Source organism: Salvia splendens, chromosome 6 (genome assembly GCF_004379255.2).
Source record: "Salvia splendens isolate huo1 chromosome 6, SspV2, whole genome shotgun sequence".
NCBI lineage: Eukaryota > Viridiplantae > Streptophyta > Magnoliopsida > Lamiales > Lamiaceae > Salvia > Salvia splendens.
In genome coordinates, this window is record NC_056037.1 from 8,401,474 (window position 1) to 8,543,971 (window position 142,498).

The window sequence follows — 142,498 nt, forward strand, 5'->3', positions numbered from 1 at the left end:
AAACTATCATTTTTATAAGGTTACTGTCATTTTATCCACTTAGATTATCATTTTATCAGGTAAAAGTATCATTTTATTAAACAAAAATGTCATTTTATACACCAAAAATACCTATCATTCTATCGGCTGAAAGTATCATTCTATCCGGCAAAACTATCATTCTATCGGCTGAAAGTATCATTCTATCCGGCAAACCTATCATTTTATCAGTTTTATGTCATTTTGTCACGTTAAAGTATCATTTTATCAGCTTATATGCAATTTCTTCAGCTAAACTATCATTTTTATAAGGTTACTGTCATTTTATCCGCTTAGATTATCATTTTATCAGGTAAAAGTATCATTTTATTAAACAAAAATGTCATTTTATACACCAAAAATACCTATCATTCTATCGGCTGAAAGTATCATTCTACCCTGCAAAACTATCATTCTATCGGCTGAAAATATCATTCTATCCGGCAAAATTATCATTTTATCAGTTTTATGTCATTTTGTCACGTTAAAGTATCATTTTATCAGCTTATATGCAATTTCTTCAGCTAAACTATCATTTTTATAAGGTTACTGTCATTTTATCCGCTTAGATTATCATTTTATCAGGTAAAAGTATCATTTTATTAAACAAAAATGTCATTTTATACACCAAAAATACCTATCATTCTATCGGCTGAAAGTATCATTCTACCCGGCAAAACTATCATTCTATCGGCTGAAAGTATCATTCTAACCGGCAAAACTATCATTTTATCAGTTTTATGTCATTTTGTCACGTTAAAGTATCATTTTATCAGCTTATATACAATTTCTTCAGCTAAACTATCATTTTTATAAGGTTACTGTCATTTTATCCGCTTAGATTATCATTTTATCAAGTAAAAGTATCATTTTATTAAACAAAAATGTCATTTTATACACCAAAAATACCTATCATTCTATCGGCTGAAAGTATCATTCTACCCGGCAAAACTATCATTCTATCGGCTGAAAGTATCATTCTATCCCGCAAAACTATCATTTTATGCAGTAAACCTAACATTTATAAGCTAAAAGTATCATTTTATCAACTCAGAGTATCATTCTATCCGGCAAAACTGTCATTCTATGCAATAAACCTATCATTTTATCATTTTATCAGTCAGTCAAAAGTATCATTTTATCAACTCAGAGTATCATTCTATCCGGCAAAACTATCATTCTATGCAATAAACCTTCATTTTATCATTTTATCACTTTATAAGTCAGTCAAAAGTATCACTTTATCAGTCAGTCAAAAGTATCATTTTATCAACTCAGAGTATCATTCTATCCGGCAAAACTATCATTCTATGCAATAAACCTTCATTTTATCATTATATCACTTTATCAGTCAGTCAAAAGTATCATTTTATCAACTCAGAGTATCATCCTATCCTGCAAAACTATCATTCTATGCAATAAACCTATCATTTTATCATTTTATTAGTCAGTCAAAAGTATCATTTTATCAACTCAGAGTATCATTCTATCCGGCAAAACTATCATTCTATGCAATAAACCTATCATTTTATCATTTTACGTGATATTTGGTGAAATTCAGAAATTAAATGAGGGAAATGACAGTTTTACCCCCGCATTTTTTCTTATGAAGTAAATCTAAGTTTGAATCTCAAAACTATCATTCTATGCAATAAACATATCATTTTATCATTTTACGTGATATTTGGCGAAATTCAGAAATTAAATGAGAGAAATGACAGTTTTACCCCCGCGCTTTTTTTTATGAAGTAAATCTAAGTTTTAATCTAGACCGCGTGATTTTAAAAATGTGTGGTCCAGATTTAGTTATAGGGTTATTACGATATTTAGGGGTTATCATATGATCACGACTCTATTTTTGGAAATTACATTATGAATTTAAACATGCGATCAAATCACCCCAAGCAATCCGAGATCTCTACATCGTTTTGCAGACTTGATTTTTCCCAATTTCTGTGATAGTAGATTCTACAATTTTATCCAACAATTATCGACAAAATTTTCGATGCGAGAGTCATGAAAACACAGAGAATCTGAATAATTAAGTTCATTCGATTGATATATGGAGAATTATTTAAGATGGAAAATAGATAGGTTACAGAAGTACCAGAAAATCATTCCATAAAACAAAATTTCATGAAATTTCTATAATATCTCGGCGAAGCCAAGCTGAGAGGAATTCGAGTGGATTGCTTTTGAGAAATCATGAGATTCTCCGGTGAGAGCGGCAGCAAAGGAGCCGCCATGAGAGGGGACATTCTACGCATCAGGGGATCCGGAGCAGAAAATAGGAGAACCGAGTGGATTGCTGTATTCTGAGATACAGTTTTGTTCACAAACAGAAATATTCGGAATCTACCGGAATGAAAGCATGTCTTTTTCAATGGGACGTGGTATATCTTTATATATAAAAATATTTTTAGTTACTATTAATTCAAATAGCCTTAACTGCATTTTTTGGATCTCGTTACATATAACATAGATGTATATTTACTTATAATTCAGTTATAATAATAGTAACTAATAAACTATTTTTGTTGTATTTTGGCAGGCTACTCAATCTTCTAAAGATGTGACGGGGAAGCTGAGTTATTATAAAGCTTTTGCAGTGAATTAAGAAAGAATGTATTTTAGTATGATGATTATCATAAATCGCGTTTTGTTTTGTTAGAATATAACATCATTCTTATTATGATTTTACTTCACTCTTGTTCACAAAACACATCACTCTTGTTCACAAAACACGTCACTCTTATTGTGATTTTACTTCACTCTTGTTCACAAAACACGTCACTCTTATTATGATTTTACTTCACTCTTGTTCACAAAACACGTCACTCTTATTCTGATTTTACTTCACTCTTATTTTGATCCTACTTCACTCTTGTTCACAAAACACATCACTCTTACTCTGATTTTACTTCACTCTTACTCTGATTTTACTTCACTCTTGTTCACAAAACACATCACTCTTATTATGATTTTACTTCACTCTTGTTTAGGGGAGAGCAAAAAAAATCGGAAACCGAATATCCGAACCGAACCAAACCGAAATTTTGAAATTCGGTTCGATTATTTCGGTTTTTCGGTTCGGTTCGGTTCGGTTCGGTTCGGGCGAAGAAAAAAACCGAAAAACCGAATAACCGAATTATATATATTCTATTAATTTAATATATTATATTATATATAATATATAGTATATTCTTTTAATAAATTCTACTATATTATATATTATATGTATTATTAATTTTATATATATATAAATATTCTATTAGTATATATAAAATAAAATAAATTACACACACATATATATTAATAATATATTTATTTTTTTGGGTTTTTCGGTTTTTTCGATTTTGTTCGGGTTTTTCGATTTTTTAAGTTCGGTTTTCGGTTTTTCGGTTTCGGTTTTTCGGGTTCGGTTCGGTTTGGATTTTGAACTAAATTTGGTTTTTCGGTTTTGGTTCGGTTTTGATAAAAAATTGAACCGAAACCCGAATGCACACCCCTACTCTTGTTCACAAAACACATCACTCTTATTATGATTTTACATCACTCTTGTTTACAAAACACATCACTCTTATTATGATTTTAGTTCACTCTTGTTCACAAAACACGTCACTATTATTATGATTTTACTTCACTCTTGTTCACAAAACACGTCACTCTTATTATGATTTTACTTCACTCTTGTTTGCAAAACACATCACTCTTATTATGATTTTACTTCACTCTTGTTCACAAAACACATCACTCTTATTATGATTTTACTTCACTCTTCTTTACAAAACATGTCACTCTTATTATGATTTTACTTCACTCTTGTTCACAAAACACTTCACTCTTGTTCACAAAACACATTACTCTTATTGTGATTTTACCTCACTCTTGTTCACAAAACACATCACTCTTAACATAATTTTTCTTCACTATTGTTTATAAAACACATCACTCTTATTATGATTTTACTTCACTATTGTTAACAAAACACATCACTATTAGAATTTACAATTTCCTTTTTTTCACATTTACATTTTACACGCACAAAAAAATGTACAATTTCCATTAATTTTCTTACTTGCAAATAGGGAAATAGTAGAGCATATATTGTCTATTAATTTGCTTACTTGCAAAACTATCTAAAAGATTATCAATATCTTTCCATAATCGAAGCATCCACAAACTAAACACAAAAAAGCGTTCGACTAAATGTCTTACCGAAAAAGCGAGAGAGTAATAGTATTTTCAGAAACAGAGGGGAAAAGTGGATTTTTATGCAGTCTGCAAACGGTGAGAATTTTGATGAAATACAAAAGTAAGAAGGAAAACTCGGCGTAGTGCTTCACAGTGTTGTTTACAAAACGCAAAACACAAAGGAGTGGATGTTGACGACTGGATAGCTACGGCGACGACGATGGCGATTGATTGAATGTGGTTTAATTTCCATAACAGAGAGGAGGATGAGAGAGAAGAAGAATCACAGGTTCCTTTTCAAATGAATTTAATTTGCCAACCTAACCTGATGTTGGAGTAAATTCAATTGGCTATGCAATGACCATAATACCCCTGTCTTGTTATTATGAAGTAAATTTGTGATTGAGGGAACTAATTCCTCCTTAAATTCGAAAATTAATAATAGCTCTTGATTTTTTTAATTTTGTGGCTATGAGTTGTTCTCTAGTTATTTGGTTAAGAGATATTTATCATAAATCACTACTATATATATATATATATATGGCCTGCCTCATGCCTAAAAGTTTGAAGAAATCACTATTTGTCCGTGCATTTTCAACTTCCCTTTATGGCCACAGATAGGTTACAAAAATTAGTACAAGTCATGAAGTATATACTGATTAGCTTCGCTCTCTAGAAGTTTCATAAATCCATTATTTTCAGATTTTTTCACAATTATTTTATAAAACTCCAATATGACCAAAAGATTTTGAAAGAAATGAAGAATATATGACTTAAGAAAGTAATGAGAGGACATAAGTTACAAATTTATGAGTAACCGATACCTGTTGGTTTTGCTTTTATTTAGTTTATTTTTTGCTTGCTGCTTCCTTTTAAGTTTTATTTGGTTTAATTTTTTATATTTTGTATTATTGTTTTTTTTTGGTAATTGATTTTTCTGTATTGACTTTGTAATTTGTATACTGTCTTGAGCGTGGTTTGAGCCTATTGATTTTATAAAAAGAAGTCCTTGTCATGATCTAAGGAAGTACGCGTAATCTACATTTTCTTGACTATTATATTAATTTAATTACTTAAATAATCAATGAGAGAAGACACTTTGACACGAGATAGAATATAAGCTAATGTTGATGAAGTGTCACTTGCCAAGTTTTACTACATGAATTAAAAATTCCAACTTATTTTTCTAAATATACAAATTTCAATCATAATCGCTAGCGGTACCTCGTTGAGCCATTTTCTTGTACGCAACATATATTAAGATAATATATAGTTCAATTACACCGCCATAAATGATTTACAAACTAGCCCATGATAATAGTTAAGATATTAAAATAGTGTGCGTGACTTTTATTTGTACATTTACTTTAATAAATGAAGAAATCAAGTGACAAATAAATTTTGGGCAACTAACATCATGAATTTCAAACCTCATGACACTGTTTATGTATTTCATTATAATGAGCACTAGTGCACCGACGAAATCATTTATCATTTTACTAATAATTAACTTTACAGAAATAAGAGGTCCTCTTATAGTTTTTTAGATAAGAGGTCCCTCTTTTATAATTAATTGTTAATTGTTAATATGCTTGTGTGATAATGTATATATTCAAACCATAAACAAAATTAGCGTATATTACAAAAAGTGACGATAATCAACTTTCAAAACCGCATAAAATAGTTGAAGACGTGCTTTAATTAGTAGATAAAGTTTGTTTAGTAGATTATAAGCAAGAAAAGTGACCTGCTTTGGGATATGAAATGATTATGATTGGCATTGATGATATTTAGTCCTCATATTTTATCATTGAGTAAAATAGACTTCGTCTATAATAGAACTTCTAAACTTGGTCTACTTAAATTCATACTCCATACAATCCGCGGGCAGCAAACTTAAAGAAGGCATTCAACACTGAAATCTTAAGCAAATTAACCTTACTATATATCATGGAAAATAAAAAAGACAAAAAAACTAGTAATTAATTACAAAATTTAATTCCTAATTATGAGATTTGCATGTTATTGTAAGTTAACTTACAAATCACCCTCCTAATAAAAAAATACTATACTATAGATTCAAATATATTTCTTTCATTCTTTAAATATAAAACTATTTATATTTTGATCTGTATGTAAAAATAGAAATTTTCTATTTTAGAAAACATTTTTTCTCTGATGAAATATCATTCATTCTCCATTAACAATATTCAATCACTTTTTCTTTCTATTTTCTTCTTACTTTATCAAATATGTATTAAAATTTATGTATTTTCAAAAATTCCCTTCGTAACTGATTTTAACAAATCCTTAAGAGTGCGATTGCTATCTCTTCTCTATCTTAATAATTTATTCTCTTTTTTTCTCTACTATTTTTTCATTAACTAATACTCCCTCGTACCATGAAAAATATGACACATTGTGAATGACACGGGTTTTAATGTAGAATTGGTAAAGTAAGAGAAAAGGGAAAAAAGTAAGAGAAAAGTAGTATTAGTGGAATGTGAGGTCCATATTATTAGTAAGAGAGAATAGAAAAAAGTAAGTGGAAAGGGAAAAAATAAGAGAGAAGCAATGTTAGTAGAATGTGAGGTCTATATTATTAACAAGAGAGAAGGGAAAAAAACAAGAGATAAGTTGTTGAAAACTTTCCTTTTTAAAATATATTCTATTTTTCATGGATAATAAAAAATGACAAATGTGCTCTATTTTTTATGAACAAATGAAATAATATTTGTGCTTAAAAGAAGTACTCATTGTCCATATACAGTTGTTAACATTATTATTCTTCCCGTAGAAATAATATAGTCGGTGCAAGTTCAAAGGTCGGAACACAACCAAGGAAATATCATATCGACAATTAATTTGAACTAATTTGTGATTAATACGTACTCTCTCCATTTTAGTAAAAATAAAAACTATTTTCATTTTACTTTCTCCTATAAAAATAATTCACTTTTATTTTTAATATTTTTTCTTTTTAATAAAATGGTCTTCGTTCTCTGCTAATACACTTTTATAACTTTTCTTTTTTATATCTTTTACTTTATCAATTATATAAATTTATGTCATCTCAAATATTTTTATTTTTATGAGATGATGAGAATAATATATATAAGTGGTGTAATACTTCCTCCATTCTACTAGTACATTAGAAGTCTCAATTAAGTATTATACAAGTTTTAAGAAAGGTAAAGAAAAATTATTTAAATTAACGATAATGGAATGTGAGTCTTAATTTTATGTACTACTCTCTCCGTCTCACTAAAGATGACACGTTTCCTTTTTAGTTTGACCCTACTAAGATGACACATTTCCTTTTTCTGAAAACTTTAACTCTCTAATTAATACACCCAACCACTTTTTCTCACTCCTATTAAAACATTCATCTCTCTTTCTCTCTCTATTTTAATACTTACATCCATCTATTCTCTCTCCAATTAAACACATTAACTAATAACTCCTAAAATCTCGTGTCAGCCAAGGAATGTGTCATTTTAGCCGGAACGGAGAAAGTATTATTTATAATAGAATACAAGTGAAATAAGGTTAGTGAAATATGAAGTTGATTATTTTTCAGAGAAAAAGTGAATCGAGACTATTAGCCATAAGATTGATATTAACATGGACAACCGGGATTTCTAATATGGGATGAAAAGAAAATAGTACTAGTATTTTACAAGACAAGTTCTGAATAATTATTTTATCTTTGATAGTATTTATGATTAGATGATTGTATCCTTACAACCAATCATTCGCTCCGCGTCAACCATTTTTTACTCAAATACAGTACAAATCCGCTGTTTTTTCGAAATTCAATAAATTCCCAATTTCTGTTCAGCTAACATTTCCAAAGAGATTCGCATCGCAGCAAGACGTTGATAGAATATAGGGTTCTCGATCGACATCGAATTACAATTGAAGTGAGCTTTGCCTTAATCAGCTGTTATAAATCCTCGGAATTAATGGCCGCCGTCGCCAACAATAACAACAACAACAACAGCAAGGGCTCCGCCGCGAGCTTATCGTTGAAATCGCCGAAGCAGAAGGAGCTGCAGGGGCTTCTATTAGGCCGATACGACGTCGGACGCGTCATCGGCCATGGAACCTTTGCGAAGGTCTACCACGCGCGGAACGTGAAGACGGGGGAGGGCGTCGCGATTAAGGTCACCGACAAGGAGAAGATCCTCAAGGTTGGTCTAATGGCGCACATCAAGCGCGAGATCTCGATTCTCCGGCGCGTGCGCCATCCCAACATCGTCCAATTGTTCGAGGTGATGGCGACTAAATCCAAGATCTTCTTCGTGATGGAGTTTGTGAAAGGCGGTGAGCTCTTCAGCAAGGTGGCGAAGGGGCGGCTCAAGGAGGAGGTGGCGCGGAAGTACTTCCAGCAGCTGATCTCCGCCGTGGCGTTCTGCCACGCGCGCGGCGTCTACCACCGTGATTTGAAGCCGGAAAATATCCTACTCGACGAGGACGGTAACCTAAAAGTCTCCGATTTTGGATTGAGCGCGATTCCAGAGCAAATTAAGCAAGACGGACTATTCCATACTTTCTGTGGCACGCCGGCGTATGTCGCGCCGGAGGTTCTCTCGAGGAAGGGCTACGACGCGGCGAAGGTCGATATCTGGAGCTGTGGTGTGATTTTGTTTGTTTTAATGGCGGGATATTTGCCGTTTCATGATCAAAATGTGATGTTTATGTATAAGAAGATTCACAAAGGGGATTTCCGGTGCCCTAGGTGGTTCTCCCCCGAATTGATTCGTTTATTAACTCGTTTGCTTGATATAAATCCTGAAACTAGGATTACTATACCGGAAATTATGGAGACGAAGTGGTTTAAGAAGGGATTTAAGCATGTGAAATTCTACATAGAAGATGATAAGTTGTGCAGTGTCGATTCGTCTGAGAATAGTGATGAGTTTGCTTTGCTTGATCATTCATTGTCTGAGTCGGAGGCTGAGTTGGAGAGCAGGCGGAGGATCACTAGCCTCCCTAGGCCGGCTAGCTTAAATGCGTTCGATATCATCTCCTTCTCACGTGGCTTTGATCTGTCGGGGCTGTTTGATGAGGGATCAGATGGAGGGGCGAGGTTTGTTTCAGGGGCGCCAGTATCAACTATCATATCAAAGCTGGAGGAGATAGCCAAGGTTGTGAGCTTTGCAGTGAGGAAGAAGGATTGCAGAGTGAGTTTAGAGGGATCTAGGGATGGTGTGAAGGGGCCACTGTCAATCGCAGCTGAGATATTCGAGCTAACACCTTCATTGAGAGTGGTTGAGGTCAGAAAAAAGGGGGGTGATAGGCAAGAATATGAGGATTTCTGCAACAGTGAGCTGAAGCCAGGGTTGCAGAGCCTTGTTACAGCGGAAAATGGTGTGAATTCTTCTTACTTACCTTCAGATACTGAATAGGAGGGGAAGGAAAGCATAAAATACATTCATTCGGACACTAAATGGGAGGGCAAGGAAGGCGAAAACGAGTACGTGATTTTATCCGCCATTTTTCTTTCTGAAGATGTTTCTTTTTTTTTGTTTTTCTACCATGGATATATACTTGTGCTTTGCTAGTAGCTGTTATAATGTGAATCTTGTGTGTTGGTGTAGAAATATTTGTTGATATCCTTAATGGGAATGAATGTATGAATACACCATTGTCTCTGCTCTTGGATTCTTGAATGTTTGGACAAATGAATGTCTGTTGCCTTTTTTACCATGAATAAACCACTGCAGACAGCATGAGAGCCATACCTAGTAATGCTATATTAGGATAGTAATGAAGTTTAAGGTATCTCAAGATCCTAACCTTGTGGTGTAAATGTATTACTGTTTATAGTAAAACACGTGCACTCTAACCATATACCACATGATTTTGCATCAAGAATCGGTTCGATCACGGTCTTTTTATTCTTCGATGAAAATAGGTTAGTTGGGTATGACGGACGGGTTTGTTTACCTGCACACGAGATCTTCCATTTCACAGGGTTTCCCGATTTCATATTCCGTTAAAACTGAGCATGGGATTGAGCACGATGAAAAACAGCGGATTGGCTCTGTTTAGGCATTCCACTAAATGCATATCAACCATTGTTGAAGTAAATTCTACATCAAGACTGGTTCTTGACTCTTGTTAAGAAAGTGGATAAATTCACTGTTAGTACTCCATAGAATTGTGAAATAGGACAGTTATGAGACATATTGCCTATAAACATGATTTTGGGAAGTGTTTGCTTGTCCTAAACAGGTTGGTAACGGATCATTTCCACAGAAATATGCATCTGCTATATGCCTAATAAGGTAAACAAGATTAAGTGTCCCATCTTATATAAATGAAGTGTCAAATATCGCATCGTGTTCGTGTGGATCTTATCATGTAGTTGGATGATTAATTGTGTCCCACAATAAATGCTACCGAACTACAGTTGAATGCTGTTGGGTATTACTTAATCTACATGATCATTTTCCTCCAAATATTTTACTTCTATGGTCACTATCGCCCAACATTTTGTGTCCCACTATTAATTTCATAGTGTTTAAGAGTGTTTATTACTACAAAGTGAAAACCAAATAGATCAACCCTAATAATTATCAACTAAAATTTGAAATTTAAATACTAGATCCATATGGTTAATTGCTGCAACGAGAAGGGAATTTTGCAGGCTACAAGTTTCCGGTGAGTTAGACCATCTCTAATCATTTACATTTTACACCAAATTCAATTTTTACACTATTTTTTTGGTATATGTCACGCTAAATTTTTGCAATAGGCCATATTCGATGTTGTTTCATAGAAAAATTCAAAAATTCGCTTTGAATTTGGTGTATAGTTTGAGAAGTTTTCTACACCAAAACTCATTTTTAGTGTGTGGTTAGAGATGTTCTAACTTTATGATTTGAAGTGACGTCGATAGTTGCTTTTTTTCATTGTAAAAATCTTGCTTTTTTCATTGTAAAAATCCCAAACACAACATCGATCAACTTATTAAACAAACACAAGAAGCTCACTCTTCTTATATCGTTGAATTTTCAAGAAAATGGTTTTATTCATCTTGTAATCGACATAACCATAAAAATATTATCATCAAACGAGATTATAATAATAGGTTTTTGTTTAATCATACAAACGACACGAGTGGCCGACTACCCAGACAGTTGAAAAAGTTATGGCTGCATTAATTTGTGCTGCTTGGTAGAACATAGTAATGAAAATCAACATATAAATTTCTTAAATTTGAAACATTAAAGTGAGTAACATAAGTTGTAATATACATATACACACAATTAGTGAAGCCAGGATTTTAGCGTTGAGTGATCCAAATTACAATTATGGAGTATTTTTTTGTTTCGTAGTTGCTAAAAAATCTATGACGTAAGCAGGGAGGTTACAAAAGGATATGGATAATGATAAATAAATAAATAAATAGAGAATAATCAATATAAATTAAAGATTCATACGGTAATTATAATTAAAGTAAAACATTTACTTAAATTGAATAGACCACTATTTAACGATCTCAACTTAATTTTTAACATAATTTCATACTCCCTCCATCCCCAAAGAATATGCACTTTGGGGTCAGCATGAGTTTTAATGTAAAATTGAGAAAGTAAGAGAGAGGTAAAAGAAAAAATAAATTAAGTATTGTTAGTGGAAAATGAGTCTCACCTCATTAGAGAGAAAAGACTTTCCAAAATTAGAAAGTGCATATTATTGTGGGACAGATTAAAAAGGAAAGAGTGCATGTTCATGAGGGATATAAAATTAGAAAAACAACAAAAATAAACAAGTGAAGAATAAATACGAAAACGACAAAATAAAAGTAAACAAATGGTAGATTGAATATAGAAACAACGAAATCTCTTTTAGATTTAATGATAATTATTTAATGATCTTAAATTTCTTTTGGTAAAAAAATTAATAATAAAATTATAAAAATAAGTAAGTGAGAGAATATATAAATACATGGGAAGCAAAAAAAATGAAATGGAGGATATATCAATTAATGAGAAATAACAATAATGACCAAATCAAATAATTTATAACTGAAAAACACTCTGTAACAAAAATCGCACATAGAACAACCATCTATGCAACTACAATGAAAAATAATTATGAATAAAGAATAATGTCTAAAAATTTTCATTCATAATTCACACTTTTTAGGTATGGTACAATATCGTATCATAAGCTTTCGATACACAAACGTTACGAATTTCTTATACCGTGGTATACCGAAAATATTACCGGTATATACTGGTATAACGAATATTACCGATATATATGAATATTACCAACAAATTTAACGAATATTACCGATATATACGAATATTACCAACAAATTTAACGAATATAACGAATTTACCGGTATATATTACCAAATATAACGAATATTACTGAAAATATTACCGATATATACTGATGTTACCGGTATATCGATAGTCTAAAATATGTATCGAAATCAATACGTATCAAATTAACGTTATATATCGTATATAAGGATTATATAATAATATAATTTAATATTTTGTATTAAAGCACTAAATTATCCAATAAATCTATAAATCTTTTATATATTTTTCGTTATAATGTTGCAGTGTACCGAAGTTCGGTATACCATCCCGGTAAGGTATACCGATGTTCGGTACAATATACTGAAATATTGATACGGTAACGGTTGTGATATCACGCATACCGAAGTTCGATATATCGTAATTCAGTATATCAAAACTTTTAATACGATAACGGTATGATATTTCAGTACAATATACAGTATAGCATTTTCGATACGATATACCGTACCGACCCAGCCCTAAGTAGGGGATCAATTCCCCCAGTTTAGAAACACAACATTTTTCGACTTTTCTTTAATATATATACTCTTACACACTACACAAATATTCCATCTCCAATTCTCCATTCATTTCCAACTGCATTACAAAACCTTCTTCATGGAAGAGCCATCTTCCCCACCGCAGGCTCCGACCAGAGCATGCCGGACGTCGTGCCCCCCTCCGCCGCCATCGGCTCCTCCTCGCCGCAGGCTCTGACAAGAGCATGCCCAATGCCGATGGAGATGGCACTTCCGACGACTCCGTTGTTGGTGGAGGTGGCACTTCCGATGAAGATGGCGTTTGCGATTGTGGTAAACGTAAGCTTGATGACGATGCACAGATCTTATATGTATTCATATTTTTGCAAGTTTATAATTATATACTCCCTCCGTCCCATAGTAGATGTCACACTTGGGAGATGACACAAGATTTTAGGAGATGTTATTTTGTGTGTTAAGTAGTGAGAGAAAATATAATTTTATAATTGATGTGAGAGGGGACTTTTTCCAAAAGAGAAAATGTGACATCTTTAGTGAGACAAACTAAAAAGGAAAGTGTGAAATCTACTATGGGACAGGGGGAGTATTATTTAGTATTGATAGTAATTTAATCATAAAAATAATAATATGGTTACATAGATATAAAATAATTTAAGTGTAAGAACCTAATTTAAAGTTGTTGAAGCATACTCCTTTCGTCCTATAAAAAATATGTGCACTTTCCATTATCTATATACATCAATTTATTTATAATTTATATCAACCCACCATTATAACTCATTACACACTAATAATAATGTGTGTCTCACTATCCATGAACACTACTTTATCTACCACTATCATCATCTCTCTTACTTTACCAATTGTGCATTGATTCCCGTGTTATTTCAGCTGTCCATATTTTGGTGGGACTGAGGGAATATATGATAATGCGATGCAAAAATAATATCTAGATGTAACTGAAGAAGAGTTGGTGCGGGAAGCACTCATGGATGACCGACCGTGTGGCGAAGGTTGCATGCATATCCACATTTTATAAATTATAATCCAATACTAAAATGAACCCGTTTTAAAATAAAATTGATTGTTCTTTTAAGTGAAATAGGATTGGATGAACTAAAAAAACTTATCTTTTAGAGACATAAAAATTGAGACACAGTCACTTGCATTGGAAGTTTTAAGAAATAACAATTTAGGACACAAAAGAAGACGTCTCTAAACTAAAGACAAATTAATTTAATCTTTTGTTTTTTTATGATGCTTCCATTTGCATCATCGAATTTTAGTTGGGATACTAACAATAACGACACTTTTAAAGTGTTTGTGTTATATTAAGAAACACGAACTAGCATTATTTTGTATTAAAAACTGCTCTTAGCACTTTTTTGTTGTAGTGAATATAATTAAATTTTTAACTCTAACGTTAGATCAGTTTTGATATTAATTATTTTATTGCTAAAAAGATGCAACATTAACTCATTGGAGGTAGTGCAGAAATCACTCAAGCACATAAACTATACTAGTATGATATACTCTCTCTATTACATAGTAGTGAAGACATTTTTTTTCCGGCATGGAGATTAAGAAAATGAAATGTAATGTATTAAATAAAAAAATAAAAAAAACTAATAAAATAAGAGGGGGAAAAAGTAGAGAGAATAAAATAAAAGAGGGATAAAAAGTAAATGAGAACGTATGGAACGTATCAAAATGACAAAATGATTTCATTACTGTAGAACGGAGGAAGTGGTATATTTTACTTAACTTTCTCTTTGTATTCGTCTTATGGAGTCTATATTGTTATTTTAATTTAGTCGTTTATGAAATTCAATAAACGTAGCTTACTCAATTTAAGTATTCATTTTCTTAGAAATTTTACTTCTCACATTTTCTGCAGTAATAAAATAATGGGAAAATAATTTTAGCAAAACAATCTTACCAATAAAAGTGACTAAGTAAAATTCTACCATAATTTTATTGATTGAATTTTATATCAAAGTGTTTATTTAGGATTGTATTCAAATCCTTTTCCCCCTATTAATCCAATCTCATTCTTAATCTCATCCATGGATTTTTAGTGATCGGATGGTTAAAATATTTGGCTGAAATTAGTTAATTCTCTTAATATTTAACGTGTAAAGGGCTTAATAGACATTAGCATTTGGAGTTAGTTATGGAATGCTCCATGATTTCAGCGGTAGAGTATTCCAGCAGTTTAGCAAAATATTTTATGCAGATTTCGTTGAATTGTTACTCCATTCGTCCGGGTTTAATTGAAGAAGGTGTAGCAGTCGATTTCCCCCCGGCGGGCTCCTCCTCCAACCTCCGAAGGGGGGTAACATCGAGGCGCAGTTGGCGAAGGTCAGGAGAGTTTCCGGAGGTTAGTGAGTTTTACCACTCGCTGCATGCGGAGGGATTCGAGCTTTAGACGCGATTTCCGGGCGCCTTCCTCTGATTGGATATTGGGCCGAGCTGGCGCAAGATTATGATTGGGAGAAATTGAGTCCGGTCTTCAATTTACTTGCTGGTAAATTATTTATTTTTTTTTATTACAAATAGCCACATCTAAATAGCATTCTCACGGACACGTGTCAGTTTGTTCGTCTTTTTTTCTCTACTGGATTTTGGCAATTTCATTTTGAATATAAAAAGGGCTGAAATTCAAAATCCATATTGGTGAAATCCAGAAAGCTGTAAACTTGAATGATACCATGTGGTCTTTTACGACTTTATTAAATTCAACCATGTTGATTGTTGGCCGCGTGATTTAATTATACTTACTAATGTTTTCCATGAATTGATTGCAGATCAAGACAGATGTGGAGACCCAAGGAGATTTCATCAGTTTCTTGATCAAAGAAGTTCAAAATGCTGCTTTCACTGACATTGAAGATGTAGTCCCTTTTGTTAAATGGCTTGACGATGAGCTCTCACATCTGGTTGATGAGAGAGCTGTGTTGAAGCACTTCAACTGGCCGGAGCAGAAGGCTGATGCACTGAGAGAAGCTGCTTTTGGCTACTCTGATCTGAAGAAGCTGGAGTCTGAAGTTTTGTCGTTTCGCGATGATTCTAGACTGCATTGTGCTCCCGCTCTCAAGAAAATGCAGTCCCTCTTCGACAAGTATGTAAAATGCCACTTAAAAATTTTGAAGGTTGTGAGACGGCAATTAGTAATTCACTTTTGTGCCTTGTTTAATGCAGATTGGAGCACAGTGTTTACAATTTGTCGAGGTTGAGAGAAGTCGCTACTAATCGCTACAAACTTCACCATATTCCGATGGATTGGATGCTTGAAACTGGCTTTGTGAGTCAGGTGAATCCCCGACCTAATCATCTTGTTTGCAAGATTTACGATGTCTGTTCACTATAGTTAGTGGTGTATGCAAAAAAAACAGAGGAAATTGGTAATTTGTTTAGGCTAAACATGTGTTAAGAAGAAATTAAATAAAGGCTGTGAATGATTCAGTTTAGGTAGAGGACAATGGGGTTGAGAAGTGGTTTCGTCTGATTAAGCCTAATTTTGTATTGTCCACACGTGCTTCTCAGTACTAGTACTTTTTATGTTGTTGCTGATTAGCTGGGAATCTGGTTCTTTATACCTACCAAGATTTGTTTATGTTATGCTGCTATCTTGATTGTTATAAACTGATATTTATAAATTTAGGCAATGTAACATATGTTGTTGCCACATTTTCAACAAGCGAGATGTGTCAATCATCCCAACTCCCCTCTCCCTCTAAATAATTACACAGGAATTGAACCCTCAATTTGTTCTTATCATTTATATGGCATTTGAACTTTGCAGATAAAGCTGGCATCAGTGAAATTGGCAATGAAGTACATGAAGAGAGTAACGGCAGAGCTGGGAATGGTGACCGGTGGTCCTGAAGAAGAGGATCTCATAGTCCAAGGCGTCAAGTTCGCCTTTCGAGTTCATCAGGTAAGAATATATTTATGCTCGTGGGTTTTGTGTTTCACTTCGACACGGAGATTAACGGGTGGGGTTATTTTCTCAGTTTGCTGGGGGTTTCGATGCGGAGACCATGAAGGCGTTTCAAGAACTGAGGGACAAGTTTCAGTTGTGCCAAAATCAACACCAACGGAAATTTATTTGCTGATTCTGTAGCAAACTCAGCTTCAGAAAATGGCTTATTTTTTGTTGTTGTATAGAGTTCAAATATGGGACATATGCAGATTTGTTGTTAACTTACGGTCCAAATATATTTTTTTATTTGGAAATAAATGAAAATTTCACAATGACCTTTGCAACATATCTTATAATCTGATTCACGATTATATTATTCACCCATCTTGCACAGTCTCACAAATACTAATGTCAACAAGAAATAATAGACCATAAATATTGGGATTGTGAGAAATGAGATAAGAATATAGACACCAATAAAGGATATTGTTATATTGCTAACTCAATACTTAATTGCTAACTACAATTAAATAATGGCCATTAGTTATTCAAATCAAGGTTCTAGATCATCAGTCCAGGAATGTCAATATGATCAATAAATAGTTGTAACTAATTTTTGAAAAATAACTCTAAACTTTAAATGATTATAACTATCTAAATCTAAATTATTTTTTCACACAACATATATCAAATTAAAAATAATTTAATAAGAATTCCAACGAGATCTCAATTGCATATGTTTCGAGATCAAAATCTGAATTTGTTTTATGAGTTTTCATATTTTTTGTCAAACTGATAATATCAATATAATTAACAAAATATGTCAACTTAATATATGCAAAATGTCAATATGAAACTGTGTTGACATATTCAAAACATGGTGTTGATATATTCAATTCAATGTGTTGACATCTAAATTTAGAGTTTTTAATATTAAAAAAATAAAAAAAAAACGAATTTATATGTGGCAATTTATAGACCATTAGATCTTTCAAATCTTATTGTGTGAAATTAGTTGTAATTAGCAATTAAGGGGTGAGTTAGCAATTGATTATACCCCACAAACAAATATATATATGCTGGGTTTATTTGGTAGGAGAGATAGTTAGACCATCTCCAACAGTACTGCAAAACTTAAAATGCAGTAGAATAATATCTCCAACAGTACTGCAAAACCAATCCCATTATAGATTTTTGAAGAAAAAATACATATCTTTAGGTTTTCACTAACCGTATAAAAAAACACTTTTTATAGTTTGAGTTATTGGTCTGCCAAAACCAATCAACAAAAAACACTTTTTATTATATATGCCAAAAATGACTTCATTGGGCATAAAAAAAATCAAGGTTTTTTTTTACTTAAGCTGCCTAGATAAAGCTTAAATGTTGCAACATGTAAATAGTAGGAGTAGTACTAATAATCTTTGAGTGTATGTCTTCTCCACATATTTGTTGATTGCTCATTCTTTACTGAGAAGATTTGGTTAGCCATTTCGGACTAGGTTTTCCCTTTTTCTTCTCTTTTAAAAGCCGAAGCAATTTAGTTAGACATCTAGGACTAGATTTTTATTTTTGAAATCCGGATTTGGTGTAGATCTATCTATTATGGATCCTTTAATTTATGTATTACTATTAATTTTTATTTATAGCTTCATTTCTACATCTAGCAAGGAGATACATCTAAGATGGATGCATTCAACCTTGATATTCACTAAATGGTATCATTCGTCCCAAAAGAATATGCACTCTTTCATTTTTAGTTCGTTCTACAAGAATATGCATTTTCTAATTTTGGAAACTGTTTTCTTTCTTTCTATTGAGGTGAGACTCATTATCTACTAACAATACTTTAATTATTTTTTTATTTATCTCTTATTTTACCAATTGTGCATTAAAACTCGTGTCTAATTAAAAATAGATATTCTTATGGGATGGAGAGAGTATTCATTGTTACGTTATTTTTTTATATCCAATCTTGTCGCTAAGTGATCCCTTCCACATAATGGCATTAACTTTAAGTTGACTTTTGACTATTTTTATATTACTGCACACTCCGCAAACATGTTTCTACATGTTATATTTTGTTTTTGGTGTGTGATAATAGAAGTCAAACCTAGTACTCTTTTAACTTATTCCAAAATTTCTATAAATCAATTGTGGTGTAGTATATGTTACTCCTTATTTTGTTTTGAATTATGATAATAGAAGTCAATCTAGTAGTCTTTAAGTTATTCCAATATTTCTATAAATCAATTCTGGTGTAGTGTTCTCTTGTAATTTACTAAGCGACAATTGAAAATATATAATTTATACTCCTACTAGCTACTATATTCCAAATCCAGTTAAGCATGCATGGCTAATTACTCTTGTTTAGAAAGAGAATGCGAGCCATGCTTGCAATTTTAAGACCCATGTTGAAAATTCTTCATATTAGTTGTAATGTTGTATATATGTCCTACATGCACTAAAGACAAAGCACTTCTTTAACAACTCATTAATGTCAACTTACTAGCTGTATATATGGTGCATGACTCATTATCTCAACCACACCCTTCCAATTTAATTGTAGCCATGGAGAAAAAGTTTTATTGCATATGCATTGCTCACCATAGCCTTTCAACCACCTTGTTTAGCCAAAATGAGCCTTGCCACTGATCAAACTGCGCTTCTTCTCATACACTTGCAGCAAATTGGACTAATTCGAGCTCCGTCTGCAGCTGGATTGGCGTGTCCTGCAGCTTGCGTCACCAAAGAGTAGCTGCATTGAATCTCTCCGGCAGCATTCCACCACAACTCGGGCAGCTATCCTTCCTCGCCTCCCTCGACCTCACCAGCTGTCTTTCCTTCACAGGTTGAAGTTCATGTCTCTCCGACTTAACAACTTCACAGGAGAGATTCCTCCCATCTTTGGTCATCTACCAAAGCTAGAGTACTTGAATTTACGCAACAACAGCTTCGTAAGTGGAGAAATTCCAAAAGAGTTAGGCAGACTTGAAAATCTAGATTCTCTGTATATTAGTTGGAATCGTCTCTCTGGGGCTATACCATCAGCGATATTCAACTTGTCGAAGCTGGTGTCCATAGGGTTCTGTTAAGGACCTAAATCCTTAACGTCGATTTCCACGCAAAATTAAGAAACGAAATGTCGTCGTTGTCGAGCGCCCAACGCTGGGTCGTGACTTGGACGGCAAAAAGGGGCGGTTGAGCGCGAGATCAGCCTCGTCGGCAACCTTAGGAGATGTTTCTTATTTGCTACTCAATTGAGCCAAAAGAATGATAATTTCATATATTGATTGACTAACTATTATGAAAGACTCCATACATATTTATAATATGTGTGGATACAAAAGGATATGCTAAATCCCTATAATATCTAAACAAATTAAACAACTAAAGATAGCTATGAATCAAAAGATAACTAAATAAAAGATATGGAAGATAAAATACATCTAAACTAAAGAAGGACTCGTATCAACTCCCCCTCGGTTAAAATCCACCTTGTCCTCAAGGTGAGAACCACGAAGCAGCGAAGAGGGTTGAAATATCTCCTCCTGGATCAAACACCCACGAAATAGTTGTGCATCCCCCGTCATCATCCCCATTAAATTTTCGAACATGAGTGCAGACAACGGGTTTTGCAGGACTGTGTAGCTCGATGCGAAAGGTCTCTGTGGCAAACAAGCACATGATAAATTCATCATGTGGCAGCTCCTGCCCGCTATCATGTAGATCCGTTTTTTCCCTTGTCAAGGCCAGAAAATCACAGTTTCTTTTGCTAAAACCGACGCATATACCAGGATCGAATGCGCGCACTATGATCATGTTGATCATCTTAAAGATATCACTATCTTCAACATCTTTACAACCAACTAAACCTTTCGGTCCTATCTCATTCTCAATCCTTTTGTCTTCAATAATGCTCTCTCCCCAAACAAGATCATGAAGGCAAGGCACAACTTCATTTATTAAACAACACTCATCATCATCCTGCAGTTTCGTTTGCCACTCATTTGTCCTTGAGCTCAGGACAACAGCTTGAGAACGACGATTAGTGGCCAAAAATGGAGTTGTCACGGGCGGCGGGTGTACGGGCTGGGTAGGTCCTGGAGCGGAGTTCGGCAGTAGCTCCACAGCCGGTGTCGGACTCGGCTGCTGCGGCTGGCAATTTAATCGCAGCAGCGGTGGTGGCAGGTAAGGTTGGTGGACCTGGTCTGCGGCAGTGGTTGCCGTTAGAGGTGGTTCCTCACACGGAGGCTGGCGTGCTGGGGGCTGATTGGCATTGGTGCGGTGTTGCGGCGGAGACGATGGATCATTGTGGGGTAAACCTGACGTCCCAAAGGAAGCTATAGTATTTCTCAATGGAGAATATTCTATCTTCTGTAGATACGGAGAGACATCTGGCTGATCACGAACATGCTGCTGCGACGATCGGATTTTGCTCACCCGACGATCTATGGCATCGATACGAGTTTCCATCCTGTCCAATGCCCTGTCCAACGCCTCCAATAAGCTGTCCACTTTGGTGGCTGAACGAGACTGATATTGAAGCTGCAACGGGCGATAGCAGTGGTCGGTTCGTTGTCGGGGCGGATCCCAGCAACTAGGCCGACGCGGCAGTGGCTGATCAGAATTCGAGTATCCTTGCGATGCTCGGTGAGGTGATGGTTCCCAACGAGAGGGTCGTTGCGACTGTGGTGGGTCATATGGCTGGAAACTCAGTAGTGGTCGGTTACTAGGAGGATCCCAACAAGTGGGGCCGCGGGGCTGGACTGACCTCATTCGGTGAGGCGGCGCTGGTCGGTGACTCATTAGCTTGTGGTGGCTGATCTGTGAGACATAGGGCTGGACTCCCCTCGATTGTCTCTGTCGTGGCAGGTCCCAGGGCTGTCTCTGTTGCCCCAATTGCTGGTGGTGGGATCCATATGGCAGGTCCCAACAGGCCCGGGGAGCGGCCATGAAATGATGTATGAAAGAAGAGGGAGAGAACTTGTGCTTCTTATCAGAGGTGTAGGTTGAAAAGGTGTGTGTTTTTTTTTGGGATATAGATGAACGAAGTTGGAGGATGAATATGGGATGAAAGCACCAGTTGTTAAGGACCTAAATCCTTAACGTCGATTTCCACGCAAAATTAAGAAACGAAATGTCGTCGTTGTCGAGCGCCCAACGCTGGGTCGTGACTTGGACGGCAAAAAGGGGCGGTTGAGCGCGATATCAGCCCCGTCGGCAACCTTAGGAGATGTTTTTGTTTGCTACTCAATTGAGCCAAAAGAATGATAATTTCATATATTGATTGACTAACTATTATGAAAGACTCCACACATATTTATAATATGTGTGGATACAAAATGATATGCTAAATCCCTATAATATCTAAACAAATTAAACAACTAAAGATAACTATGAATCAAAAGATAACTAAATAAAAGATATGTAAGATAAAATACATCTAAACTAAAGAAGGACTCGTATCAGGTTCACAAGGAATGAATTGAATGGAAGTCTTCCAACAGACATGTGCACCAATATTCCATTTCTTGTACAGATCTATTTTTCTATAAATCAGCTAAGTGGCGCAATTCCAACAAATCTATCACAGTGTTCAGAGCTACAGCAGGTGTCCCTCTCTTACAACTTATTCACTGGGCAGATACCTGCGAAAATCGGCGACTTAACATCACTTCACACTTTATTCCTCGGTGGAAACTATTTGAATGGTACTATTGTTTTTATTCTTACCACACTAGATTCATGTAGTAGTATACATTTGTGTATGTTAAAATTGTTATACTTATTTGACAGGTACACTACCAGCTGAGATTGGCAATCTTCACAACTTGGTGGTTTTTTTTGCTGTTGAAAAAAATCAGATTGGGGGATCATTCCCTTTCAGTATTTTCATGAATATGTCTTCTCTGCAAGAATTAATAATATGGAGAAACAAGTTCACAGGGAATCTTTCAAAGGATGTTGGAAATCCTACAATGCTAATCGAATTATCAATTTCAGAAAACTACATGACAGGTAATTGTTGATGGAGTAAATTTTATTTTTGGTCCTTAACATAAAGCCATTTTAGTAAAGCCATTTTAGTAAGATGTTGGTTCAGAACATTAATTTTTTTATTTTCGAATCCCAAACAAATGAAAATAGGCTGGAATTGGTTCTTTTTATATGGTACCATAAAAAACTGTTCGATCAACTTTATTTCAGATCCATTTGTAGAAATCATGGTATTAAATATGTCCGGTCAATGGATTTTGACCAAATAATAAATGTGACGAGACATTTAATTTTGTGAAATTAAATGACATAGCGTCGATCTACATTTTACGTAGATAAATGTAGTATATTCACTTTCTCAAATCCGATTTCCGGTGAGTGAGAAATAGTGAATTAAAGTTGGGCATAATTAGCTTTTAATTAAAGCTTGGAGATGGAGCTTAGGGAATAATTAACTAGTGTTAATTATCCCACATTGGAGGATTAACACATCTTTTAATGTGTATAAATTAAGTGACTTTATGTTACTTAATAATTATAGTGGACCAAGATGGGTGAAAGAGCCCACACGCGCGCACACGCGCGCGCCGCCGCCGCCCGCCCGCCCTAGCCCGAGCCTGTGCTCGCGCTCGCGCTCGCGGGCCGCGGGCCCGGGCCCGATCCCGATCTTGATCTTGGACTTGGACTTGGACTTGGATCTTGGTCTTTGGGTGGTTTTGGGCTTGGGGCTTGGCCCAAACTATTCTTTTTGGACCACCGCCGAGTCAGCAATCCAAGTGGCTTGACACGTCGTCAAGCGAGGCACAGTCACGGCTGCCACGTGAGAAATCCACACGCTCCACACACGGATGGCACACTCCTGCCACACGCTCGTAACCGTCGGCGGTTACAAATCTGCCATGATGAGCCTTCATGGCTGTTGACCCACAGCAGTGGACTGAGCCTATAAATAGGCTAGCCACTCCATGCATTACACAACATCATTCACAAGCATTACAGCATAAGCTCTCTCCCTCTCTGCATTGTCTTTCTGTCGAAGCTCTGCCCTCTCCTATATCCAGTTCGCCGGAGCTCTACTGATTGCGGTGCTGCATCAATAGAGACGTAGCCGTTTTACCTTTGGGGACGACACGCCAAACCGAAGAGCACTACCGGGGTGTATCTCGTCTTGCGGGAAGAGGCCTCCTCGACTCGGCTCAAACATTTTTCACGGTTACTGTTTCATTTTTACATTTGTAATCTCATTCTAGTTCAGTTTCCTCTTTTGTATTCCTTCTTTTGGGTTGTATTACGCCCGGCTCTTATCTCTTGTAATCCAGAAACCAACAATCGCAACAATCGCAAGATGAGATAACTTGCCTTTGAAGGGATTTGGACCTTTTAAACTGAACTAAAAACTTTCGAAACTTAAACCTTTGCTGGAGATGTCGACGGAATCCAACACTGCTGCTGCCACCACCACCTCCGCCATTCCCTCCACCATGGCGACCACTGGACCGGTCAACACTTCATCGATTCTCTCGATGATGCCAACCCCCGGCTTCCCAGCTGCCTCATCCACCGTCCCTTGGGTTTGGGACAACCCCTTCGGGGCGTCCACTGGTTCCACCTTTGGTGGTTCGGTTGGTTCCACTTTTAGTGGTTCCTTCGGATCCTTTAATGGATCGAGTGTTGGTGCCTTCGGGCTCAATACTGGTGTTGGATCTTCCGGGATCAACACGAATGTGGGGGGCACTATGCCCAACACGAATGTGGGGGGTACTATGCCCAACACGAACATGGGGGGCTCTATGCCCAACCAAGTTGTTGGCTCCTTCGGGGGCAACGGAATTGGTTCCTTCAATGGACCAAGTGCGGCACCTATGGCACCAAGAATGATGCCACCCGCCGAGAAGCCACCAAAGTTTGGAGGATCTGACTTCAAGCGGTGGTACCAGAAGATGTTGTTCTACTTGACAACATTGGGCGTCGCCAACTTCCTCACGGAAAACGAGCCGCCAGCGCCAAGTGACCAAGAGACTAGGCTCGAAGTCATGGCGGACTACGAAGCTTGGAGAAAAGGAGATTATCTTTGTAAAAATTTCATTCTAAGTGCATTAGATGATAGTTTGTACAATGTATACTCCAATGTAACCACATCTAAACAAATGTGGGAAAGCCTAGAAAAGAAATATAGCATAGATAATGCTGCAGGGAATGAACAGGTCGTAGCGTCCAAGTTTATGGACTACAAAATGGTCGACTCTCGACCTATCATGGAGCAAGTCCAAGAGCTCCAAATGATCATCCACTCCTTAGTGGCTGAAGGGATGACCTTGCCCGATAAGTTCCTAAGGTGCACGATCATTGACAAGCTCCCTCCAAGTTGGAAGGACTTCAAGAGTTATCTCAAGCACAAGCGAAAGCAGATGACCCTTGAAGACTTGATCGTGAAATTGCGCATTGAGGCTGACGGGCGCAAAAGTGATCAAAAGGCTAAGGGATTCACCCCAAATGAAGCCAAAGCCAACCTGTTGGAGCGGGGCGGTCCCTCCAACAAACGCCCTCGCCCAAACCGTCCAAACGACAAAGGGAAGGGAAAGCAGCCTTCAAAGAAGTTTGAAGGCGACTGCTACAAGTGTGGCAAACCAGGCCACTTTGCTAAAGACTGTCGCAGCAAGAAGAAGAAGCCGGCAGCCCACGTCGTTGAGAAGGAGTTCAAAGACTGGATGAAAACGACCTCATTGCTGTGGTCACCGAAGAGGTTAACCTTGTTGATAACAAGGGTGGCTGGTACATCGACACCGGCGCTACTGCTCATGTCTGCTCAGATAAGAGCAAGTTTGCCTCCTACACTGCTGCTGAAGGGAGGAAGATCAACATGGGGAATCAAGCATCGTCCGAAGTCCTCGGCGTTGGCAACGTGATTCTCATGATGACGTCTGGCGTCACAATCACTTTGAAGGATGTGCTGCATGTCCCGGACATCCGCAAGAACCTAGTGTCAGGATCAATACTAGTTAATAAGGGGTTTAAACTTGTATTTGAGTCTGATAGGTTTGTCTTGTATAAGTTTGGAAAATCCCTCGGAAAAGGTTATGTAACCGATGGGCTTTTCAAGCTTAGTGTAGCAACTCGCAGTGTTGCAAAGCCATTGGCTAATAATAATAAAGCATCTACTTCCTCTTATTTGACCGAGTCTTCAAATTTGTGGCATTGTAGATTGGGACATGTAAATTCAAAAGCCATTAAAAGATTAGTAAATTTAGATTTACTAAAGGCTAATGAAGTGGATAATCAAGATAAATGTGAAATTTGTCTTGAAGCAAAAATGACTAAGTTGCCGTTTCATTCGGTTGAACGAAACACAAAACCCCTTAAATTAATTCACACGGACGTATGTGATTTAAAGATGGTGCAAACAAGAGGTGGTAAAAAGTACTTTATCACTTTCATAGATGATTGCACAAGGTATTGCTACATTTATCTTTTAAGAAGTAAAGATGAAGCAATAGAAGCGTTCAAAAATTATAAGAACGAGGTTGAGAATCAACTTGGTTGTAAAATCAAAATGATTCGAAGCGATAGAGGAGGCGAATATGTAGCCCCGTTTGAGGAGTTATGCAACGCAAGTAGTATAATTCATCAAACAACTGCTCCATATTCACCACAATCTAATGGTGTTGCAGAACGCAAAAATCGAACTCTAAAAGAGATGATGAATGCACTGCTTCTAACTTCAGGATTACCACATAACATGTGGGGGGAAGCTATTTTGACAGCCAACTATATCTTGAATAAGATCCCTCTCAAAGGAAAAGATGTCACTCCTTATGAGTTGTGGAAGGGAAGGAAGCCATCCTACAAATACCTCAAAGTGTGGGGGTGTTTGGCAAAGGTGATGGTTCCTCCGCCCAAAGAAGTTACAATCGGACCTAAGACGGTTGATTGCATCTTCATTGGATATGCACTTAACAGTAGTGCATATCGATTTGTTGTTCACAAGTCTGAAATATCGACTATCACAGTAGGAACAACAATTGAGTCAAGGAATGTTGTATTTCTCGAAAATACATTTCCTTGCAAAGACAAGGAAAAAGTCTTAACTAATTCTGAGACAAGAATTGAAGTAGAAGCCACTAGTTCTAAACAAGTGGAAGAAGAAGCCACTAGTTCTAAATCAGTAGATGCGGAACCTGAATCGCGCAAGCGTGCAAAGCCCGATCCAAAAGATACAGTACTAAGACGTGGTAATAGAGTCAGAACACCAAAAACTTTTGGTCCTGACTACATTGCTTTCATGTTGGATGAAGAACCAACATCGATAAAAGTAGCCTTTGCTGGCCCAGACGGGCTGCATTGGAGAGAAGCTGTTCAAAGTGAAATTGATTCAATTTTGCTAAACCACACATGGGTGTTGGTTGATTTGCCCGAAGGTGCTAAACCTTTAGGATGCAAATGGGTTCTTAAAAGAAAGTTTAAGGCCGATGGAACAGTTGATAAGTATAAAGCCCGACTAGTAGTAAAGGGTTTTAAACAAAAGGAAGGACATGACTTCTTCGATACCTATTCACCTGTAACAAGGATTACATCTATCCGGGTGCTTCTCGCTATTGCTGCATTGCACAATCTTGAGATTCATCAAATGGATGTAAAGACCGCGTTTCTGAATGGTGAATTAGAAGACGAAATCTATATGGAACAACCCGAAGGGTTTGTAGTACCTGGACAAGAGAAAAAGGTATGCAAGCTCGTAAAGTCCCTATATGGATTGAAACAAGGGCCATTGCAATGGCACTTGAAGTTTGATAATGTGATGTTATCAAATGGGTTTAAAATCAACGAGTGCGACAAATGTGTCTACATCAAGAGCACTAATAACGGTTATGTTATAGTGTGTCTCTACGTTGATGATATGTTAATCTTGGGTAGCAACACTCAAGTAATTAACGATACAAAGGCCATGTTAAAGAGAAACTTTGACATGAAAGACATGGGTCTAGCCGATGTAATTCTTGGAATGAAGATTCTAAGAACGAATGATGGAATCATCTTAACACAATCACATTATGTTGAGAAGATATTGAATAAATTCAAAGCCTATGATGGCGCGCCGGTTAAGACTCTTATTGAACTCGACGTTCACTTGAGCAAAAACAAAGGCGAGCCTGTTGCACAAGAAGAGTATGCACGGGTCATCGGGTGCATTATGTACTTGACTAATTGCACTCGACCTGACATTGCTTGTGCCGTGAACAAGTTGAGTCGTTACACGAGCAATCCAAGCAAAGAGCATTGGAGAGCTCTTGTGAGGGTTTTGAGATATTTAAAACATACTCAAAATCTTGGGCTACACTTCTCGAGATGCCCCCCGGTACTTGAAGGGTACTGTGATGCCAATTGGATATCCGATAATAGAGACTCACTTTCAACAAGTGGATATGCCTTTACTATTGGGGGTGGTGCTGTATCATGGAAATCCACAAAACAGACATGTATAGCCCGATCAACAATGGAATCGGAGTTCATTGCCTTGGATAAGGCTGGTGAGGAAGCCGAGTGGCTTAAGAACTTCCTTGAAGACATTCCATGTTGGTTTAAGCCAGTGCCACCAGTGCTGATCCACTGCGATAGCCAAGCAGCTATTGGAAGGGCAAACAATGGCTTCTATAACGGTAAGTCTCGACATATACGTCGACGACATAACACCGTGAGACATTTGATCACAACATGGGTGATTACAATTGACTATGTGAAGTCAATAGATAATCTAGCGGATCCGCTAACCAAAGGGTTAAACTGTGATCAAATGAATAAGTTGCTAGAGGGAATGGATTTGAAATCCACAAACTAAAGAATTGTCATAGTGGTAACCCAACCATGATGACTGGAGATCCCAAGAACTTGGTTCAAAGGGACAACTAAGCTATGAGAGTTCATGAGAAACACTCAACTATATCTATTCCCTAGAGAGCAATAGAGTGTTGGAGAGCTTGCCTAGTGGTAAAGGCTAAGTCTATGACTTTTAATGGTTCTTAAGGATCTCAAAGAGATGGAATTCTCAAAGAGACCAAGTATGTCAAGGTACTTGACTAAGAATCACCTATGTAAGTGCGAAGTGTGGTCGCTTCATAAAACGCACTTATGAATCCAAAGTGGTGTCCAAGACCGCAATGGACACAAAACGTGAGAACGGATGAGGTTGAGGTGTTTAAGCGTTAACACCATTGTCTCGGTGCACACCGTGGGGGATTAGTTCAAAGCATCGCGCTACTAAGCCGCCTGTGTATCCGATGGTGTCGACTATGGAGGGTTCAAAGTCAACAACTACCTATCCTTATGCTTATATACCTCTCGAGGGTTGAGCTTGTGTCTGCATGCATATGCATTCGGCTATTTCCACTCATGTGGGGGATTGTAGAAACCGGTCAATGGATTTTGACCAAATAATAAATGTGACGAGACATTTAATTTTGTGAAATTAAATGACATAGCGTCGATCTACATTTTACGTAGATAAATGTAGTATATTCACTTTCTCAAATCCGATTTCCGGTGAGTGAGAAATAGTGGATTAAAGTTGGGCATAATTAGCTTTTAATTAAAGCTTGGAGTTGGAGCTTAGGGAATAATTAACTAGTGTTAATTATCCCACATTGGAGGATTAACACATCTTTTAATGTGTATAAATTAAGTGACTTTATGTTACTTAATAATTATAGTGGACCAAGATGGGTGAAAGAGCCCACACGCGCGCACACGCGCGCGCCGCCGCCGCCGCCCGCCCTAGCCCGTGCTCGTGCTCGCGCTCGCGCTCGCGGGCCGCGGGCCTCGGGCCTCGGGCCCGATCCCGATCTCGATCTCGGACTTGGACTTGGACTTGGACTTGGATCTTGGCAGGTGGTCTTTGGGCTTGGGGCTTGGCCCAAACTATTCTTTTTGGACCACCGCCGAGTCAGCAATCCAAGTGGCTTGACACGTCGTCAAGCGAGGCACAGTCACGGCTGCCACGTGAGAAATCCACAAGGATGGCACTCTCCTGCCACACGCTCGTAACCGTCGGCGGTTACAAATCTGCCATGATGAGCCTTCATGGCTGTTGACCCACAGCAGTGGACTGAGCCTATAAATAGGCTAGCCACTCCATGCATTACACAACATCATTCACAAGCATTACAGCATAAGCTCTCTCCCTCTCTGCATTGTCTTTCTGTCGAAGCTCTGCCCTCTCCTACATCCAGTTCGCCGGAGCTCTACTGATTGCGGTGCTGCATCAATAGAGACGTAGCCGTTTTACCTTTGGGGACGACACGCCAAACCGAAGAGCACTACCGGGGCGTATCTCGTCTTGCGGGAAGAGGCCTCCTCGACTCGGCTCAAACATTTTTCACGGTTACTGTTTCGTTTTTACATTTGTAATCTCATTCTAGTTCAGTTTCCTCTTTTGTATTCCTTCTTTTGGGTTGTATTACGCCCGGCTCTTATCTCTTGTAATCCAGAAACCAACAATCGCAACACCATTTTGACCGATTTAGCAAATTTCGATTAGCATATGTAATTCTTAAAGAATAAAAAGGAGGAAAGGCGACGCTGATTTCGTATGGTTAGTAGCTTATGACGATATGTTTTGGACAACTTTAATCTTTACAAGATATTGCACATGCTAATAAAAATTGCTAAATGGATTTTAAATAGCATTGGCCACCAGTTTTTGACGATGTTGTAAAAAATGACCTATTCCGGCCCGTTTTCGTTTATTTGATATGAAAAAAAAAGTTCTGAACCAGACCAAAATGGACTTTAATCACAATTTGATTACATTTGGCGCTTTAATCTTATTTTTTAGGGATTATTCCCACTGAAATTGGGCAATTATACCGACTGAATATATTATCAACAGATGACAATAACATGAGTGGTTCAATTCCACATGGCCTCTTTAACATTTCTACTCTTCAAGCTGTTTCAGTAACTGGGAATACCATACCCTCTCTGGAGTTCTTCCACCCAATTTGTGCCAAGATGTAGCTCTTCCCATTATTGAAGAGCTTTTTCTTGCCGAAAATTCCATCTCTGGACCAATACCCAACTCTATCTCCAATTGTTCTCATCCCAGAATTCTCGCACTTTATGAAAACAATTTGAGTGGTTTTATACCTACTGATCTCGGCAACCTAAGACTTCTCCAATGCCTTCAATTGTTCAGCAACAATCTTTCTTCAAACCTCGATTTCATTACCTCATTGTCAAATTGCAGGTCTTTAAATCGTCTGACCTTAGATAATAAGAGCATCCGCAACGCGTCTCGTTGCCATCTATATCTCGTCTCAGCGAGACGAGACGGCATCGAGACGACGTTGCAGCCCTGCGTCTCGTCCCGGTCTCGGCGAGCATCTCATCCCAGCGAGACGGATGGCGCGCCAGCTCCCCACGCGCCAGCGCCACGTGGCGCGCGCTAGGCGTGACGCCCACTTGCCGGCCGGCGAGTGGGCGTCGTCACTGCTGACAAAATAAATCATTTTTTTAAAATTTAATTTTAATAAAAAATAATAAAAAAAATAAAAACGGTTATATGACCGTTCAACGGTCATTTTTATATATTTTTTTTTCTTTTTTACTCTATAAATACTTCTATTTCATCCTAATTATATACACAAACACACATCTATTCTTCTCAAATCATCTTCATTTACTCTCCAATTTTCATCTAAAAAATGTCCGGCAACGAAAACGAGGACGGCTCCGGCGGATATGACTTGAACGTGTTTGGAGATTGGGGGCATGTACAATGTCTTGGGTGGTTCCGGTTCTGGTCCGTCGACGCCGGGCACCCAAGGCTCGTCGACGCCGGAGTCGTACCAATCACCCTATTTTGATGTGGATGCATATGCTCATCCCTCTGCCCCGAGGTATGGGCAATCGCAGGGATTATCCCAATTTATGGAGGATTTTCCGGATGAACCCAATCCGGAAGGAGGACGCGGCGGTGGAAGCTCCATGGGTCGCGCATTCGACGCCGTGGAGGAAGAGGAGAAAGCGGCCGAGGAGAAGGAGGATATAGGCCGTCATCCATACAGCCGGGCGGACACGATGACTCTGTTCAACGCTTAAGTCAGCGTCTCGTACGATCCCATGTCGGGAATCAACAAACCCGCAAGTGTTTTTGGGAAAAGGTCACCGCCGCCTACAACAAGAACAAGCCGGCTCGGTCCCGCGGCCACACCCTGAAGATGCTCCACAGTCATTTTGACCGCGTCCACAGAGATGTCAAAAAATTTTGCGGTATCTACAAGAATGAAGCAGCTCAATACCAAAGCGGAACCAGTGGAGCCGACATTATGAGAGCGGCTTTGCGAGTCTTTTTTTACGACAACGGCAAAGAATTCAAACATATCGACGTTTGGGAGGCCGTCAAAACGTTGAAAGGTGGGTCAGTGGTGTCCAGTCCAGCAAGGGCTCGAGCTCGAAGCGCACAAACCACACGGCCGGTGGTCAATACTCGTCTAGTGAGGGCGGGTCAGGCAGCGCCTCACAAGAGGTTGAGGGCACGACCATCGATGAAGGGGGGCTCCTCCTATGGGCGTCGTCGGCCGCAATGGACCAAGGCGGCGAAGGCGGCTAGAGGGAGGAGAGGCCGAGGCGAATCAAGCCAGGCGACCTCGGGCTCGGGCTCGGGCTCGAACACTCTATTGTCCATGTACTTGACCGCCACGATGGCGGACCGCATGTCGCCTTCACAATATCAAGCCCATCTTGCCGGAATTGAGTATATGGCAAGACAAATTGGTATTCCGGCTCCAGGTAGCTTGAGTGCACCGCCACCGCCTTCGGGGGATGATTCGCCTGCGGAGTTGTTTTTTTAATTTCTATAAAATTATATTTTAAATTATGTAATTTTTATTTTTTTTGGATTTTAATTATTTGTTTTTTTTTGTTTTTTTTGAATTTAAAGTTGTATTTTTATTTTATTTAATGAAGTATGTTTTTTATTAATTGAATTTGTTGGAAAAAAATAAAAAATGAAATTGAATGAATAGTTAAGGGATGAGATGGTTAAGAGACGGTTAAGAGATGGAGTGAAAAGTATAATGAATCACGTGAATAGTGAAGAGATGAGACGGTTAAGAGACTGATAAGATAACGCGTCGCGGATGGCCTAATCCTCTGTACGGCGCCATTCCACCTTCTATCGGGAATTTATCTTCCTCGCTCCAACAAATCTTTGCCGCCGGCTGCAAATTGAACGGCACCATTCCTGCTCAAATAGCAATTTAACAAGCTTGATGACCTTGGATTTAACATGACAATGAGTTATCTGGTAATATTCCCCTCTCTATTAAACACTTGCATAAACTTCAAGGATTGAATATTGGTGCAAACATGTTACAAGGCCCCTTTCCAGAGGCTATATGTAATTTATACAACTTAAATGGCGTAGCGATTCGCCAAAATCAATTCTCTGGTTCAATTCCTAAATGTTTGGGAAATGTCTCTTCTTTAAGAGTTGTTTTTCTGAACGCCAACATGTTCCATTCTGCCATACCATCAACCTTATGGGACCTTAAAGATTTGCTGAATTTTGATTTGTCCTCAAATTCATTTAACCTCAAGAGATAAGCAACTTAGGAGCAATAATCTCTATTGATCTCTCCATGAATCAGTTCTCAGGGTCTATTCCTGACACTACTGGAAAGTTGCAGAATTTGGCAAATCTGTCTTTGGCAAATAACAGACTAGAAGGTTCTATTCCAGTTTCCATGGGAAGCATGCTCAGTTTGGTGACTCCTGACTTGTCTCACAACAACCTCTCTGGTTCAATTCCAAAGTCTCTGGAAAAACTTCAATACCTCAACCATTTCAATGTCTCTTTCAATAGTTTTGAGTGGAGAAATTCCTAGTGGTGGCTCTTTCAGAAACTTTACTATGGATTCTTTTAAGGCCAATGAGGCATTGTGTGGAATCCCGAGATTCCATGTCCCTATTTGCCCTGGAGTTTCTAATCATGTACTATCAAAGAGGAAAAAGGTGGAACGAGCTTTATTTGTTGCGGCTTTCGTTTCAATTGTGTCTTTGGCTTTTATCTTAATTCTATGCAAAAGGAAAGATAAGGCAACTAGAGAAGTTGATGAGTTGATACCCATTCTGCCAGAAAGAATATCTTATTTATGAGCTTATGCAAGCAACTGAACAACTCAGTGAGAGCAATCTTATTGGAACTGGGAGTTCTTGCTCTGTTTACAAAGGAATTCTTAACAATGGGAATGTTGTCGCTGTTAAGATGTTCAATCTTCAATTACAAGGCATTTCTAGGAGATTTGATGTCGAATGTGAGATACTTGATAGCATTCGACATAGGTGCCTGACAAGCGTCTTAAGTTGTTGTTCCAATGAAGAGTTCAAGGGGTTGGTACTTGAATATATGCCCAAGGGAAACCTTGAGAAATGGTTATATTCTCATAATCATTGCTTGAATTTTATGGAAAGATTAAATATAATGATTGATGTTGCATCTGCTTTGGAGTATCTTCACCGTGTCTGTTCAACACCTATTGTTCAAAGCGACCTGAAGCCAAGTAATGTGTTGTTAGATGAAGATATGGTTGGGCATGTAAGCGGTTTTGGGATAGCATGGTGTTAACCAACACCCTAGGAACATTGAGTTACATTGCTCCAGGTGACATTGTTATTCTTTGTATATACTTATTAATAAATGAAGTCTTATGTTTAATGACTGGTATAGCATGTTAGTATTTTTGTGTGATTTTAGAGTATGGTTCAGAAGGACTAGTCTCCACAAGGTGCGATGTGTATAGCTATGGTGTGATGTTGATGGAAGTATTCACGAGAAAAAGGCCTAAGTGACGAGATCTAAGCTTGAAGAGTTGGATTGAAAGGTCAGTTCCAGAATTCACATATCAAGTTATAGATGTCAACTTAGTAGTGAATGTTGAAGAAAAACATGGCCAAAATATTTTGGAATTGACAACATCCATATTGGAGTTAGCTTTAAAGTGCTCTGCACATTCCCCTAATAAAAGGATTATTATGAAAGAAGCTCTACCAGAGCTGCAGAAAATCCAACGTGGATTTTTGGATGAAGCTTACTTAAATCAATGAGGGCAACACCTCCTTACTTCAAAGGATTGAATTGCTGTGTAATTCCATTGACACTTTTGTGTTATGTTTTCTATGCATTATTCATTGAACTTTTCTTTATCTATGTCAAATTTTATGTTTTCAAACATTGTCATCAATGAGATCTGAAATTTCTCCCACTTTTATGCTTTGAATTATTCTTATGATGAAAGGGCTTTGAAATAAATACTCCTACTCCCTCCGTCCCATAAAATGAACGAATTTGAATGAAGAAATGGCAATTTTTAAATTAGTCTATTAAGATAGTGGAAACTAATAGTAGTTAGTATGCAATTTAATCTACACAACACCAAAAATGCTTCCATCTTTAAGTTTGATTGTTTCAATTAAAGGGAGCAGTAGGCATCAATCCATTTAAAAGAAGATTATTGTTCAATAAGAAGTGTGGAGTAGTATACTATATTCTTGGTTTCAGACGGAGAAGAGAGTAATCAACATTACAAAATACAACATCCTGTATTGCAAATCTAGCCATTACATCTACCCATATCTACTAAAGTTTCCTACCACATCTCAATCTTTAAAAAATACATGTACAAATGTTGTACTAGAATTGAGTGAATACCACCCATCATCCGGTAAAAAATCAAGAAATGAGCTCCAGCCAATACCTTCACCTAGATAAAATTTTCCAATCAAAACACCGAATAAAGCATCAATCATAACCGGCAACGGACGAGGTTTGAAGCATTCACCTCAGCAGAAGAGGCCCAACAGAAACTAAGATAATGATCTGTGTGGAACGCGAAGAAATTGGAACTGAACCTAGATCAAGTTGAAGTCATGTCCTTTGTCGTGGATTCAGTCAACAGATTCGCCATAGATTGTATTAGGGATGTCGGATCATAGATTATGCCCGCTGCTGCATCGTGTACTGATTCAACAGTTATCTACAATTTCAAGATAACCAACAAAAGATTAACACGTAGGAAGCAATTCACGTGTATATATTGCATCAAAGAACACATACCACACGAGAGATCCCTTGCGCAGCCAATTTATCAGTATCAATGAGAATCTGACCACCTTTGGGCACAAATATTGTGTTGATGTATTGGTTAGGCTACAAAAAGATGCGAATAAAAATTTGGGTCATATTTGAGTTTTTTATGGGTCAAAATAGCGCACAATTCACATGAGGTAGAATCAAGAATAGATAGTCGAGTAAATTCAAGTAGAGTTTCTCATATTTCACAAAACACTAAGCAACGATAAAAAAAATAAAATAAGTAATTTTATAAAAGAAAGTCGGGATACTTACAGGACTGTTTAGACTCTTATGAGGATCGCCATACGTTCTGTTCAGAGCATCGGCAATAGCTGTCACAAAGCAGGAAGCTGTAAAGCCGCCAGTTTCTCTATCATGCGTACCATTCAAGAGAAGCACCTTCAAGACATGATTGATTGTAAGAAAATGAGATCATCTGAACATAACATAGATACAATCATATGTACATACGTATATAGCAAAAAAAAGTTAATAATGGTAAAACCCATTACACAGCCGAAAAGTCAATTAAAGAGATCAAATCATATTAATTAGGCAAGAAAAATTGAAGGACGTACGATCAAGATATTTCAAGCTTAAAAATGTATTAATACCTTGGGACATGATCTTGAAGAAATACTTTCACCAATTCCACGTAAAACCTGAAAATGAAGCACAAGCAACAAAGTAGTTCAAATGAAGACCACAAGTTATGTACTCAACGCTCAAAAGGGGGTATTTCAGCTAAAGGATCACAAATAGTGACAAGATTTTTAGCATAAAATATAAACAACCCAAAAGATGGTGTTTACAAGAGAGGGACAAGTGCTTACGAGAGAGGGGCATATCGAAGTAAACAGTGAACCCATGGCATAGATAATGCAGTCAACGCTGTTCAGCTGGTCTAAGACAGATGGATTTGCAGAAGGAAATACCTGTAAAAAACCATATAAAATCATGAGAAAGTATTTCAAATCGAGAACGCATTTATTCCTAGCCCTTGAGTCTGGTTATTAGAAGCATGTAACATGTGCACATAGCATAATCACAAACTCAAATTATGCGTCGTGATCCAGTGATATAAGCTAAAAGAGGTCCTACCTCATGCAATAAATTGCTGCCTTCGCTAGACATGTAAAAGACCCGCTTTATTCTTGAAGGAAGAGTTCGAGCTGAAGAGTGACTCTGTAGAAGAAACCACCTCTTCAATCAAACATACAGGAATTTACACTGTGATGCAGTAACCAAAGAAAAATAGAAGATGAGTTGACAAATAAGACCAGGACCTGTCCAATAATAAAACCTCAAATCGTATGAACTGATAACACAGTGCTATACTGGCAAAAATTGAGGGATTTTATCAATCACTACCAGCCAGCGGAAGTAAAGAGGTATATCAACATATGTCAACTTTTAATCATATTTACCTTATCTATAGGCTGCATAGATCCACTGGTTGGATGTGAAATTTCATTCTGACCCCGTATTATGGTTCCATCCTAGAAATCGATCAGAAAAAAGTGTAAATTTAAAACTTGTGACATCAACTCATAATTAAATTTCACAAGCCTGGCATGGTGCGATGTCAGAAAGCATCCTATGGCGAAATACATGTATTCGTACCCATAATTCACAACCCAAGGTAAGCCTATCATTTGTGGATATAACTGGTAGGACCAGACTTTCTGTTGGAATTTGTGACACACGTGAAAACAAGAAAATTGCAGCATCTAGAGACTGAAAGAATATCCGAGCTCCAGCAAAGAAAAAATTTCCGATGCTGCAAGTAAGAGAAGAATGACCTGATATTCATTTTGGTTTTGAAATAAAAAGAGCAAACATAACACATATACAGCATGTTGATTCGATCCTGCATTGAATTATAATTTGCAAAGGAAACTCTACCAATTAATGAAATCCAGAGATAGACAGACAGTAGTAATACATTCAATACAAGAATATGTATTTTGGGAATTTTTCACAAATAACTGGGTACCTTCCGTTGCTGAAACAGAATACTTCATCCGACCTTCTAAGGATCTGCAAATTATAGTTTTTCCCTATATTTATAATGAGCATAATTGTATAAACCACTATAACAGAAACGTGGTAATACTGGTGTGGACTGTTTATTCTAGAAAATTCAGCATATTCCAAAGACGGCATCAAGGATATTATATGGTCTCGCCAAATTTGGCACATATATAAAATCACTAAATAGACAATGGTTAAAGACAATTAGCCCTTACATTCTAACAGATCATTCAAACGAAATACTATTCAAGAGATTCAAAACATAATTAGTGACCAAAGCTAATATACCAAATGCTAACTCAAATCAATACTCTTTGGGGCTGTTCGGTTTGCAAGATTATATTTCATGATTGAATATGTATTGTGTTTGGTTCATAAGATTGAATCCCACAACTTAATCCTAGATGGATAGTCTTATGATAATTAGTCATAGCCACCCCCTCCAGCTAAAATAATCTCACAACTTAATCCTAGTTGGATAATCGTATAATAATGAGTAATGGCAACCGAACGTCAGAAAAACTATGAAAATACTTTCCGTGCCAAAAAAATAGAAAACACTAATGCAGTAATGCCTTTTAACAAGGACCAAATGATCCTTCTTGGAGAAGTGGAAATCAATTAGCCCTACCAAAGAAACAGAGTAGTGACCACTAGGCAATACGAAGCTATTTCAGGAATTAAGTTAGAACAATGAGATATGCCACTTGAGAACGCACTGAGTAATAAGAGCAACATGCTCCGGACAAATACGGACCTGATCCTGGAAATAAACCAAAAATGCTCGAATAGTCTCCCTGTATGCTTTTGAGACACCTGTCCAAAGAGAATGGTTTCCTTCTACAATATCATACCTGTTGAATTGTCAACTTATCAGACAAGCAATCATTGTTCAAAACATACAATAACTTCGCAAGAAGATCTCAAGACTTCATATGAAAATAGCCCAAAGGAGAATAAAGAACCAGTGGAAAGAGATCACTAAAACACGATTTCTCTCATTACCATTCGAACTTCGCCTTTTGTGCTTCAAGGGGCAACCGGTGACCTAGCAATGTCCGAACTGCAAGAGCCTCAGAGGAACTCGGATCAGATAGTCTCAAGCATCTCGATCGAATGTCTCCAACAGCTGGCCCTCCTGCAAACAAGAATCCATGTCAGTATCACATGATTCCTCAAAGCCTATTTCAGTTCCTGAAATGACAGGGTCAATATACAACACACCAAGAACACGAACAATCTCCGCCGTGCTCCCTCCATCATCAGAAACAGGGAGAACATGAGCCACATGGACTGTTAAGCTCTTAAGCTCTTCCACAACACCATTGAAGGCAGTTCCTCCTGCAACACTGCAAAGTTTCAATATTGCTTCGACACTGAAAGATGATGAAAATTTTCGTTTCACATAGATATAATGCAGGGTTTATATCAAATTCTCCACTACAACTACATGAACCTTAGATTCCGATTCACCCATTTTTTTTATTTCAAACATATTAACATGGCAGTGCTAAAATCACATTAATTGATTAAAATGCAAAAACGGGTTAGCAGTTGAGAGCACAATCACAATCTTGAATCAAGACTTGTACAAAGTTTTCTTGTTCATTTAATCCTAATTAGGCATTGATCAAGGCTTAATTACCAGGAAATCATCAAGAACTAACATTCAAATCCTAGCATTACGAAATCCAAAACACCCAATTCTTCATTTCCTAAAAAAACTAACCATAAAGAAATCACCAAGAAAGTAAAAAAGATGACGTACCCGAAAAGACAAGCAAAGAGGGCTGAGAGGAGACGCTCTTTGGAGAGGTGGAAGCATAAGGGCAGTGAGAATGGTGGGTGGGATTAGAAGAGGGAGCCATGAGAGAGAGGTTTCGGGAAAATGGCGTGGAACGGTGATGAGAGAGAAAGAAGGGAAATGAGATTTGATATGGGGTATTTAAAAGAGAAAGAGGAGGCATGAAAGGCGGGGGTCCCAAACAAGTATCCGCCATAATCACTGTTGTTCAAGGCAACACTCTCGTCCACCTGAAATTCAGAATCTCCTATTTCCCTTCTATTTTTCTTCTTCCTCATTTCTAATTATATCTTCTGCCTTTCAAAGCTTTTGTCTTATAGTAGTAGTATGAATTTTGAAATGCATTTACTTCAAATAAAAACTATGTTGAAGACTTGAGTTTGAAATACTACCCTCTTATAAGGCGGATCTCCTACTCCATATTCATCAGGGCATCAGATATTTCTCGATTAATTTTCAAATATCGGATCTAGCTTAGGTACTTATATTTTGGAAAAATCTAAATTATCAGATTGGATATTGGGTATGCTCGAATGGATAACCTGATTTTATTAGTCAATTAATTTTTACACACAAATTCCATATAATTCCCTTCTTTAATCGGAGGTTAGATTTATAACTGAATTAATTAAAAAGCCAATAAAACAAGGGCAATGATAAACGTACATAATTGTATATACATAGTTTAACTTTTTTTAACATTTAATATTGAAAATCGTTTTATAAACATTAATTGATTTAGAATAAATTTCATACTAACCATTTTGCAACCTCTCGAAAAAGATTAAAAATTTAACTTAATATTTGTATATTTAAGCAAAAAATATTTTCTTATTAAAAATTGTATAATTAATTGGAATCAATCTCAAAATAATATTATGATTCGACATAAAATTTCTATATCACTTCTTTCTTATTGCTACATATAATACAATAAATAACAAAACTAATTTTTTATTAAATTCACTTAAATTTAAAAATTTAAGGATATTATATATATGTACAATTTACGTACATTTACCTTTTCTCTTTAAGAAAAATACCAATTTAATCCATTCTTTAATTGATTCAAATTGGACAAGGCTTAACTCGTAGTTCCAAATTCAGTTACACACAGAATATGGATAGAAAAGTGATGAAAGAAGATGTTTACGAGTTAGGATCCTTACCAGTTACCAAAGACCTTTGGGTTTTTATCAATGAATTTGAAGACAATTTAATGACTAGTTTCACTGAGAAAGAAATATAAAATGGGCTCAGCTATCCAACTATGAATATTATATACTGTATTAGATAGTAATTGTAATAATAATAATGATAAGAATATGTGTTTATATGAGCAACTTAGTTAAAATATACTTGTGCAATATTTTGGTGCGGCACCACTTGAATAATTTAACTTTGTCGACGTGGGTTATGAAATTAAATTCTTTAAACAACAAATAAAAACAAAGATTCATTTTATCAGATCCAAAAAAAGAAAAATACATATGCACCAGCCGGGAATCGAACCCGGGTCGTGGCAGGGTACTATTCTACCACTAGACCACTGGTGCTTGATGTATAATGTAATAAGTTATAACTATATATTCAAATGCATTATTGATTCCCCACAAGAAATGGTCAATATTCAGATGCAAAATGTACTTAATGAATGGAGTTGATACAAAAAGTCAACCCATTTTCGACCATTACAATATACAGATCATGAAAAACGCATTCACCACCAATCCACCACCATCATCTACAGCACTACAGCACCAAACAACTCTCACTCGAACAAGTTCGACGAAGAATCGATGCAAGAAACACGCTGCCTCTTACGGGGGATAAACAGTTGCTCAGCAGACTCCGCCAATGCAGAAAACTTCTCAACAATATCGCTCAAAGCTGCACGAACCAAACCGACCACACCGTCGTCCCCTTCAACTGACGTGATCAAGAACGCAATCTTCACCCTGCTTCCCAATGTGGATACCTCGGATTTTACCACTTGAACCGGCAGGCTTTTCATCACCTGCCTCACATCAGACAGCAGATCAGGCCAGTGTTCGCAGCAGAGGGAGGCCATAAGCAAGAACGAGCCATCGCCACTATGGTTCTCAACTCTTCCAACTTTCACTTCATCCGTGTCCATTGGGATGTGCAGGCCTTCGCTGGCTTGTGACGCGGTTTCCCTCAGTTGCTTTATTTGGCTCACGACTTCGGCTAGCAGAGTCGCCTTGTCCATCTGCTAATAGACAAAATAACTTTCATCAAACTCTGAAAATTAATGCATAAAACAAGTACTCCATAAAATTATCATAAACATGTCAACCAAAAAAATATATAGTTGAAACACAATGCAAAAATCAAAATCAAATTAGACAAAGTCAGAGTTTGACAAAACACTGCATCTAATTGATGCAGACATTTAGCAAAGTAGTAATATAGTGTGGTTTGTCAATCTTTGCATTTGAATCATAACTAGGGAGGGTTATTACTATCAAGTCAAAATTTGCAGCAGAAGTCCCAATCGTTGCTAAACTTCACTTGATCACGTCTAACTCACTGATGACTCCAGACAACAACAATATATCATATTCTATCAGCACAAAAACAAATAATTGGTGTAGAAATTGACTTGTGAGACTAAACATAAAATGCAATCCCTACCTGCATCAGCAGGTAGTTAGCCTTCCATCCAACCAAAATCATCATTCAATCACATCAAAGTATAGCCTCACTTTCTATATACAGAAGAATTGACTAGAAAACAATGGAGTTGACATTGCAAGAGTAGAACAACCTCACTTCCTAAATTCAAAGGGCAATATACTCACACGCGTCTAATATTTTAATCGAGTATAGTAATAGAAGACGAACGCAGTCCACATTCCGTGAAGACAATCAATCCCTAGTTTATCAAAACTCAGTCTTTTCCTACTATTTACTACTAACATTTAACCTATCATGAAAGGGGGCTAAACAAGCACACAAGTAATCAATAATACCAATCAAACAATCCACAATAATGATGGAAAATATAAACAAACTCTAAAACTACATCTTAAAGCACACTAGTAATCAACAATAGAACTAATCAACATTCAAAAGCAAGCATCTATACATTCACACAGCGGACCTTTTCATTGTTCGGTACAAGCCCACGAAGGCTCTCCAAATGTGCATTGATTCTTTCCCTTCTCCGTCTCTCTGCCTCGCTATGACTCCTTAAAGCCTCAACTGTCTTTGTCGCCGAAACCCCATTTCTTTTCCCCACTCTCCCACAAGCCTTGACTAACTCCCCCTTCTCACCGTCCAACACCAAAGAATGCTTAACAGGTGTAGACAAACACCCCCGTTTTTCAACATTCATAGTTGAGTTATGCAGCAATTGATACACATCAGACTCATTGCTGAAACCATACTCATTCTCACACTGCATCATACTACAAGACTCTTACTCCCACTACAATTTAACTGTGTAGTTAAATGGAAATGTAAAAATTTCAATATCAAGACAAATAATATTCGTTCCAAGATATCAGCACAGAGCATGCCACAAATAACACATGCTTCATGAGTCAAAGCAAAAGCAGCCCATAAACTATAAAAAAGGCACAAAAAGTAATAATCTTGAGTCACTAAGAATATAAAGCTTCAAGAAATTCTGAAAAATAAGTTGAAAATAGGATTTATGGGTCAAGGCCAGGGGGGCGAGTGGCGAGGGAAAACCAGAAAGCAAGCATTTTTGACTGAATTTTGAGGGTTGCAAGTGAGGGGATTGTGATTATCAGCAATGGCGTGGACATTGCTTTAATTTGATGAAGGAGGGATGACAAAATCGAAGTGGGCTTGAAGAATGGGATGAAGACGCAGAACTAGAGGCAAATTAGCTTCTTTTTCTTTTTGACGGTGTCGAATTCCTGCATTTCTGAAATCTTTTGCAAACTCAAATTCAAGAAACCAAGGCAAGGGGGATAAGATAAACGAATAGCCTAACACTGTGTGAAATTTATATTACATTCGGAACTTAAAAATACAAAAATTAAGTCAATTGATATCGGCTACGTAAGAGTAAGACAGCTAAATTTTAACTGCAGCTAACTACAACCGTTGATTTTTCGGTTATTAATCAACTAGTAGTAGTAGTATTTCTTTTTTCCCAATAATCGATACACTATTTATTACAACTATTGAAATAACCGATTAATAAGAAATTTTGATTTATTTTTCCTCTTTGCTTTTTTCTATACCTGATTGCTAAATTAGTATTTTAATTTTATCATCATTGTGCAGTATCTGACTCACTGTAATAAGTTACTAATATTACAACTCGCACGTTATGAGTGAACTATATATTATAAACATCCATATTTATAAAGCTTCGAATACTTTTTTGTAAATTCTTTTGTTTTTGAATTAGTATCATTAGTATTCTCTTCATCCTCTTTTAGTCATCATTTAATATTTCTACTTCAAAAATAAAGTTGAATCGAGTGAAATTATTTGATACTAGTATACCATATTTGGTCAACTGCCGCCTAAACTACTCACTTTGACATCACATTCTTGATAATCAATAATTAATTAGAATGAAGACATAGGGTTTCAATTATTTTATAGTTGACTTAGCTGAGTATTGGTTGAGTGGTATCTTTCTCATCAACATTTTGACTTCTTATTGTAATTGTCGAGTCTAGGTTCAGTTTACCTGCAGGCCTAATTTTGAACCTCATATTGCTAAGAAAAAAAAACGTTGATGATTAGTCTAGTTAGTGATGTAATTAGAAATTTAAACAATTCGATGAAAATTTTAAAATAACATATAACAATTCGTGCGACTTGTCAATCAAGTTTCGTTCCTTTTCTTATAAGTAAATTATGGTTCCTTGTTAACCTATTCAGATCAAATTAAGACCTAATTATCATTTTGTTGTGAGTAAAAGAGTGGTGCAATATAGGGATGGGCTGAAATGTAGCAAATATAATAAAGAGGCCCAAATGATTATAGGCCATAGACTGTAAGTAATACCCGTAAAGGAAAAGGCCCAAATGATGAATCCCAGTTGAAAAGCAAACGGCAGAGCTTAGCTTATTTATGGGTCAATTTCATACATCTGGTGCCTGAGAATTGAGACGCTACGCCATTAATTTTTAAATTGATTTTGACAAAAAAGTTCAACAGCAGCTAACCAAGACTTCATATAAATAGATAATAGTACAAATTTGATGTCTATAAAATGGAAGTAGAGGAGCTTCTCTTCTACCGTTCTACGAAATAGAGTTTTGAATCTATTTATGCTTCACCGTGTTTCTCAGGTAGACATGGACCTCTAAATGCATATTTCCTATTTCCTTCTATAAATACACTTTCCATTCTCAATTGATTCATAAATCCAACACTCGTATTAACCAAATATAGCCAACACATTTTCAAGAGATGGCCCTTGCACCCTCTTGGAAGCTTCTCATTGCAGCGATCGTGCTGCTACACCTCTGCGCTTCTCTAGCTGCAGCTCGAACTGCACCCGATGATGGAGAGGCATGAGAAATGGATGGTGGAGAATGGGCGCATGTACAAAGATGAGGGAGAGAAGGTGAAGAGATTCAATATATTCAAGGAGAACGTTGAGTATATCGAGTCCTTCAACGAAGCAGCTTCAAAGCCTTACAAGCTTGCTGTCAACAGATTTGCTGATCTCACCAATGCTGAGTTTCACAACTCTAGAAATGGATACAGAACGGGACCTAAGGCTTCTGTTTCGTCGCCGTTTAGGTATGCGAATGTGAGTGCAGCTCCAGCCAGCATTGATTGGAGGAAGAAAGGAGCTGTTACTCCAGTTAAGGATCAAGGCCAATGTGGTAACTCTCTCTCTCTCACACATTTCTAATTCATTCAAACATTACTTGCAAGGTGTGGATGGCACTTGCAACTCGAAGAAGGAATCATCTGACGCAGCTAAGATCACTGGGTACGAGGACGTGCCATCCAACAGCGAATCAGCACTCCTCAAAGCAGTGGTGAATCAACCGATATCCGTGGCAATTGATGCTAGTGGTTCAGACTTCCAGTTCTACTCGAGTGGAGTCTTCACAGGAGAGTGTGGGACCGAGCTAGACCATGGTGTGACTGCAGTTGGGTATGGCGCGGCTAGTGATGGCACCAAGTATTGGATTGTCAAGAACTCGTGGGGCACGAGCTGGGGCGAAGATGGATACATCAGAATGCAGAGGGATGTTGGAGCTGCAGAAGGCCTCTCGGCATTGCCATGGAAGCTTCTTATCCAACAGCCTGAGATTGGGATGAAGTTTGTGCAAACTTATTATAAAAGTGATGTGTATATGGATTCATATGTATATATATATATATATGTAAATTACGTACTTTCCAAGAATTAATTGTGATTGAAGAAGTTTCGTATCCAAGAATTTAGATGATGGGATTTACCCAAGAATGTCTTAGATTAGCCAAATTGAGTACAGAGCACAATCGCATATCAATAATTATGCAGGAGTTGTCAAATCTTCCAAGACCAAAAAAGGCTGGTGATTCTAGATAATCATCTACTATCAGGCATTATACCGTCTGCTTTATAAGTAAAGAAACTAACAAAGTCTTCTACATGAAATAAAATTTTTAAGATCGAAAAAAAACTTCGTATTCTTGTCACTCATCTTTATATATTACTCCTATATAGGATGTTGTTCTAACAAATATTGAGAGAAGATATACAAGTTAGTAATAGTATATATGGAAGCATATTGCGATTGTAGAGCTACAAATTAGCAGCAATGAACGTAGAGGAGGTTTCCTGTAGCATCTCCTGTTGCTTAATGGTGTCCGCAACATGAGCTACCACTCCAGCTCCAGCGTTGTGAAACCACTCGTTTTTCACCTGATTGAGAATCAACAAATCACATGGGAGGGGAGTGGCACATATGAGTTACAAGAAGTTTGAGGAGGCTCGCGTTCTTACATGGATGTTATTATGAGCAAAGAAGGGCCAGAATGATGAGTGAAAGCTAACATCAACTTTCTTCCAGCCTAGTCGCTGCAAACCATGGATCATCTCCTCTGTCAGAAGAGAGCAAAGAAGTAAGTATTCATATTAACAGATACTAGTTGTCTAGCTGCTTCAGTTACCATTTAGTATGTATGTACCTTCCACGATCTCGTGGTAGTCTACTGTGTTTTCTACGCTGGGTTCATTTTTAGCAGCCTCCTTTGCTTTCGCTGCTTCTGGTGGGAAATGCGGAGCCTCATATAAAACGGGAGGGCAGTACTCCACATCAACAACATGTTTGTAGCCATCCAAAGATCGCCTAGGAGGCTGTCAAAGTTCAAAATCCTCACAAGAGTGATAGCATGGAATCTTGTCAACTTTTTATCTAATTTCTTGATAGAATGAATCCTCAGACAGCATGAAGAAAGAGAGGGAGTAGAAGCAGTCTTCTACAGCTTAGGCTAAATGTTAAGCGAATCAGAATTGCAAGAAAAGCAATTATATTTACTATCTATATCCATGCATTTTTATCCACACATCTCGAACTGAATCATGCAAGCCGCTAGATCTAAATTGACACTCAGCACAATTTTATTTTATTTTTATCAGAAAAGGGTTCTAGAAGACACTCATCTATTGTATTGTGAAAACAAAGTTGCAGTTGACGATAATAAACACATTTAAATATAAATTGATATAAGAAAATACAGATTATTATCATTCTTTTCTTCATAAGAAACTACTCAGTAAAAAATATTTCACATACCTTGAAAAGCTCCTTTTCTCTTCGTATGGATGATGTGCGCCAACCAACCATATCTGTGTTTGTTAAGAATAATTAATTGAACAGAGAAAAACACAGATTTTCAAATACTCTTTCTGGATGCATCAGGATTCAGGATACGGTCATAAGAGACATTAGCATAAAGGACTCGGCATCTGAAAGCACCAAGTGCTGATCTGTAAAAAAAGTCGACCAATAAGATTCAACTTTGCGGAAATCCCATGTTTATACACTTGGAACTTACATAAATTTTCCTTCTTCACAATCTGATGCCATTCTCAATAAAAGAGGGGGTTTACTGGGTTTTCCATCTGTGAGGAAGAGCTGACTCCCAGTTCGGCCAGTAAAAATAGGGGCAATAGGAGCAGCAAGTTTTTCCAAGAAAGGTACACCAAGAAGGAATGGAAGCTGCCACCGATGAGAAAATTAATGAGTTTGTGAATCAAATCCATAAAACATATGACAATCAGCTAAGTTGTCTGCTAAGGAATGTACCTGCCTATTTCCTCTCACTCCAAGATGAGGTGTTGCCAGGGTGATAAAGTTAATTGCCTCCATCCCGGCAATCAAACCTTTATTTGAAGAGCCCGAGGATTGGAATGCCATGGCCTGAGTCCCAACTACATCACCAGGAGTGTACAGAACAGCGATTGCATATCTTGCAAATAGTCCACCAAGTGAATGGGCCAGAAAGGATATTTTCTTTAGTCCCTCTGTCTTTTTCACAACCTGAATGACCTGCTTATTGGGGTAATAATTAGTTTTGGTTGCAGAATCTACATTAATAATTCGTTTATGGAGACTGGGAAGGAAAATGAAGAAGGGGATCTGAGAACATGTTATAACATTAGCAGAAAAAGACGCATATGAAGTGACTCCTCGTGAAACAATTCATCCATGATAACTACACTAAGACACTCCAGCAATAATACGACAGGTACAAAGATTCCCTCCCAAACTTACTTCATCGGCAAGTCGTTTTCCAGCACCATCAATCCCCGTGAAAGTCTTAGTGTACATGTTACATGAACTAGCTGCACATAATAAGCAAGTTTCAAATGCTTGCACAGCTCAGTTATTATTAAAAAACACACTTTCACAGGGAATGCTTTATGAATTGCCTGCTGCAGTGCACATAACATGAGAGGAACTAGATCCAAATAATTTCACCAATGTGTTTGTGTGGTTAATGTTGAACAGGTCAATTGGATCTTGTCTAAGTTGAGCGAACATCATATTTTGGCAATGCAAAAACAACATACCATAAATCAAAAACTTCTTTCCTACTCGTCTCTTCAACTCCGTGTCAAAATACGTCCAATCACTTGGGCTGCAATAGTTGGAAACCTCAATCAATGTTAATAAAACATTGTGAGTGAAGTGCCAACTGTTTCCAGTGAATTATTATTGACTACAACATTGTGTAAGGACAGGATTATGGAGTTAAATGAAATAGCCTCGTCCAGAAAGTAGCACAATTATCATGAAAAAGTACTTCTAAAGTCTAAACGTTTCTTCAACTAGCTTATGGGGTGAGAAGCCTCCACCGATTTTGCATACAGCACAAGTCTAAATGAACCAGATCTTAATGTTAGAAATTCACATCATGGTTTCCCAAGTAAACTGAAGAAGTCCATAGTATTTGTAATACTAAATACTAGCATTCTCAAGATGGTACCTATTAAACATCAATGCTCGTTTTTAGGAATGGTGCATTCTCTGGAATCAAATCATTCTACGACACATTTTCCTTATCAAAAGCCTAGCTCATCTAGAGAAGTCAATAATGCAAAACATGTATGCCATGAAGAAAGAAGCATAAGGAGTTGAGGCCTCAAATGAAATGAAGAGATGACAGCAGTTCAAGGTTTTATCTCGAAATATATATAACTACTTTCTACCTCAGTCTTATCCTCAGTTGTAGACAATTTCATTCGGAGACAACATTTTATGCTATCAAATTGGAAGCATGTCTATCTATTTCTGGTGATTGCATAAACAGAGTATAACTTCAGATATCCAAGTTTCATGTACAAGAAAATGTTTACCTTGCCAAGATACCATGTACAAGAACAAGAAGATGATCAGGTCTATCCTCTATATTTACAATGTCCCGTGGTGAGGCAACCTTCGATGCAAGATTCGAAGCCAGGTTTCCCTGAGATGTACTCATGGCTTGAGCTGTAAGGTTCTGATTCATCAAGATATTCTTCAACCCTGCTTGGTAAAAAGTTAAACCCGAAGTGAGAATCATAAACATCTGCTTTAAATTAAAGCAGCATAATAAGTATCTGAATTCAAAGACAAATTAGGAGCAATTAAGCAATTCTGAACATAAATTTAGGAGACCAAAGCAATATCGAACTTCATGGTTTTACTATTCAGATTAAAGTTTAACAGAATCTTAAGCGAAGAGTTATCTTAGAGTAAAATTATCAATAGGGATTTCAAACTAAATGGATAGGACCGGAAGAAAACTGGAGGGGTGGACAGTACAAAAACTAGCTAAGCGAACAAACTAACTTACCAGAGATAGGTAAAGATAAATTAAATAAAACATGTGAAGATTATCTTAAAAGAGATGAGCATTAAATATATGGTTCAAATCTACACAAAATAAAGAGAAAAAGAAGCTAACCTACAGATTTACACAAGCACAAGACCTCAAATTCTGTGCCAAAAATGTTGAAAATCATCTAGGATATTTGTCGTTGATCATAAGACTTCCATCTTCAAATTTTAACAAATCAAAGCCTACCACAGTTCTAATGATGGAAACAACGTAAGCACCAGCCCTATGAAAAAGTGATATCAAATACAAACATCTTTTTGTTTCCTTCCTTTCAGAAAGAGCTCCGTATTTAAATTACAGTTCAAACAGTGATCTTTCCACAATATTCTTCATTTCTACTCATTGTCGAGTACGGAACACAATTCGACGATTTTAAAATCAAGAAACAATAAACGGCATAAACAACGCGAATCAACACTGTATTTGCAGAAACAAACTCCACTAATATCAAAATCCCCACCGCCCCGTATTCATTTCAGCTAAAATAGAATTGAAAAATCAATCGCCATAGGGAATAAATCCGAGGAATTAGTGAAAACGTTACCGGAAAAGGCTGCGAGATTCAGGTAATTGCGGCGCCGACGATGCGAATGATTGGAATAAGAAGTATAGGGGGAAGGAGAGCAAGAGAAGGAAGATAAATTGTTGTTGGTGGAAATAGGGCTGAAAATGGAATGAAATTGGGGAGAGTAAGAGCAAGCCATTTGTATGCGAAAATACTATTTATAGTAATAGCGCTAAGATCAAAGTCAGCAGAATCGAGAGAGAGAGGAAGAGGCATTCCGCCCCATCTTCACATTGTATCAGAGAGGGACAGTAGTGCCATACCAGCGCCCATTCTCTCTGCCGTGGGAAGACGACTCTATTTTTGTTTTTTCTGCAATTTTTTTTGTCCTTTTTTTGTTTCTATATCAGAATGTTATGAGATCGTACTTTGTTAGATTCATGTATCAATTATTGGCGAAATCATTTACATTGTATAAAATTTTGAAATTTTAACTTAAATCTCTCATTCATCAATCGAATTGCTTGAAAATTTTTATTTATAGAAGAAAATATTGAAAACATAATTGGCAATAAATAATTTGTTTTGTGTGTATGCTGTTGGCAGAACTGTCGATAAAAGTGTAATTAATAAAATATTGAATAAATTTAATTGTTACTATTATTTATAAAAGTGGCCATCATAAATGAAGCCGGTCCCAAATAATGTACTAGTATAAATATGTTGTGTTCAATTCATTTACAAAACGAGAGAATAGCGGGTAAAAAGGTTGGTATATGTCAAACTTGTGGTGAAAGTAGCCAATTTAGAAGCAATTTAATGTGGAACTGGCAACTTGGAGAGAGGTTATATTGGCAATACAAGTATATATGCCACAACCAACACATTTATACAAGAGAAAATGGGCAAGTTTGATAAGAATTGTTGTGGTATTGGCCGTGCTCCTAGAGTGCCGGGGTGAAGCGACTCAGGCTGGCACTACCAATTGACTGCAAAGCAACATCATGGCTAATGAGGGCTGGGAAATCGAGCCAACGACATCAAGCGCCATGCGGATTCACCAAGAAGGAACGTGACCTGCGCTCTTATGTATGATGGGTTGCTCTCTTAATCGCTTTCATTTCATCATTTCCTTTTTAGAAAATTACTGCTGCCTATTACAAGTTGCATAAATCTCAACTCCAAAGTGAATCCAAACTATAATGCATATCAGTATATGTATGTCATGTATGCTATAAAATCATGCCGCAATTGCAATTCGTATTGATGAAGATAGAACAACCTTTTGCCTTTTGGCATTTGATTCTCCTTCTACAATTATTTCTACTGTGGGATCGGATCCTAATTCCTTTATCAAGCTCGACGAAATTTTTTAAAACAGGTGGTATATATACTTTGCTGATATATTACTACCCCATTTCAACTCCAATCAATTTTAAACTGGATGCAGTTGGAACAAAATTAATTAAATTGAAAAACCAGAGCATTCAAGCTAATGGGAAAACCAGAGCATTCATTTGGTAGACTATCTATGTTTCAATTAGTTAGGGTAATGACAATGACAGTAGCGGATCCTTGTCTCTCGGTGTTATGAAAAATCAAACACCAAGAGTAATAATCAGCAATCAATTAGTCTTTAATTAGATTAAAGAATTATATGGAGTACAAAAAATTGAAGTCTCCTTAGTTACATTAACTAGATAATTTCTGTTAACCAAAAAACGTTATGAGTAGCATATTAGCAATGACCCATGCCATACCTGTGGATGAGGAGGCTTTAATAAAAGACTAATTTATCAAACCCTATTTTGCATTTATATGTGTAATTCATGACACATATGTTTTGTGAAAAATAACATAAGCTTGGAATACTTTTCGAGAACAACTTCAAGTCGGAGACATAAAAATCATAAACTACGACAGGCTGTTTAATAGAGGAAGCTTATGCAAATAAAATATTTATGTACAATTTATTTATTAATTATCTTGTACTACATGACAAATTAAAAATATAAAGATGGAGATGATCAACTAGTTTGACTATTGGAGGCGCATCTCCGCCGCTTCCCGGGAAATACATGCCGGAATCCGCCGGTGTCGAAGTCGAGTTGGTGGGCGGCGGGCGATGAGGGGTCGAACATGCAACCTTGTGAAAAGGGCGGGGGCTTGGCCTTACGGCGGCCGGCGCCGACGGGCACATTGCGGAGGGCGCCGCCGGCGGTCCAGTAGCGGTGGCAGGCCTTGCAGAAGTGGCGCGGCTGGTTGACGTTGTAGTTGTTGAAGTAGCAGAATTTTGTCTCCATGCTCTTGCACCTCGGGCACGGGATGATCTTGTCTGGCCGCTTCAGATCGGGTTTCTGATGATCGTGGTCGATTCTTGGCTGTTTGGGCGAAATTGTGGCTCCGAATAGCTTGATTGATAATGGGGTGTTGTTTTCTTGAACTTGAGCCATGTTAATGTATGTATGATCAGAAGCACAAAGTGTATATGATTGCTATTGCTATTGCTATTTCTTGGTGAAGAAAATGAAGTGTGAATATATGCTTCAAATAAAGCGAAAAAGTGAACCGGAAACACTGGTTTACTTTATAAGTATATCTCTTTTTTATATACAACTTCATAATTAAAATGCTAAACAGAATACTCCATACATTGATATTGTTCCACCATCAATTTCTTGATTTGAGACATAACATAAATATGCACTCTCATGGTCGTTATTATCTTATTAATCACAAATGAAAGTTACTGGATTAATGACATAATTAATGTTTTCTTTAAAAGAGTATTCTTTATTTTATACTACTACTCCAAGTAAAAAGAGTGTAGAGAGAGAGAGAGATCAAAAGAAGGAAAGTTGAGGTTGAACTTTTTGTCCACGTCACTATCTAGTTGAGTTAGTGGGCCCAGGGGAACAGGTGGATTGAGTGCAAAGTGTTCAAAAAAGTTGAACTATAAAGCTAAAGATTAAAGGGATATAAAGCTTAAAAGATCTTGTCATTTTAAATTAATTTTAAAAGTAGAGTACTACTAATTAATTAGTACCAATATGTATCCATTCCATGTTTTTCTAATCAATGTTTGTCTTTCTTTTTCCCTTTTCACTACTTTTTTTTCTTTTGTGGTAGACATATCTTTCTTGTGTGCTTTTAATTCTTAGCAACGAAGCTCCACGAATACCAATATCAGAGAAAAAGAAACTGAAAACATTATTTTATCTGTTATCATACTTATAAAATTAATCCGAGATCAAGTAAACTGTTTTATAAAATCTATATAGGATCATACATATAAAATCAATCCAAGATCAAGTAAACTGTTTTGCATAAATCCTCAAAAAGAACTCATCCTAAAGTTGAATCTTGAATTTTTTATATTTATTCTTAAAAATGCTTCTATTAAAATAAAATTATCAAATAACTGAAACTACAATACATTTCAAGTTATTCTGAATGAAAAAACATAAAACAAAATTTGGTGAATTGATGCGCCTTCACATGGAAAGAATTCTAGTTGAGTTGTACTAATTCATTAATAATTTTCAAACTCTAGTTGAGTCATTTTTATTTTGGTGAAAAACTTTATCTTTTCTTAAATTCTTTCTTCTACATATTTTCTTTTCACTTTAATTTTTTAAACACTAATTTTTAAATTTTGTGCAAGAAAAATGTTTTAACTATCTTGAGACAAGAAGAATATGATATGCTCCCTCTATTCCATTAAAAATGAAATATTCTCTTTTCGTATTGTCCCATTAAAAATAAAACGTTTTCTAAAATAGAAATATTATTATTTCCATTAATTTCTCTCTTATTTTAGTCTCTTTTTATTAATTTAGGAAATAATACACATAAAATTTTATGTTGAAAAATAAATATTTTATATTTATTGAGACAAAAGGAAGTATATTGGATAACTAGTCTGTCATATTTGACTTGTTAGACGACGTGACACAAGATTCTTCCTCAGGCATGATGTGTTTTTGCAAGTACTACCATTTAAATTTTGATGGAGAGACTATTTTTTATGTTAATTGGAGTATTTTTTGAGCAACCATGGTCCGTAGTTGTACATCTGTCAAATTTAGGGATGATGTGTTTTTGTGCAATTTTTAACATGAGATTTGTCTTGTAAGTATGTATAAGTAAATTACAAATAGCATAGGCTAGTAAATACCTAAACGCAGAACAAATATTTATATCTGATATCTATTGCTTTTTTCCCCACTATTCATAGACGAATTATGTTGTTGAGTGGTCCGGGTGGATTTTCATTATATTAAGTGATTACTTACTTTAATAAAGTCACCTTTTAAGATTAAATGAAAAGTAGTCATTTCCATTTCCAACATCATCTTTTCTCACTCATAAGCAACCAATTTCGTGGTTTAGTTGGAAAGATGCACCCTTTTTTTTTCTTTACTTCTTTGACCTTTTCTTTAATAGCCAAAGTTTATTTAAAAATAGGGGAACATGATCCAGTTGTTTAAATGGCTAATTCCTTTTTGCTAATTGCTCGTTTTTTTGAGCATTATGACATGCCAATGACATAATTATCCTCGATTTCTATTAACTTAAAGATTATTTCTAAATTCGTTGTGTTTATCTTCTTTTTGTGATAAAGAAAAGGCATAATTATTCCGCCAAGCTCGAGTGAACTGAATGGAAAAGGTTCAAATAGATCTAACCCAAAAATCTTTTGTTGAATTATTAATATTCTATTTAAAGCAGGCTGACTGTGTTGGAAAAGTGAATGGGCATGTGGCTAATATTCAAATTTGCTTTACTTAAATGAGGAGAATAATAGAAAGTCTCCTTCCCTTTCCATTTATTGATTTATATTTTTAGAGATTAATATTTATGGATTAACAAAAAATTATAATAGATGTGCTTGTCATTATATATTTTCCCAATTGGCCAACTTGGAAACACAACTTCTAGAAGAAATTCGCGCATTCAAAAAATGATAAATTAAGCAAAGCAAGTTATATTTTAAATAATTTTGAATATAGTATGAGATTAATCCCAACTTGGAAAAATTGGAATGATTGGTGAATTAAAGTTCCTCAGATGACTAAACTGGTCTTTGGAATTAATTATATTTTCTTTTTAAAATATTCATAATCAATATTGCTATATAGTCTCATACAAATGTGAAACTAGAAAATGATAATATAACATTGACTAATAGATTGGTATTTTCAAAACAAAATTATGAAAAAAAACTAATTGAAAATGATAATTACTTTTTTTGATAATCCATTTTTGAAAGTATAATAAGGTGAAGCATTTAAAGTAACCGAAAATTTCATAGCGTGAAATCTTGTTTTGAAATAAATAAGGGGAAGAGAAATGCAAATCACAGCCAACCTAACACTGAATTCGAATAACATCATAATCATATCCGATATAGGCAAATAGTAGTAGTAGTAGTATTATTAAATATTGTAGATGCATGCATCATACTCCTATTATAGTGTGGAATCATTATCCTTTTGGTGCTTAATAGAAATATATCCCAATAATAGCAGGAAACTGGTTATCATGTTTGCCACATGATAACTAGATGGATCATGGATCATGGATATGCTCCCAAAAACTTTTTTTCTTTCTTCCGATATGCTTTTCTTTATCTTACTTCGATCAAAATTTGAGGCTTGAGGCTCGACTCAATAGTAAATAACCCGAGCTCAATGATTTGTTGGCTCACAAATGTTTCTTGAGTTTGTTCGCTAGTCTTGAATCGAGCTGGTTACTAGCCTTTGATTGAACCTTCAGTCGAGTCTTTCTTCAGTCAAGCTCGAGTAATACTTTGATCAAGGGCACACTTTGTATAATTTGCAAGCCTTTCTTGAGCTTTAACAAGCTCGGGCACGAGTGTTTAGCCGAGCTCGATTACCTGAATATGTAAACTACCCAAGTTTGAATTTATTAGTAGCTGACTTGATTCGGCACATATACCCGACTTGTTTAAATGTTTTGATAAAAATATTCATTTATCATAATTTTTGACATTACCAAATGGAGTAAATAAATACATTGTGATTGTGATACTAGCTAGATGCATTGGAAAAAAGCAAACCGATTTACAATTGGAACAAGAAACAAAATATAACAAATAGATTTTTTCTTTTCCCCACCTAATTCACAAGATAATTTGAACTACAAAGGAATAATGTTTTTATCATACAAATAAAGGACCTTGAAACTAATTACAGTGATGGATTATTCACAAATATTTACCATGCTGTCGAATTCGTACATCAAAATTTCATGGCCAATGGACTCTATCAATTCCAGTTTACATCATGAATTGAGATTATTAAGCGTCACTCCATGTTCCATCATCTTCAGCATCACTTGCAACAGCCTGAACAAGGGAACAGAAATAACATAGTGAATAGCAGAGATCAGCAGAGGTATCTTCAGGTCATAAAAAACTTTTCTACTTATTGGCAGAGTGTACTGCTGTCTTAGAGAGAGACCTGGCGAATTGCGTTTGCCTTCTCTAAAATTGCATTGACTTGGACAGTGGCAGGTGCCCCTGATGCTGCAATTGATCTTGTCATCATGGTTGGCCTCAGACTAAAAGACTGAGACCAAAACAATCAAATGGCAAAAAGAAAGGAGAAACCAAAAGTCAGTTGAGAGGAAAGATGCAAGTCAGCTCTAAGTTTTATGGTACAACTCTGTATCATATTTTCTTTTTCTAAATAAATTCACTAAGCGCCAGGATACTGGATTAAGAATAATGCGAGCACATGATGCAGGGAAACCAACATCATGAAAACAGAGACAATATGAACAATTACAAAGCCAGCCATGGCCAAGATGACAATCCACACGAGGTAGTAAATATTAAATCACAGCAAAACCTCAATGACTACAAACAAGCAAACAGACGTGAAAATTCAACTAAATCTAAATAATACTACTAATATTTTAGGGAAAATTAAGTTTCTGAACTTGCAAAGCATGCTTGAAACTGCATCTAATGTCGACTAAATTCCAAACAAATCAAATTTGAAGGAAATGACATAAGAAATAGTTTAGCAATAGTGACTCACTTTTGTTCTGATTTGGTGCAGAAAGTCATTTTCATCTGTGCTCTTGCTCTGGCTAGTTGGTCTTTGTCCATTTGACTTTTGTGAACTGAGCTGCTAAGCACATAAATAGTTTGATCATAAATAACCATCGAACAAAATAATGGAGAGCTGATAAGGGGAAGAATTAGAGGAAGAAGGGACAGAGAGATGTCAGACCTTGATTTTCTGTAAATTAGTGGTGTCAATTTGATCTTCACTTAAGGGGGCTGGTTTCGGCTGAGATATGGTTGAGGCAGACCGTGTAAGATCAAGAGCATAGTAGGAGCCTTCAGGAATTGCATCAGACTTGTCATCCATAGACGTCATACCTCGCCACTGAAAAGGAGGGAGAGGCGGTAGAGCAGAAGAAGGCAAGATTTGTGGCTCCACAAGGTACTTAGGGTTGGTATCAATCCTTTCCTTTCTGAACGAGTTATTTATGGTACTTAAACTTTGAAGATCAAATGAACGACAAGACTCAGACTTTTGAATCCCATTATCAATGAAAGGAAATTGAACTCCCAAGTTGGCAGGGATATTTTCCTGGTTTGCCTTCCCATCTTCTGAAACAGATTCTGTCAGGGAGATTCGGCGAAGAGCATCATATAAATCACGGTCCTTGCTAGTTGGAGATTCACTTGACTCCCACTGCTCAGAATTTGATTCTGACTGATTGCTTTGGCAATCATCTGACAATGAAGGTGATGATCGGTAGAATGTGTCAGCATCAGAGTCCGAACCGACATTGTACCGAGGAATAGACACCTCAGGAACCAACTGAAATGAAGGGTATATGTCACTACCACTTCCATTGATATTCTTCCCATCAGGGAATTTCAACTTCAGCTTTGAACTTTCAAATCCATTTATTGGTTGGAATGATATTTTCATGTGCTCCAGTGGAGGTGATGACGATGGTGATAATATAGGAGATTTACTACCAAAGAGTTCTTTTCTTCTTCCAGAAAACATGTCATTTTCCACACCAGGATAATTTTTCAGCTGAAAATCATTAGCATTTTTGGAGCCTGCACAATAAGTGTTGCCACTCCCACCAGGCAACGATTTTTGGTTAGATCCATTCGTAAGCAATCTATTGTTGAGTCCAAACATCCGACATGAGTTTGTGCTATTTTCTTGATGAGCTGAATTTGTAGGCATAGAACTTCCAGGCACATTTGATCCGGTAGAATTGGCATTGTGTTGATAAAGTGAATCACCGAACTTTCCAAGATTAATTTCTAAGTCAGCAGGTGATATTTTCCAAGATGCCTTTCTAACATTCATACCACTTTCATGGTATTCATGGCTAGAAATATCCATTTCAAGGTCCTCTTCAATGCTTCTGGACGTCTCTAGTTGATCTGGTTTACCTGAATTGTCACTAAGAATGACATGTTTGATAGAGGAATTATTATTCACATTCTTCTTATACTCTGGATCTTGAGGAAGAGCATTCTGTACGCTGCAATCTGGCGGTTTTGATGGCTGGAGTCCCAGCAAGCCACCATTTGTCCAGAATGAAACTGGAGTGACATTAGAGATTTCTGGTACACGTCTGTGAGATTCTGAACTTTTCATTGTTCCATCAGTAACCGGTCTTGGCCTTCCATCTCTCAAGTTAGATGATACAGTGGATGACACAGATTCGACATACATGCCAGCACCAACAGTACCATTTTCATGAGAACCACTGCTTTTTGGGTGGCCTGAACTCAGAGCATCTTCAGACCTTTGGGATGATTTTAAACTATAGTTCATCTCGGAGATTGAGTTCACATCATCTTCGCGCGATGCTTCACTAGCAGCACAGTCAGTTGCATGAAGAGACTTTTGAGTTGTTGGGATGAGAGTATGCCCACAACTACCATTGGTCAGAGGACTGCTCGCCACAGCATTAGATTCAGGACTAGAAGATTGACATTCCAAATTATGCTCAAACCTTCCATGATTTTGAGATTTCAGACTTTTCGTTGTCTCGTCAATAATCGGGGCTGGCCTTCCATCTCCACAGTTAGATGATACAGTGGATGGAACAACTTCATTATATTTGCCAGCATCAATATTATCATCGTCATGAGCATCATTGCTCTTGGGGTGGACTGGAGTGGCTGAACCGCCACTTCTTTGAGATGATTCTACGTCCTCGTTCATCAGGGATACTGAGTTAAGATCATCCTCTGGTGATGCATCATCAATAAAGTCAGACGCAGAAGAGGACTTTTGAGGCATTGGAATTAGACTATGTCCATGAGGACTGTGACTACCATTGATCACAGGACTGCTGGCCATAACATCAGATTCTGGACATGAAGATCGGCATTCAAAATCATGCCTTCTGAGCTCGCACTCATCATCATCTTCTCTTTTCTCCATCTTAGATTGATGCTCTGCAACTTGCTTTCTTGTGCTGTCTAAATCGGTTTCTGATTCTGATTCGATGGTGTTAAGTGCATCCATAAAATTATCAGTTTCACTTTCTATGTCATCTAGATGAACATTACCAGATTCTGCTTCTGCTTCACCATCAGCTTCATTACAAGAATGGTTAACAATTTCAAAATCTGGACACTTATCTCCAAGTGTTTCCATGTCCAAATTCAGAGAAAATGATTCTAACTGTCTATTATGATTATACTCCTGTACCACACCATCAATATTCAACTCTTGTAATGCAGGTTCAAATGATTTTCTGTTTTCTTCCCAAGCGATAGAAGATGAACTACATCCAGGCTGCTCTTGAGTGCCCACTTCAATAGTATCATACACATCTGTAACTTTTTCCTCGAGGAAACTGTAATCTAGAAAATCATTCTCGTGCCTCTTTACTGCAGAAGAAATGGAATCTCTAGATTCAGGTTCCACTGAATAACTTGGACGGAAAGCACCTTCAATGTAGCCAGCTCCATTTCTTAAATCCAAATTTGACTGCTCACCCAAATCTGATCTAATCATAGTATCATATGTTGATGCTGTTTGAGTAGGGGAAATATGTCCACCACCAATGCTCTGCTGAGTGAACGGTGATCTGTAATATTTGCATCATAATGTTAGTCTTTATCATGGACAATCACAATTGTTCACTTTAATAGTATATCACACATGGCTTTCATGCTTTCACCACAATTTCCCACCCCTTCTCGTTTCATGATATATCATACATTTACCTGAGACTGTTATAAGAAAATGATGCATCTCGTGACATTTCCTCATTCCTGGGCCGTGACCTCCTTTTCTGCTCCAGCAGAACATGCAAGCAAGACAGAAAGATAAGCAACAATGAGAACATAGAAGGAAAAATAAGAAACCGCGCCAAAAGTCAAATGGTATAAATATATCTAAATTGAGTAGTTTTGTATTTCTGATTCCTTCCAGCATGGCACAATCTTTATATTAATACTGCAATACTTCTTCATAAACCTATATACTCAACTCAAGCGCACAAAAGGAAATGTAAATCCTAGCCAAGTCAGTTGACAAGAATTACATACGCACAAAGATCTAAACTACCACACAACTGAAAAACAATAAGGTCTCGTTTGCTAGGTGAATCATGATAAGGATGGATCGCAAAACCAATGCATCATCTTAGTTACAGATTATATCTGAAAAAAGCCACCTGTTTAGTAGCATAGATATCTTAAACCGGTGGCTAAATTAAGTGTTCGGTGACGTGGCTGTGAAGCGTGTAATAAGCAATAATGACCATTTGATCCTAACTAATTAATTATTTTACACGTGTGGTGTCCCTGCATGTTTTTGGTTGAACAGTCACAATAGAGAGTGGAGAGCATAGCTTACACCAAAATCCCCAAGATATTCATCTTCCTTCTCCTCACACAATTTCTATTGTATGTCGTACATAGATTTTTTTTTTGGGTCCATAATAGGTGAAATCAAAATCAAAATCCAATTCTAATCCCTAACTCGGAAACATCAAGAGCATTCAATCATTGTATTGACTGTTGAAAGGTAGCTGAAGTGGGAGCACTATTTTCTAAAAACAAGAAGTGAGTGAGGAGAGAGCTGCCTTCGTCTGATTGTGAACTGCCAGAAGTGACATATGGATGTGGGTATGCTCCTACGGCTGCCTGCCGCCAGCAAACAGATCGCTTCTCGGACCACACCAAGAAACAGATCACCCAGGAGGATTCTAAGACGCCTTCCTCTCTGAAAAATTCTGGTACTCCAGCTCACACCAAGGGATCAACCGATTTGAACTCTCTGAGAGTAAAATGGTGGACAAAGCTATGACTGAGAGGTTAATGGCAATTTAACCTCTTGTCACCGTTTTGTTATGCAGATGCTAAATTGCACCCATATCTCGAAAAAGGGCACTTTTCCGTGCAGGCTTCAGTGGGCTGAAGCCGAGCATGGGCCACCAAATTGCAGAACATGGATACCAAACACCCATAATGTGCCAGATAGCATTCACATCTTATCAAGCCTAACAAAAGGAGCCTATGTAATCAATGGGTGCTATCATGACTCATCTATAAGCTTCCTTCTTTGTGACATAATTAAACAACTCATAAAAAAGGAGAAACTTTCATCACTTGATGGCCCTAACAAGCCTACTCAGGTGCAAAATTATCACCGGATTCAATTGAAAAAAAAAGGAGAAATGGCCAAGCATCAGTAGTTCTTTTATTATCTGGATGACTAGGACAATATGAATGTATCTTAGATATGAGAAAATCTTCACAAACATACTTGGAAAAGAGTACATTCTTGGAACCTTCGCAAGGTTCACTTATAGGAGTACTTGACCTGGATCGAATGCCACCTTACTCATGTACAGGTCACCTTTCAAGTTTCAAGAAGTAAACTAAATTTAAGTCAGGCAAAAACTCTGTTTTCATCATACCACTTATGCCACTACGCCGAATTCGGACATGTCTTATTCATCTTATGTGCTTCATAATTTATGAACCAGAAGAAGTCAGAACTAATATTATCACAGGCCTTCGTCAAGGTTATGTACATGCTGCTAATCGAACCATTCAACAATGTCTAGCAAATTGGGAGCTTATATAAGGCTGAAAGGCACACAAAAGATAGGATCAAGTTTAAACTGAGGGATCAATTGTGGAGGCTTCGAGGTATGCATCACATTCATCAAGTCATAGCAAAATCTTATGCTTATATGTAGTAGTTATTTATAGCAATATAATTATTTACAGCATAAGAAAATAAAACAAGAAATTAACTCATTAATATCAAATAATCAAATCCAACAAACACTCATAGTCAGGGCGTCCTATTACCTTAGCCTTGCGAGCCTTCTTTTCTTTTGAAATCTTATCTATACTAGCTTCACCAGATGTCACTGATGCTCTCTTAAAAAACGTTGGATCTGAATACCTTTTTAAGCATGATCCAGGACCACCAGCATCAAACCTAAAAATGACCACAAATTTTATCTACATGGCCAACAACTGGAATCTATATCAAAATTTTAAGAGTTTGCCTTACCTATCAAGCATATGCAAACAAGGTGGTTGACGGCAGTCTTCATAAGATTCCGTGATGAATTGGGGGACGTCACTGTATATAAAATGATTTTGTTCACATCGGATCCGCGAATGCCAATTGGAACCTACAGAATATTATCTTTGTAAGGACCAAAGGAATGGCAGAGCAATTCTGTAGGAATTATCAGTTCATGCAACTCTAAATTACAGAACTTCAAGTGACAGATCGAGCATAAGTTCAAGACGCTGACTTATAGCAGCTAAAAATCACTTAACACAACTTCAAAAATAAAGGGTAGAGGGTAGAAATTGCATGGACAGAAGTTTAAGATTACCAGACGTATAGGCAAAGTGTAAGTGACTCCTTTGAGCCAGTAAAGCCTTCTCAAGCGGAGAAAGGGCAGATTCAACTCGTTGAACACGTGCCATCAACTTATGGCTTCTAGCAGTTGTAATAGTCACTTCTTCCTGCAACCCATGAAAAACTTCTGCTGCAAACCTACCAGATGCAAAGACGTAATCTCTGTATCAGCCTCGTTTACATATTACACTTTTGGGAATTTGTTCATAATATAACCATTATTATTTCTTTCCATTCTTTCTAGAATCGATTTAGTTGCATTTATGTGACATATGCAATCAACTCACTACCCTATACATCGGTATCCAGGAATCGTGTAAATGTAGATACACTTGCAAGCCTAAATCTGCAGAACAATTACTTAGCGCAATTTTAACCAAGCTGCACATTCAGCTGCAGTAAATAGGGAAACAATTCCCTTTCCTTATTTTGAACAAGTAACTAAATTACAACAAATTGCCCTCCCCACAACGTACAACACTGTAATTTAGCATCACATTGTTTCACCAAAAACCAAATCGTGAACCTACATAACAATTGCCCAAAATTAAGACTCGAAACTACACAAATTCACGTAATGAGCACACAACACCCCCAATAGAACTAAAGCCGGCTCAATGGAGCAGAAAAGAGAAAAGGAAACTGACTCAGCGAGATCACCGAGCTGACGTAAGACGCCGACGAGGCCGGCGACGGAGACTCCTTCGAGAATCTCCTTGGGTTCGTCCTTACTGGCCTCTCTGTAGAGCTCCGGCGCTCCAAGCGCGTACTCATTCCTGACCTCCGCTCTCAGCAGCGGCATCGCAAGTCAATAGAAAAAGGAGAAATCCTCCGAGGCAGGAACAAAAAGGAAATGCGAAATGATTGCAGGTGAATTGAATGAGGGAATAATAAGAGACAGCGGAGGGGGAAATTAGGTTAGGGGATTACAGCAGCGTAACTGCTGAGAGAGTGATGTCTAGAGAGAGAAAAGCCTTATCTGTCTACTACTACTATCTATTCCTATATAACTTGAGAGAGAGGGAGACGACATTGCCAACCCTGCAAGCCATTCCTGGGTGGGCGCGCACAGTAAGAAGAAAAAAAAGTGGTTGAGAATGACGGAAATAGGCTTGTGAATTTCATGCGTGAAATTGACTTCCATAGAGTAAATGACGGAATTGACCCTCATGGTCTCGGCAGTTTCGGGATTTAATTATTCCGCCGTGAAGGACTCGTCACGCCGCTGCTTATTTTATGTCATCCTACACTTACAAACAATGTTTGGAAAACCGGATCGGCAAGTGAACCGGCGAAGCTACTGGTTCACGGTTCAACTGGTCGGACCGGTCCAACCACTGATCGGACTGTTACTGTAGCAAATATAATTAAATATATATTATATAAATACATCAAATTTATTATATAATAAAATGTAGTTTTGATCAAATTCATATATATAAATATATAATTTAGTGAATAATAAATATTATTAAACTTAATTGTGGATAAGTATAATTAAATTTTAGTAAAATATAAATATAATTATATAAATATGCACCTAATATATTAAAATTTATATTTAATTAAATATATATATATATGTATATATATCTATATGGCAATATTCAAATTTAGTGTAATAAAATAATAAATTACTATTAAAATTTATTAAATAACAAATATATAACTAACATATTTTATTTACCATTAGTCATAACTAATTAATCAATTTACAAAAACAATAATTAATCATAGAATGAATGAAATTTATTCATTGATTATAAGAATAACTAAAGTTATTGTTATAACACAACAATTGAAGTGGTGGAGTGGTAATGAAGTTGGACTTATACACATAAGGTTCATGGTTTGAGTCCCAATTGGCCTCAAATTTTAGAGCTTAGTTGACATGAATTGTATAGGTAGATGAAAAAAAAGGATTTCTCCTTTTTTGGTGTGCAGTGGCCAACCAAATCTGACTAGGCCAATTATTACAACTGGTATATTCCTCTCCTTCTACTTTTATTTATTTTTTAATTTTTGGTAAAATGGAGTATAGCTAAATAATCGGTTATCTATCCGATTCAACAAAAAGAAGAATAAACGCAGAAGATTTTGTACGAACCTGTGGAATATCACTGGCCTTAAAACGAGTCTGAAATTAATTTTGACGACATTTGAATCTTCCAAACAAAAACAAAATTTCGTTCGAAAATCACAAATCGAGATAGGTGGGGCCATTAGGTCATTAAATCAGATCAAGTTGAGGACCATTTTAGATATCATAATATGAAGCATTTTCGATATTTTTATACGAAAATATCATCGCCGTTGCTGGTTATTGGTGCAATATCTATTCGTCTATGTAAGTTTTGATTTATATTTAGAGCATCCGCAACGCGGTGCCGTCGCCGTTCCTATGCCGTTCCGGAGGAACGGTTTCGCGGCGGCACGCGTTGCAGCGTGCGTTCCGTCGCCATTCCGTGCCGCCACCGTTCCCATGCCGTGCCGCGTTTCGTTCCTCCGGAACGCGGAACGAAACGTTCCGCCACGCGCCGAGGCGACGTGGCGGACTCCCATTCGACGCGTGAAGCCCACTCGCTGCCCCGCGAGTGGGCTTCGTCCCGATGACGCAATAATTCATTTTTTTTTAAAAAAAATTCGAATTTAATAAAAAAAAAAAATTTTTTTTTTATTAACGGTAATGAGACCGTTAATTTTATAGCCGTTTTTTTTTTTTAATTTATTTATTTACTCTATAAATACTCCTATTTCATACTCATTTCAATCACAAACACACATCTATTTCTCTCTATTTCCACCCCAATTTTCATCTCAAATCAACTCTATTTTCCTTCTCCCAAATTTAATCAAACTAATGGATCCTTATGAACAAATGCGTCAAATATTGGAACAATCACTTGAAGAAGATCGACGTCGGGAGGCGGAAGAAGCCGCGCCGCCCCAACGTCGCTCCCGTACGTACATCCATCGTAACCGGGAGGAAGCCGCCGCAAGGTTAGTACGCGACTACTTCTGCGATAACCCGGTTTGGGGAGATACGTACTTCCGTCGCCGTTTCCGCATGGGGAAACCGTTATTTCTCCACATCGCGAATACTTTGGCAGCCCGGGAAGAGTTCTTCCAGGAAGGGTTCGACGCGGTCGGACGTCCCAGCCACACGACGCTGCAGAAATGTACTGCAGCAATCCGCCAGCTTGCGACTGGACAAACGGCCGACATGTTCGACGAATACCTCCACATCGGAGATAGCACTGGGCGAATGTGCTTGCTCAAATTCTGCAAAGGCATCCGGGCAGCCTTCACCGACGAATTTCTCCGGAGGCCAAGCACGGCCGATTGTCAGTTCCTTCTCGACCTTCACGAAACAGTGCACGGATTCCCAGGGATGCTCGGCAGCGTCGATTGCATGCACTGGCAATGGAAGAATTGCCCGGTGGCGTGGAAGGGGTCCTACACGAGCGGCCACAAAGGTACCCACCCAACCGTTATACTCGAGGCTGTTGCCGACTACCGCCTTTGGATCTGGCACGCGTACTTCGGGGTCCCCGGGTCGAACAACGACGTAAACGTGCTCAACCAGTCCGACCTCTTGACCGAAGTTTTGGATGGTAAAGCGCCGGCCATCAACTTCGTCGCCAACAATCGGCTTTATAAAATGGGGGTACTATCTCGCCGATGGCATCTACCCGAAGTGGCCTACCTTCGTGAAGACGTGCAGTGGGTCTGCGAACCCAAAGCAGGCTCTTTTTGCGCAGAAGCAGGAGGCTGCTCGCAAGGATGTGGAGAGGGCGTTCGGGGTTCTCCAAGCGCGCTTCAACATCATCAAAGCCCCGGCTCGTACGTGGTTCATGGAGAACATGGTCGACATCATGTATACGTGCATAATCTTGCACAACATGATTGTCCAAGACGAAGGACCCGAGGCGGGAAATTGGTTCGACCCCGAATCCCCCGGAAGCTCAACCGCAAGTAGTCCGCCTCGAAGTGGAGCGCATCCGTCTATACAAGAACGGTTATCTATTCGTGCAAGGACACGCGACTCTAGCGCCCACACCCAACTCCAACATGATCTAATTGAGCACATTTGGGCAAACTTTGGCGGATGAAATTATTAAAATTGTGTACTTTTATTTTTTTATGATTTTAATTGTGTGCTTTTTATTTTTTTAAGTTTAAGTTGTAACTTTGTTTTAATGTTGTGTGTTTTTTAATAAAATGTGTTTGTTTTTTTAATTGAATTGAGTTGAAATTAAAAAAAATGAAATTGAATGAATAGTAATTTAAGGAACGGTTAAGGAACGGTTAAGGAACGAGGGTTGCAGGTTCCGTTCCTTAGTTAAGGAATGGAGTAAAAAAGTACAGTGGGGCCCTCAAATAGTGGTTTAAGGAACGGTTTAGGAACGGTATAGGAACAGCGTTGTGGATGGCCTTATGGCTTGTGAATTTATTTTGGAAATTATCCAATAATCTGCAAATCTGCATGCTTACAAGTTACAAGCATTGAGGAAAAAGGTAGAAGGAGAGGAATAAGAGCATAGTTTATTCAACATAAGCTCAAGTAAAACTCACCTCCTCAGATTTCTCAGTTCTTCAATTATTTTCTTCTTTTTAAAATAATTGAAAGTTTGCTACAATTATCCCAAAAATGTTTTTTCGGTAAAAGATAACACATCTGCAAAACTGCAAAAGCTTAAGTGAATTACTAATTACTAATATAATTATAAATCTAAGAACTCTGTTTTGAATAGTGGAAATTATTTAATTAATACTACATTCGTCAATTTATAGTCTCATTTTGTACTTTTTATATTCTGTGAAGTTTCAAGATAAAAAATTAAATAAAAACATAGAATTTGATTGAGGGGAGATATTAAAGAAAATGATCGGTCCGATTTTAAAGGCTCCAAATCATTATAATTATTTATCTTATAAAAAACCAAAAATCCATGTACACCACACCACTCTTCATAAACAATGTGAAAATAGAATATTGTAAATTGAAGTCCTCGTAAAATTAAGTGGTCCTAACGGCTTAATCAAGAAGTTAAAATAAAATACTAATACTCCATAGTCTTCTTCCAATTAATTTCTGAATATATCATAATACAAGGATACATGACAAAAAAGAGAAATTAATTAAATACTGAAAAATATTTTGCATTGATGCTTTTCGTTACTTTTTTGTTTCTTTGAAAGATACAAATTTCTAACATGTTAGCATCAATTTAAGGCCTCAATCGATTATAATCGACCTTTATATTGATATGATGACAAAGAAAGCTCACGGTCGTTACCATAAGATGCACTATAGATAAATGAAATAAATCATACTGGAAAACTTTGTGAAACAAACTCAATATATTATACAAGGAGGAAGTGGGGATATTCAGATTTAATATTAGGTCATTGAGGTAGAAATTAGGGACCAGATTTTGATAACTCGAACATTGTAATGGGATGTCCCCAAATCACATCATATCATAAATCAATGATAAAATTAGTACTACTCCCCACCTTCACAAACAGAATAAACAATTTAATTATGGGAATATTAATCATTTAATCTTATTCTTGTGTCAAGGTCATTTTAATCTATTCATTTGACCATTGAAATTATAGAAGTCTAAAATATTCTTGATTTATCAATCTTACTCAAGCATATGACTTTTATTGAACATTAACAAAAAAAATATACTACTCCTATAAAGTATTAATCATTTATTCGATTGCGATATTTGCTGTGGTACAATGATTGGTGACCTTTCATGCTTCCATTAATTGTCCGACAATCACCAAACGAAGCCGTAATTGTACTTTGATTATCCATTCGACAGCAAATTTGGTAACAGAAACCCAATAATCTTAGCAGATTTGATGGTAAGTGAGTCCTAATGAGAGGACTCTGATTACCTTTCTCGACAAATAAAACAAAATTTGTGACAATTATTATTTCAATAGTTCGAATTATGGAGCAAAGTTTTATTGTTTCCTACAACTATGAGTTGAACCAGAAGAGTCACATGAATGTCAGGGCCGATTATGAGGTTACGGGCCCGGCCCATGAGTTTGTAGCAAAAATGTTTGGGCCTTTTGTTATCGGGCCAGGTCTTCTAGAATAAAAATATAAAGAATCATATTTCCACATTATAAGTAATTTCTCCAAAAAATATACACAAAATCAGAGAGCCCAATGAGTATGGTTGAAGCCTTAAATTAGTTGGTGCAGTGCAGGGAATAGGGTAGGTCCAATCACATGGATCGACATGTCATTCTCCACTACAACAATTAAAGTTAATTAAGAAAGAGAGAATATATTAATCTACTTTTTCCAGAATATTCCAACACCGTATTTCTTACTATTCCCAGAAATATCACATTCCGATCCACTATGAATTTCATGTTATACATGTTTCTAAATGTTAATTAAGTACTCCATTATCAAAATAGTTAGAATATAACTTCATAGTCGACTCGTCTGTGTTATTTTAAAGTGACAATTATATCATTTGATCAATCAATCATACACTAAATTTTATTTGGATTAATATTAGGTCGTAGTTATGCTAACTCCACTCCGATCTATTTATTAATCGATAGACAAACATCTTACCAACTAAGTTAATTTCCCTTTTCTATAAAGCGCATAGAACATGGGGCTTAAACACAATGCAATCTCAACTGGGCCAATGAGTTTGAAAAAAGCCCAAGTTAGGCCCAAAGGTATCGAAGATTCGAGTATAGATACATAGTATGTGTTTCGAGAATATTATTACATGAAAACTCCTTTTAAAAATTACTATTACCCCTCGTTTGGCATATGATATGTACAAGCTCTAAAATAGTGTATTTTGACATTTTGTAATCAAGCATACTGTAAAATATAAGTACAACTTTTGAGAATTAGTTTGTGGCACAAATTGGACTAGATTCTTGATTGATCATCTTTTTGCAGACTCCAATTTCTCAGTCTTTCTCCTGAATCTGATTCATATATTTGCATACTTTGTCTAAGAATACTTTCTTCAATAATTCACCACCAATACCTTTTCATCCAAAACATTAAAAATAAAATGGAAAACATACAAAAAAATAAATACCATATTGAGAAATTAAAGTTGGGAGTCCCACATCACGTACTCAAAAATTGATCTATGAAAAATGGTGCATGCAAGTTTGTCGTCTCATTTGATGCAAATAGAATTCACCAAATCTTCTAAGCTTAAAATCTTGAAGCACTATGGCGAAAGGTACAACTCATTTCTTCGTGTAAATTTTTGGATAATATTGAAAGAAAATGACAAATCAATATTGTACTTCAGAATGGGTACATATATAATTAATATCATCAATCGTGATGGTTTGAATAGTATTCAAATAAACACACACATATATGTGTGTGTTAGAGTTAAGTGTTTCATCATTATTTGATGATTTTGAAAATGACCGTGTTTGAGATTAACTCGAGTCAGTCTCTGTGAATAAATTAGCTAATTTAAAGTACAAAAACTATAGCATCTCTTATATATAATAGGTGTGGGTTTAATTAGCGTGACGTTAAATTTTAATTAATTGTCCATTAGTAAATTCTATTTTATTCCTCCCAAAGGGTTTCCATTTTCTTAAAATATTGCTTTTATCTTTTAGTCTAATACATACAATAATTAATAGACTAGCTTTCGGTTTTTGGCATCTAAGACTAATATGACATGAAAATCCAATCTGACTGTCTAATATATAATTCAACAGTTATGATAACATTGAAATTTAATCAGTATTTTGCGTAAGTGATCAATCATGTGGTCGAAACTGAGCAATATAACATAAAATAGAAACTAATTATAGCTACGAATAAAATTCAAGTATTATAAAAAAAAGTTAATTCACTGCAAATGCACAAATTATTAACAAAATTCATTTTTTTTGTTATCTACTAGTAGTACTATAAAAGTGATGCTAAATAAATAGGAGTAATGTATTTCAAAATTTCTCTGAATTCAAACTCAAGCCACCTCAGCATTGCTGTGGTACGACGATTTAGCATCAAAATAGATATTTAGCGAGTTTAATAGTATTAATAAAACCAGTGTCACATCATCTAAAGATGGTCTAAAAATTGACGTTGCACCGGAAATGATTTACTACGTACGTTTCAAATAAAAAAAATCCTAATGTGGTCTTATAATTGAAATGATAAATCATGATGAAACCAAGAAATGACCTAATGCTTGTTACTTTTAAAGCAAATAAATCGCTTGGGAAATTATTGGAAACGAAGATTATTTTGGATGCCTATTTCATCCCTGATTGAGGTATAAAAATACTTCTAAAGTCGCTCAATTATAGTTATATTGCGTCGAACCATTATTATTACATCTAACTGTTATAAAACTTAATTTAGGAAAAGATATAAAACTGCCTTCCTGTCGGTGGTTTAAAACAGCTGAAACTCATCAATTTATTAAGTTTAACAATTTATGGGTAACTAGCTATGACTTTAAAGGTTTGTATTCATTAATATTCTTGACTTTGAAAATGAAGCCAGTCAAGTTACTCACTCAATCAAATTATAAAGCCAAACCGGTAATATTTCCCAATATAGATGATGGATATCAAATGTTGCGTCACATATATTCACTACAACAAAAAAACTGTTAAAGACATTTTGTAATGCAATTAAGGATGTTAATTTGTATTTCTAAGTATATAACTACCGCTTCAAAATTTGTTTTATGGTTGGTATTCCAATTAAAATGAGAGGATGCAAATGGAAACGTCCTAAAAAATCAAAAGATTAAGTAATTTGTTCTTAACTTTTCTTTTACATCCTAAATTGTTGTTATTTTTTTGTAAAATTTAAATCAAATAATTACAACTTGATATTTAACAAACATATATAGACTATCTTTTGTGGGAGGGAAGAAATATTTTCTATGCAATGGGAAAATGGAAAACTAGGAGAATTGATTTTTATCTAAAGGTAGGTTCATCACGTTTAACAGTTCATGTAGATATAAAAGCCAACCATCCAAACCCTACCATATCATTCTTAGACAAGCTTATAAAAATTAAATATGCGAACAAAAATAAAATATGACCACATATTAAGTCAAAAGGTAGTAGTACTAGGGAAAACTGCCATATTAAGTACTCCTAATCGATAATTTGAACACCATTTTTTTTAATAATGACGATTAAATGCATAATTTATACAGTAGTTTATTTGTTATTGTAACTGGAATCGATCCCTATTTTGGGTGATCGCAAATTCATATTCTCTAATTAAATTCTTGATGTTACTCATCAGAGACAAATAAGTAGAGAGATTATTATTATTATTATTAATATTACAATAACCTCATAGTTAATTATGGGTTAATTGATCACAAAACCTAGCTAAGAGCCATAGCATTATGAAGCAAAGCAGTCTTTATTTATTACTAGAAGAAAAGCACCTCCAAAGAGGGGGCCATCTCTTGTCCCCTCAATAAAACTGTGAACAATCTCCATCTTCATTTCTCCACTCACCCAAATTAAAAAAAGAATTCTCTCTCTTCTTTTTCCAAGCATGTCAAAGGAATCCGGCAGCCAGCAGCATCACCCGAGCCGCTACGAGTCCCAAAAGAGAAGAGATTGGAACACCTTCTTGCAATACCTGAAAAATCAGAGGCCTCCAATCCCCATCTCCCTCTCCAACTCCACCCACGTCATCTCCTTCCTCCGCTACCTCGACCAGTTTGGTAAAACCAAGGTCCATCTCCTTCCCTGCGTCTTCTTCGGCCAGCCCGACCCCCCCGCCCCCTGCGCCTGCCCCCTCAGGCAGGCCTGGGGCAGCCTCGACGCCCTCATCGGCCGCCTCAGGGCTGCCTTCGACGAGCACGCCTCCTCCCCCGAGACCAACCCCTTCGCCGACGCTGCGATTAGGGTTTTCTTGAAGGAGGTCAAGGACTCCCAAGCCAAAGCTAGAGGTATTCCTTACAAGAAGAAGAAGAAGAAGAGGAGGAGAGTCATCCATCATCCTCTTAAGCTGCATGATGATGATAATGATCATCATCACAGCCTCATCAACAATTCTTCTTGATTTCTCCTATTAAGGTACTGTTTCAATTCTTATAAATCTGCCCTAAATTATAATAACCTTGAATTGTAATCAGGACTATTTATATAAAGACAAATGAATGAGGGAAGAAGCCTAGACATCAAGAAAGGGCAGGACCACAGTAGTACTGCAATCGAAATTTTTAACAAAACAAGAAACCCTAGATCTGACAATCCCCAAACTATGGGAAGAAAACCCTAAAATTATGTGAGGGCTTTTGGTGAGCCATGTCTAAGTGCTTAGTGAAAAACTTATAAGTATCTGGGAACATTTGCTTTAAGTCTTTTCTTATTTCCAAAAAAAGAAAATGTTTATTGATATGATGGAATGTATCACCTCTCTCACTCTCTCTCTCTCTCTCTCAAATAATGCAATTCACTGTTGATCTATTTTGCCCTTTTAAACTAGTAATATTTGGCTCTTTTGGGATTCGGGGAGATCTTGTGAACCCCATGAAATTTCTGGTAATCATCATAATGCCTCTTTGATTTTACATGGAAAACACACACCGAAGTTTCAAATATGTGTATGTGTGACCCTTAGGTAGACAACCACCGTTCACAATTTTTTTTAAATTAATTTTATATTTTACTAGATGTTTGCTGACAGTACCTAGTCCTTAGTTTTTGGTACATTTGTCTGAATATGCCTATATTATGTAAAACATTAATGCCAATCTTCCTCTTTTTTTCATAGAAACAGATATATGAGTATGTCGTTAGTCGTAGCATCATTATGCATTAAAAATGGAGTAATATTTTTACATCGATATATGCATATACTGTCTTTTCTCTTTTCTTCTTCTAAGATAAAAGAGATTATTACACTTTTGGATTTAAACGAATTTTTTGGCTGACTGTATCTACATATTGTGCTAGCTAATATAATGATCAAATATATTAACAAAGGGAAGAGAATAAATTTTTTAGTAGTAGTAATATACTTTCGAGATATCCCACATGATCATGAGTATAGACGTTGTGAAACATGCAGCCACTATAAGACAAAACTATCTCAATTTAAAGTAGTGGAGATACTAAATAAAATGATTATCTGATCATCTGCACTGATTATTTTTATAATTATCATATAATTAGGCTGCTGAACTTTATCTTGACTAATTTCACTTCACTTGGCTTGCAGATGAGTCATTTTTGTTTTCAGTAGTTTTGGTATGTCTAATTTGTGGTTTGTGCGAATTGCGATCACTAAACTCATGTCATTAGTTATTTCCTAGATTTCCTACTGTCCTTAACACATAAAAAGTGGAGTCGTTGTAATAGAAAATGTTGCACTCTTATCACTTCTGCAATAATTAAAGGATCCGACCTGTAGGGCCATCCAAGAAAATAAGAAGATTGTTTAAGATAAAGATGAATTCAAATTAATACTACTCCACTATATATCCCTCAATAAACAGTGAGGCAGCCAGAACAATAACTTGTAACTATAATTGGTTCAGCTGAAATCATAGAAAATTAAACGTAAATGACCAAATTAAAGAAAGAAAGAAAGAAAGAAAAAAGAAAGATTTGGTTAAATGAAAAGGGTTTGAAATATATTACTCCTACTATAGGTTAATGCTAAATACTCCTATATTTTTTTAAAGAACAAAAAGATGTGTTGTGCCATCGTATTATATTGTATTTGAGCATTCATACTATATGGGGTGTTTGGTTTGCGAGATTGTATCATGTGATTAAATTTGTTGTGTGTTTGGTTCATGAGATTCAATCCCAAAACTCAATCCTAGATGGATAATTATGAGATAGTTAGTCATAGTTAACCCCATATGACTAAAATAATCTCACAACTCAATCCTAAATTATATCTTGGTATTATTTTATCTTGGAAACCGAACACCACCTAAATATATTAATATTCCTCGAACATTGTCATTTCATAAATTTTTAAGGGATGATATGATAGTTTAAACTCATAATAATTACAATTACACATATAGTATCAAACTTTCTAATTAATCATCATGGAATTAAATTCTTGACTATGTATTATTTTGGAGTAATAGAACTTTATAAGCTTGAAAATGGAAATATTAGAAATTTCAGATTTAGAAAACTGGTGTGAAACTGTGAACAAATACAGTTACTGTATTACATAAAAGTTGAAACATAATTAATTGAATTTGTTGCCTTTTTTGATGGAATAATTGTTTTATACCCTCTTCATCAGAATTCGTGATTGTTTCTTTGATGTTATCTCAGTATTGTGTTGTCATGTGGAGTAGAACGCATGTATTGATTGGTAAATGAAATATATTTTGAAATTAATTCATTTTTATCATAAGTTGCATAACATGGTATTGCCTGATCATGTGATGACTTAATAAATTAATCATGTATCTTCATTACGTATACTTTTGGATTAATATAACATTGATCAATCTTTTCATTATTTGCAGGCTATATAACCAAGAGCAATAAAGGTGGTTGTAATTATTTATCCTTTAATTTTATGGCTAGAGTATTCCTCTAGTTTAGCCATAGATTAATTATAAGTCAAGAATCTCTTTTTATATATTTTGTATTTTTACTTATTTCATTTTTGAATTGCCTTGTATCAAAACTGGATTATGCTTGATTGGATTCCTTCGAGTTAATGCAATCAAGTTCTGAATAACAAGCAACATACGGATCCGAACATATGTAGATGGTATATATGTGTAGTAATTTGTTGTTGCCATAAATTTTATAATTCATTGCCATTTCCAAGAGGGTAACTATCTAGCAGATTGCGTTATGCACAAGTAGCGTGGTCACGTAGTATCTGTTACTTATGTATAGACAAATAAGAATTTTATTAAACTTTTGTTATCGAAATAATCAGATCATTCCAGTGGCCTTGTAAATAACTTTCAGGCTTACCATTAGTTTATTTACAGTATTATATTTGGTTATGAAGCCAGAGTTCTAAATCAGGGAGTATACATTTCAACGATATAAAATTTTCCAACATGCATTGCAATGAAAGAGAATCAATGATAATGCAGGATAGTATTGTATCAATACAATATTACAAAAAGGGACAGCATCCTTCCTTCTATCTGTACAACTTGTTTCCTATTTATCCAAAACAGTATGAAAGAGAACATATCACCTCACATTCAAATAGATGCATACTTGCAAAGAACAGAATGCCAAAAGATAGCAGCCATATCCTTACCCATCACTTCACTTCTCCTCTTTCTTATACCGAGCACAATGTTCGAGATATTCTTCGAGTTCATTCTCCAGCTTTTCGATGAACTCACTTGTATGCTCTAACGACTGCTCGTGTTTATATTTTTCTAGGGCCTTCAATTCAAATCAACCATTTTTAGGTCAAAAAATGTCATGCCGACCATCAAATAATCACCCAGAGCAGCTCCATAACAACAAACTAGAACATATACAAGCCTCGAGCTTTAAGCACAAAAAATACGGTAAACATATTTAATCATACGAGTATATTGGACGAGTAATGGCACAAATAAGCAAGATATGAGTTGAATATCCTAATTGGTAATCTTGAAAAAGCAAACTAGAACATAAAAAGAACTTACTTCAGACTCAGCCTCGACAGATTCATCATATATGCAGCGAGAGTACTGGCTCAAATAAGCAAGGTATGACTTAAATATCCTAATTGTAATCTTAAATAAGCAAATTCTAAAAAGAACTTACTTCAAACTCATATAAGCATGATACGAAATGCACATCCGAATTGGGAAAAATTATACAAGCAAACTAGGAAACACAATATCATTTTTAGACAGTTCATACCTTAGCTTTAGAAAGAGTATCTGGAGGTGACATGATATCTGGTTGAACATAGTTCTTCCCCCGATAAAATATAATAACATCATTTGGCTTTATGTCTATAGCAATGCCTTTGCTCAACCTAGCAAGCTCCTCGGCATATTGATGCACTTGCCCGGGCCTACAGGGTTTACAGATGACTTTTACAGTCTCATGATTCTTCCAATGTAAATGCATATTAAGAACAACACCACCAAATACTCCTCGTCTCCCCACAGGAACATAATGTTTCTTTTTCTCGCCAGTGCGCTTTAGGTAAAACCTCTCTTCTGCAGTCAATATTTCAGGATCATAGGTTTCGGGTGCTGCTTTAGGTACATCGTATTTCCTCAGTTTCTCTATCAGCCATGCTTCTTTTCTTTTTGCCTAAAAGAAACACAGACAACGGGAAACTTTTGACTATGAAAAGAGCTGCTTAAGTAAAGTAATCCAAGAAACCAGCAACAGCAACATAGGAAAGTTTGTCTACCTTCTCAAGCTTGTACCTTATTCTAACTTCAGGATTTGGAGAATTCATTTTCTTCTTTGCTTTTAACCGGTAAAACCTAAGTTCATTCAGCTTCTTCTTTCTTGACACGTCTGACTTTTTTGTCATTGCCTTCCCTTTCTTCAACGACGTTCCTTCTAGACTCATATCACCAATTTTAAATCGGATAACATCATCATCCGTCTTCATCTCAATGGATTCATTAGTTCTAACTCTAGCATATCCCCTTATTAAACAATGATTCCAAGGTCCAATTGTGCATGATCTATTAACAGATAAAGCATTCACCGAGATCAATCGAAACAAATGATGCTCCCCTACGTTTCTGCGCCTAGATTGATGGATAAAACGCAACAGAAACGTCGAACAAGGAGGTGTAAAAGTGCTAGTCATTAAGCATTTGGAACCAAGCATAGATTCCCTGCATAAGATATAATAACATAACATCTATCACTCAAACAGTTGAATCTTGTTTGGCCAAATAACGATAGACATATTCAAATTCATTCAATTAGTGAAAATTAGCAACAATTGTCACGTCAAAATCGAAAATCTATTGGTCAGCAGTTCAGTATATCCTCTCCAATCACACTTAGACAACGATTGAACTGAATATCTCTTAATTACGTTACAGAGTATGCGAAACAAGAAGCTCGAGATTGAGGCAGAATACCTTGTGTTAAGAAGTCGCATAGCGGTGTTGGTAAAGACGGTGAGTGAGATGGAAGCTCTTGACATCTTCAAATTTGTGAAATGGACATGATACAGATTTGCTTCACCATTGTTCCTAGCATAATTAGGGGTTTGTTCATCCTTACCTCAGCTCTAGTTTTCTTTTCCTTCTTTTTTTTCTAGTGATGTGTATATTTCGTACTTGGGCCAAGATGGTTTGGGCTTTGGTCTATGGCTCTGTGTAAAGGGATGGGCTGACCCAAACTTTACTTGCATTGTAATGTACTGTTATTGAAGATTCGTCTTAATACGACTTTAGGGTTTTTTTATGTAAAATATAAATGTTATTTCTCTTCCTTAATAATATTACTACTAGATTCTAATCCTGATAGACTTTTGTCAACACAAAAATCTTGGTGTAACGCAAGCGGCAATATATTGGAATCAATACATCAAATGTAAATAATGTCATGTCGAAAACTTAATGATATTGTTTGAATATAAAATACATATTTAAAAAATAAAATATAATGTCGTGGCTGCAAGATGAGAGTGAATCAAGTTATGAGCAATCTAGCAATTTGTTTATTTCTCAAAGAGGTCCCCTAATGGTGGGAGTTAGTGGGGTCAGAAGATGGGAGTTATCATCTTTTTCCAAGAATGAAAGTTGTTAGCTTTGCTGTAATCACCTTTTTAGGATGCTATTGGCATCACATAAAATAATCTCTTGGACCAACAAATGCTTAAAGACATTGCCCACTTGCTTAGATGCAAGCCACAAATGCATTATTTTGATTCAAAGTCTTGTGGGGACGATTATTCCATCAAATCTACTAATTTCGATGATAGTATATGCTTAGCTAAATTATTAGCATAACGAAAATGAGACTCGTCACTTGAATTAGTTAGCATTAGTTTGAGTGAGTCAAAACACCCGAATTAATACTTGGGGAATAAAAAATCTACAAATTAAATTGCACTTTGTCATCATACGAATAATAAATTCACTATTTAGAATCCAAAATATATGTAGCGCTTTAATCATAAAAACAAGACACACTGTTAAAATAAAAATAAGAAACACTGTTAATATAATAAAACCATATAAAACGAATTCTAGAGTGTTGATTGTTATTTTGAATCTCTTGGTCTTACTTAACATCAATGGACCAGCCTGATTTATAAGTACCATAATTAGGAATATTTCTGCCTATGTATTAAGATATATGTATAGGAGATGATTATATCAACTCAGTTTGCAAAATAACAATTAACATCATTAAATATATCAATTCTAGATTTAATATTAGTTCATTGATTCATAAATATAAGTTCATAACTCAATATCATTTCTTGACTAAATCAATAATTGATATGGTTTGTAATGTCAATTGATATTAATGTATAAGATAACCGACATAATTTTAAATTCACGAAGTTCTCAATTTTCAAAAGCTCTTATTGGAGCCGCCTCTAAGTGTATGTATGTATCTTTTGAAGTCAAAATGTATGATGTTATTTTCTTTTATATTTTGGCGTAATTATGCAAAATAGTGGCTACACATTTTTATCACTAAGCATACGACTCAAAAGGACAATATGCAGGCTTGAGCATATGTTTTTTTTCATTAAAAAAAAGTATGACTCAAAAGGACACTGAGATTATTGGACAATTTGTTAAACTTGAAAATCATGTTTCTTGTACGAGGACGAATTGATAGTAATAGATTGAAATTCCGACGATGTCATGAATCATGATTATAACCAATTAAGTTCGTGCGCCTAACAAAAAAATGTGTAATTATAGTATTACCCAAAAACACTTAATTCCTTGATTTACTTAAAATTCATCTGAACAATAATTGAGCGCGTTGGCAGTTATACTTGGAAAGGGAATATCATTATTAGGACAGGCTACAATGCATCTATATACTATCGTAAACGATTAAATACACTAAAAAACTATTTTGGCAATTGGCAGTATTGTTTTTTGTAGTCTTTTTAAAATAAAAAAATCAGCTCCAATTCCCAAATTTTCGGTTCTTAATTAGAAGCATGAGCTTGATAAAAATTCTTTACATACTTTTCGAGTTTAATTATAGCACTAAAATATTTTCATGAGTATTACTGCCGGCTGAAGAGGGAGCTAGAGCCTGGAAACAAGGAATTGCTAAATATCTTTTTCCTTCACAAATCATGACATGTTTCTGAAGATAATTTTATTTGGTCAAAAATAAATAAAAAACACTAGAGTGTAGGGTAGGGATATGATTTTAAACTATGAGATTTTATACTTGACTGATCGATTGATGTTAAAAAAAATAAAAAAAAAATCTAAATTGAGTATTAATTAAAATTTAATAGCCATTATCTATATAAATATGTCGTTGAGACTGTTGAGTGTATTAATTACTATGATGTTGAAATACTAAAATCAAGGGTACATGAATAGACATTATAAAACTTAATCAATGTTCACATGATGATAAAAGCTATACTTGGAAACATATCAGAACAAGAATAATGGAATACTCTATTGATGGAGTACGTACTAAACAAATACTAAACAAGCCCAACAGCAGTAAAGCCCAATAAAGAGTATCAGTCCGGCATAACTCAAGAGTTCAGTTCGGCACAACCACAGAGTTCGGCCCCAGCCTACAGCTCGGTAAAAGCCAACCAATCAAACTCTGCTCTCTGGTCGGCATCAAGCTCTACTCTCAGATCGGCAAAAGCTGCTCGGCAATAATTCAGCAGTCCGGTCTCAGTATTCGACCGAACTAGGAAATAGTGGACTCATGCAAGATTTCCACCTCCGCTACACCGACGATCTATTTAGTGGTGTCAAGCAGTCATTAACTCATGCAGGATAGTGGACCCATGCAAGGTCGCCACGACCTCCACGACATCCACTACCTAATAAATGCTGCATGCCACGATCTTGGTTCAATGTATAAATAGAACCTAGGTCAGATAGATAAAGGTCTTCTGTTAACTTCTGTTAAGCTCTCTAGAGAGAAAATAGCAAATAGCAAGTCTGTATTGTTAGCTGTAGAAAACAGATCAAGCAATACAACTCTGCCCTCTTTTCTTCCCGTGGACGTAGATTTACCTCAGTAAATCGAACCACGTAAATCTCTGTGTGTTGATCTTCCTTTATTTTTACGAGCATTCATCACCATCAAAAATTCGCCAATTCATCACTGGCGCCGTCTGTGGGAAACAGAGAACCAAATTTGTGATAAAGCGAATTTTTGACCCTTTTTCCACCCCAAAAAAAAAATGCATACCAGATCACATACCACCCGTAATACCGTTCGCGATAACCGTGAGGAAGCTAGTCCAGCTCGCAGGTCTGAAAAACGGCCTCGGGAGACATCTACCTCCGGTTCTCACGAAGGAGGAACAAGCCACTCCAGGAGTCATCGCACCGAGTCTTCCCAGCAGCCCGATTTAAATGAAGCTGTCAAGCTGTTCTTGGCCGAGAAGCAGGAGGAGTTCTTAACCTTCCTGCAGAAGAGCCAACAGCCGGAGAAGACAACGGCGGATTCTCCCTCCTCATCCAGACATGAAAGTCACTACCGCAGTAGTGACGTGTCTTCCAGGAGAAAGAATCCTCAACCCCGACATGTTCCAGTTCCTCCTCGGTACCGGAACCACAGGAGAACTCCATCTCCTCCGTACCGAAGAGATGTCGGGTTCGCCATGTACGGAGCATTAAAGACTCCGTTCTCGGACGACATCACCCGAACTCCTTTGCCGCGGAACTACCGGACACCGTCAATGACTTATGACGGGCTAGAGGATCCTCATGACTTCTTGGGACGCTATCAATATAATATGGCGAACCAGGGTCTCAATGAGGTCCATATGTGCAAACTGTTCCCCGAGCTGCTCATCGGGAACGCCAGAAGATGGTTCGACAGCCTTCCTCAAGGCAGCATTAGATCCTACCGAGATCTAATGGATGCTTTCCACAGGAGGTTCTTTCAGAAAGCAGAAGCCCGGATCACTTCGGCTCAGCTGCTTTCTATACGTCAAGGTCGCGACGAAAAGATCAGCGACTTCCTGACGAGATTCCATAAAGAATGCCTACAAGTAGATAATCTCAATGATCTACTTGTCATTTCGGCATTCCAAAATGGAATCCTGCCCGGAGCTCTCTACAGAAAGCTCGTGGAGTGCGGTCCGCAAACAGCTCAAGAAATGTGGGACATTGCGGACCAGTTTTCCCGTGCGGATGAGGCAGACCGTCGAAAACGGTCTTTAGACAGCTCATCCCGAGGAGACGAAAAGAAGCCCGATCATAGCGATCAGAGGCTTCCTCGCCGAACTCCTTTTGAAAGAATTCAAAGGGCACCGGTACAAGGCAGATTGGGACCACGTCTCAACCCCGAGAAGCCGCCCGCTCAGTTCGTACCGCTGAACAAGTCAAGAGCGGAAATTTTCGAACTACATTCCGATATGTTCGAAAGACCAAAGCGGATGACGAAATCAGCCGTGCGGCGACCTCAGGATCAATATTGCTCCTTCCATCAAGCCCACGGACACGATACCGAGGAGTGCCGAGATTTGGCTGCAGATATTGATGTTCTTGTGAAAACAGGAACATTAAAAAAATACCAAAGCAAGCAGCTGAAAAAGAACAAAAGACAGAGAGGTGCGAACTGCAATCCTCAGGATCCGAAAAGGCATGAGGATCCCGAAGACGACGACGAGCCGCAATATGATGGAGTAATCCTGACTATTGATGCTCTCCCTGCCGGGAAGACTAAGTCGTCCCTAAAAGCAGAACGCAGAGGTTCCAATCAAGAGGAGCCAACACATAAAAGGCTGAAGAAAGACGAAGTGATTACATTTTCAGATGCCGATCCCGTCCCAGCCATCTCTCCTCACCAAGACGCTATTGTCATTCAAGCCGGAGTGGCAAACAAACTGATCCACAGAGTATTTGTGGATACAGGAGCGTCAGTCAGCATTCTTTTTAAAGAATGTTTCGATAAAATGGAAGTGGATCCAGCTCGACTCAGTCCGGCTCCGCTTCCTCTGAAAAGTTTCGCCCAGGAGGACACCCGCCCTGAAGGTATTATCAGCCTTCCGATCACGGTGGGAAAAGCGCCTACAAGCTCCAATACGATGATCGAGTTCTTTGTGGTGAAAGCTCGGTCCCCATACAACATCATCCTGGGGAGAGACTGGCTCAACACAGTTCGGGCCGTTTGCTCTACTTATCACCTCACCATCAAGATCCCTACTAAAGGAGGGATAGCGGTCATCCGAGGTGACCAAAAGAGAGCAAAGGAATGTCTACAAATTGCGCTTAGAAGTGCCGAGCAGTCAGATCGGCACCACCAAGCATAGCAATCACAGCAGCCGGAGTCAGAGGCGATGACCGAAGCCATACCGGAGCCGAACTCGATGACAGTTCAGCTGTACGAAGACGATCCATCCAGAACGGTTAAGATCGGCTTCGCGGGAACACCTCTACTTCGGGAAAAAACCATCCAGCTCCTCAAGGAGTATAAAGACGTCTTTGCATGGTCTCCGTTGGACATGACCGGAGTGCCCCCCGAGGTAATCACTCATCGGTTAAATATTGATCCTTCGGTCCGGCCGATAAAACAGAAGCAAAGACTCTTTGCGGCAGAACGAAGTCAAGTCATCCATGACGAAGTCCGTCAATTATTGAAGGCGGATGTGTTATTCGAAGTGAAGTATCCTTCGTGGGTGGCCAATCCTGTCATGATCAAGAAAAAGGAAGGAGGATGGCGGATGTGCATAGATTTCACCGATCTAAACAAGCACTGTCCTAAAGATTGCTATCCCCTTCCGAACATAGATAAAAAAGTAGAAGCTTTGATCGGCTTCGAAATTTTCTGTTTTCTTGATTTATACAAAGGATATCACCAAGTATTGATGGATGAGAGCGACGCTCCGAAAACAGCTTTCATTACCGATTTCGGCATTTTCGCTTATAAAAAGATGCCATTCGGTTTAAAGAATGCCGGAGCAACTTATCAAAGGATGGTAGACAAGCTTTTTCGGCACCTAATCGGAAAGCAGGTTGAAGTGTATGTTGACGATATAGTCGTCAAAAGCAAAAGCACTTCGGAGTACGAGCTCAACCTCAAGTCCACTCTCAACGTGCTCAAGAAAGCCAACCTCAAACTTAATCCCCAAAAGTGTACCTTTTTGGTAGATTCGGGAAAGTTTCTGGGTTGTTGGGTTTCAAAGGACGGACTCAAGGCAAACCCCTCAAAAGTTCAAGTCGTTCAGAACATGGCAATGCCGAAGTCCATACATGACGTGCAAAGGCTAACCGGATGTCTAGCCGCACTGAATCGATTCCTTTCCCAAGCAGCCGAAAAGCAACTGCCGTTCTTCAAGGTGTTGAAAAAGGCACCAAAGTTCGAGTGGGGAGCCGAGCAGAAAAAGGCCTTTGACGAGCTCAAAAGTTATCTAGCCGAGCTTCCTATTCTCTCTGCTCCAACCGAAGCCGAAGTAATATTCTTATACTTAGCGGCATCAGATCAAACCATCAGCGCGGTGCTTGTACGAGAAGAAGGCCTAAAGCAGTTTCCCATCTACTTTACAAGCCGAGCATTAAGAGGTCCAGAAACAAGGTATCAACCTCTGGAAAAAATTGCTCTGGCGTTAGTAAATGCAGCAAGGAGACTGCGGCCATACTTCTATGCTCACAAAGTATGCGTCTTAACCGATCTGCCTCTTCGGCAAGTTTTGACCAAGCCAGAAGCATCAGGCAGAATCGCCAAATGGGCCATAGAGCTGGGAGAACACTCAATCGAGTACCTACCTCGGAAAGCCATCAAGGGACAAGCCTTGGCAGATTTTCTTACAGAAGCCAAGTTCGATCAAGCAATCCCTGTCATTGCCGAACAGAAAAAGTCTGCCAATGCCGAACTAGCACAGCCCTTGGAATCCGAAGTAGAGCCGCCAGACTGCTGGAGCGGATTCGTAGATGGAGCTTCAAACAAGATGGGAAGTGGAGCTGGTATTTTACTCGTCGCTCCCAACGGACACGAGGTAACCTACTCACTTCGGTTCCTATTCCCCACTACTAATAATGAAGCCGAGTACGAAGCCCTCCTGGTCGGACTCCAGTTAGCGCAAAGTCTGCTCGTCAAATCTCTCAAAGTCCATTGTGATTCACAAGTCATAGTAAATCACATGTTGGGTACAAGTGAAGCTCGTGACGAGAGAATGAAGAAGTATTTGGACAAAGCGCAAAGCATCAGCCGAAGTTTCTCCTATTTTCGGATAATCCGCATTCCCAGAGCAGAAAATAGCCGAGCAGATACCTTAAGTAAGTTGGCCTCAGATCCGAGCTCAAAGGCGGAAGAATTAATGCATCGAAGCATTGATGAAGCCGAGGTACATTCAGTATCCAGCTCGCCGAACTGGATGACGCCGATCTTGCAGTATCTGGATCAAGGACAATTGCCCGAGGATAAGAGAGAAGCTCGGAAGATCACGTGCCGAGCACTTCGGTACGAACTTCATGAAGGAGTCCTCTTTAGAAAGTCTTACCTCCAGCCGTTATTGCGGTGCGTAGGGCCAGAAGAGACGGACTACATCCTCAGAGAAGTTCATGAAGGATCGTGCGGCAGCCACATCGGAGCTAGAGCTTTAGCTAAAAAAGTTCTAAGATGGGGATATTATTGGCCAACCTTGGTACAAGAAGCAGTGCAGCTCGTCAAGACCTGCCCGAAGTGCCAAATCCATGCAAATATCCCAAGGATGCCGCAAACCGATCTATCCACTATGCAGAGCCCTTGGCCTTTCATGCAATGGGGCATAGACATAGTGGGACCACTTCCTCAAGCTCCTCGGCAAATGAAATTCCTAATCGTTGCCGTGGACTACTTTACGAAGTGGGTGGAAGCTGAACCATTAGCTACGATAACGAGCTCGAAGGCATTGGATTTCGTCTGGAAGAACATAGTGTGCCGATTTGGCATACCCCACATCCTCATCTCGGATAACGGGACTCAGTTCACCGACAAGACGTTCAAGAATTGGTGCCAAGAGCTGAATATTCAACAGCGGTTCACTTCGGTCTCTCATCCACAAGCAAACGGACAAACGGAGGTAACAAATCGTATCCTGGTGAAAGGGTTAAAAGCTCGGTTAGAACAAGCCAAAGGACAATGGGTAGAAAATCTCCCTCAAGTCCTATGGTCCTACCGAACTACACCCACAACCTCCAACGGTGAAACTCCGTACAGCCTTGTGTACGGCACTGAAGCCGTAATTCCGGTGGAGATCGGCGTACCCAGTCCCCGAACTCTAAATTTCTCCTCAGAAATGAATGACGACGGACTGAGAGCTGAGCTAGATCTTGCCGAAGAAAGAAGAGAATTGGCATGCATAAAAGCAGCCAAGTACAAGGAGCAAGTAACCCGGTATTACAACCAAAGGGTGAAGAAGCTGCAATTTCAAGTGGGAGATCTCGTCCTGAGAAACAACGAAGTAAGCCGAGCAGAAAAGCTGGGCAAGCTCGAACCCACATGGGAAGGTCCGTATCGGGTGTCAGAAGTCCTCGGCAAAGGGTCTTACAAATTGGCTCACATGTCAGGAGAACAGGTACCCCGAACATGGCACATTTCCAACCTCAAGAAGTTTCATTTGTAAGAGACAGTCCGGTCAGTCAGTCTTGAGTCCTGTCCGGTCAATGTGCTTTATTTGGTTTGCTTGATCTTTGTTTCTCTGTGTGCTTTTTATTTGTCTCTGTGCGTTTTGTCTGTGTGTTTTGTCTGTCTCTGTGTGTGTCGTCTCTTACAAATGTTACTGAGGTATCTTGTTCTTCGAAGGCTGATCCCCTTCTTAGAACATATACAAGCACACGATTGTGAGTCAAAGCTTCTACAGAAGATACAAGACCACAATTCAGCTTAAACAAGCAGTTCGTCTGAAACGAGCTGCAACAAGCCAACGATTGTGAGTCAAAGCTTCTACAGAAGATACAAGACCACAATTCAGCTTAAACAAGCAGTTCGTCTGAAACGAGCTGCAATAAGCAAACGATTGTGAAGTCCAAGCTTCTAAAGAGGATACAAGACCACAATTCAGCTTAAGAATCAAGCACTTCGTCTGAAACGAACTGCAACAAAAGTCTGATTCTCGCGATAAAACTTGCCTGAATTAGGACTAGGGAAAGTCCGATCCACGCGATAAAACTCGCCGAATTAGGACAAGGGAAAGTCCGATCCCCAAATTAGGACAACGGAAAGTTCGATCCGAGCGATAAAACTCGCCAAATTAGGACACAAACCAAGTCCGGTCAAAGAAGAGTTCACTTCATCAGACCGAGGACAAACATCAACTTACCCCGTACCTTTATCCAGAATGCCGAAGTGATTCACTTCACTTTTCGGGGGGGGGGTAGTGATGGAGTACGTACTAAACAAATACTAAACAAGCCCAACAGCAGTAAAGCCCAATAAAGAGTATCAGTCCGGCATAACTCAAGAGTTCAGTTCGGCACAACCACAGAGTTCGGCTCCAGCCTACAGCTCGGTAAAAGCCAACCAATCAAACTCTGCTCTCTGGTCGGCATCAAGCTCTACTCTCAGATCGGCAAAAGCTGCTCGGCAATAATTCAGCAGTCCGGTCTCAGTATTCGACCGAACTAGGAAATAGTGGACTCATGCAAGATTTCCACCTCCGCTACACCGACGATCTATTTAGTGGTGTCAAGCAGTCATTAACTCATGCAGGATAGTGGACCCATGCAAGGTCGCCACGACCTCCACGACATCCACTACCTAATAAATGCTGCATGCCACGATCTTGGTTCAATGTATAAATAGAACCTAGGTCAGATAGATAAAGGTCTTCTGTTAACTTCTGTTAAGCTCTCTAGAGAGAAAATAGCAAATAGCAAGTCTGTATTGTTAGCTGTAGAAAACAGATCAAGCAATACAACTCTGCCCTCTTTTCTTCCCGTGGACGTAGATTTACCTCAGTAAATCGAACCACGTAAATCTCTGTGTGTTGATCTTCCTTTATTTTTACGAGCATTCATCACCATCAAAAATTCGCCAATTCATCATCTATCAAAATTAATTTTCTTCATGTCACGATGAGGGGACTTGTGAGTACTGAAAAAGAAACAATTACAATACTTAATAAAGAAAAAGACATTTGTGGGCGCGCGCTTATGATGTGCGTGCCATTAGCTTTCATTAATTACATAATTTAATTGTGTTAATAATGATGATTATAATTAAAGTTATTAATAATGACATGTCATTTATTGCGCTTATGGAGAGGCCGCCCGTATGTGAGCGTGGGTAACTTTTAATTAAAAGTTAGTAAATTTTATTGTTAGACATTGACTCAAGTGTAATTTCAAACATCCATTCAATATAAACAGCTGCATAATTGGATTCTACTGTATTTCATTAATCAAAATATCTACTCAATTCATGGATAAAATACTATTATTGCTCTATCAATATCATTCAATAACATATAGAGAGAAGAGAGAGATGGGATTATTAGATAACCAACAAAATAAATGCTTTCTTAGTTCATAATCAGAAGTCACTCTCTCCACAAAAATGAATTTTCTCATTTTTTATCAATGTAAACACACTTTTCCTGTCGCCGGAAAGACCACCACCGCCACCCATCCAAACTAACAAAAAAATACAACTACTCAATAACAACACAATTCAGTATTCAGAGATGAATTTTTATTTTCTCACGCGTAATTTATCAAATACTTATGTACAAGCAAAACTGATATAATAACATCAAAACACCAAAACAAGGTTTGACCAATATAGTTTCAATTATCAAACCATACTAATTCACGTATTTATTTATAAAAATAAACACTAATTAAGGAGCAATCAACATCACGCAGCCGGCGTCTCCGAAATGCTCTCCAAATGCGGCCGCCACACGCCAACGCGGCCGCGCCGCCGATCTCTCTGCGTCGAGATTTTCTCCGATAGAATCTCGCTCAGATAGCGATCGGAAATCAGAAGATTCGCCATGGAAATACTGCATCCGGTCTTCTCCGTCGTCGTGGTGGTTCGCGCGGAATCTCTCCGTTTCCTCTTCGATCGCGATTTCTCTGGCGGCGGCGGCGGAAGAGGCATGAGGAAGTAAATTTTGCCTCGCTTGAGCTGCGCGTCGGGCGGCACGACGACGATCCTAGGGCACATACCGGATTCCGACGGCTTTTTAAGGACGTGTTTGGGGTGGAGGTTCATGATCTCGGCGGCCGTGACGGCGCCGCTGATTTCCTCAACGCGGCCGTTTGTGTGGACGATTCGGATGACGTCGAGCGCGCCGCACGGCAGAATGCAAGAGATGCAGCATCTGATCGCGCTTTTCATGGCCGCCTATGGACAACTGATCTAATCTTACTCTCTCATGAGTTTGAGAGAAAGAGAGACTCAAAGTAAAGCGATGTTTCTTTTATTATTTTCTTTTATAGCTATTTGTATCCAACGCCTCTTTGAGTTGTACAAATGATGATTTCAATAGCCGTTTCTTCAATATATATGCCACGTAAAAGAGAAGCACAAGTTATTATTATTATTTTTTGGTTATGAAGCTTGATCACTTGTTATTAAATAAAATAACCATACGATCTCTTGTAATTGTATCCGAAAATGTTAATTCTAGTGGAAAATACTTGTCCCCACATGTGATGAAGTGGATAAATAACTTTGTGTAGTTTTTCTTTATTTTTCGTGATTTTGGTGAGTGTTGAATTATGTCGTGTATTGAAACGATTATACTCCTATAAGATACAGAGTTGGGATGGTGTTTTTTGCTATATGAATATGATATTGGAGTTCACTTCTTTCATTTGTTTGGTTGGAATGTTTACGATTGTTTGTATTTATTGAGTGCGACTCTGTTGGAAGGAAACCTATGGCGTGGATTAATAATTGGAGTCATTTTTGTAATTAGCCTTTTGGAAGTATCAATCGTAAGCTTTTAACCAAATTCAATAATACCAAATGGGAAATTGGGCACTTATGGTTGCACTACTTGCATGTGGAAGTTGGGCACTTATGGTTGCACTTGCACTGTTGCACATGACATGTTAACTCATCATTACTACTGCCAAAGCAAAGCACAAGTCCAACTCCGAGTCCCAGCATTCAAAACAAAATGCAAACATCATTTTATCTAAATTCAAGTTTTTATAAAGTGGACTATTTTATTGATATATGACGTAAAATTAGTGTGGGATGGTACGGTACCGTATACCATACCAAAAATATCGGTATTAAAACTATTATATCGTTACTGAACCAATTTTTTCGGTATACCGAAGTTTCGGTATGGAATAAGTAGAATACCGTTTCCGCCAATTTTACGATGTATCATACTGAAATACGATATATTATACTGTTCTAACATACCATATCTTGTACATGTATATCGAAAGTATCTTTTGAAAAATAGTGTATATCGTGTATATTGTAGATTCGGTACATACCGTGGCATGTCGATACCGTACATGAGGATATATGTACACTGAATGTATCGGCATACCAAATATATCGGTACATACCAACAAACCGTATGTTCAGTATACTGCGGTATAAGAAAATTCACATTGTTACCGTAACGAACCCTTACGATACGATATTATAACATACCGAAAGTTGCGGTATATTGAAAATTTGATATGTTTTCGATACGATAAGTGCAGTATAACGGTATTAGATATTTTTATCTATATGTAAACGTAATCCCAAAAGACCAAAATATTGATTTTATTAGACGGTACCCACTTATCAATGCTGAATACTCACATTAGCATTATAGCATTACATAAAATTTGCTGATTAGGTTAATTTTATGGATAGTACTTATCAATATATATATATCAAATTGCTTATTAAAGTTATTAATTTTAAAATTAGTACTACTAAACTTTATACGTTATGTTATTTGTTCTAAAATTGGATTGGATCTAGGTTTTAGACGCGATTAATTTGAATTATTATCCTATCAATGTCAAAAGAATCTTGTAGTTAAAAAGAGAGCTAAAATCATTCTCAAAAGAAAAAAAAATAATATAAAAAAGGAACAAATTTAAGTCTATAAAGTGAAGTTAACCAAACATGGGGCTTTTTTTAAAAAACGCAATTGGAAACTTGACTGGATTTTGATTGTGTGTGGGCTCATGGGTTTATTGAGCCTAGATTATTCGTCCCTATATAATTGGCCCAGCTTTGACTGAAAACTCTAGGAGTTTATAATTTGAAAAATGGTTTTCTAGTACTAGGAGTATTATTTAATCAATATAAAGCACACCGTAAATAGAAAATGATAAAAGAAATTAGCAGAAAGAAAAGAGGGAACAAATGATTTCCAATCTAGCTCTCACTCTAAAATAACCTTGCACCCAATTTCCATTAATTTTTTGATGTTCATAATCTCTTATTTGATGATAAAATAATTGAATTTTAAACTTTTAACGAGAAAGGATGTAGATGGGAACAATTAAAGAAATGGGAATTATGTAGTCAAGTAAGTTAATTAGCTATATTACATTGTGAACGGATAGTGAATATTTTTAAACTTTTAATAAGAGAGGATGTAGATGAAAACAATTTAGATATAGTACTATAAAATGTAAATGGATAGCAATTTTTGTTTTTTTAGTTTAAGTTTGGTGGAAATGACTAAATAAAATTATGATTTGATTTGACACACAGCAAAATATATAAGATTATTTACTAGATAGAGAAGTGCAGCGTGCGGTGCGTGTATCTCACCTGATGTGCGGGTGTTGCCACGTGACGGTATCCCCGTTTCTGCGGCCACAAAGCATGCACGTGGCAAATTTACGTGTGTGACGTTACTTCCACGTGTCCTCTACCATATCTTTTACTGCCATCTAATTAGTTTACACGAATCACTTTCCACGCTCACTCTATTTTGACACGTAAGCGACAGATCTACTTAGTCTTGGTGTGTGCTCTAGCTTAATGCTGAAGAAGTCTGCTTTAAATTAATACAGAAATAAAGATTTCATCATTTCAGTCATCTAATATGTATTTTTTAAAATTTCTTTGATGATAATAAAACTTTTAATATTCCTCTATTCTTTTTAACAAAAAGCTTTTAAATAAATACTCCATATCTTAATAAAGCTATTAAACTTAATATTACCTTAATAATCTAAGATATTTATTGACATTACCATTTGAATAAAAGTAGTGGAATCCTACTTACATGATAACAAGATACAAGTTCCAAGATTTAATCAAAGTTACCTTGGCACAATGAAAAATTGAAAACAAAACATAAAAAGAAGTAAATTACATTACCATAATAAGTTACAATAAACTTGCATATCAAAAACTAGATCGAGATTGGTACACGTAAGACCTTAATCTCACCCGACTATTAATAAACACGTACGAATTTCTAGTTCAATGATCTTCATTGTCCAACAATTAAACAACCGTTACACATATAATATTGGGATTTTTAAATATATATAACCATTTTGTTCTAGTGGAGATAAAACAATAGCAATAATAATACGGATAATAATAATGATAATTAATATTGTATGCTGTTTTTAAGGTGGAATTATGTAAATTCGGTGTTTAGAACGTGTTGATTGGTTTTAAGGTGGAATTTCTATCATAATATCCATAGTATATAGTCTTTTAAGATGGAATTTATGTCATACTATCCACAGTAATAGTAAGGCTTAGATAAAAAAAAATTATCCATAACAATTTTTAGGCAATACGATCTCAAATATTGAAATATATACTTGTCTTACAATTCAAATTAAATATCTACATGTTAACATTTTTTCAAATGTACAAAGCAAATAATCAAAACCAAGGATTTTAAGAAACCTACCCAGAAGTACTAAATCAGAAATAATTTTCAATTACGATCGAACATGGAATATAACTAATTAAGATATATTTACTTCCCCTGAATAAAAGATCACGTTTGACCGGATATAATTTTTAAAAAATGTAGTGGAAAGGGAAATGATTAGCAAAAGATGTGTCATACTTTTATATAATAGTAATTTTATAATGTAATGTGAGTGAGATTGAATACTCGCTTTGGAAACGTGTGTACTTTTAATGCTAGGTCAAGCTTCTCAGATCCAGAGAATCCCCTAGATCACGAGGTCTAGGAACTCAGAGGATATCAGAAATCTCAGTCGTTGGACACACTGATTCCGCGTTCAAAACCCTCAACCCGCTATACTATGAATTAGTACAGGGAAACAGGGATCGATCCCACGAAGATGGACACGTAAGAAAGCATTTAGAAGACCTTGGAAATGGCGAATGGCTGCTGCCACACAATTTTGGGTTGAGGTTTAATTACTACTAGACCTAGGCAGGAAATCAAATACTAGACCTAGGAAACTGTAAACATCATGCTAACATCGAACATCCTTATAACTACGAAATATTAAACTAACTTCTTAGACCGAGCAAAAAACTTCCTAATATAGCTAGACAGAAAGTGAGTAAACAGCGGGGACCATCTTCCAGAAACAGCAAGTACGGAATAAAAACTGCAAATAACAAACTAAGAATTTAACTAACTCTGACATGCATCTCATCAGCTGATTCAAACGCGAACATGAAGAAAACAGAGCACATACCCAGATTCAAACAAGATTTAAAAATTCGGACGTCGGAAACTTGCAATTAGCCGGAAATTAAACAGATCTACATATACTAGACGGAATGAAATGAACACACGAAATCTAGGCATCAATCACGAATCCTCTGTTTCAGATCCAGTCGTCAGATGCTTAATCCACTCCGGATCCAAGCATTCCGAACACAACAATCCACAACATCCACTCCATAACTTCCGATTTCAACAGATCTACCCCGATCAACACAAGCTTCTAATAATTCCACTCAAACTCAGTAAACCAACGCAAAAATCACAGTAACTACGACAAACTCAAAACAATTTGCATCCATAATCGAAATCAACAGCAGCTCAAATACGGAAAAGAGAAATTGCATAAACCAACGGAAATTCAACAGAAAACTAGGCCGAGCTTCGAACAACGAAGCTCGGTGAAATTCACGACTGCAAATTAAAACGAAAGCAATTAAATTGTATCTTCGTCCTCCACAAGGACGGTGTTACCCAACTACTGACTACCAGTGAAATGAACCGAATCCCTACAAATTCCCGAACATTCCCCCCAAGTGTGTAAAAGTGAGTGAGCTACGAGCTATAATCTGGTCACAAGTCCTCCACCCGAGTCTCCTTTTCAGATTGCATGCTCTCCTCTTTATATAGGCGCGGAGTTGATCTTCTAGAAACCTTTGTAGAAATCTTCATTCTACCCTTCAGCTTCGTTGTCTCCTCCGTCTAGTCATTTTCTCCAAATTGCTCACTTATTCGTCAGTTTCCTTGGACCATGCAAATGTCCTCTTCTTTTCCTGGACCTGACGAAAACCCTCTACACACATGGCTTAAAACATGTGTTAGACCCCGCAAATGCACGAATTTAACCCTTTAACCAATGCACGGAATTAGTCTTATCAGAGATTAAAATTAATAGAACGTAAAGTCCATTACTTAAAGTGGTAAAAAATAAACAAGACATTACAGATGGACGAACGAAATGACAAAATAGAACAATTATTGACGATGGAGGAAGAAACTTTATTTAGATAAGAGAAAAATTAATAAAAAATGTAGTCCATAAAAATCAATAGAGATTATAGGCTAAGAAATTGAGCGCAACACATCCAAAACAGAGACCAGATTTCGATGAATCCGTTTACTATTTATAGAAAGCAGCACCACTTCGAAGACGGCAGCATCTCTAGCGGCGGCTACTGAAAAATAAAAAAACTTATATAAATCCCACCCCCCAAATCACTTTCCATAAACATGCAACAAAACACACAATTCCCCCTTCAAAAATCAAGCTCCGGCAAAGAAACCATGATAAGCCTCCACCACAGCCCCCGCCTCTCCGCCAACCAGTGCGGCTCCGTCGTCACCCAAACCATCCAGGCGCCGCTCCCGCTCGTCTGGTCCGTCGTCCGCCAGTTCGACGAGCCTCAGGCCTACAAGAAGTTCATCAAGAACTGCGGCCTCAGCTCCGGCGACGGCGGCGCCGGCAGCATCAGGGAGCTCACCGTCGTCTCGGGGCTGCCGGCCGAGCGGAGCACCGAGCGCCTCGACCGCCTCGACGACGAGTCGCATGTCATGGTGGTCAGCATCATCGGCGGCGATCACAAGCTCGTCAATTATCGGTCGACGACGACGCTGCACGAAGGAGGAGGCGGCGCCAGAGATACGGTGGTGATGGAGTCGTACGTGGTGGACATTCCCGCGGACAGCTGCGAGGAGGACACGTGTCTTTTCGCGGAGACTATAATCCGGTGCAATCTCAAATCCCTCGCGAAGCTTGCCGAAAAAATGGCTGATCATCATCTATAGATGTTTCAGTTTCACCTTATTTTTCTATTCTGAAATAGTAGTACTATTTCGTTTAGGCTGCTATATTAACTTTGACAAAAAATGTCAAATAATCGATGAGATAATACACAAGCTCATTTTGATCGGAGCCTAGTGCTTTAATCTAATACTCCCTCCGTCCCATAAAGATCGTCTAACTTTGACCAGACACGGATTTTAAGAAATGTAATGAAAAGTGGGTTGAAAAAGTTGGTGGGATGTGAGTCATACTTTTATATATTAGTTTTATAATAAAATGTGATTAAGAATGAGTTAGTGGAATATATAGTGCACTATAAAAAATGGTAAAAAGTGAAATGGGACAAACTTTATGGGACGAACGGAAATGGAAAAATGGGACAATCTTTATGGGACAGTGGGAGTACTAGCTCATTTTATTTTATGCATTGAATTGAAATTGAGAGCTATGGATTTAGTAGAAGAAAAGGCAAGGTTCCCCCTTCATAAAATTACATAATAAATGAAGAAATGCAGATATACAAAACTAGCCACCTTTCTCTCGGAGATTGATGGTATATTCGCCAACGCAAAAAGTGGAAGTTTTTTAGAATAAAAATCTACAAATTAAAACAGGGGATTTTGGAGTCTATATATCTAAATTGAGATTCACAGCGAAGTTAAAACAGGGGATTTTGGATTTTTTAATGACTTGTTGTTAATTGCCACAGGCTGCATATCCAGTTGCATTTCATTGTTTCCTTTTTCACAATTTGATAAGAAGTTGTGAATTTTTATGTTCCGAGTCATTTCATTCACTTGATATATTCAAAATAAAATTGCAGCCTAGCTCGTGAATTAAAAGTTGGTGCCTTCTCCTCTTTTTATTCTTTCTTCTTATTTTTCCTTTCCAAATGTGGATTTGAAATCGAATTAATTTAAAAATCCAAAAATATCAATAGTTTGCTTAAACTAAGGGACTAGCGTTGGTTTTGCATTACTATGAACTAGTGGGTATGCTTCAAAATTAATAACCCTTTAAAAGACTGTTCAACGTTATAGAATTCAACTTCTATAACCTAGTAATTATTTTATTTACGAATATAAATCGTATGAATCTGATAGAAATTATTTGTAAGAATATTTTGATTGCAAAATTATAGGTTTGGTTAGATTGAAGTATTTATTATTCTTTTATATATGCCTGTGAATCTAAGATTCTAAATTAAAGAGTGATTTTTTAAATTAAATTCGAAATGCAGTAATTTGTATAACAAATATCATAACTTTTAATAATATTAATAAAATATTCAAAAAATTATTATGTTATACTGAATAATGTTATAAAGTAATTATGTAAAATCATTTATTATCACAAATAACTTTATACATCAGTAAAAAGAGCATACTTTAATTTGTCGATTCATTATTTATAAATCAAAATTTCTTATTTGTGTTAATTTATTTGGGATTATGGCATTAATCTTCAATCAATCTAATTAATGATCGAATTTGCTTAACTGATTATCATTTTTAAAATTTTAGAAAAAAATAGTAATAAAACTAAAGAAGAACCAGAAAAATGAAAAAAAAAAGAAATAGAACAAAAAACCGAAATCAAAATCACAAATTATGCATCCAATAAATTATTTAATATCATCAATTAACATTTTTTTTTGGTAATCACCAAGGGTATCTACCGGTGGAATCATTGACTATTTCACGCGCTATTTGTAGCCACCTCAATGAATGAGACAACTAGCTCAAAGTTTTAAGGTTGCTCCATACCCAAATGCTGGAATCAATCCCCTGATCATTTGATTAAGGATAGATGAGTCTCATACTAGTCAACTAAATACCTTGAATTTTTTCAAGTAATATTTAAATGACATATGTTAGTGAATTTAGTCAATGAACAATTTTGCAAAAGTGAAAATTTAAAAAAAAAGAAAAAAAATGTCCCGAATAGTTCAAAATGGCCTCAGATTTAAGAGATATTAAAATTCACCATGGTTCACTCATATGCACAATATAGACAAAAATGCAATATGTGATTTATTAGATTTTGTACTATGAGTTCCTATATGGTTTGTACGTATATGTTTGGGTACTTATGTAATTTATGTGGGATATGAAAATGTATAAAAATGTCCTTCATAATAGAATGTATATTGTTTTATGAATATAAGATTTTTAAGAATAAAAATTAGTACATATTTAATTTTAATATCTGGTTTTAGTTCGATTAACCTGATGTATTAATTTGAGTTAGAAATTTCTAATCCTAAGTAGTAATTTCAAGTTTGACTAACCCAAATTCTGACGTGTTCACCAATTGAGGTCTGTATACCAATATGACTACATAGAGCATCCTCAGTGGTGCTCGCTAGGACAGACGGCGTCCGTGCCGCTGGTGCGGCACCGCTGCTGCACTCCCGCCGCTGGCACGGCGCTGCTCGATGCATCGAGCACGTCCGTGCCGCTGAGCAGGCTGACATGGCACGTTCTGATGCCGTTGGCATTTTCAATTTTTCTTTTAAAAAAAAATCGAATTTAATTTTAAAAATCAATTTTAAATTAAAAAAATATTTTCCCACTTTCCAATAAATTATATCCTTTTTCTCCCCCCTTTTAATTTATTTTTCAATTTCCCCCCCCCCCCAAAATTCACATTTTCATCTATAAATACCACAACTTTCACACCAAAAATTCCGACTCCCGCGGTTGGAACCACGAATGGTTCGGCTCACAACCATTCCCTTGTCCAGAAATGCAATTTTCGGCCCCTCCTCAAACCCAAGGTTCTCAAGTTCCGGGTGGCTACCGGCCTTACCCGGTGGACGACCAAGATGCCCCCGATGGGCGATACAGGTGGGCACCCGAACCCAGATCGGGAGGGAGCGGCGGCTCTCAAACTCCTCCTCCTCTTCCTACTCCTACTCCTACTCCTACTCCTCGTGGTGTTCGCACCCTGTACACTCAGGCGGAGATGGATCAATTATTCAAAGCCTATTTGATTATCTCCGAAGATCCGGAGATAGACACGAACCAAAGCGGGGATATGTTTTGGTGGTGCGTCTCTGGCTGGTACAATGAAAACCGCTCGGCTGGAACCATCGAGCGCAATGAGAGTATGGTGCGCAATGCCATATTCAGAGCCAATGAAGAAATCCAAAAGTTCCAGGGGTATTACCTCCAGGTAGAGCGGTCGGCGGGGAGCGGCAGGAGCGAGCTCGACATCATCAATGCCGCCTTGGAGACCTACCAATCCCTAAATTACAAACCGTTCAAGTACCTCAGCGCTTGGCAGGAGGTGTGTGTGCATCCGAAGTATAGGGGAGGCGTATCATCCTTCTCCAGCTCCTCTAGCAAACCGTCGAGGTCGGTATCCCTATCCGACGCCGGCGAGGATGAGGTGGCTAGCCAGCTTGCCGAAGCTAACTTGGATAGCCCCGACGCCGGCCCGAGCAGTTCCCAACATCGGCCGCAAGGAAGGAAGAAGGCTACGGCCAACCGCCATTGTGCCGCGACTCCATCCGCCCCCGCTCCCTTTGTGCTACCTCAACCCCCACCAACTCGTTGTGGATCCTTTTGGCCCAACTCAATTTGGCTAATAGGTCAAATATGACCCCCAAGCAACTTGATTCACATTTGGCAATGATACGGGGTCTCCGAATAACATTGGGGATAAGGCCAGAGGAATAGTCTTCCACGGGGATATTTTTTAGCCTTTAATTATGTATTTTTTATTTTTTAGGATTTTAATTATGTATTTTTAATTTTTAGGATTTTAATTATATAAATTTTATTTTTTAGGATTTTAATTATGTAATTTTTAATATTTTTGTAATTTGTAATAGTATTCGAGATGTTTTTAATGCATTTTATTATTGTGAAAATGTTTTTATTTAAATTGAATAATAGAATGGTGGGACCCATGAGCATGTCCTTGCGGAAGAGTATGGATGTGGGTGTTATGCTCTTGGGGAAGAGCAGGGAGTGAAAAAGTAATAAAAGTGGGTCCGGGCCTACACCCGTTCTCTTGCCAAATAGCACGGATGGGGATGCTCTGAGTGCTTTGCTCATACTGATATAGCCATATAGGTGTTGGACTAGGGTTTCTTCAAAGCAACGGAATTCTCAACTTGTCTTTTCCTATCCGATCCCATTTATTATTTGTAAGTTTGTATTCTTATGCGTTCCTTGCATTTAGTACATAGACCATATTAAATGTTTTCAAATATTAACAAATTAAAATGTATGGAATATAGCCTATTAAAGAATTGTGATCAAGAAACGTAAAACAGACCATTGAATGTTTTTAAATATTGTAATCATTAATTTTAATTTATTACAATCTAATACTTCCTCCATCAATGAAAAATAAGACACTTTCATTTTCTGCGCTCGTTTTAAAAAATGATAATAAATAGTTAAAGTAGAGAGAAATAAAAGTAAGAGAGGAAATAATATAGTCAAGAGACTTCTCTATATTATTCTTTCTCGTACTTTACTTTCTCTCCATTTTAATTATTTATTATCATTTTTTTCAAAATGAGTGCAGAAAATGAAAGTGCCCTATTTTTCATGGACTGAGAGAGTAAAAATTTCTCGTACGACTAAGCGAAATGCTTCTTATGATTTTCATGTTTAGTCTGATGCTTATATCATTGATGGATTAAGAAAATTGCTTACAACAGACACGTCGATATACACATGATTTGTCTTAACACTCTATCATTGATTATTTAATTAATAAATAATTTATTTTCTTCAGCTTCACTGTACAACGATATTTATCCAAATAATATTTCTCTGTTAGGACGTATATGGCATCATAGCTTTCCCATTTTAAAAGCAACTCGTTTGATGTTCCATACCTACTCAAACGGCTGAAGTAATGCCATAGTATTAAATTTATAGTCATCTTATTTTCCCCCAAAAATATCGAACCTCCTCAATATTAGTCGATTTACAATTTTCCATTTTTCTTGTGAATAATAAAAAAAAACATGCAGCCATTTACGAACTGTAAAATACTAGTAGCATATTGACCATTAAAAATTTAAAACTACTAGTAGTAGTATTATATTTTGTCAACTAAAATACTCCTACCATATCGTGAATACAACAAAATAGTTGGATAGATTAGAGGCAGGCACGCAGAGTGGAAAAATGTTGGTGGGACCCAGTCAACGTTTATAAAAATGTTCGAATATTTATTTGTGGGCCCAGGCTTAACTACCTAATAAATCACATATTCATTCTACTAAATTAATTATTATTATTGTTATTATTATTATTGTAAAAACATTTAGATTTTAAATTTACACTAATTTCAAACCTTCTCAATTCTATAATTTAGATTTTATAATTAAAATAAATATTTAAAATTTTAAATGATTATCAAAGTAAATATTTAAATGCATCTTTCACAAATAAAGAAGACATAAAATACATAGAAATTCACTGGATACGACTCGCATACTATATACACTTGTCTTACACCCGTATTACATATGAACGGACTAAGATATTTTCAAAACATTGATAAAGATTATAAACCATCATTGAAAAGTGAAACAATATCATTATATGAAAATGGTAAACAAAAGCGTACTTATATAATAAATATAGTCAATAATAACTATAAAACAATTCATTACAATACATTATTCCATTATTAAACTATAGTAGAAAAAGATTTTAAAAACTGCCATATTACTAAGTTGAACAAAAAATGAATCACCCATAAATTTTGTAAACTTTTTTATACACTACATGTAGAATTGTAATCTTTCATAAAATATGAATCCAATTAACCATTACAACATTATGTATTGCGATTTATGCACACAAACACACATAAAACACATTACGCACGCAATATGGTCATTGTCATTGCATACAACACATACTATATTCGTGCACACTTATATAATATGGTTAATTTTTTTTAGCTAAAAAATTTGTAATCATAATATAATTTTATAAATAATTAATTTGAATTAAATTAAGTAATTTATTTTGAATTTCATAAAATTACAACTACACAACTATAATTTAATCATACCATATAAAAACTCAATTCTGCTAAGCAATAGAAAGGCCAAGACTATAATTCCACTATAGCAAAATATAAAACTCAATTCTACTAAGTCATAGGAAAGGTCATCTTGAAGTTTATTTTTCAGCTCCGAATTCTACATTCATATTTCAATTATCAATAGTAACTAAACCTATTGATTTGCAATGGTCGCTTAAGCCAATAATACGATCGATGAAAAAAATTTCTTAGGTGTAAAAGTTAAATTTCGATATACATATACCATTACATTATTACTTTAAAATAGTTAAATATGAGTAGGAGTAAATAAAATTACAATGACATAGTAAGAGCATCTCCAATGGCGGACGTCCGGTCGGACGTGCGCGACGGGCGACCGGGACGTCCGCCATTGTGACAGGGGAGGTCGGATACGGACGTCCTGTGAGGACGTCGGGTGTCCTCGGACGTCGGCGCGAAGGGCGGGCGGACGTCCGCCATTGTGGCGTGGGTCGGACGTCCGATTTTTAAATTTTTTTAAATTTTTTTAAAACTCTATATATACGGCTCGTTGAATTTTATTTCATTCGCACCACTTGTGTTAACAAGTTTCTCTCTCTACATCTCTAATTTCAAGTATATCTAGAATGTCTAGTGACAGTGATAGCGAGAATGAATTGGAGGTCGCTGTGGAAGGTGCGATAGATAGGCTGCTACAGCAGAGGGCACAGCGGCTTGGACAATGTCTAGTGACAGTGATAGCGAGAATGAATTGGATATACCCAAACTGGCTCGTCTTTGTGAAGACAATCAAGCATCCGCTTAGACAAAAGAAGTCATACTTTGCGAGCCGTCAGGAAGCAACGCGCAAGGATGTGGAGCGGGCATTTGGTGTGCTCCAGAGTCGATGGGCGGTAGTCAAGGGTCCTGCACGGCAGTGGTATATTCCCAACATCGGCGATGTCATGTACGCATGTATCATAATGTATTAATGCACAACATGATTGTCGAAAATGAAGGTGCGGAACTGACTCAGTGGACCAATGAAGATGATACGGGTGCAGGTCCAAGTCACGGCGTGGCCACCGCGAATGTGAATATGGGGGTACCTCATGGAGAGGTCGAGCGGATGCGTGCATTTGCCGACATGCGGCAAACAGATGCCCATGTTCGACTTCAGAACGATATTATCGAAGAGGTTTGGACGCGGAAGGGTTGACGTTGATGTTAGTACTTTTTTTTGTTTTATTACTATGTAATTTTTTTTTCAAATCATGTATGTTTTTTTTAAATGAAGTTGTTAATTTTTCCCGTTCGTATTCGTGTTGAAATTTTATTTCCGTAAACGTTAATTGTTTTATTGTGAATTTGTGATTTTTTTTATTGCGGAAAGTCCTAGTGGGAAGGGCGATGAGAATGACGGATTGTGAAGGGGATGTCCTAGTGACGTGGCAGTGGGATGGGAAGTCCTAGTGACGTGGCGAGAGGTGTTTTCGGGATGTCCTAGTGGATGTCCGAGTGAGACATCCGCCCAGTGGAGATGCTCTAAAATATAAAAGTGATGGGAACGAAAAAAAGCATGAAAACGCAAAAAACTCAACGATCAAGAGTATTTTTAAAATAAAAAAATGAAAAAATAAAATAAACAAAAAAGAAGAATGGCTGGAGTTGTGCGCGGGCAATGGAAGAGAATAGAATGAATGAAACAGACATTTGTTTATCTTTAGAGAGAGAAAAGAAGAGAGAGAAAGATTTTCCCCACTTCTTTTCCCTTCTCTTTCAGAGAAAAGATGGTCGAAGAGAGTTTCAACCTCTGAGATCATCGTGAAAAGGCCAGTCAAGAAAATCACGCTCCGATTCCAATCAGACTAAGTAATTATCCTTCCTTTTCTGTATCTCTAATCGATTTTCTACGCCTAATACTTTCCTCCTGCAATTTTTAATGCCGGAAATTTATTTAATTTTTTCGTCGCAATAATATTCTGCATTATATCCCGTTTGAATTTTCTTGTAAAGATTGTTTTTTTCTAAGCTAAGAATTTGCTGCACCAAATTTTGTGGTGGTGTGTTTTGCTCTGCATGCCTTTTTTTTTGCTTTTCATGGATTGCTTGTCGCAAAGGTTATTCTCTTACCACACATTTTTTCTTTTTTCAATATATTTACACTAGGGTTTGTTGAATGGCACATGTTTTTCACATTTTGTGCATTTCCTTGGAATTCAAGAAATCAAAGCAAATTGATTATGCTGCGGTTTGATTTTCCAGCTGAAGCTTGAATCTCGGAGACAGTTTAGCCAGGTTATGCCGTTTCTCGTGAATACGGAGGTATATAATCAAAAGGGGGCAAAATAGATTGTTTAAGTTTGCTATTTTGGATTGTATATGAATTAGTAGTTCCTAACTTGGAAATGTGTAGTGATTCGAAACAAATTATTTGATTCTTGTTGTGAGGTTGTGTCATTCTATGTTTCTCAGACGCAATTTGTGCTCTAAAAAAGCTCTTCAAAGCCGATTGTTGAAATTTGATATCTTGGATTGCGTTTGTGAATTAGTTCCATTTTGTATATCTATAGTGATTCTTTATTCGAAGATTGTGCGGTTCTTTATTGCTTGGAGGCGATTTATGCAGTAAAAAAGCTCACAATTTTGTGTACATTCTTTTTGCATAGAGTCCTGGCTGTTGGCAGAGGAAACTGCCTCCACCACCATAACGAATGGTTCAGCAAGCAATGAGCGGTAGATCGACCGCTTGTGGAGCTCAGTTGTTTTGTTTCACATTTTTAGTCCTTGTATTGAGAATCCTTGGTTGCTCTTCCTTCAGTCCGGAAGGTATGAGGGATTTTCTCCCTGCTAATGTTGCTTTAACACAGACATTGGTGATTAGTTGTGTTTGGATAGTTGATGAACTGGTGTTTCAGGATACGCATTGTTGCAGTTTGAAGCTAACGTGGATTTTGATCCATCGGGAGCTTTAGCAAATTGGAATCCAGATGACTGTAGCCCGTGCTCTTGGTTTGGTGTTCATTGTCTGGATGGTAAAGTGCATATGCTGTAAGTCCCTGTTGTGTTGGCTGGTTGTCTTTGTTAGGTATTTGAATGTCCCTCATGTGTTTCCAATTCAATTTGTTCTATAATGGTAAATTTTATTCTGTGTGTAGTGATCTCAATGGACGAGACTTGGTAGGGATATTGGTGCCGGAGCTTGCAAATCTCTCTCACTTAAGAGTTCTGTGAGTTTCAACTATGTTTCTGCACATATTCTATCCAAATTTCATAAATTAATGATATCCCACTTTGTCAGTTCATGAAAATCTAGTCATTCAGGTAGAACTTAAGCTCATATTTGCATAGGAATTGCATAATTTCTATAAATAAGCAAATTTAGAGTTTTTGGTATGATCTTGAGGATTGGTTACTTTATCCGATCAATGCTTTATATAGAAAAGAAAACATTTTTGGTTAATGTTTTCTTATTTTGTTGCGATCGCTAGTGACCTATCGAAGAACCATCTGTCCGGCACCATTCCTCGCGAGTTTGGACAGCTTACTACATTGGAAGTCCTGGACTTGAGGAACAATAAGTTAACAGGAGCGGTTCCTCCTGAATTAGGACGGTTGCATTCCCTAAAACGTTTGTATGTATATGCTTCCGACTGTCAGGTGCTTTAAGTCGCTCCAACCGATATTATTCACCTAGAGTATATATGCTCATTTTCCAGGTTGCTCTGTAACAATAGCTTTGAAGGACGCATCCCTTTTGAGATTGGGAAGCATGGCTTGCCAAGTGATGGACAGTGCTTGAATAGAAAATTCGGGTGCTGGTGAGATACTTCTTACTTCTTTATTGTGTTGTGAAGCATGTTGTGTTCATTTATTCCTGCTAAAATGTCTCGAACAGCACTTGGCAGAGTATTTTGGAGCGATCAGAAAAATCAAACCCCTTCCAGGCACCAGCTAGAGGGGCCATACTTCATTATCTCAATCTATACCAACTGTAAGTCATCGTTCATTTGTGTAAACATATGCCACTTTCGTCTTCCTCCTGAGGAATGTTATTCACGAATGTTGTCTTTCATCAAGGTTCAAGTTTGGAAGTGAATCGTTGCATAATCAGCCAGATGCCTGTGACATAGGTAATCACGAGATCCCGTCTTAACTTTATTAAACCGATGATATCTATATATCTACCTTTGTGTTGTATTTTCTAGATATAACGGAGTCAGCTGTGAGATGGAATGTAGATGACCGGACCAACCAGCGCCGCGTACTAGTTGAACAGTCCGCTAATCTTGTTGCTCTCCCCCCCAATGCTGTTCCACCCGTCCAACTTGGAAGTGTTGTCATTCCAAGCAGAAGTAGTGGGTCGTTTCCTGCTGTTCCAAATGCAAAGAAACGGGCACCAAGCTCTGCCTCATCACCTCCTTCCGTCACTCAACCAACCGGTGGAAAATCTGGGCATTCCCTGAAGCATATTATATGGCTGTCGATCTTACTTCTCTTGCTCATAGTTGCATCAATTATGCTCGTCGTCTGCAGAAGCAGAGCAGCTCAAACTATTCGCCCTTGGAAGACCGGATTGAGTGGGCAGTTGCAGAAAGCATTCGTCACAGGTATGCTTCTCCAACACGATCAGAATAACTTAGGTTTCAGTATACGTATTGAAATGAACGTGCTTTCGTCTTTAGGTGTTCCTAAGCTTAATAGACCTGAGCTGGAAACTGCATGTGAGGATTTCAGCAATATTATCAAGGCAGAAGATGGTATAGCCACGGTGTACAAGGGAACTCTATCAAGTGGAGTTGAGATCTCCGTTATTTCAACTGCCATAATCGCTCTCAAAGACTGGTCCAAACGTTCTGAAACAGTATTCAGGAAGAAGGTATGCAGATAATCCGGGTTCATTCTTGTTTCCATACAGAATCTTTTTTCTAAATCTCTTATTCCACTTTCACTACAGATTGATACCTTGTCGCGGCTAAACCACAAGAATTTCTCTAATCTTATTGGTTACTGTGAGGAGGACGATCCTTTCACCCGAATGATGGTCTTTGAGTACGCGCCAAACGGCTCTCTCTATGAGCATCTGCACGGTAAATCTCTTGGCAACACCAAGATCACGCTGTCCCTTTATTGTGTGTAACAGTGTTTAATATGTTCTTTTACGTTCCAGTTGAAGAACTCGACCACCTCGATTGGAATGCAAGGACACGGATAATCATGGGAGCTGGTTATTGCCTCCAACACATGCATGAGCTCAATCCACCAATCTCTCATTTCAACCTCACTTCCAAAGAGATACTTTTAACAGAAGACTATGCTGCTAAAGTAAATCTATCTTACCCTAATAACCTCTAGTTTTATCCATGAAATAACATCAAGAACATATTTTTAGATTCGTCTTGAACCGGAAAAAACATGTTTACAGGTTGCAGATGTCGGGTTCTGGAGAGAACTTGTTACCAAGTCAAAGAACACTGCAGAAAACGAGTCGGAGCACTCTGAGCTGCCCCCACTTGCTGATGCGGAGACTAATGTCTACAGCTTTGGAATCTTGATGCTGGAAACCATATCCGGAAAGCTTCCTTATTCGGAAGAGCAAGGGCTTCTCATGAACTGGGTTTGTCTTTTAGATCCTTTGACTGCAAATGTTCAGTTATGAGTCGTTTTCTTTGAGTGATAAACGCGATTTCTTGAAACTTTGTCAGGCTGGCCCGTTGTTGAACGATAGGAAGAACTTCAGCAGCTTGGTCGATCCAGCGTTGAAATCTCACAAAGAAAAAGAGCTTGAAGTCATCTGCGAGGTGATCCAATGCTGCATTCAGCAAGACGTTCATAAGAGGCCTTCGATGAGGGAAGTGATCCAGATGTTGAGACAAGAAATTGACATATCACCAGAGTTGGCAACACCGAGGCTCTCCCCGTTGTGGTGGGCGGAGCTTGAGATCTTATCGGCGGAGGCAGCTTGATTTCTCATTGTGTAAGTCAAGTGTATCCCATTTACTAGGCGAAGCTGTCGATAAGATATAAAGCTTTGCTTAATTTCTTTCAACTGAGCGCCACAAGTTGGTCCCTTTTTTCTTTCATTCATTATGCTATTCTTATGATTCACATTATTTAATTCTTTTCCTATATATTTTTTCACCCTGAAAAATAACTATGCTTGCAGTGCCCATATAAATGTCATTGGTTGTAATTTTTGTTCTTGCAATGTATGTAAAATTAAATATTGGAGATTTGAATCATATGAAAGTTGTTTTGAATTTTAATTGATGTGTTTCAAGGGAACAAGAAGTGTAACTCGCTGTAATGATTCTTTCAGCCATTTCTTGAAATCTATCATTTGATTCAAAATTGTGGTGTAAAGTGTATCATCCCAGGTTCCACTAATTGAATATATTTAAAAAAAATTAAAACTCTGGACTAATAAATTAAAACTAGTAAGTAGTACTATAATTTATTATTTAGATAATTTCTCGCTACAACATAAGAATTATATACCGACATGGATTAATAATCTAAAGCGCTTAGATATGTATCAAAATTCTTGTGGCAAAGCGTCAAATTCAACCATCTTTTCCGCTAAAGGGGAATCTCCTCTTAACTCTTAAAAATATTACTCTCTTTTTCATATCATTTTCATCCGTCCTACAATATTTCATTTTTACCATAAATGATAAGTAAGTTCAACATTTCATCAACTTATTTCACTCACATTTTATTATAAAACTAATATATATAAATAGGACCCACAATCCATTAAGTAGTTCAACTCACTTTTCTTACATTTCTTAAAACTTAGAACACGTGTCCAAACCAAATAGGCAATAAACTCCTATTGTGGTACGGAGAGAGTAATACTTTAAACTATTATCAAAAGATTAAATGATTCACTTAGTTTGGACGAAGGAATACTCATCATTTATCTTGAAACGAAGGTAGTATTTGGGAAGAAGAAAAAGACACCTTAAAACTAAAAGAGAGAAATGAGCATATCAAAAGATATTAGCATTTGCAATTAGGTTAGAAGTGCTTTCATAGTTCATACATGGATAGCTAAGAAGTTAGAGCATAGCTGTCTGAAGAGATAAGACGGGAAATCAGCACAATTCAGTCTCAAATTTGAGTGAAATCCCCATGCTGAAGAGCTCCTGGCAGAGCAGCTTAGCACCATAAGGCACATTCACTCTCACCACATCTTCGACAGCCTCACAGAATCGACAATAGGGCCCCCGGACCCTCCGACCACCAACCACCGTTCGCTGGATCACACCCGCCACATTCTTGCACTTCCTGCATATGTGCATCTGAGACGAATCACTGAGGGTGAACAGCCGCTCGTGCAGGTTGGCTGCTGCACCGTGGGCTATGAGGCAGTCTCGTTCCATCTCACCAAACTTGATACCACCGAAACGCTTCCTGTCAGCCACGGGCTGACGTGTAAGAGGGTGCACCGGCCCAGTGTTCCTGAACTTCACCTTGTCCTCAGCCATATGTGTGAGACGCTGGTAGAATGTCGGACCCATGAAAATAAGAGTTTCGACTTTTTCACCTGTACGTCCATCGTACATTCTTTCCCCTCCCCAACGGGAATACCCTAGCCTAACAGAATGTCACAGTCATATAAGTTGCAGAATCTAGATACGCTACAGTACTGTAAACGAAATGAGAACAGGCCAAAACAGATATCACGGGTAAGGCAATTCGATATTAAAACCTTTTCTTTCAAGTTTTTTTATATGATCCAAGGACCAAGGGAAGAAATCTTTATACTTCCACTGATTTAGTGTGAGAGTAGGGTCGGGGGTGAAAAATCTACGATCGACTTACTATCTACTAAAGCTGTTCTTGTAAATATAAAAAAAGAGAAGAGTAATAGAAATCTGAATTACTTGCAATGAATCAATAAATAATTAACTTTTTGAACAGTCCCAACTAATAAGCCCAACTTTTTCTGCCCTAGATGATGTATTCAATTACCAACGACGAAATGTAAAAGTTAGGAGTCAAATAACATTATATCCACAAATAAGATGGAAGCCGCTAGTAGTTCCACTTTCATTTCCAACACTTTGACCAAATAATCTATTATGAATTTATGAAGTAAAAAATCAAAAGTCTCCAGCATTAATAGATAAGTACCTGTGAAGTTGGGACGTTATATCTTCAACAGAAGGAGTGGAAAATGGGGTTGCATATTTTAGTCCACCACCTAGTGCAATCCCTTTACCTAGGGCCGCCTCTAAAAGTTGTCCGGGCGTTTGTCGAGAAGGAAATGCATGTGGGTTTATCACAATGTCTGGAACTATTCCTTCTACTGTAAAAGGAAAGTTCTCCTGAGACTCCAGAAACCCCAGAACACCTTTCTGCCCGTGCATGCTCGAAAACTTGTCCCCCAGGCATGGAGAACGAACCTGGAAGATCCACAAGTGTACCCAGCAACAAGACATGGGAAAATTAAGAAACTTAACATAAAGTGCATAACAGACTAGTCTTATGCAGGTTTACCCACAAGAATGCATTCTATATATCCCAGTGTAAACAGCACTAGTAGTCTCTTAAAACAGTCACATGCCTCTGAGCATACTTTGAGATTTTGCAATTTCATTGATGAGGCAAAAAATGTGTATAGAAATGCAAAATAGGAATACACAATGTATCATATACTACTATTTAGCATTTGAGCATACTTACTCAGCTGGAAAAGTGTACCATACTCTAAGTCTTAAGCATCTAATTCATGGAGTTACTGAGGCCAGGATTTCTAAATCATGTTCTCAAAAGGAACCTGCTCCTAAAGACGAACAAATTCATACAATAGTACAATACGAATCTCCAAGAGCTATTCACTAAGGTCGACTACTCCAAAAACTGTACAAATACATAATCCATAGTATGAAGCCAGAGAATCAGCAAGAGAAGCATATAAATGCAGAGTACCAAGAGAGAGAAAAAGTCAAGGGAGATCACATTAACTAACACTAGGAGGCACCACAATCACAAAGAGGGTATTTCAAGTTGACAAGTGTGAACAAGCAGAAACTGTATGTATTGAAGAAATGCTAGAAGATAGTTACATTCCCCAATCCTCATATCATAACTAATGAACAGATCTAACAGCCTTTTTGTTTTTCATGCTTCTTTTTATCATTACTCTTTTTAGAGAGATAGTGAGACTAAACTTCTGAAATATAAATTTACCTGTCTCAAAGATACAACCGCAAAGTTCTTTCCTTCATCATTCGCTGACAGCACAACCTTTTGAACCATGCCCCTTTCTGTATGCTTGAGCTTGATGCTATGATCGACCCCCGAAGCAGCATACTTACCGATGACTATGTCACCAGTTTGGAGATTTGCTCCAATAAAGGGAAAGCCGTCATCATCAAGGCTGTCAACATGCCCAATCTTGCTCTGCATCTTGCCAAAACTTACAAACTCATCTGTCTTGGCCCTTTTCCCCACTGCTCCTGAATTTTCGACTTCAGCTTTATAACTCCTAACATGTTCAGTTCTGAACATGCCACGCTCTAAAGAAGCACGGTTCATCACGAGAGAATCTTCTTGATTGTATCCAAGATGGACATTGACAGCCACAATAGCACTCTGGCCGTTGAAGAAATCAGGCCGTGGCATCATCCCCTTGTGGTGTTCAGAGTACCTCGACTTCCCTAGGCAATCTGATAGCATAGTTCGGAAAAGAGGCCTTTGGGGATAGTATAGCTGATGAGAATTTGTATCAACTCGAATGCTGGGGTTTGTGGTCGAGTATCCCATGGCTTGCTGAGAGTGCTTGGCAGATTGGTAAAGAACTCTCCTAGCATGATCATGATTGGCAAAAGGAACTATCCCACAGCTTAAACCTAGAAGGAATGAACTATCAAACTCGCAGTGGGTATACTTCACAGGTGGGTTATCTAACTCAGCAGTGAACAGGTAGTCAATTCCCCACGCAGTTTGACAATCTTCTTCCTCCTCTGGTCCTATGAACTCAACTATGCCATTATCCAGAAGCGACTGAAATAAAAAGTCTCCTTTCAAATCTTTAATCTTCTTTAAGTTCTGGACAACAAAGAGAGGGCGCAGTATCCTTCCAGCATCAGCAAATATACGCACTTCATCCTGATGCTTATCTCTTTTGATCTCAATCTACAACAGAAAAATAAAATCAGTACACAAGAAATTATATAATACAGCCACATGTCCCAATTTAGATGGGAATTTCAGCAAAGCTCAAGCTAACATTACTAAAAAGATGTTCCACGTTGAACTTTAACCACCCTTTAGAGAAAGTAAGAAATAAACACCAAGAGATACTATCTTTATGTTTTCAGCTTTTACATTTTATCTGGGGTGAATGTGGATGCTAGATGCTTCAGATTACAAAGAGATAGTAATAGTCCCAAGGTTGAACCAGAATGCTTTCAGACGAATGTGTATCATAACAGACAGGAGCAGATTAGAAAACACTACTGATCAAATAGCACGGATGATAAAATTAAGGAATTGTGACTTATTTGAGGAATTGTGTGATGTTAACAAGAAAGATTCTGGGATTCCAGCATGATTAAACCTACTACAGTAATGGGACTTTATACACTTCAAGATATATAGTCTAGTATCTACCACGAAAAATGCTAGAAGAGAAGATCATTAGAGCTGAGACAACCTGCTGAGGTACTTCCATTTTGCGACGCTTGTGTCTCAGCTTAGCAACAAATGATGACGAATCTTTGCACACTCCAACCCAATCTCCATCCAGAAAAACTTTGTGCCTTCCACCGAGCAAACAACAATCATCATCAACCAAGTTCTCCATTCCACACTCAAGAAATTTTTTAAGGATGCTTTCTCGTCCCAGCATATTATTACTGACAAGACCCAGGCTGGCCAGATTCTTAACCAGGCCACAATTTTCTCCATCTGGTGTAGAGAGAAAGCAAACCTTACCCCAGTGAGATGGGTGCCTGCAACAACCAGTTTGACAATCATTACATACTTATTCTCTTACCAAAGTTATACAATGCTGATAACAAGGTTCTTAATGAAATAAAACAAATTATGAAAACTTACGGGTATCTAGCATCACCAACCCTGCCTGTGTATGAGACCTGCTGCCGAGTTCTTCTCATATCACACACTGCCTGCAATGAATTTGTTCGCCTGAGATTAGCGACTACACCAGACATCCTTTCCATTCTCTTAAAAGGGTGCACCCACGCTCCAGTTGAAAAGGCTCTGGAAAGACCATTAGTGATGATCGAGGCATCCAGGTAGTGGTCGATGGACTGCACCTCTCTATCTTTGTAAAGGTCTCTCTGTATGGCCTTAATCATTCGCCTCTCCGCATGTTTGATATGCACGGAAAGTTCTCGTTCAAGAAGTTCACCAGCCAACTCCACCCTCTTGTTCCTAAAATCATCTCTGTTGTCAACTTTGCGGCGCCCTCTGTAGGCATCTAGCAGGCACTTGACCATATACGCAAGAAAAGAAGCTTTCTGCCGCTGGCTCCTAAGGTTGGGAAAGAGATAGGTGTGGATTAAAACCTCCAAAGATTCTGTAGGTGGAAACTTACTGCCCTGCATCAGCTTCATGATATGCCCTATTGCATTGCCAGCCTTACGGAAACCTTCAAATTTCTTATCAGCGTCATGTATTGATGGCATGAGTATATTTGCAATTTTAGAGTCCTCCTCAGTGTCCAGACCAATCAGCTTGACCACCTCTCTATCATTTGGAACACCCAAAGCAAAGAACAAGAGCCAAATAGGAACCTCTGCGGCGTAAAAATATACAGTAAGGATTTTGTCTCCGGCTTTCAAATGTTCCACTTTTGGAACTAACTTTATATACACTCTTGTCCTTTTCGCGACTGGACGATATGCAATGGTCCAGGTAGGATCTTTAGCCACCCACAACCTTTTAAGGCATATTTGCTCCTGGGCAATGAATGTCTACACCAATCGTTGATAACAATTAATCAGCTGTTTGAAGCAACTTTAAGCCAACAGAAGATAGAATGACCTTGGTACAGCTTAAAATGTCAAAGGATTTTTCATAATAAACTAGTTTAGCAAAAATGCCAATATTAAATTATTAATGGATTATGCCAACAACTTAGACTACTAAGTTTACTAAAATCATTCACATATTAAGTGACTAAAAATGATAAGATTTAGCAACACAAAAATCAGAGTTCAATACTTTCTCTCCGTATTCCAGTTTCTTACAAGTTAATAGTATTAATTAATGAAACAGTAAGTCTGACCTTCTCAGCCCCCTTGATAACAAAGTAACCTCCTTGATCAAATTCACAATCTCTTCTTTCTTTACCATCAGGTTCAGGTCTACTCATCCAGCACAAGTCCGATTTCACCATGACAGGGAGTCTGCCAAAGTTAATATCAGTCTGATACTCGTTCAGTATTGTCTTCTCTACAACTATATCCACACCAGTTTTGAATTTGTCACTTCTAGATGGACTTTCTGTATACACCTGAAATGTTGAACTTATCAGAACAGGTTGGAATCTGAAAGAACAGGAGATAAACAAAATTGAAGGTGGTTTTAGAAAGCCATATCCCTGTATCAGTTAATATTAACTGAAAGGCTTTGGAAAATACTTGTAGAAAGCTACATATCAGCATGATCTGTGGAGCTCTTCCAGGTGGGAAACCTAGGGTTAGCTGACAAACTAGTCTAGAATTATTCCATTGGTAAAGCAACTAAAGGTTTTTAAAAGAAAGTGTATGAGAATTAAACCAAGATCAAATTTCTTTGTAAATTAGGTAGTTTTAAATTTTTAATAGCTTGTCAAATATGCAATCAGATGGTCTAATAAACACCATTAAAAAGCCAAAAAATATCTATGGATACATTGAAAATCTACACAATCTCAAATCATTATACTACAACAGAGAAGAAACAGAAAATCTATTTACCTGAAGATGAGTCTCAACTTTGATCCTGGATGAATAGGTCATATTCTGAAGATGAGCATGCCTCGGCAAAAGCTCCAAAAACTCTTTACCACCATCAGTCGATGAAAACTTCTCACCAGTCCACAATGTCGGGTGATCAAGCGTGACTTTTCCAAACCTCAGTGTTGCGCGCTTCCACTCACCATCTCCCCTTTTTGTAGGGTCGTATCCAGGTTCAATTGTAATCTCCCCAACAGAGTCAAAGACTTTTTGGATCCCATGCTTGACAAATTCATTATAGGAATTTATCTGGTGGCTAATTAAACCAAACTGCTCAAAAAATGCTATCGAAGCCTTCTTACAGAAACCTTTCAGGAAGCTTTTGTCCAGTTCTTGCAGGGCACAGTCCACCTCATCTTCAGATTCAGAACAGTTGAAGTCTAGATCATCATCAAATTCCATCCGTGTCGAACCATTAGTAAGCTTCTCGTTTATGCTGCTAGGTCCTGCTTCATCTATATAATCCCACCCGTCCATCTGTATCCAAGTTAAGACTACATGAACAAATCAAATATCACACTCAAGTTTTTATGTGCCCTAATTGGCATAAACAGGGAAAATTGTGTTCATACTTAACTTAATCACTAAAGCAATGTAATCAAAATCTAAGGGCCAAAACAAAACAACTCCGGATAGTGAGGAAAATGCAGTATTTTGTGATGATATTTATCAATTCCAGAAAAAAAGTTACATAGAGTACATTTTAAACAAAATCACGCCCGATCACACAAACAAACTACTCCAGTAAATATCATAAACCAAAATTCCCCAACAATTCTCACAAACATAAGGTCACATTGTCCATCATTCGCGTGAAATGCAAGCAACGAATCCGACATACATTTCCATTCTTTAAAAGCACATTCTTAACACGAACACTTGAGAAATATGTCGAGCGGAAACATAAATATACAAAACAAAAATAATAATGAGATATCAGCGAAAATAAGAAGAATGGGAGAAAGCGACCTCGAATCCAGCCTATTTGAACCGATTATATTCACGATTTTGGTGGTAAGGGTTTTTCGATTCTTCGATTTTGGTGGTAAGGGTTTTTCGATTCTTCGACTATTAAATAAGCTCTGCAACACAAATTATTATTACTTCAACAGTGCCAGCTTAGACCAACTCCAACGGGAGAAGGTAAATGAAAAGGGTATATCATGTTTATACCTTCTCAAAAAGTGCAATATACCTTTTCAAAAAGCAAGCAACTCCAAGGATAAAAGGTATATGAAAAGGTAAATGATTATTTTTTTAAATATTAAATAATATATCCATCAAATGATATAAAGTATTAAACAAATATATAAAACATAAAAAACTCCTAAACTATTAGATATAATGGGACGGTACTTGAACCCAATATATATACTCCCTATTTAATAAAAAATCACAGCCTGTTCTACAGAACGAAGGCGGCGCAACGTTCAAGCAAATAACCAAAGCACTACCCCAATCTCACAAATCTCGGCGCAATCGCTCCAGCAAATAACCAAAACACTACCCCAATCTCACAGATCTCTTTCTCCTATATTCTTTTCTATATTTACGCCTTTGATTTTTGTTTGCTTGATATTGAAAAGGAATTGCTTGGCTTTGGGAGTAGAAGTGAATAAGGTGAAAGTCTATTCTTGGTGTCTTTTTATTTCGAAAATTAGGGTTTAGAATTTAATGGTATTCTGTTTCTTGTTGGTGGAATTAATTTCATAAAACTAACAACCAATTTCATAGAATTCAATATATGTTCAGTTTTATTGTAGTGGTTTTGCCGCAACTTTTATCTCCCGCCAATGTCAAAATCAGTTTTTTCTATTTTACCTTCTCTTTGGTGGAGAGGTAAAGATACCTCCTCAAAATAGGAAAAGGTATAATACCTTCCCATTTACCTCTCCCCTTGGAGTCTATTTTTCTGTCAAAAAGAGGTAAATTTGACAGTTATCATGATTTACCTTCCCATTTACCTCCTCCCTTGGAGTTGCTCTTAGAGTTTTAGATTAGAGCATTTACTCAGTCCTCAGTAATCCCTCTATTATAATCATTTTTTTAATTGCTTGAAAAATAAATTTTATTTCAATTAATTACTAATAATTTATCAATAATAAATCCCTCCGTCAAACCAATAATAAATCCCTCGGTCCACCATTTAAAGAACTCTTTTGACTCGCAAGAGTTTAAGAAATTGTTTGACCTTGTGAAGAAAAGTAAAAAGAGAAAGTGAGTGAAATGTGAAACTCATTTAAAGTATTATTATTATTATATTGAATTGTGAGCGTAAAAAGTTGGTGGATTGTGTGGTTTGCATACTAAAAGTGAAATAAAGTAAATGGTTCTATAAATAGTGGATAAACCAAAATGGAAAAAGGACTCTTTAAATAGTGGACACTCTTTAAATAGTGGACAGAAGGAATAATAATACTAGTACTTAATTTATACTCTCTTCTTCTTTGTTAAATGTTCCATGTCTTCCATGTTTTTATTTTGCGATGTTTACTAATAATAGTACTTTTTCTAAATGCCCATATTATTTTTTATAATGAATTAATTTTAGCTTCGAACTTAAAATGAATTCAACAACACTAAAAAATCATTAGGTGATATAGAAGTTCTTGAAAATTTAATTTCAAGAATATCTGAATAAGGTATTACTGTCTCCGTCCCACAATAAGAGTTATATTTTGCCATTTTGGTTTGTCATAAATAAGAGTCACATTTCACTTTTACCATAAATGTTTAGTAGACCTTAGATCCCATCAACTTATTATACTCACAATTTATTATAAAACTAATATATAGAAATGAGACTCATAGACACTTTTCTTTACATTTCTTAGAATCGGTGCGCACACCAAATATGACTTCTATTATGGGACGAGAGTAATATTGATCATGTTGTGATATAAATAGACACTTAGATATAAAATTCAATCAATAAAATTATAGAATTCAACAACACTAAACAATCATTCGGTAATATAGAAGTGCTTGAAAATTTAATTTCAAGAATATCTGAATAAGGCACTATTTATAATGTTGTGATATAAATAGGGTAGTGTTAATCTCCTTTTCATCCCTTAGATTTAAGTTCCTTCTTAATGTGGGTCGTTGGATTTGGTGGATGGAGGGACAAGATGAAATCCCATTTTTAATCTCGTGTTGCATTATATGGTGGATTTTGTGCATTATATGGTGGATTGTGTGCATTATAAGGGTAAACTAGTAAAACAACCAAATTGAAAACCGCCCAAAACGGAAGGAGCGAATTTTCAGCGAGATTTTGATACAACTTTCCATCTACTCACTCTCTCTCTCACTCCAAACGTCTATCCATCTCTCTACGTCTCTGCAATTCGTCTTCCTATTTTCCACCACTCTTCAAACCCTAGCCGCCACTGTTTTTCGTCGGGTATCTCCAGAAAGTGATCGTTTTCGTCGGTATCACTCTCCAACTCTCACTCCGGTAGCGCGCGAACAAATTGTTGAAGGCATCGACAAGGTAGGGTGCAAAAGGTTTCTATGGTGTTCGATGTTAATTTGAAGAAAATGGGGTGTGATGAATTGTTGATGGTAAATTGATGTGATTTCCTTTTGAAATTATGTATAGGAATCCCACCGGATCAGAAGCAATTGATTTTCGCCGAAAAGCAGCTTGAAGATGGCCTAACAATTGCTGATTACAACATACAGAAAGGTAATTCTCTCTCTCCATTTCTAGATTTAGTTATGATGTTACGCTCTGTATTCTGATTAGCGGAGTGATGAATAATTCTGTAGAGCCGACTCTGCATTTGGTATTGAGGCTTAGGGGAGGTGTCATTGAGCCTTCGCTTATGGCATTGGCTAGGATATACATCAAGTAGTCTTCGTTGGCGCATTCGTCGACAAATTTTGTAAATGGGTGGAAGGGTGAATGTAAAATTCTTGTGTGCATTATTTGATTGTTTGGGTACATTATTAATTAATGATTACACATTATTTATCATGTATTATCCATTATTTGACTGCTTGTGTATATGAGTGATTGGGTGAATGCAATATTCATGTGCGCATTATTTGATTGAATATGTGCATTATTTATATAGTATACATTATTCATCATGTATTAGGCATTATTTGACTGCTTGTGTACATGGGTGATTGGATGAATGCAATATTCCTATGCGCATTATTGGATTGAATCTGTCCATTGTTTATGTAGTAGTATACATTCTTTATCAATTATTAGGCATTATTTGACTGCTTGCTGAGGGACGTGGGTGAATGGGTGAATGCAATATTCCTATGTGCATTATTTGACTGAAGCTGTACATTATATAGCTAGTACGTTACATTATTTATCAAGTAATAGGCATTATGTGACTGCTTGTGTACATAGGTGAGTGTAAACCAGAATTCCCAAATCTGCTTGTATAATATTCCTTTGTGCATATCTGATTGAATTTGTACATTATTTAACCAATAGTATAAATTATGTATCAAATATTATGCATTATTTGACTGCTTGTGTACATATGTGAATGGGTGAAAGTCATTTTCCTTTGTGCATTATTTGATTGCTTCTGTACACTATTTATCAAGTATTATACATTATTTACCAAGTATTATGCATTAATTGACTGCTTGTGTACATGTGTGAATGGTGCATTATATGTACATTATGTGTATAGGTAAAAACTACTCCCTAGCCGAGATGATATCTGAACCCTAGATGAATAAGTGAAACTCGTGCATTCAATTGGTCATCCTCGTTCGACTTCTTCTTGCCTTCCCTATTGCATACAACATAATACGAGGTTGTAACGTCGTCCATCTCTAGGGATTGAAATTTCTGACAGCTGTACATTATTTAGCTATTTCTATGCATTATTTATCTTGATTTATGCATCATTAGACTGCTGTTGTACATGATTCTAAGAATGAATGCAATATTTGTATGTTCATTACTTGAGTGATTCTGTACATTATTTGACTATTTGAATGCATTATTTTGTCATGTTTTATGCATCACGTGGTTGCTGTCGTACATACTAGACCCTAGCCCCTAGGCTTGTTAAACCTTAGGGAAAACAAGAAATGTGCGCCAAACATCGAAACACGACACAACTTAAATTAAACGGGTCAGGATAAATATTCATTTCATATTACAAATAATGCATGACAGAAACTAAACTGCGCATTATACTACACTAAAATGTTCTTTATGTATGTCTGTTTTAAAAAATACCTACGCGCTATGCATGTGCAACCCGAGATGAATTACTGCAGCTCATGTATTTGGACAACGTTTTTAAGACTTAAAACATACTACACCCTAGCCCTTGGGCTTGTTAAACCCTTAAGGAAAACAAGAAACGTGCGCCAAACATCGAAACACGACACAACTTAAATGAAACGGGACAGGATTTACCTTTTTGCAAATTATTTACCTTTTTTTATGCATTATTTATCATGTGTTAGGCATTATAAACCTGCTGTTTTACATGGGTCAATGGGTCAATGCAATAATTGCATGTTCATTATTAGATTGAATCTGTACATAATATTGATATTTCGATGCATTATTTATCATGGTTTAGCCATTATGTGACTGCTGTTCTACATGGTGCAAAGAATGAATGCATTATTTGTATGTTCATTACTTGATTGAATCTGTACATTATTTGGCTTTTTCTATGCATTATTTATTAGTACATCATGTATTAGTTTTTAGACATTATGTTGTATCGCTATTACATACAACATAATACCATGTTGTAACATTGTCCACCTTCCGCATCCTTTGTTTGCTTATATAAAAAACAACAGCGACGCCATATAATCAAAACCAGACAAAACGGCTAAGAAGATCAATACATGGCAGTTAACATATCATGCATTATATATTCAATACCGTGCATTATCTATAAACAGTTGGTGCATTATGTGTTGCTTACAATATGTAAACCCTTAAGGACGGACTAATACTCGCGGTCTTTCGTAGAGGTTGTGTTGCTTACAATATACTACACCCTAGCCCCCGAAATTGGGCAACCCTAGGGGAATGAATGAACCCTAAACCCCAAATAATCAAAACCAGACTAAACGACTAAAAGATCAATACATTGCCGTTAACATATCATGCATTATATATTCAATAACATGCATTATCTATAAATAATTGGTGCATTATGTGTGTCGGCTTAAACTACTACCCTAGCCACGCCAAAATCTAAACCCTTAAGGACGGACTAATACTCGCGGCCTTTCGTAGAGGTTGTGTTGCTTACACTATACTACACCCTAGCTCCCGGAATTGGGCAACCCTAGGGGAGTGAATGAACCCTAAACCTTTAACGACTGACCTATTCATGAAATTCTATAACATATACAAACAAACCCGCTCATAAAACCTATACATTGTCGTTCGCATATCATGCATTATATAATCAATACCATCCATTATCTAATAACATTTGACGCATTACTTGTAGCGGTTTAAACTACTAACCTAGTCATACCGAAAATTAAATCGTAAAGGAATGCCTCATACTCGCGGTCCTTCGTAGAGGTCGTGTTTCTCACAGTATACTACACACCTAGCCCCCATAATTGGGCAACCCTAGGGGAATGAATGAACCATAAACCCCACATTCAAAAACTGGCAATCATGTTTCAATATAAAGCTACGCGCTATGAATGTGCAACCTCAGATGAATTACTGCAGCTCGTGTATTTGGACAACGTTAATTAGACTTAGAACATACTACACCCTAGCCCCTAGGCTTGTTAAACCCCTAGAGAAAACAAGACACGTGCGCCAGCCATCAAAACACGGCATAAGTTAAATTAAACGGGTCAAGATAAATGTTCATTGCATATCACATATAATGCATTACAGAAACTACACTCTGCATTATACTATACAATATGTAGATTATGTATATCACATATAATGCATCGTCGTCTTCGTCTTCATCGAAATTTCGATCGACAACCTCGTGTTTGACGTGAGGATTTTGATTTTTCCTCTGATAATTCCTCAGCAGATCTCTCGCCACCTCCTCGACGCGGCGGTTTTGATCCATGACGGGCGCCATGAGCTCTTCTTTGATCACGCTTCTGATGTTGTTCATGTTGTTGTGATTCTTCGTGGAAACGTCGCGATATGGTGATGATTTGTTGCTGCTTTCTGATTGTAGTGATTTGTGGCGGCGATCGTCGTCGACAATCACTTTGACCGGAGATAATCTCACGGATCTCTTTGCGCCGGCGGAGTGGTTGCCTCTAGACGACGGCGTTTTGCTGAGGCAGGATCGGGAGAACGACGAAGCGGAGGAGCACGTCGATGCTTTTGTGGATTTCAGCGACGGCGACACGTCACCGCCGATTTTGCTCTTCTTCATGTTTCCACCGGCGAAGAGCGAGTTCAGGAATTCGGCGAGTTTGCCGCCGGGGGAAATCGACTGCTACACCTTCTTCAATTAAACCCGGACGAATGGAGTAACAATTCAACGAAATCTGCATAAAATATTTTGCTAAACTGCTGGAATACTCTACCGCTGAAATCATGGAGCATTCCATAACTAACTCCAAATGCTAATGTCTATTAAGCCCTTTACACGTTAAATATTAAGAGAATTAACTAATTTCAGCCAAATATTTTAACCATCCGATCACTAAAAATCCATGGATGAGATTAAGAATGAGATTGGATTAATAGGGGGAAAAGGATTTGAATACAATCCTAAATAAACACTTTGATATAAAATTCAATCAATAAAATTATGGTAGAATTTTACTTAGTCACTTTTATTGGTAAGATTGTTTTGCTAAAATTATTTTCCCATTATTTTATTACTGCAGAAAATGTGAGAAGTAAAATTTCTAAGAAAATGAATACTTAAATTGAGTAAGCTACGTTTATTGAATTTCATAAACGACTAAATTAAAATAACAATATAGACTCCATAAGACGAATACAAAGAGAAAGTTAAGTAAAATATACCACTTCCTCCGTTCTACAGTAATGAAATCATTTTGTCATTTTGATACGTTCCATACGTTCTCATTTACTTTTTATCCCTCTTTTATTTTATTCTCTCTACTTTTTCCCCCTCTTATTTTATTAGTTTTTTTTATTTTTTTATTTAATACATTACATTTCATTTTCTTAATCTCCATGCCGGAAAAAAAATGTCTTCACTACTATGTAATAGAGAGAGTATATCATACTAGTATAGTTTATGTGCTTGAGTGATTTCTGCACTACTTCCAATGAGTTAATGTTGCATCTTTTTAGCAATAAAATAATTAATATCAAAACTGATCTAACGTTAGAGTTAAAAATTTAATTATATTCACTACAACAAAAAAGTGCTAAGAGCAGTTTTTAATACAAAATAATGCTAGTTCGTGTTTCTTAATATAACACAAACACTTTAAAAGTGTCGTTATTGTTAGTATCCCAACTAAAATTCGATGATGCAAATGGAAGCATCATAAAAAAACAAAAGATTAAATTAATTTGTCTTTAGTTTAGAGACGTCTTCTTTTGTGTCCTAAATTGTTATTTCTTAAAACTTCCAATGCAAGTGACTGTGTCTCAATTTTTATGTCTCTAAAAGATAAGTTTTTTTAGTTCATCCAATCCTATTTCACTTAAAAGAACAATCAATTTTATTTTAAAACGGGTTCATTTTAGTATTGGATTATAATTTATAAAATGTGGATATGCATGCAACCTTCGCCACACGGTCGGTCATCCATGAGTGCTTCCCGCACCAACTCTTCTTCAGTTACATCTAGATATTATTTTTGCATCGCATTATCATATATTCCCTCAGTCCCACCAAAATATGGACAGCTGAAATAACACGGGAATCAATGCACAATTGGTAAAGTAAGAGAGATGATGATAGTGGTAGATAAAGTAGTGTTCATGGATAGTGAGACACACATTATTATTAGTGTGTAATGAGTTATAATGGTGGGTTGATATAAATTATAAATAAATTGATGTATATAGATAATGGAAAGTGCACATATTTTTTATAGGACGAAAGGAGTATGCTTCAACAACTTTAAATTAGGTTCTTACACTTAAATTATTTTTATATCTATGTAACCATATTATTATTTTTATGATTAAATTACTATCAATACTAAATAATACTCCCCCTGTCCCATAGTAGATTTCACACTTTCCTTTTTAGTTTGTCTCACTAAAGATGTCACATTTTCTCTTTTGGAAAAAGTCCCCTCTCACATCAATTATAAAATTATATTTTCTCTCACTACTTAACACACAAAATAACATCTCCTAAAATCTTGTGTCATCTCCCAAGTGTGACATCTACTATGGGACGGAGGGAGTATATAATTATAAACTTGCAAAAATATGAATACATATAAGATCTGTGCATCGTCATCAAGCTTACGTTTACCACAATCGCAAACGCCATCTTCATCGGAAGTGCCACCTCCACCAACAACGGAGTCGTCGGAAGTGCCATCTCCATCGGCATTGGGCATGCTCTTGTCAGAGCCTGCGGCGAGGAGGAGCCGATGGCGGCGGAGGGGGGCACGACGTCCGGCATGCTCTGGTCGGAGCCTGCGGTGGGGGAAGATGGCTCTTCCATGAAGAAGGTTTTGTAATGCAGTTGGAAATGAATGGAGAATTGGAGATGGAATATTTGTGTAGTGTGTAAGAGTATATATATTAAAGAAAAGTCGAAAAATGTTGTGTTTCTAAACTGGGGGAATTGATCCCCTACTTAGGGCTGGGTCGGTACGGTATATCGTATCGAAAATGCTATACTGTATATTGTACTGAAATATCATACCGTTATCGTATTAAAAGTTTTGATATACTGAATTACGATATATCGAACTTCGGTATGCGTGATATCACAACCGTTACCGTATCAATATTTCAGTATATTGTACCGAACATCGGTATACCTTACCGGGATGGTATACCGAACTTCGGTACACTGCAACATTATAACGAAAAATATATAAAAGATTTATAGATTTATTGGATAATTTAGTGCTTTAATACAAAATATTAAATTATATTATTATATAATCCTTATATACGATATATAACGTTAATTTGATACGTATTGATTTCGATACATATTTTAGACTATCGATATACCGGTAACATCAGTATATATCGGTAATATTTTCAGTAATATTCGTTATATTTGGTAATATATACCGGTAAATTCGTTATATTCGTTAAATTTGTTGGTAATATTCGTATATATCGGTAATATTCGTTAAATTTGTTGGTAATATTCATATATATCGGTAATATTCGTTATACCAGTATATACCGGTAATATTTTCGGTATACCACGGTATAAGAAATTCGTAACGTTTGTGTATCGAAAGCTTATGATACGATATTGTACCATACCTAAAAAGTGTGAATTATGAATGAAAATTTTTAGACATTATTCTTTATTCATAATTATTTTTCATTGTAGTTGCATAGATGGTTGTTCTATGTGCGATTTTTGTTACAGAGTGTTTTTCAGTTATAAATTATTTGATTTGGTCATTATTGTTATTTCTCATTAATTGATATATCCTCCATTTCATTTTTTTTGCTTCCCATGTATTTATATATTCTCTCACTTACTTATTTTTATAATTTTATTATTAATTTTTTTACCAAAAGAAATTTAAGATCATTAAATAATTATCATTAAATCTAAAAGAGATTTCGTTGTTTCTATATTCAATCTACCATTTGTTTACTTTTATTTTGTCGTTTTCGTATTTATTCTTCACTTGTTTATTTTTGTTGTTTTTCTAATTTTATATCCCTCATGAACATGCACTCTTTCCTTTTTAATCTGTCCCACAATAATATGCACTTTCTAATTTTGGAAAGTCTTTTCTCTCTAATGAGGTGAGACTCATTTTCCACTAACAATACTTAATTTATTTTTTCTTTTACCTCTCTCTTACTTTCTCAATTTTACATTAAAACTCATGCTGACCCCAAAGTGCATATTCTTTGGGGATGGAGGGAGTATGAAATTATGTTAAAAATTAAGTTGAGATCGTTAAATAGTGGTCTATTCAATTTAAGTAAATGTTTTACTTTAATTATAATTACCGTATGAATCTTTAATTTATATTGATTATTCTCTATTTATTTATTTATTTATCATTATCCATATCCTTTTGTAACCTCCCTGCTTACGTCATAGATTTTTTAGCAACTACGAAACAAAAAAATACTCCATAATTGTAATTTGGATCACTCAACGCTAAAATCCTGGCTTCACTAATTGTGTGTATATGTATATTACAACTTATGTTACTCACTTTAATGTTTCAAATTTAAGAAATTTATATGTTGATTTTCATTACTATGTTCTACCAAGCAGCACAAATTAATGCAGCCATAACTTTTTCAACTGTCTGGGTAGTCGGCCACTCGTGTCGTTTGTATGATTAAACAAAAACCTATTATTATAATCTCGTTTGATGATAATATTTTTATGGTTATGTCGATTACAAGATGAATAAAACCATTTTCTTGAAAATTCAACGATATAAGAAGAGTGAGCTTCTTGTGTTTGTTTAATAAGTTGATCGATGTTGTGTTTGGGATTTTTACAATGAAAAAAAGCAAGATTTTTACAATGAAAAAAAGCAACTATCGACGTCACTTCAAATCATAAAGTTAGAACATCTCTAACCACACACTAAAAATGAGTTTTGGTGTAGAAAACTTCTCAAACTATACACCAAATTCAAAGCGAATTTTTGAATTTTTCTATGAAACAACATCGAATATGGCCTATTGCAAAAATTTAGCGTGACATATACCAAAAAAATAGTGTAAAAATTGAATTTGGTGTAAAATGTAAATGATTAGAGATGGTCTAACTCACCGGAAACTTGTAGCCTGCAAAATTCCCTTCTCGTTGCAGCAATTAACCATATGGATCTAGTATTTAAATTTCAAATTTTAGTTGATAATTATTAGGGTTGATCTATTTGGTTTTCACTTTGTAGTAATAAACACTCTTAAACACTATGAAATTAATAGTGGGACACAAAATGTTGGGCGATAGTGACCATAGAAGTAAAATATTTGGAGGAAAATGATCATGTAGATTAAGTAATACCCAACAGCATTCAACTGTAGTTCGGTAGCATTTATTGTGGGACACAATTAATCATCCAACTACATGATAAGATCCACACGAACACGATGCGATATTTGACACTTCATTTATATAAGATGGGACACTTAATCTTGTTTACCTTATTAGGCATATAGCAGATGCATATTTCTGTGGAAATGATCCGTTACCAACCTGTTTAGGACAAGCAAACACTTCCCAAAATCATGTTTATAGGCAATATGTCTCATAACTGTCCTATTTCACAATTCTATGGAGTACTAACAGTGAATTTATCCACTTTCTTAACAAGAGTCAAGAACCAGTCTTGATGTAGAATTTACTTCAACAATGGTTGATATGCATTTAGTGGAATGCCTAAACAGAGCCAATCCGCTGTTTTTCATCGTGCTCAATCCCATGCTCAGTTTTAACGGAATATGAAATCGGGAAACCCTGTGAAATGGAAGATCTCGTGTGCAGGTAAACAAACCCGTCCGTCATACCCAACTAACCTATTTTCATCGAAGAATAAAAAGACCGTGATCGAACCGATTCTTGATGCAAAATCATGTGGTATATGGTTAGAGTGCACGTGTTTTACTATAAACAGTAATACATTTACACCACAAGGTTAGGATCTTGAGATACCTTAAACTTCATTACTATCCTAATATAGCATTACTAGGTATGGCTCTCATGCTGTCTGCAGTGGTTTATTCATGGTAAAAAAGGCAACAGACATTCATTTGTCCAAACATTCAAGAATCCAAGAGCAGAGACAATGGTGTATTCATACATTCATTCCCATTAAGGATATCAACAAATATTTCTACACCAACACACAAGATTCACATTATAACAGCTACTAGCAAAGCACAAGTATATATCCATGGTAGAAAAACAAAAAAAAAAAAGAAACATCTTCAGAAAGAAAAATGGCGGATAAAATCACGTACTCGTTTTCGCCTTCCTTGCCCTCCCATTTAGTGTCCGAATGAATGTATTTTATGCTTTCCTTCCCCTCCTATTCAGTATCTGAAGGTAAGTAAGAAGAATTCACACCATTTTCCGCTGTAACAAGGCTCTGCAACCCTGGCTTCAGCTCACTGTTGCAGAAATCCTCATATTCTTGCCTATCACCCCCCTTTTTTCTGACCTCAACCACTCTCAATGAAGGTGTTAGCTCGAATATCTCAGCTGCGATTGACAGTGGCCCCTTCACACCATCCCTAGATCCCTCTAAACTCACTCTGCAATCCTTCTTCCTCACTGCAAAGCTCACAACCTTGGCTATCTCCTCCAGCTTTGATATGATAGTTGATACTGGCGCCCCTGAAACAAACCTCGCCCCTCCATCTGATCCCTCATCAAACAGCCCCGACAGATCAAAGCCACGTGAGAAGGAGATGATATCGAACGCATTTAAGCTAGCCGGCCTAGGGAGGCTAGTGATCCTCCGCCTGCTCTCCAACTCAGCCTCCGACTCAGACAATGAATGATCAAGCAAAGCAAACTCATCACTATTCTCAGACGAATCGACACTGCACAACTTATCATCTTCTATGTAGAATTTCACATGCTTAAATCCCTTCTTAAACCACTTCGTCTCCATAATTTCCGGTATAGTAATCCTAGTTTCAGGATTTATATCAAGCAAACGAGTTAATAAACGAATCAATTCGGGGGAGAACCACCTAGGGCACCGGAAATCCCCTTTGTGAATCTTCTTATACATAAACATCACATTTTGATCATGAAACGGCAAATATCCCGCCATTAAAACAAACAAAATCACACCACAGCTCCAGATATCGACCTTCGCCGCGTCGTAGCCCTTCCTCGAGAGAACCTCCGGCGCGACATACGCCGGCGTGCCACAGAAAGTATGGAATAGTCCGTCTTGCTTAATTTGCTCTGGAATCGCGCTCAATCCAAAATCGGAGACTTTTAGGTTACCGTCCTCGTCGAGTAGGATATTTTCCGGCTTCAAATCACGGTGGTAGACGCCGCGCGCGTGGCAGAACGCCACGGCGGAGATCAGCTGCTGGAAGTACTTCCGCGCCACCTCCTCCTTGAGCCGCCCCTTCGCCACCTTGCTGAAGAGCTCACCGCCTTTCACAAACTCCATCACGAAGAAGATCTTGGATTTAGTCGCCATCACCTCGAACAATTGGACGATGTTGGGATGGCGCACGCGCCGGAGAATCGAGATCTCGCGCTTGATGTGCGCCATTAGACCAACCTTGAGGATCTTCTCCTTGTCGGTGACCTTAATCGCGACGCCCTCCCCCGTCTTCACGTTCCGCGCGTGGTAGACCTTCGCAAAGGTTCCATGGCCGATGACGCGTCCGACGTCGTATCGGCCTAATAGAAGCCCCTGCAGCTCCTTCTGCTTCGGCGATTTCAACGATAAGCTCGCGGCGGAGCCCTTGCTGTTGTTGTTGTTGTTATTGTTGGCGACGGCGGCCATTAATTCCGAGGATTTAACAGCTGATTAAGGCAAAGCTCACTTCAATTGTAATTCGATGTCGATCGAGAACCCTATATTCTATCAACGTCTTGCTGCGATGCGAATCTCTTTGGAAATGTTAGCTGAACAGAAATTGGGAATTTATTGAATTTCGAAAAAACAGCGGATTTGTACTGTATTTGAGTAAAAAATGGTTGACGCGGAGCGAATGATTGGTTGTAAGGATACAATCATCTAATCATAAATACTATCAAAGATAAAATAATTATTCAGAACTTGTCTTGTAAAATACTAGTACTATTTTCTTTTCATCCCATATTAGAAATCCCGGTTGTCCATGTTAATATCAATCTTATGGCTAATAGTCTCGATTCACTTTTTCTCTGAAAAATAATCAACTTCATATTTCACTAACCTTATTTCACTTGTATTCTATTATAAATAATACTTTCTCCGTTCCGGCTAAAATGACACATTCCTTGGCTGACACGAGATTTTAGGAGTTATTAGTTAATGTGTTTAATTGGAGAGAGAATAGATGGATGTAAGTATTAAAATAGAGAGAGAAAGAGAGATGAATGTTTTAATAGGAGTGAGAAAAAGTGGTTGGGTGTATTAATTAGAGAGTTAAAGTTTTCAGAAAAAGGAAATGTGTCATCTTAGTAGGGTCAAACTAAAAAGGAAACGTGTCATCTTTAGTGAGACGGAGAGAGTAGTACATAAAATTAAGACTCACATTCCATTATCGTTAATTTAAATAATTTTTCTTTACCTTTCTTAAAACTTGTATAATACTTAATTGAGACTTCTAATGTACTAGTAGAATGGAGGAAGTATTACACCACTTATATATATTATTCTCATCATCTCATAAAAATAAAAATATTTGAGATGACATAAATTTATATAATTGATAAAGTAAAAGATATAAAAAAGAAAAGTTATAAAAGTGTATTAGCAGAGAACGAAGATCATTTTATTAAAAAGAAAAAATATTAAAAATAAAAGTGAATTATTTTTATAGGAGAAAGTAAAATGAAAATAGTTTTTATTTTTACTAAAATGGAGAGAGTACGTATTAATCACAAATTAGTTCAAATTAATTGTCGATATGATATTTCCTTGGTTGTGTTCCGACCTTTGAACTTGCACCGACTATATTATTTCTACGGGAAGAATAATAATGTTAACAACTGTATATGGACAATGAGTACTTCTTTTAAGCACAAATATTATTTCATTTGTTCATAAAAAATAGAGCACATTTGTCATTTTTTATTATCCATGAAAAATAGAATATATTTTAAAAAGGAAAGTTTTCAACAACTTATCTCTTGTTTTTTTCCCTTCTCTCTTGTTAATAATATAGACCTCACATTCTACTAACATTGTTTCTCTCTTATTTTTTCCCTTTCCACTTACTTTTTTCTATTCTCTCTTACTAATAATATGGACCTCACATTCCACTAATACTACTTCTCTCTTACTTTTTTCCCTTTTCTCTTACTTTACCAATTCTACATTAAAACCCGTGTCATTCACAATGTGTCATATTTATCATGGACGGGGAGTATTAGTTAATGAAAAAATAGTAGAGAAAAAAAGAGAATAAATTATTAAGATAGAGAAGAGATAGCAATCGCACTCTTAAGGATTTGTTAAAATCAGTTACGAAGGGAATTTTTGAAAATACATAAATTTTAATACATATTTGATAAAGTAAGAAGGAGATAGAAAGAAAAAGTGATTGAATATTGTTAATGGAGAATGAATGATATTTCATCAGAGAAAAAATGTTTTCTAAAATAGAAAATTTCTATTTTTACATACAGATCAAAATATAAATAGTTTTATATTTAAAGAATGGAAGAAATATATTTGAATCTATAGTATAGTATTTTTTTTATTAGGAGGGTGATTTGTAAGTTAACTTACAATAACATGCAAATCTCATAATTAGGAATTAAATTTTGTAATTAATTACTAGTTTTTTTGTCTTTTTTATTTTCCATGATATATAGTAAGGTTAATTTGCTTAAGATTTCAGTGTTGAATGCCTTCTTTAAGTTTGCTGCCCGCGGATTGTATGGAGTATGAATTTAAGTAGACCAAGTTTAGAAGTTCTATTATAGACGAAGTCTATTTTACTCAATGATAAAATACGAGGACTAAATATCATCAATGCCAATCATAATCATTTCATATCCCAAAGCAGGTCACATTTCTTGCTTATAAACTACTAAACTCTCCAGCCCACAAAAATTATCTACTAATTAAAGCACGTCTTCAACTATTTTATGCGGTTTTGAAAGTTGATTATCGTCACTTTTTGTAATATACGCTAATTTTGTTTATGGTTTGAATATATACACTATCACACAAGCATATTAACAATTAACAATTAATTATAAAAGAGGGACCTCTTATCTAAAAAACTATAACAGGACCTCTTATTTCTGTAAAGTTAATTATTAGTAAAATGATAAATGATTTCGTCGGTGCACTAGTGCTCATTATAATGAAATACATAAACAGTGTCACGAGGTTTGAAATTCATGATGTTAGTTGCCCAAAATTTATTTGTCACTTGATTTCTTCATTTATTAAAGTAAATGTACAAATAAAAGTCACGCACACTATTTTAATATCTTAAACTATTATCATGGGCTAGTTTGTAAATCATTTATGGCGGTGTAATTGAGCTATATATTATCTTAATATATGTTGCGTACAAGAAAATGGCTCAACGAGGTACCGCTAGCGATTATGATTGAAATTTGTATATTTAGAAAAATAAGTTGGAATTTTTAATTCATGTAGTAAAACTTGGCAAGTGACACTTCATCAACATTAGCTTATTTAATTACATTACAAAAATGAATAATATTGGTACATGATGGATCCGCGAATTATTGATGTTAGTAAATGCTGGTAGGGAATTATGACACAATGAATTTACGTGGTTCGATTTACTGAGGTAAATCTACGTCCACGGGGAGAAATGAGGGCAGGTTTGTATTGCTTGATCTGCGAAAATACAGCTTACAATACAGACTTGCTATATGCTATTTTATCTCTAGAGAGCTTAACCTTTTTCTATCAGATCTAAGTTCTATTTATACATTGAACTAGGATCGTGGTTTGCAGCCCCACTAACAAGATCGTGGGTGAGCAATAACTGCTCAATAACTGCTTCATACCACTAAATAGATCGTGGGTATAGTGGAGGTCGTGGAGGCCTTTCGTGAGTCCACCAACTCCTAGTTCGGTCGAATGCTGAGACCGAACTGCTGGACTTTACCGATCAGCTCTTGCCGATCTGAGAGGAGAGCTTGACTGGTCGGCTTTTACCGAGCTGTAGGCTGAGTCCGAACTCTTTGATGCCGAACAGATACTCTTTCTTGGGCTCTGGGCTGATGGGCCGTCACTGTTATTGGGCTTGCCATTAGGGTTTAGTTCGTACCCCATCACTACCCCCCCCGAAAAGCGAAGTGGATCACTTCGGCGAGGTGAGTCACTTCGGCATTCTGGATAACGGTAAGGGGGAGGCTGACGTCAGGGGACGTGCCTAGCGCATGCCTGCATTAAATGCGACAGTAAAATCCGGCCGTTGATTCCTGAAAAGGTGGGATTCGAAACGGCGCAACGATTTCGAAATCTTTCCCGTATCTGATAAATACGCTCTTTCTTCATCATTGAAGCACTTTTGCTGTTGCGTCTTCTATACTCTCTTTCTTGCGAAAATTCTCTCTCCGCTTTCAAGAATTTTTTCAGACTATCTTCACCTTCAAAAGTAAGAAAAATGTCTTCTTCTTCTTCTTCTTCGGAGTCGGGTAGCGTTAGGAAAGGGGGTAAGGGGTCTTCTAGCCGGAAAGAATCCGGGGAGAAGACCGTAGAGTATTTTCACAGTATCTTGAGTAAGGATACTGTGATATCCCTTTACGAAAAATACTCTTTTCCTGGGGGGAAGGCGGTGGTACCTGACGGTGATCACAGGGCTGACTCCCCGCCGGAGGGTTACGTCACCGTGTACGAGGCCTGCTTAGAATGCGGGCTTCGTTTCCCCCTCCCTTCTGCCTTTATAGATTTACTAGATTTTTTTCAGCTTCCTTTAGGCCAGGTGACTCCGAACTCTTGGAGGCACTTGTCGGCCTTCGCTGCCGAACTCCGTAGGTTAGGAAGGGATTTGTCTTTGAAGGCGATCCTTAAATTCTTTCAATTTAAGAGGAAGGGGTCTTGGTTTTACTTGATCCCTTTACAGCCTTTTAGGGCCTTTTGTAAAACGAAGTGGCCGAAGTGGCAAAATCGCTTCTTCTACTATGATAGGACCGCGGCTCCTAGTTTTCCCTGGAGAGGGCCGGAGTCCGTTATCCGTCACCCTCGGCCTGAACCGTTGGACGAGCTCGACGGCGAGCTCAACAAGATTCCCCTAGTTAGGAAACAATACACGGAGTCTGAGCTCGTCAAGGGCGACGTCGTGTTCGACATCTCGTCTTCGGACGAAGAGGCCGAGGGTGAGGATTTCTCTTTATCTTTATGCTCTACTGCTTTAACGAAGAAAATCTGACTTTGCTTTCTTGCTTTTTGGCAGTGTTCATGTTGAATAAGGCTATCAGAAAGTCCTCCGAGCTTGTGGAGCCGGAGAGAGAGAAGGCTACCAGCTCGGCGCCTGATGCCGAGAAGAATCCGAAGAGGCAAAAGACCTCTTCGGGTCCAAAGAAGCCGGAGTCGACTTCGGCAAATAGGAAGGGGAAGACCCAGAAGCCCCCGAGAGCGCCAGAGAAAGACATGGTCTTGGCGCCTCCTTCGGAGCATATCTGTGAGCCATTTCTATGGCCCACGGACTTCGCCGAGGTGAATTGTCTTCTTGATTCCTTGGCTTGGCTTCTGTCCTGTATTTTTGGTGCCCTCTGTTAACTTTTTTCCTTATCCATTTTCAGAGGAATGATATGCTCTCCAAGCTCGTCGCCGTCGAACTCTCCAAAGCGTCCAATGACTATGCCGAGATGCAGAGGAAGTTGGCGGCTGCTTGTCATCGGGCCGAACAGGCTGAGGCTAAATTTGAGAAGGCCAGAGCTGCTAGGATTTCGGCCCAGGATGAAGCTCAGTTTGCCAAAAACCAGCTCGTCATCCAGCGAGAGCAGGCGAAGCGGAGCGATGCTGCTGCCGTGGTTGCCCAAGGGGAGGCTCTCCGTGTTTACACGGAGAAACTCTTTTTGAGCAGCCAGTTCTCGGCCTTTGTCGGTAGCCTGGTAAGGCTAATTGCCGATAAGGGCGAGCAGGGGGCCGACGTCGTGCTGCCTCTGTACAGCCGAGAGATAGCAGCTCGGCTTCAGAATCTGCCGCTCCTTGAGGAGCTCGCTTCATCTTCGGTCCTGCTTTCTGCAGACCGAGTCCGGAGTTGTCGAGCTGATCGGGACGAGAACCTGGAGGCTATCTTTGCCTCCGTGGGACCCGTTTCACCCGCTTCGACTTACAACGGAGAGGGTGAGGCCGAGCCGCTGGAGCGGGAGGCCGAAGTCGATCAGGCCGGGCATCCGGAGAAGGAGGCCGATCAGGAGGCGGAGGCGAGGCCGGCAGGAGGCGAGGCCGAGGCTGAGGTAGCCCAGGAGAAGGAAGCTGTACCAGACCGAGGAGCCGGAGACGAAGCAGGCGGAGTATGATTTCGTCTCCCTTCTCTTAGTCTAGTTTCTTCCTTGTAAAATGGCCTTGAAGCCCTAGTGTAAAAAATTTTCCTTGTGAATGAAAAATTCTCTACACTTGTCTTCGTATAGCTTTTCGTACTCGCCTTTATTCCTGTTGTATTCTACTATCTGCTCGGTATAGCTGCCGAACTAATAGCTGTTTTGTACTCAAGGAGATGGAGATACTTCACTGGAAACGGCTGTACTCTTCGGCTTTAGACGAAGCTGAGAGAAGAGCTATAGCCGATCAGACGAAGAATGACGAGCTTCTGGCTCGTTTAGTGAAGCTGGAGGCCGATATCAAGGACTTAGAGTCCGATAAGAAAGATCTGGAGGCCGAGCTGAATACGACCATTGCTGAGAGGACTGCGTACGAGGATTACATCCGTGTGCGCGGGGGATTGACCATATCAGATGTTCAGAGTCGAGTTGACGAACTGTGGGAGGAATATCTTGTACTCCGGAGGAACAATGCGCTGGAGAGCTCGGCTTGCCAACAAGTTGTGAAATCACTACGGCGTTGGGCTTCTCGGTACAACATTGTTCTTTCTCGGCGCCCCCCCATAGAAAGATTCCTTCGGCATATCGTGCCAACAGATGCTCGCACTCCAGATCAAACCTCTGGTTCCCTTGTTCAAAATCCTACTCCAAGTCAACAACGAACTCCGGAACAGCCGGAAACGTCTAGACGAGAACGGGCTCAGGAGCAACCGGAATCGTCAAGACAGGGACGGACTGAAATTCGCCGAGGAGTTGTGACTATGAGCGAGCAAGATCAGCAGATGCTTATTGCAGAGACTCTTCATCGCCGAGGTGTTAGGACTTCTCGGGCTCGGGGAAGAGGCGTTGGGTCGAGGATAGCATCTCGTCGACCTGCTTATTCTTCATCTGCTCGGAACAACCGAACTCGGCTTCCAGAGGATTTTGCAGATAGGTGGCTTAACTTCAGCAACCCTGGACAGTAGAATAGTCCTTTGTAATAGCGTAACGCCATTTTGTAGGGTAGCGGAGTTGTATGCCGAACAAGATTTGATAAATGAAATTTTGTTTTCGCTTCTAACACTGTATTTACAGCTTAGCGAAAAAATTTCATCGTACTTGTCCTCGGTCTTATGAAGTAAACTTCTTTGACCGGACTTGGTCCTTGGTCTGATGAAATAAACATCTTTGACCGGACTCGTCTTTGGTCTGATGAAATAAACATCTTAGACCGGACTCGTCTTTGGTCTGATGAAATAAACATCTTTGACCGGACTCGTCTTTGGTCTGATGAAATAAACATCTTCGACCGGACTCGTCTTTGGTCTGATGAAATAAACATCTTTGACCGGACTTGGTTTGTGTTCTAATTTGGCGATTTTTGTCGCCGGGATCGAACTTTCCCTTGTCCTAATTCGGCGAGTTTTATCGCGTGGATCGGACTTTCCCAGTTAACCGAAGTGGTCTTATGCAGTAAACCTCTTTGACTAGACATGGTCGTCCCCGGTCTTATGAGGTAAACTTCTTTGACCGAACTTGGTCGTCCTAATTCGGCGAGGTTTATCGCGTGGATCGGACTTTCCCTTATCGCAGTTCGTTTCAGACGAAGTGCTTGTTAAGCTGAATTGCGGTCTTGTATCCTCCTTGGAAGCTTGGACTCACAATCGTTGGCTTATTGCAGTTCGTTTCAGACGGACTGCTTGTTAAGCTGAATTGTGGTCTTATATCCTCCTTGGAAGCTTGGACTCACAATAGTCTTTAATAATCGATCTAAAAAGGGGATCAGTCTTTAAAGAACGATATACCTTGGTACCATTTGTAAGAGACGACAAGCACATAGAGACAAAACACATAGGGAAAAAATGAAAAAGACGAAGGAAAAAAACTTTAAACCTTTTTTTAAAACGACAAGTAAAAGGTACAAGTAAAAAACAAACAAATAAAAACACATACCCCTATGACCGAACTAGACACGAGACGGACTGACCGGACTTTGTCTCTTACAAGTGGAACTTCTTGAGGTTGGAGACGTGCCATGTTCGGGGTACTTGTTCTCCTGACATGTGAGTCAATTTATAAGACCCTTTGCCGAGGACTTCGGACACCCGATATGGACCCTCCCATGTGGGTTCGAGTTTGCCCAGCTTTTCTGCTCGGCTTACTTCGTTGTTTCTCAAGACGAGATCTCCCACTCGAAATTGAAGCTTTTTCACCCTTTGGTTATAATACCGGGCTACTTGCTCCTTATACTTGGCTGCTTTTATGCACGCCAATTCTCTTCTTTCTTCGGCGAGATCTAGTTCTGCTCTCAGTCCGTCGTCATTCATTTCTGAGGAGAAATTTAGGGTTCGGGGACTGGGTACGCCGATCTCCACCGGAATTACGGCTTCAGTGCCGTACACCAGGCTATACGGAGTTTCACCGTTGGAGGTTTTGGGTGTAGTTCGGTAGGACCATAGGACTTGAGGGAGATTTTCTACCCATTGTCCTTTGGCTTGTTCTAACCGAGCTTTTAACCCTTTCACCAGAATCCGGTTCGTTACTTCCGTTTGTCCGTTTGCTTGGGGATGGGAGACCGAAGTGAACCGCTGTTGAATGTTCAGCTCTTGGCACCAATTCTTGAACGTCTTGTCGGTGAACTGAGTCCCATTATCCGAGATGAGGATGTGGGGTATGCCAAATCGGCACACTATGTTCTTCCAGACGAAGTCCAATGCCTTTGAGCTCGTTATCGTAGCTAATGGTTCAGCCTCCACCCACTTCGTGAAGTAGTCCACGGCAACGATAAGGAATTTCATTTGCCGAGGAGCTTGAGGAAGTGGTCCCACTATGTCTATGCCCCATTGCATGAAAGGCCAAGGGCTTTGCATAGTGTACAGATCGGTCTGCGGCATCCTTGGGACATTTGCATGAATTTGGCACTTCGTACACTTCTTGACGAGCTGCACTGCCTCTTGTACCATGGTTGGCCAATAATATCCCCATCTCAGAACTTTTTTAGCTAAAGCTCTGGCTCCGATGTGGCTACCGCACGATCCTTCATGAACTTCTCTGAGGATGTAGTCCGTCTCTTCTGGTCCTACGCACCGCAATAACGGCTGGAGGTAAGACTTTCTAAAGAGGACTCCTTCATGAAGTTCGTACCGAAGAGCTCGGCACGTGATCTTCCGAGCTTCTCTCTTATCCTCGGGCAATTGTCCTTGATCCAGATACTGCAAGATCGGCGTCATCCAGTTCGGCGAGCTGGATACTGAATGTACCTCGGCTTCATCAATGCTTCGATGCATTAATTCTTCCGCCTTTGAGCTCGGATCTGAGGCCAACTTACTTAAGATATCTGCTCGGCTATTTTCCGCTCTGGGAATACGGATTATCCGAAAATAGGAGAAACTTCGGCTGATGCTTTGCGCTTTGTCCAAATACTTCTTCATTCTCTCGTCACGGGCTTCACTTGTACCCAACATGTGATTTACTATGACTTGTGAATCACAATGGACTTTGAGAGATTTGACGAGCAGACTTTGCGCTAACTGGAGTCCGGCCAGGAGGGCTTCGTACTCGGCTTCATTATTAGTAGTGGGGAATAGGAACCGAAGTGAGTAGGTTACCTCGTGTCCGTCGGGAGCGACAAGTAGAATACCAGCTCCACTTCCCATCTTGTTTGAAGCTCCATCTACGAATCCGCTCCAACAGTCCGGCGGTTCTACTTCGGATTCCAAGGGCTGTGCTAGTTCGGCATTGGCAGAATTCTTCTGTTCGGCAATAACAGGACTTGCTTGATCGAACTTTGCTTCTGCAAGAAAATCTGCCAAGGCTTGTCCCTTGATGGCTTTCCGAGGTAGATATTCAATTGTGTGCTCTCCCAACTCTATAGCCCACTTGGCGATTCTGCCTGATGCTTCCGGTTTGGTCAACACTTGCCGAAGTGGCAGATCAGTTAAGACGCATACCTTGTGAGCATAGAAGTATGGCCGCAGTCTCCTTGCTGCATTTACTAATGCCAGAGCAATCTTTTCCAGTGGTTGATACCTTGTTTCTGGACCTCTTAATGCTCGGCTTGTAAAGTAGATGGGAAGCTGCTTTAGGCCTTCTTCTCGTACAAGCACCGCGCTGATGGTTTGATCCGATGCCGCTAAGTATAAGAATATTACTTCGGCTTCGGTTGGAGCAGAGAGAATAGGAAGCTCGGCTAGATAACTTTTGAGCTCGTCAAAGGCCTTTTTCTGCTCGGCTCCCCACTCGAACTTTGGTGCCTTTTTCAACACCTTGAAGAACGGCAGTTGCTTTTCGGCTGCTTGGGAAAGGAATCGACTCAGTGCGGCTAGACATCCGGTTAGCCTTTGCACGTCATGTATGGACTTCGGCATTGCCATGTTCTGAACGACTTGAACTTTTGAGGGGTTTGCCTTGAGTCCGTCTTTTGAAACCCAACAACCCAGAAACTTTCCCGAATCTACCAAAAAGGTACACTTTTGGGGATTAAGTTTGAGGTTGGCTTTCTTGAGCACGTTGAGAGTGGACTTGAGGTTGTGCTCGTACTCCGAGGTGCTTTTGCTCTTGACGACTATATCGTCAACATATACTTCGACTTCCTTTCCAATCAGGTGCCGAAAAAGCTTGTCTACCATCCTTTGATAAGTGGCTCCGGCATTCTTTAAACCGAATGGCATCTTTTTATAAGCGAAAATGCCGAAATCAGTAATGAAGGCCGTTTTTGAAGCGTCAATCTCATCCATTAAAACCTGATGGTATCCTTTGTATAGATCAAGAAAACAAAAAATTTCAAAGCCTATCAGAGCTTCTACTTTTTTATCTATGTTCGGAAGGGGATAGCAATCTTTGGGACAGTGCTTATTTAGATCGGTGAAATCTATGCACATCCGCCATCCTCCTTCCTTTTTCTTGATCATGACAGGATTGGCCACCCACGAAGGGTACTTCACTTCGAATAACACATCCGCCTTCAATAATTGACGGACTTCGTCATGGATGACTTGACTTCGTTCTGCCGCAAAGAGTCTTTGCTTCTGTTTTATCGGCCGGACCGAAGGATCAATATTTAAACGATGAGTGATTACCTCGGGGGGCACTCCGGTCATGTCCAACGGAGACCATGCAAAGACGTCTTTGTACTCCTTGAGGAGCTGGATGGTTTTTTCCCGAAGTAGAGGCGTTCCCGCGAAGCCGATCTTAACCGTTCTGGATGGGTCGTCTTCGTACAGCTGAACTGTCATCGAGTTCGGCTCATGTATGACTTCGGTCATCGCCTCTGACTCCGGCTGCTGTGATTGCTATGCTTGGTGGTGCCGATCTGACTGCTCGGCACTTCTAAGCGCAATTTGCAGACATTCCTTTGCTCTCTTTTGGTCACCTCGGATGACCGCTATCCCTCCTTTAGTAGGGATCTTGATGGTGAGGTGATAAGTGGAGCAAATGGCCCGAACTGTGTTGAGCCAGTCTCTTCCCAGGATGACGTTGTACGGGGACCGAGCTTTCACCACGAAAAACTCAATCATCGTACTGGAGCTAGTAGGCGCTTTCCCCACCGTGATCGGAAGGCTGATAATACCTTCAGGGCGGGTGTCCTCCTGGGCGAAGCTCTTCAGGGGAAGCGGAGCCGGGCTGAGCCGAGCTGGGTCCACTTCTAGTTTGTCGAAGCACTCTTTAAAAAGAATGCTGACTGACGCTCCTGTATCCACAAACACCCTGTGGATCAGTTTGTTTGCCACTCCGGCTTGGATGACAATGGCGTCTTGGTGAGGAGAGATGGCCGGGACGGGATCAGCATCCGAGAACGTAATCACTTCGTCCTGCTTCAGCCTTTTATGCGTTGGCTCCTCTCGATTGGAGCCCCTGCGCTCTGACTTCAGGGACGACTTGGTCTTCCCGGCAGGGAGAGCGTCAATAGTCAGGATTACTCCATCATATTGCGGCTCGTCATCGTCTTCGGGATCCGGCTGCCTTTTCGGATCCTGAGGAGCGCAGTTCGCCCCTCTCTGCTTCTTATTCTTCTTTGACTGCTTGCTTTGGTATTTTTTCAATGTCCCTGCCCTCACAAGAACATCGATACCTGCAGCCAAGTTTCTGCACTCCTCGGTATCGTGACCGTGGTCTTGATGGTAGGAGCAGTAGTTATCCTGGGGTCGGCGCGCGGCTGATTTCGTCATCCGCTTTGGCTTTTCGAACAGGTCAGAGTGCAGTTCGAAAATTTCCGCTCTCGGCTTGTTCAGCGGTACGAACTGAGCGGGCGGCTTCTCGGGATTGAGACGGGGTCCCAATCTGTCTTGCACCGGAGTCCTTTGAATTCTTTCAAAGGGAGTTCGGCGAGGATGTCCCTGATCGCCAAAAGGAGTCCGGCGAGGATGTCCCTGATCGCTATGATCGGGCTTCCTCCTGTCTCCTCGGGACGATGAGCTGTCTAACGACCGTTTGCGACGGTCTGCCTCATCGGCCCGGGAGTACTGGTCCGCAATGTCCCACATTTCCTGAGCTGTCTGCGGACCGCACTCAACGAGCTTCCTGTAGAGAGCTCCGGGCAGGATTCCATTTTGGAATGCCGAGATGACAAGCAGATCGTTGAGATCGTCTACTTGCAGGCATTCCTTGTGGAATCTTGTCATAAAGTCGCTGATTTTTTCGTCGCGACCTTGACGAATGGAAAGCAGCTGAGCCGAAGTGATTCGGGCTTCCGCTTTCTGAAAGAACCTCCTGTGGAAGGCATCCATTAGATCTCGGTAAGATCTGATGCTGCCCTGGGGGAGGCTATCGAACCACCTTCTCGCGTTCCCGATGAGCAGCTCGGGAAATAGCTTGCACATGTGGACCTCGTTGAGACCCTGGTTCGCCATGTTATATTGATAGCGCCCCAGGAAATCGTGAGGGTCCACGAGCCCGTCGTAAGTCATCGACGGAGTTCGGTAGTTCTGTGGTAGGGGAGTTCGGGTGATGTCGTCCGAGAACGGAGTCTTCAGTGCTCCGTACACGGCGAATCCGATATC

At 37.8% G+C, this 142,498-nt stretch overlaps 15 protein-coding genes, 1 long non-coding RNA gene and 1 pseudogene across 23 annotated transcripts; 8 read left to right on the forward strand and 9 right to left on the reverse strand.

Moving 5' to 3' along the window:
• The first annotated feature begins 7,953 nt into the window (after positions 1–7,953).
• Positions 7,954–10,431, forward strand: LOC121808151 (CBL-interacting serine/threonine-protein kinase 12-like). Its single transcript, XM_042208527.1, has 2 exons — positions 7,954–9,691; positions 10,133–10,431. The coding sequence occupies exon 1, from the start codon at positions 8,178–8,180 to the stop codon at positions 9,621–9,623; it is 1,446 nt and encodes a 481-aa protein (XP_042064461.1). The 5' UTR covers positions 7,954–8,177; the 3' UTR covers positions 9,624–9,691; positions 10,133–10,431.
• Positions 10,432–13,198: 2,767 nt separating this feature from the next.
• LOC121808727 (protein CHUP1, chloroplastic-like) lies at positions 13,199–17,317 on the forward strand. The gene is made up of 5 exons (XM_042209318.1): positions 13,199–13,357; positions 15,847–16,160; positions 16,241–16,352; positions 16,845–16,979; positions 17,056–17,317. The coding sequence occupies exons 1-5, from the start codon at positions 13,199–13,201 to the stop codon at positions 17,155–17,157; spliced, it is 822 nt and encodes a 273-aa protein (XP_042065252.1). The 3' UTR covers positions 17,158–17,317.
• Positions 17,318–22,476: 5,159 nt separating this feature from the next.
• Positions 22,477–34,581, forward strand: LOC121808728 (receptor kinase-like protein Xa21). The gene is made up of 5 exons (XM_042209319.1): positions 22,477–22,678; positions 22,764–22,985; positions 33,612–33,755; positions 33,820–33,947; positions 34,093–34,581. The coding sequence occupies exons 1-5, from the start codon at positions 22,477–22,479 to the stop codon at positions 34,579–34,581; spliced, it is 1,185 nt and encodes a 394-aa protein (XP_042065253.1).
• An 886-nt stretch (positions 34,582–35,467) lies between these two features.
• On the reverse strand, positions 35,468–40,336 carry LOC121808153 (uncharacterized protein YNL011C-like). Of its 2 annotated transcripts, none has more exons than XM_042208530.1 (14): positions 39,890–40,336; positions 39,346–39,462; positions 39,127–39,259; positions 38,879–38,975; positions 38,084–38,127; positions 37,711–37,867; positions 37,515–37,586; positions 37,189–37,272; positions 36,921–37,022; positions 36,702–36,749; positions 36,361–36,486; positions 36,070–36,162; positions 35,795–35,989; positions 35,468–35,710 (listed from the first exon to the last, which is right to left on the reverse strand). In XM_042208530.1, exons 1-13 carry the CDS (start codon positions 40,119–40,121, stop codon positions 35,870–35,872), a joined length of 1,425 nt encoding a protein of 474 aa, XP_042064464.1. In that variant the 5' UTR covers positions 40,122–40,336; the 3' UTR covers positions 35,468–35,710; positions 35,795–35,869. The 2 variants fall into 2 exon arrangements, with proteins under 2 accessions (XP_042064464.1, XP_042064463.1); XM_042208529.1 differs by having other exon boundaries at positions 35,468–35,716; positions 39,890–40,335.
• Positions 40,337–41,512: 1,176 nt separating this feature from the next.
• Positions 41,513–43,653, reverse strand: LOC121808194 (transcription factor bHLH30-like). 2 transcript variants are annotated; one of them, XM_042208583.1, is made up of 2 exons: positions 43,050–43,653; positions 41,513–42,155 (listed from the first exon to the last, which is right to left on the reverse strand). In XM_042208583.1, exons 1-2 carry the CDS (start codon positions 43,353–43,355, stop codon positions 41,697–41,699), a joined length of 765 nt encoding a protein of 254 aa, XP_042064517.1. In that variant the 5' UTR covers positions 43,356–43,653; the 3' UTR covers positions 41,513–41,696. The 2 variants fall into 2 exon arrangements, with proteins under 2 accessions (XP_042064517.1, XP_042064514.1); XM_042208580.1 differs by having other exon boundaries at positions 41,513–42,158.
• A 1,697-nt stretch (positions 43,654–45,350) lies between these two features.
• Positions 45,351–46,206, forward strand: LOC121808729 (annotated as a pseudogene).
• Positions 46,207–46,530: 324 nt separating this feature from the next.
• LOC121808156 lies at positions 46,531–51,172 on the reverse strand. The gene is made up of 11 exons (XM_042208534.1): positions 50,815–51,172; positions 49,747–49,915; positions 48,961–49,028; positions 48,662–48,732; positions 48,194–48,436; positions 47,943–48,106; positions 47,819–47,874; positions 47,681–47,733; positions 47,073–47,241; positions 46,888–46,985; positions 46,531–46,806 (listed from the first exon to the last, which is right to left on the reverse strand). Exons 1-11 carry the CDS (start codon positions 50,972–50,974, stop codon positions 46,687–46,689), a joined length of 1,371 nt encoding a protein of 456 aa, XP_042064468.1. The 5' UTR covers positions 50,975–51,172; the 3' UTR covers positions 46,531–46,686.
• Positions 51,173–52,676: 1,504 nt separating this feature from the next.
• Positions 52,677–53,379, reverse strand: LOC121808218 (dof zinc finger protein DOF1.5-like). Its single transcript, XM_042208611.1, has one exon. It carries the CDS (start codon positions 53,226–53,228, stop codon positions 52,803–52,805), a length of 426 nt encoding a protein of 141 aa, XP_042064545.1. The 5' UTR covers positions 53,229–53,379; the 3' UTR covers positions 52,677–52,802.
• A 3,488-nt stretch (positions 53,380–56,867) lies between these two features.
• LOC121808124 (protein SCAR1-like) lies at positions 56,868–64,753 on the reverse strand. 2 transcript variants are annotated; one of them, XM_042208488.1, is made up of 9 exons: positions 64,343–64,753; positions 63,670–63,833; positions 63,336–63,459; positions 63,128–63,260; positions 61,028–61,095; positions 58,038–60,888; positions 57,843–57,932; positions 57,261–57,368; positions 56,868–57,145 (listed from the first exon to the last, which is right to left on the reverse strand). In XM_042208488.1, exons 1-9 carry the CDS (start codon positions 64,495–64,497, stop codon positions 57,098–57,100), a joined length of 3,741 nt encoding a protein of 1,246 aa, XP_042064422.1. In that variant the 5' UTR covers positions 64,498–64,753; the 3' UTR covers positions 56,868–57,097. The 2 variants fall into 2 exon arrangements, with proteins under 2 accessions (XP_042064422.1, XP_042064421.1); XM_042208487.1 differs by having other exon boundaries at positions 57,843–57,935.
• An 8,338-nt stretch (positions 64,754–73,091) lies between these two features.
• On the forward strand, positions 73,092–76,460 carry LOC121808210 (protein LIGHT-DEPENDENT SHORT HYPOCOTYLS 10-like). Its single transcript, XM_042208602.1, has 2 exons — positions 73,092–73,793; positions 76,220–76,460. Exon 1 carries the CDS (start codon positions 73,267–73,269, stop codon positions 73,777–73,779), a length of 513 nt encoding a protein of 170 aa, XP_042064536.1. The 5' UTR covers positions 73,092–73,266; the 3' UTR covers positions 73,780–73,793; positions 76,220–76,460.
• Positions 76,461–76,755: 295 nt separating this feature from the next.
• LOC121808180 (uncharacterized CRM domain-containing protein At3g25440, chloroplastic-like) lies at positions 76,756–78,919 on the reverse strand. The gene is made up of 4 exons (XM_042208566.1): positions 78,776–78,919; positions 78,085–78,523; positions 77,580–77,981; positions 76,756–77,111 (listed from the first exon to the last, which is right to left on the reverse strand). Exons 1-4 carry the CDS (start codon positions 78,838–78,840, stop codon positions 76,989–76,991), a joined length of 1,029 nt encoding a protein of 342 aa, XP_042064500.1. The 5' UTR covers positions 78,841–78,919; the 3' UTR covers positions 76,756–76,988.
• A 10,427-nt stretch (positions 78,920–89,346) lies between these two features.
• Positions 89,347–90,325, reverse strand: LOC121808213. Its single transcript, XM_042208606.1, has one exon. The coding sequence runs from the start codon at positions 90,141–90,143 to the stop codon at positions 89,658–89,660; it is 486 nt and encodes a 161-aa protein (XP_042064540.1). The 5' UTR covers positions 90,144–90,325; the 3' UTR covers positions 89,347–89,657.
• A 5,408-nt stretch (positions 90,326–95,733) lies between these two features.
• LOC121808224 (abscisic acid receptor PYL11-like) lies at positions 95,734–96,237 on the forward strand. Its single transcript, XM_042208618.1, has one exon. It carries the CDS (start codon positions 95,737–95,739, stop codon positions 96,235–96,237), a length of 501 nt encoding a protein of 166 aa, XP_042064552.1. The 5' UTR covers positions 95,734–95,736.
• Positions 96,238–103,940: 7,703 nt separating this feature from the next.
• On the forward strand, positions 103,941–108,525 carry LOC121808141 (protein MALE DISCOVERER 2-like). Of its 4 annotated transcripts, none has more exons than XM_042208511.1 (15): positions 103,941–104,131; positions 104,429–104,584; positions 104,929–105,088; positions 105,178–105,310; positions 105,418–105,489; positions 105,751–105,894; positions 105,979–106,080; positions 106,158–106,253; positions 106,340–106,392; positions 106,468–106,869; positions 106,945–107,138; positions 107,217–107,349; positions 107,430–107,584; positions 107,685–107,876; positions 107,965–108,525. In XM_042208511.1, exons 3-15 carry the CDS (start codon positions 104,974–104,976, stop codon positions 108,223–108,225), a joined length of 2,052 nt encoding a protein of 683 aa, XP_042064445.1. In that variant the 5' UTR covers positions 103,941–104,131; positions 104,429–104,584; positions 104,929–104,973; the 3' UTR covers positions 108,226–108,525. The 4 variants fall into 4 exon arrangements, with proteins under 4 accessions (XP_042064445.1, XP_042064444.1, XP_042064446.1 ...); XM_042208510.1 differs by having other exon boundaries at positions 104,525–104,584; XM_042208512.1 differs by lacking the exon at positions 104,429–104,584.
• A 718-nt stretch (positions 108,526–109,243) lies between these two features.
• Positions 109,244–116,372, reverse strand: LOC121808125 (DNA-directed RNA polymerases IV and V subunit 2-like). Of its 2 annotated transcripts, none has more exons than XM_042208489.1 (8): positions 116,206–116,372; positions 115,198–115,713; positions 114,525–114,752; positions 113,330–114,210; positions 112,926–113,223; positions 111,458–112,405; positions 110,399–110,670; positions 109,244–109,858 (listed from the first exon to the last, which is right to left on the reverse strand). In XM_042208489.1, exons 2-8 carry the CDS (start codon positions 115,711–115,713, stop codon positions 109,357–109,359), a joined length of 3,645 nt encoding a protein of 1,214 aa, XP_042064423.1. In that variant the 5' UTR covers positions 116,206–116,372; the 3' UTR covers positions 109,244–109,356. The 2 variants fall into 2 exon arrangements, with proteins under 2 accessions (XP_042064423.1, XP_042064424.1); XM_042208490.1 differs by having other exon boundaries at positions 115,198–115,730.
• Positions 116,373–118,247: 1,875 nt separating this feature from the next.
• LOC121808231 lies at positions 118,248–119,127 on the forward strand. Its single transcript, XR_006052146.1, has 3 exons — positions 118,248–118,732; positions 118,841–118,927; positions 119,011–119,127. It is a non-coding gene; the product is annotated as an uncharacterized LOC121808231 (long non-coding RNA).
• Positions 119,128–127,580: 8,453 nt separating this feature from the next.
• LOC121808150 (CBL-interacting serine/threonine-protein kinase 12-like) lies at positions 127,581–130,063 on the reverse strand. The gene is made up of 2 exons (XM_042208526.1): positions 128,324–130,063; positions 127,581–127,879 (listed from the first exon to the last, which is right to left on the reverse strand). The coding sequence occupies exon 1, from the start codon at positions 129,835–129,837 to the stop codon at positions 128,392–128,394; it is 1,446 nt and encodes a 481-aa protein (XP_042064460.1). The 5' UTR covers positions 129,838–130,063; the 3' UTR covers positions 127,581–127,879; positions 128,324–128,391.
• Between the last annotated feature and the right edge of the window lie 12,435 nt (positions 130,064–142,498).

Excerpts from the sequence above, each read along its gene's own strand:
- LOC121808728 (XM_042209319.1), top strand. The coding sequence starts at position 22,477 with ATGTGCACCAATATTCCATTTCTTGTACAGATCTATTTTTCTATAAAT. Across the intron at positions 22,679-22,763 it reads CGGTGGAAACTATTTGAATG|GTACACTACCAGCTGAGATT; the intron begins GTACTATTGTTT and ends CTTATTTGACAG. Across the intron at positions 33,948-34,092 it reads GCCCTGGAGTTTCTAATCAT|AAAGAATATCTTATTTATGA; the intron begins GTACTATCAAAG and ends CCATTCTGCCAG.
- LOC121808153 (XM_042208530.1), bottom strand. The coding sequence starts at position 40,121 with ATGGCGGATACTTGTTTGGGACCCCCGCCTTTCATGCCTCCTCTTTCT. Across the intron at positions 39,463-39,889 it reads CTCTTTGCTTGTCTTTTCGG|GAGGAACTGCCTTCAATGGT; the intron begins GTACGTCATCTT and ends GCAGTGTTGCAG. Across the intron at positions 37,868-38,083 it reads TTCTGTTTCAGCAACGGAAG|CATCGGAAATTTTTTCTTTG; the intron begins GTACCCAGTTAT and ends TCTTACTTGCAG.
- LOC121808124 (XM_042208487.1), bottom strand. The coding sequence starts at position 64,497 with ATGCCGCTGCTGAGAGCGGAGGTCAGGAATGAGTACGCGCTTGGAGCG. Across the intron at positions 60,889-61,027 it reads TTTTCTTATAACAGTCTCAG|ATCACCGTTCACTCAGCAGA; the intron begins GTAAATGTATGA and ends CAAATATTACAG. Across the intron at positions 57,936-58,037 it reads CTAATTTACAGAAAATCAAG|CAGCTCAGTTCACAAAAGTC; the intron begins GTCTGACATCTC and ends TTATGTGCTTAG.
- LOC121808727 (XM_042209318.1), top strand. The coding sequence starts at position 13,199 with ATGCCGGACGTCGTGCCCCCCTCCGCCGCCATCGGCTCCTCCTCGCCG. Across the intron at positions 13,358-15,846 it reads CGTTTGCGATTGTGGTAAAC|ATCAAGACAGATGTGGAGAC; the intron begins GTAAGCTTGATG and ends AATTGATTGCAG. Across the intron at positions 16,980-17,055 it reads TCGCCTTTCGAGTTCATCAG|TTTGCTGGGGGTTTCGATGC; the intron begins GTAAGAATATAT and ends TTATTTTCTCAG.
- LOC121808180 (XM_042208566.1), bottom strand. The coding sequence starts at position 78,840 with ATGTCAAGAGCTTCCATCTCACTCACCGTCTTTACCAACACCGCTATG. Across the intron at positions 78,524-78,775 it reads ATGCGACTTCTTAACACAAG|GGAATCTATGCTTGGTTCCA; the intron begins GTATTCTGCCTC and ends TATCTTATGCAG. Across the intron at positions 77,112-77,579 it reads ATACTCTTTCTAAAGCTAAG|GCCCTAGAAAAATATAAACA; the intron begins GTATGAACTGTC and ends TTTGAATTGAAG.
- LOC121808156 (XM_042208534.1), bottom strand. The coding sequence starts at position 50,974 with ATGGCTTGCTCTTACTCTCCCCAATTTCATTCCATTTTCAGCCCTATT. Across the intron at positions 46,986-47,072 it reads CTACCACGAGATCGTGGAAG|AGGAGATGATCCATGGTTTG; the intron begins GTACATACATAC and ends CTCTTCTGACAG. Across the intron at positions 46,807-46,887 it reads TTGCTCATAATAACATCCAT|GTGAAAAACGAGTGGTTTCA; the intron begins GTAAGAACGCGA and ends ATTCTCAATCAG.
- LOC121808224 (XM_042208618.1), top strand. The coding sequence starts at position 95,737 with ATGATAAGCCTCCACCACAGCCCCCGCCTCTCCGCCAACCAGTGCGGC.
- LOC121808151 (XM_042208527.1), top strand. The coding sequence starts at position 8,178 with ATGGCCGCCGTCGCCAACAATAACAACAACAACAACAGCAAGGGCTCC.
- LOC121808218 (XM_042208611.1), bottom strand. The coding sequence starts at position 53,228 with ATGGCTCAAGTTCAAGAAAACAACACCCCATTATCAATCAAGCTATTC.
- LOC121808210 (XM_042208602.1), top strand. The coding sequence starts at position 73,267 with ATGTCAAAGGAATCCGGCAGCCAGCAGCATCACCCGAGCCGCTACGAG.
- LOC121808213 (XM_042208606.1), bottom strand. The coding sequence starts at position 90,143 with ATGAAAAGCGCGATCAGATGCTGCATCTCTTGCATTCTGCCGTGCGGC.
- LOC121808141 (XM_042208511.1), top strand. The coding sequence starts at position 104,974 with ATGGTTCAGCAAGCAATGAGCGGTAGATCGACCGCTTGTGGAGCTCAG. Across the intron at positions 105,490-105,750 it reads CTCTCTCACTTAAGAGTTCT|TGACCTATCGAAGAACCATC; the intron begins GTGAGTTTCAAC and ends TGCGATCGCTAG. Across the intron at positions 106,081-106,157 it reads AATAGAAAATTCGGGTGCTG|CACTTGGCAGAGTATTTTGG; the intron begins GTGAGATACTTC and ends TGTCTCGAACAG.
- LOC121808150 (XM_042208526.1), bottom strand. The coding sequence starts at position 129,837 with ATGGCCGCCGTCGCCAACAATAACAACAACAACAACAGCAAGGGCTCC.
- LOC121808125 (XM_042208489.1), bottom strand. The coding sequence starts at position 115,713 with ATGGACGGGTGGGATTATATAGATGAAGCAGGACCTAGCAGCATAAAC. Across the intron at positions 113,224-113,329 it reads GTTGGTGATGCTAGATACCC|GCACCCATCTCACTGGGGTA; the intron begins GTAAGTTTTCAT and ends TGGTTGTTGCAG. Across the intron at positions 109,859-110,398 it reads ATAACGTCCCAACTTCACAG|GCTAGGGTATTCCCGTTGGG; the intron begins GTACTTATCTAT and ends ACATTCTGTTAG.
- LOC121808194 (XM_042208580.1), bottom strand. The coding sequence starts at position 43,355 with ATGATGCAGTGTGAGAATGAGTATGGTTTCAGCAATGAGTCTGATGTG. Across the intron at positions 42,159-43,049 it reads TTGTACCGAACAATGAAAAG|CAGATGGACAAGGCGACTCT; the intron begins GTCCGCTGTGTG and ends TTTGTCTATTAG.